At 39.5% G+C, this 144179-nt stretch overlaps 5 protein-coding genes and 2 pseudogenes across 9 annotated transcripts; 5 read left to right on the top strand and 2 right to left on the bottom strand.

Annotated features, from left to right (window-relative positions):
- Positions 1-18956: 18956 nt before the first annotated feature.
- On the bottom strand, positions 18957-37688 carry pdgfaa (platelet-derived growth factor alpha polypeptide a). Its single transcript, XM_084714846.1, has 6 exons — positions 36884-37688; positions 36469-36565; positions 28417-28524; positions 27020-27213; positions 20898-21024; positions 18957-19590 (listed from the first exon to the last, which is right to left on the bottom strand). Exons 1-6 carry the CDS (start codon positions 36944-36946, stop codon positions 19580-19582), a joined length of 600 nt encoding a protein of 199 aa, XP_084570972.1. The 5' UTR covers positions 36947-37688; the 3' UTR covers positions 18957-19579.
- Positions 37689-58811: 21123 nt separating this feature from the next.
- On the top strand, positions 58812-68043 carry LOC146329579 (uncharacterized; annotated as a pseudogene). The gene is made up of 9 exons (XR_014769086.1): positions 58812-58908; positions 59353-59652; positions 61950-62183; positions 62359-62463; positions 62738-62941; positions 64302-64635; positions 65499-65850; positions 65939-65996; positions 67362-68043. The product of XR_014769086.1 is annotated as an uncharacterized LOC146329579 (transcript).
- Positions 68044-71329: 3286 nt separating this feature from the next.
- On the top strand, positions 71330-83820 carry LOC146329578 (uncharacterized). The gene is made up of 8 exons (XM_084712354.1): positions 71330-71529; positions 73263-73496; positions 73655-73759; positions 74000-74203; positions 77775-78116; positions 78836-79193; positions 79282-79339; positions 82310-83820. The coding sequence occupies exons 1-8, from the start codon at positions 71397-71399 to the stop codon at positions 82445-82447; spliced, it is 1572 nt and encodes a 523-aa protein (XP_084568480.1). The 5' UTR covers positions 71330-71396; the 3' UTR covers positions 82448-83820.
- A 450-nt stretch (positions 83821-84270) lies between these two features.
- On the top strand, positions 84271-89438 carry LOC146329577 (uncharacterized; annotated as a pseudogene). The gene is made up of 8 exons (XR_014769821.1): positions 84271-84388; positions 84676-84978; positions 85055-85288; positions 85443-85907; positions 87475-87813; positions 88086-88434; positions 88533-88587; positions 88690-89438. The product of XR_014769821.1 is annotated as an uncharacterized LOC146329577 (transcript).
- A 7251-nt stretch (positions 89439-96689) lies between these two features.
- LOC146329576 (uncharacterized) lies at positions 96690-102251 on the top strand. Its single transcript, XM_084714845.1, has 9 exons — positions 96690-96872; positions 97181-97483; positions 97572-97805; positions 97961-98065; positions 98363-98572; positions 98682-99032; positions 99507-99852; positions 99945-99999; positions 101339-102251. Exons 1-9 carry the CDS (start codon positions 96818-96820, stop codon positions 101474-101476), a joined length of 1797 nt encoding a protein of 598 aa, XP_084570971.1. The 5' UTR covers positions 96690-96817; the 3' UTR covers positions 101477-102251.
- A 1939-nt stretch (positions 102252-104190) lies between these two features.
- LOC146329575 (uncharacterized) lies at positions 104191-110561 on the top strand. Its single transcript, XM_084714844.1, has 10 exons — positions 104191-104320; positions 104628-104930; positions 105019-105252; positions 105409-105513; positions 105818-106024; positions 106129-106479; positions 107014-107359; positions 107471-107528; positions 109524-109714; positions 110213-110561. The coding sequence occupies exons 1-10, from the start codon at positions 104266-104268 to the stop codon at positions 110238-110240; spliced, it is 1878 nt and encodes a 625-aa protein (XP_084570970.1). The 5' UTR covers positions 104191-104265; the 3' UTR covers positions 110241-110561.
- Positions 110562-116990: 6429 nt separating this feature from the next.
- Positions 116991-141617, bottom strand: pla2g6 (phospholipase A2, group VI (cytosolic, calcium-independent)). Of its 3 annotated transcripts, XM_084714841.1 has the most exons (19): positions 141558-141617; positions 138780-139000; positions 137303-137512; positions 135046-135226; positions 134718-134905; positions 132537-132633; positions 131932-132114; positions 130394-130502; positions 128058-128174; positions 126434-126524; positions 126136-126299; positions 125882-126032; positions 124194-124330; positions 123797-123874; positions 121640-121794; positions 121422-121473; positions 120804-120919; positions 120460-120533; positions 116991-118269 (listed from the first exon to the last, which is right to left on the bottom strand). In XM_084714841.1, exons 2-19 carry the CDS (start codon positions 138992-138994, stop codon positions 118125-118127), a joined length of 2463 nt encoding a protein of 820 aa, XP_084570967.1. In that variant the 5' UTR covers positions 138995-139000; positions 141558-141617; the 3' UTR covers positions 116991-118124. The 3 variants fall into 3 exon arrangements, with proteins under 3 accessions (XP_084570967.1, XP_084570968.1, XP_084570969.1); XM_084714842.1 differs by lacking the exon at positions 123797-123874; XM_084714843.1 differs by lacking the exon at positions 128058-128174.
- Positions 141618-144179: the final 2562 nt, after the last annotated feature.

Here is a 144179-nt window from a genome sequence, read left to right as displayed (position 1 = left end):
ACAGTGATTGTGTTTACAGAAGCAAACTAACTAACTTAGGCAACATGTAAAGCTATCTTTCCATCAGGAAACTCAATAAAGACCTCTGTACTGTGTTCCCTGTCATTCTCAGAGTCTGTGTTCACTGACAGGCCGCTGAGCTCGAGTCTGTTGCCTGCTAACGGCAGCTAACAGTTATGGGTAGCTACTTTGTGTAGAGTTGAAGCTGTATAGCTGGAGGACATCAGACGGGAAACCAGAGAATATTTTCTCCATAAAATATGGTCCAGTTTCACGCAAATCAGTGAATTGTTGTAAAGTTGTGCTTTTGTATAGTAAGGTCCAACCCCAAGAAAAACTCCAGTCTGCTCCAGTGAATGAATGTACTCCTCTTCCACTGTGTCAAAAGTGAGAAGGCATTTCATTGCACGCAAATTTAGTATACATCCTCAAGTGCAGGATGAGTCTAAGAGTTTTAAATAATTTTGCAGAAAAAGACAAACTCTGAAATACCATTAAAAATAGACAAGAATATAAAAAAAAAAAAAAAAAAAACTTTTTTGTCACTGTTGGACCAGAAACTGGTGTGTAGGTGATGTATAGTACAATACATAAGTGATGAAAAACATGAATTTTAACTTTAATTTATTAAAAAATTAACTTGAGACTGACAGATTAATCAGATATTTTACTGCATTTCACTGCAACTGGACTTTAGTTGTAAATGCTTTGGTGATATTTAAAAGAGTTTATACAACATTAAACATATGTGGAACCTCTTCCATCATGCAATTACTGACATGTAGGAATGATTCATAAACATAAACCATAAACCGCTGCAAGCTGAGAATCACCGCTGTAGTTTAAGCAGTTGAACTATGGAGCCCCTGGCCTACATCAGCTTACCAGAGGAATGAAGTCGAGATTTTTCTCTAATGTAATGAAAAATAGCCTTAATAAATTCAAATTGTCAAGGCACCCCTAAAATGGCAACAGATGTTTGAAAGAGAGGGGGTTGAGGGGAGATTAGATGAGGAATTATGAGGAAGATAAAAAGTCTAAGAGTCAGTTTTGAAAGAAGTAGAAGATACGAGGATCGTGAGCCAAATGAAATGAACGTCAAGGATGGGAACATCACAGAGAGGCGAGGTTTAAGACTGAACTTATGAATTTAACTAATTTGACAACATTTAAAATCTGATTTTCTGTTTCAATTTCAGTTGAAGGACAGCAAGTTGACTCTGTTTGAGAACAATAAAAAAACAACCAAAATCAAACAGAAAGTGGTAAATTGTGTTGGCCTCTAATTTTAATCCAACAGCGAAACGCTAACTTCAGATAAATGTATGCATTTACCCTCCACATATGCTTCTCGTCACAGAGGTCAGAGCGCATTATTGGCCGTATCACTCCGTCCCTGCAGTTAGTTTCTTCAGCGATCATGATAGATGTGACGGCAGCTGCCCTCCTGCTCACAGCTCGAATAAAATCTCCTTTCCACGACCCGCCGGTTATTGATTTACCCCCGCACCTGCAGGCCAACCTGCCACCTTCATGTGCAGCGGAAGAAGAGGAATGGGGAGTCGAGCTCAAAGAGGAGTCTCCTGTATGGCTCTGATGATCCCTGGATCAGACAGTTAGGTGACGTTATTATAGAGCCACAAAGTCCACAGAGGGAGGAGGAGGTCGGGGTGGACAGATGGGTGAACAAAACATCTGCCTTTGACATGAGAGACTGCTGTTTGCTTCCCAACAGTCGGTGTTGGTTTCTTTTAACCATGACCACAATTCTTTCTAACTCTGACTAACAAATGATGCTGTGCTGACAAGAGAAGCATCAGAAAACTCTTATATGTCATTCCGGAGGGAAATTATGATGTTTATTGTAATTTGTAGATCTTGCTGATGTCATGATGATTGAGGTGCAAAACTGATTCAGGTTCCATCATAAAATATGTCCAGCAAACTGAATATATTTTGGGTCTTGTTTCCATACATGTGTATTTCAAACAAGAATAACTTTCATGTCAAATGCATCTTTAAAACATCTTTAAAATGCACAATATCTGCCAGTATGAAAACTACAGAGAGATCATGTTTGTGGCAATTAAACTGCAATTATGGCATAGTAAAGTTAGGATGTTGCTGCATGTCGTAGACCACACACCAGATTTTTGACGGCTGTTCTTTGACAATTTCAGTGAAATCCATCCATCCATCTATCCTTCATGGTCACGGTGGCAGCAAGGTATTCCAGACGTTCCTCTTCCCCAGCATTGTTTTCTAGCTCCTCCTCAGGAATACCAATGTGGAATATGTAATTGAAGTCCTCAACCATCAGAGCAGACACTTGACTCGTGACGTGGCTGCCTCATGGTGGTCTTGTGGTGGGGAGCCACAGTCATTGCAGTCCACATTTTCAAGAGTCTGTACCTTCCTCTAAATGTAGCTAGTCCCTCCCAGGGAAGTGGGTGCTGTGTCCGACTCATTGGTGACCATTTGCTCCCTTGTTCGGCTTAGTGACTTTCATATTGACCTGAGTGGGTGCTCTGTTCACAGGTTTTGGCCTTTGTATCTTGCAGGGCCTTTGCATCTTGTAGACTGACCTAAACAAGGCCTTTGTGTCTTGTTCTTGACCTGATGTATATTTCAAAATAGTTTGCTTGCTGCATATTGGTGTACTTGGCTTGTGGACTCCGTCATCTCCTCACAGGATGTGTTTAAGAGTAATTTTGTACGTATGAAATCTATGACAGAGTGGAGAGATAGTCTCCGTACCACAGAAAGCGTATGGTTGCATTGTAAAGTTGATTGATTCTTTAGCTTTTAGCCTGCTCAGAGACACATTTCGATCAAATTATCAAGTAAACCACAGTGTAGGTAAACTGTGGGACTTGTCCAGGTGTATCTTCATGAAATGAAATATGAAATCCACGTATCCTGATATGTAGGAGGGTCGTTCCTCCTCAACCTCAATCAGACTTCAGTGCTTTAATTAAGTGTTGTCTGGCTGTTCTGAAGCTACGACACAAATTATCAGTACTTCTCTTCCTTTCTTCTCTCTTGAACTCTTCTCCTCCTTCTCTCTCTTTCTCATTAACTGCTGTCTTCACTGTCCCCCTCTCCTCCAGCTCTCTATCTTTACACCCGGCAGGCATGAACACACTTTATGACCGTTCCTCAGAAGTCTCCTGGCCCTAATCCTCCCTGGGCTTAAGAGACAGAGAGACACTTTGCTCCTCACTTCCCCACTGTTTGATCCCACATATTGAGCTCTTCTGGTTGGCAGGGAAGGAAAGGGCAGGGCCGGGTGAGAGAGCAAGGTGGAGAAAGCAAGAGATGCCGGGCGGAGGGGGCAAAGAACAAAGAAAAAAGGAGAGAGTTCGAGCGTGGACTGTGACATTGCCAATATGAAAACAGGACAAGTTCCCCACTGCCAAGATGGATATCTTTTGTTTTTGAAGTCAGGGATGATTCAAGTCAATCCCCGGATTGAAGTTTTGATGCTGTTATTATGTATCGCGATGAGAGAGGGATGAAGAACAGAAGGAAAGGAGGAGGAGGAGGAGGGATGTATGATATGAATTCCTGTTGGGGAGGATAGCCATATCAAAGCCAGTGGGCAAAATGTGATTCATGGTGGAACCTGTGAAATGTTCATAAAGAATGATATCTCTGCATGAGAGAGGTAGGACTTTGATCTCAGCCAGGAGAGGCTGACAAGATGCCCACAAGATGTTACAAATCAAAGAGGAGGGGAAGAGGAAAGATTTCATATTTTCCTCCAAATGTTTTGATGTCTTTGTCAAAGCATGTTTGAAATTCTCTGGCAATCGTCTCATCGTGCCAGGAGAGAAATGTGAAATGTGACGGGAGAAGAGACGGGACAAAGTCATGATGAAAACCCTGTGCATGCGGTGCTGTTCATAGGGTACGGACTTCTGAAGTGTGATTGGTGATTTTTCTTTCTTTGTCCAGGAAAGACAATACTGAACCCCCTCTGGTGAGAGCATGTTGAAGGAATCTCAGTCCCCGTGGAAGGCAAGCTGGCACCTGACGGCCGGACAAAGCCGAGGTCGAGGGGTTGTGAGTCAAAGGTCGGGAGCGGAGGCCTGATGTGGACGCAGAAGAAAGACCAGAGCATTACCTTAGATCATTTTGTCTCTTTCTTATTAACTGTCTCGCTCCTTGGGAGGCAGGAGAGCAGCTGTTTCTTTCTTTTTAGGGAAAAGGTTTGGCTGATTGATGCAGCCGCTTGTGGATCCAAAGAATTCAGTTGCATGTTTCGTCTCTCTGTCAGTGCCTCTCGTTTTCTGCCTCATCTTCTTTCAATCTGTTTCTCCTTTTTGTTGTCGTTTTAGATCTAGTAATCTGATGGTGAGCAGACGTCTGGGACGGTCCAAGTTTCAAGCTGGGTATCCTGAGTCCTGACAAATATCTGAAAAACACTCAAATGTCTTGGCAAGAAACAGAATAATTCTAATATTTTGCTTGTTTTCAGTTCTTACATGGACATTTATCACGTTCTGCCCTGCTGATTATGACCCATTTCAATAAGAGGATGTAAACAATGCACCACGTCTGACACTAACTTGTCTTTGTATGAAAAGGCAAGCGTCATAGGCTACGACACCTATAGCGCATGCATAAAGCCATAAAGGTTCATGTGCACAGTCGTGCAGTAATCTTAAAGGTCCCGGTGTGAGGTGTTGAAAACACGGTCACCCTAACTCAGGCACAATAGACCTAAATACTAATGTCCGCATGCTAACATGCTCACAATGATGCTGACGTTTAGCAGGTACAACATTTATGAAGTTCATCATCTTAGTTTAGTGCAGTGGTTCCCAAACTTTGTCTATCCCCCCTTTGGACGCCAAAAAAAGTTCAACAATTACAATAAATTAACAATAATTGGGGTAGCAAGTAATTAAAATGGTTGAATTTAAGTGAAATAATACTTAACATAATAGCATCAGCAAACTTGTTTATTTTCCATCATATTCATTTAACTTTGTTTCACTCTATATTTCTCTCCTGATCTTCCACGCCCCCTCAGCAGTGGCTCTGCGACCCCTCAGGGGGGCCTGCCCCCAAGTTTGGGAACCACTAGTTTAGTATGAGAGCATGCTGACATTTGCTGATTAGCAAACACAAAGTCCAGCTGAGGCTGACTGGGATGTTTCTCTTTCTCTACATTTCTCTTAACACACCTAATGTCAACCTGACCAGTTTTAATTTGTCACTGAACAAAACTGCAGCTGTTTCAGGAAATTATTTAACCTTAGCCTTTTTAAAATAACTTCAAGGTTTTTTTTGACTCCTAATCAAAGATTCACATCTTCAGGACAGTGTACTGTATGTAGTGTCCATGTTCATGCTAGTGAGGGTCAGTCCTTGCTGGAAGGAGCTATTTGTTGTTGGTTTTAGACTTTTAATGGGGATAAGAAATAAGAACAAAAAGATGGATTCTGTCTTGTGCTTTAAATACTCAGACCTGGGAGGAAACATAAACAAGCAATGCCTTTGGGGGCCATTTGATCCCCAAATAACCACCACTGTTCTTGTGAATTGCTGAACTTTTTGGCAAGGGTAGAAATCTCATTTGCAGAGGGGAACGTGAACTTGATTAACTCTAAAAAGCCGGGGTAATTTTTTTTCCAAACATCAGCCTTTCCATTCTGAAACAACAGTTTGTCACAAACAAAAATGGACAACAAATGTTATTTACATTTTGTGACAGTGCTGACTAGCAGTGGCAAAAATCCTCTAAACACACAGGCATTGAAAGCAACACATGTTTTTTTTTACTCGTGTAGGAAAAGCCCTTTGCGCTCCACATTCAGAGAGCTGAAAAGGATGGTTTATGGGTAATAAAGAGGGCCGTCATTGTAGTCTTCGATGGGTCCCTGCATGGCTTTCTCTCTGAAGTCAGACCCCCTTTATGCAGCCTTGAATGAAGCACATTTACTGGCTTCGGTCATGTGATGGTTATTCTTTTCTTTCATGTTAGTTTGCATGTCTTCCAGAGTCAATAAACACAAGATGCTGTCGTCTCAGGACATCTCGTCCCTTTCCCCGTACTTAAAAAAAAGATCTATTTGTTTTCTTTAAGCGTGAATTACTCAGAGTTGTTGTCTCGGCCTCCTTTGAAGATCAGTTTCTTGATGTAACAAGGTTAAATAAAGAGGAAAAATGATTAACTTGCCTGTTAGCGGTGTGGCAAATCATCAAACTGTCAGACAGCAGAATGGTTTTAAGCTCTCTCTGCTGTTCATTCACTGAGGCTTCATGTTCATTTAATAATAAAACCAGATTTACAATCGTCCCAGTGCCGCCCCCCCCCCCAAAACCACCCCTGCCTCTATATCCACCTCTCCATGAGCTTTCTTTTTTCTCTCTTTCAGCCCATTGATGTCTTTCTCTCTTTTCTCACCGCTGAGTTTTAGTATCTGCTCTGAGGGCTCCATAATTCAAATGAGCTCGATTCAGGAGTGGAAAATGGAGCCCTCACTGAGGAACATTACCATACTGAGCTACAGCTTCACCTCAAAATCAGACACTTCAACACAACATTGAGAGGACGGTAAAACCTCTGGATTTGGTAAATTAGCATCTTTAGCATGAACTAAAAATTACTGAACTAAATGCAGAACTTGGATACGAAAAGCTGAGGGCACAGATGAACCTGAACGGTGGCAGAACTTAAGGCAACAGTCTGGCCAAGTTGTTCAGTCTGCATCAATTTTTTCTTTGTTTGTTTTAACTTGTGCAGCGTCAAGCTATTGGTGTGCTTATGTAGGAGAACAAGCCTCAACTGTGAATATCGACCGCCTGACCACAAAAACTGTCCTCGCCAAAGTTCAAGTCAGGTCAGAATTTATTTGCGTAGCTCAATATCACTTTTTGCAGGGTTACCACTGCGCTCTGGCCCTCCAGTGCGTTATCCTAGTTGTATATGTCCATGAACTAAGAAAAGAAGGTTGTGCGCAGGTAATATGATTTCATATGGTCATCCAGCCTTCATCACAGTGTGCACAAACAAGTCTTCACTCAGTGCTTAAACCATCAGGTGAGTTGCCAGGTGCAGGACAATTGTTGGTTAATGTGACATCGCCTCTCAACTCGACACAGATGTCCTACTTCCTTTTCCAGACACTGTAAACGTAGGAAAACCAAACAACTACAGTCGTCACTGTTGACATCAGGTTCTTCACTGTTCATGAATCAGATCCGACAAACATCACAGAACCCAGTCATGTGGGTTCAGAACTTCCATATCTCAGGTCACATGTAATAAACAACAGGATGAAATGTTTTGATATAAAATATTTTAGTATTATTTGTTAGCAATATCTGGTCACAATATGGAGGTTATAATGTCAATCAGGATTAGAGAAAAGGGATCAGATTGTCTTCTTCATTCATGCTGGTGGAGTACAGGGTTCTTAAATGTTTTAAATTCTTAAAAGTTCGTTCATGTTTATGTCTTTATTCTTCCAAGACCACCAGCTAATGTTTCTTCAGCGTAACTTGAGCACATCACTATCTTTTTGGACTTCCTGTCAACTTTGTGTCGCCCACTCACAATAATTCCCAAGATTATCATCTCTTGAGCCTGACAGAGTTCATAGACTGACCTCATTCCTGCATGCAAACTCCAGCTAATCCTCTTGTTACGCAGGCAAATGGATTTCATGATTCTGGTAGATTTTTTTCTTTTTTCATTTTATTTCAGAGTCTACAGAAAATTGTAAGGAAGTTTGGTTTGCTCATAATATAATTATCGTTTGTTTCTCTTCTTCAACAGGAATCATAATAGACAAGTAAACATGTAAAGAAGACACAAATTTCCTAATTTTGTCTTTTCTGTCAATTTTCTTTTCTTTCTACTTTTAATTCAAGCGCAGAAATATTAAATTCCCACTGGAAGCTATTTTTATTTAGTTTATTGTATTGATTTAGTCATTTTGGAATGGAGGCAGAAAACTTTTATCCTCATCTATTTCTCGTTTGCCACAAAAAAAAAAAAATCACAAAAAGTACACAAAACCCCCATTAAAATAGTTGCCTAATTATGATTACTACATGGCATGGGATAGACTTTTTTGTTATTCATTCGGCCCTTTTTAATAAAGTACCCAAAGTACGTAACATTTAGAAATATACTCGCATAAACGTAGCATATATGAAGGGGATCAAGAGACCTGCAGGTCTGACATGTTCAGTAATAATCATCCACAAAATATATAAATATTCCAGCAGACATGCATGCAGATGCTCTTGCTCTCCTCTGGTATCACAATGGCTCTTAATGGCTTTGTGGTAAATGAGATGCAGCCGCAGAGGGATTAACGGGAGAGAACATGCAAGACTGACATAAAAATAACTACGATACACAGACCTCGCTTACAGCCGCATGTGACATGGAGCTTAATCTCCACGCACGGCTGCAGCGCTGCTGCTAAATAGGTTAGAGGAAAGTCCCGGCTCCGGATGGCCTGCTGGGTCTGCGGAAGCCAAGATATGTTGCGTTGTGTGACTTAATGTTGTCTAATATGAGTGTGACATTATATCAGCTGGGTGTGACACAGGCGTAGTGAGCGTACACACACACACACACACACAAACACACACACACGTTTTTATCCTTTAACAATCTAACTCCCTCCTCTAGTGAGTCCATCAAAAAGCACTTAACCCCTCCTGAGCTCATTCCCCCCTCTCTGTTTTCACTTCCCTGTTCAGCCACACTGCTGCTTTTCTCTTTGTGTCTCTACAAACACTCAGCGGCAGCAGCAGGCCCTCTGCTCAGCCCCGCTAAAGACAAAGGTGGAGCTGCAGGAGATGGAGACGACGATGAGGAGGAGGAGGAGGAGGAGGAGGTGGAGGAGTGGGGTTTACTTTGTGGAGTGATTTGGAGTGGCTGACAGCAGGATGGCTTTTTTGTTGTGTTTGTGTTTGTGTGTGTGTGTGTGTGTGTGTGTGTGTGTGTGTGTGTGTGTGTGTGTGTGTGTGTGTGTGTGTGTGGAAGAGGCTCATGACTTTAAAGTCAAACAGTGAATAGCAGAGCAGGAGGTGTGTTGTTCAGAGGTGAAGGGTGTTTCAAGGAATATTTGATAGCGATCAAGCAGCTGTTTCCCCTCAGGCTGCGGCGGGACGGAGACCTGCAGCAGCCAGTTAATGCTTCATGTAGGAACAAACACAAAATCATGGAACTCGGCTAACGTGGCTCTGCATATTTCCCAAAAATGTTCACTTAAAGGTCCAGTGTCTAGGATTTAGGGGGATCTATTAGCACAATGCTGACAGGTGAAAATAAGAACTGTTGTGTTTTTTTTCATTAAGGTGCGTTTCTTTCTGATTAGTGGACAACAAAAACCTGTCTGTTGCTGAATGATGAGGACAAAAACATGAACTTATGTCAGAAGATGAGAGAAAAGCCTCTCCAGAGCGACAGAGCAGATCATCGGCAAGTTTAAAAGTTTGAAAACTGTTTGAGCTGCAGTTGATCTTGACCGGTCTCGTTATTGTCAATTTTTATTTGCTTTAACAAGTCTTGCCAAAGTGGATTTACTGCTGTGGCTGTTAAATCTCGCATTTCTCGCTCGGGAACTCATCTTGTTACATAATTGTTCAGCAGCAAACTGACAGCCTCTGTCTGAGTCTGCCCTGCATCAGCTGAATCCACTTTTACTCAACCCATCTGGCTGCACAATATTACATCACATGTGAGTATGAACCTGCTTCAAATACAATTCAAAGTCAAGATTGCAGCATACCTCACGACGACCTGAAAACAGCTTCAGATATTAAGCTGGAAATCCAAACAGTTAATCCAAAGGGCAAATTTGAGTTTGCCAATAAGACCCCAAAACACTGGGAGGATTTCATTACTGTCCTCTCTCTGTTCTCTCACATATTCTTCTGAATTTGAAGGCTTTTCGTCAACTATAGCATCCCAAAATTGATGGTTTCTTCTCTTCATTTTACATGTTTAATAAAAATCTGCTTCTCATTTGTTTAGTACAGTATTTGTCTTGAGAAGGTGTGTGTGCTGATGTGGCATGTCTGACCTTTTGTGTGCACATTCTGAGAAGAGCCTGGCACTGATGGCAGCTGGTTTACCTGAAGGGTCTTGAGGAGGAAAACAGGAAGCGGGATACACAGAGAGAGGAAATGGCTTTGACCAACATGTAGAAATGGATTTGTTATGCTCCATTACAAGAGCGTGCTGTAATACCCCGCTGCATAAAGAGGCAGCAGAGTTTCAACCTGCAGGGTGACAAGACAATATAATAACCCTGTTAACTGAAGTGACTCAGAGAGCTGCTCTTCATTATAAACATGTGGGCACCGGCTGCAGTGCTGGAAAGTAACTGAGTACATTTACTCAAGTACTGTACAAGTTATGATGTCTCCTACTGTGATAAACACATGAATGCATCAATGATTATGATCTAATATATCTGGCACAATGAGTACTTTTACTTTTGCAACTTTAAGAGTATTTTGATGCTAATACTTCTTTACTTTTACCGACATTTCGAATGCAGGATTTGTATTTGTAATTTGTAATGTATTACCTACAGAGGATGGCGATGAGCAGATGCCCAGTTTGAAGAAGCAGAGAGGAGACCTGGCACAGAGGCTCTGCATAGTACTGCTGCAGAAAAAAGTCACATATAAAAGGACAACATAAAAAGTCGATATCCATTCAAGTTTATGTTAAATTTAGAATATTTTCTCTGCATTACCTTACCGTCAGACAGCCCTTTACTTTGCACTGCTTTTCCTCACTTCCTTATTCCTGTGCATAAGCATGCCTGTAAGAGACAAATACAAGAAAATAAAAATTAGTGATTGACAGGGACAACGAACTGCTGTTCGCTGTCAAGACAAGAGGATACCTTTATGAACCAGAGAACAGAGAGGAAGAACTTTTGCAGATGGAGCCTTGGGCTGTTTTTTTAATTATCCTGATCACAGCAAATGCAGAGTTGTGCAATCGTGCATGTGGAGTGTTGATGTCTATATTCAGTGCAACTTGTCTGTTAGAGGATTACAGTGAAATATATATGGTGAGGGTTGGGTCATATGACATAAAAATACTGCTCAATAAACACATTTTCCTAAATAACATACAGTAAATTAGGGCTGGGGGACATGGACAAAATCAAATATCAGAATTTGTTACACCAAATACCTCAATATTGATATTGCAACAGCACTTACACACAGTCACCAGTAATATGGATATAATGGATAAAAGACAAATAATAGCACAGCTATAACTGTCACATCACTTTACTGTCACTACTGTGTGTCAAAATAAAACAAGATAGTAGACCCAAAAATGCAGACAATGAAACAGAAAACACTTCAAATGTATTTAATAAAGAGAGCGAATGATCAAAAGCTTACGTAAATGCAGTCAGGTCACAACCAAAGTCCAAAAAACAAAAAGAACCCACAAATGGCAAAATGCAAAAGCACCGTCCAAGAAAACAAACACTGAATCCAACACATGAAAGGGTGATCAGGAGTATTCAGGATGACAAACGGGAGGACAAGAAACTGACACAGAAACAGAGAAACACAAGGACTGAATAGACAAAGAAGTAATCAGACACAGGTGAAACTAATCAGGAACAGGTGAAACAAATGCTAATCAAAGAGCGGGAAAAGGACAAACACAGGAAGTAAAGACAAAACACACGAGGGAGGACAAGGACAACAAAATAAAACAGGAACTAACAAACAAAAAACCCCAAAAGCATGAAAGCACTTGATGCATATCACATTATAATGCTATGAAAAAGATGATATATTGTCTCTTGTCACAGTATCGATATTATATTGATGTATTGCCCAGTACTTTTGGTAAAAGGACATTTGTTTGTTTAAACAGCACAGAAAAAAAAACATGCACGCCCCACCTTTAAATTGATAGAAAAGTAAAGTTTGATTTCAGCTGATCTGGCAACTTTCTGACTCAAACAGCTGATCTGTAGTGTGTGGCACAGGAATATGCAAGTACAGTAGCGCCGAAGTTAAAGGCAGTGTGACAGTAGTGAAATTAAAGCAGTAAAAATATTGTAAATACACTTAAATGGATGTTAATTGAGGGTTAGGGTCATCAAACAATCTGAATTATCCCTTTAAGATCTGAGTGCTTCTTCCACCACTGGCCAGCTGGAAAAGGATATTTGAAAATTAGCATGATGGCGGTTCAGAAACCTCTGTTTCTAACTTCCCCCGTCTCTTTCTCTCACTATGAATCTAAAGATTTTAATTTGGAGCAGGAATCGTTCGCATTCACTGGAAATAAATGTAACCGCTACACATCTGCCTCAACCACACAGCAGTAAATCTTCATCCAGCGATGCCAAACCTCAGCGTTCTCGGTCCCTGCTGTATCCAGTGATGGGAACAAGCCCGATGGTGGGAGGTGGACACGTTTATCTGGTAAGACGAATGTTCATAAAACAGCTCTGTGCGACACGTGGACAAGAGACGAGGAGACCAGGGAGGAGAAGCCATGAAGACTACTGTCTACTTTTAATCAAGACTGAGTTTGACACCACTGCATTAAAGAAAGACAATAAAGGGACACTGAGTTAATAATAATGTTACAAAGCAACACTGACCTTAAATTCAAATATTGAATGCTGACCACTGACAATATGATGATGAGCCATTTCAGACCACAGTTACAGAAAGACTTTGTCCCAGTTCTGCTCCTAAACGCTTCCCCATGTTAAGGACTCACGCTGAATTTAGAGTGGATTCCCAAAAACAGAGCTATGAGTGGTTTGAATGGGACACCACATGGGGCTCGCACACATCATCGGAAACCAGCAGGAGTGGAAAGAAAACAAACAAAAAAAAAAAGAGTGTGGAGAGCCGTCGTTTTTTTCTCTCTCCTTCTTGTGTTTTTGAATATTAGATGCGACCCACACGTGATGAACATAACATAATGTGTTAGTTCCGAACAGATGCATAACATGATGTTGACTTGGAGCTGTTTTTGGTATTACGTAATGTCCAACAAGGCCAACATGGTGATTCCATTGGGCTGTGTCACGTCCCAGCTGCATTCTAGACAATGCTTATGACAGAGGCGATGCAGCGTGTTTCAGAAGCAGCTCAGCAGCGACCTACTCTGCTTCATATAAGTGCCAAGTCTGATTTTGGAAGATGCGGCGTCAAACTGCACAGAGCAGATCGAGCCAGGGAGGAAGTCAGACGCAAAAACAGCAGAGAGCATCCAGTTCATTTTTAGAATAAAAGACCCCGTGCAAACGCCTGACCACGTAGCCTACTTACCCGTGGTAGAAGCACATAAATCAAGGACCAATTATCAAATCAACAAAATCTGAGCAAGTCAACAGTTCAGTCAAAACTCTCTGCTTCTCCAGTGCTCCTGGCGGGACATGAGGCCATGTTGAGGAGGGAGGAACACCGTCGCAGACACAATGTCATCAAGCCGTGCCTGGTGGAGTCAAGGCTTTATGAGTTGACAGCTCTTTCTAGCAGCTCATTAAGGCTTTTGGCTTTGAGCTATATGCTAATTCAATAACAGGCTCACAATGACAACGCTAACCCGCAGCTTTTAAACAGGTATGTCTACCATGTTCATCATCTTAGTTTTTGTGTGTTAGCATGCTAACATGACTGAATAAGTCTGAGGCATTGCGCTCAGATGGACAGACCTCCTGACCGAACACAAACGAACAGACCTGCAACCAATCAGAGCAGTGAGATGTGTGACGTGTCATTTCAAATCTGGACCAGTGACACTTCATCTGTGGGCAGACGTGTTAATAAGGTATAGACCCTTTTACAGCCGACATCATCGAAAAACTGTGCACGCATTTCGTCAACAGAAGTAGCGGTCTCCCCCGGTCATCCAGATGAGTTGTCAAACTTTTTACCTGCAATCAAAATCACCAAAATGTCTGGTTGTTGTGTGCACAATACGTCACAATCGATATTCCACTGGTCAACTTAAGCTGTTCAGAATTCCGACCGGATCGCGGCCGTTTCAGAGCAATCGGTGGCATATGGCTGCAAGCTATTAAACATGTTGACTGATCTGAGGACACAATCAAAACTGCTCGTGTTTGCAGCAGCTCATTGACACGCTGTTGTGGTATATTTAGAGACGGAAAGACGCCCGCTGTCCCTTCAGGAAAGCAGTCACGTTGCTTTAGCAGTCGAACACGATCTCCAGTTCAGACAAGCTTGCTGTTTTAGATGCTCACATCTCAGTTTATTATGTTTGCATGCAAATACTTTCCAATTAGCAAAAAACACAAAGCACAGCTGAGGAATCAGATATTTGGTCATAGACTACATAGTGAACAGACTGAAATTTGACATGATGATGATACAAGAGGAAGAGTTAATCACTGAAGTTATTACAGTTCATTCTCAGGGGGGCGTGCATGTGTGTAGCTAATTTCATGGCTTTCATCCCAACAGCTGTTGAGACATTTCACTAAACAGAATATAAATATCAACCTAACAGAAGCAAACTGAGAGTCATCTAATATCCAGCAGGAACCGAGAGGTGTTTATCCAGAAAAACTCGCTGACCCACAATCAGATATACTTCCAGTTTCTCAATGAGTGAGTATAGAAATACAGAGGTTTGGTAATCTGATCTGAGATCTGTAGCTGAAGGGAGCGAGTCCAACTTCCATCGGCTTATATCAGGTTGTACTTGACCTGCAGAGCGTTCAGCATTTTAGCTAGCATGTTGTTAATCTGCTTAACTGAGCTTTAGAGAGATGGAGTTTCTCTCTCTCTCTCTGTTTCACACACACAAACCCACTTTCATCCTCTCACACACACACAAAGACGCACTTTCACTGTCACTCACACACATGCACACACACACACAATCTCACTGTGCTCCATCCTGTCTGTTTTCATTTCCTCCCTCTCACCTTTCAGACCCTGTTACACACAGTCTTATCCCCATCTGTCTCCTCTTTCTCTTTGTTCCCTCGAACACAAACAACTGGTTTTCACTGCTTTATATTCACAATATTTTCTCTTTTAAACAAACCTGAATTCCAAAAAAGTTGCAACGCCGTGCAAAACGTAAATATAGACAGAAAGTAATAATCTGCAAAAACTTTTAAGCCTGTGTTCAATTGAATACAGTCCGAGGACAAAATATTTAATGTTCAAATTGTTTAACTTTATTGTTTTTTGTAAATATACACTCAATCTGAATTTAATGCCTGCAACACACAAAAAAGTTATGATCGGGTCACGTTTACTACTGTGTTGTAAGTACGATTATCATGATTTCCTAAAACACTCAGATGAGTCTCAGAGAAGTCTGCAGTGTTTCTGGATGTTGTTGATGAATGTCTTTCTCTCTGCATGGTAGAGTCTTAACTTGCATTTGTAGATGCAGCAACAAACTGTGTTAACTGACAAAAGTTTTCCAAAGTGTTCCTGAGCCCATGTAGTATCCTTTATACAATTATGTGGGTTTTTAATGCAGTGCAATCTGAGGGTTCAAAGGTCATTCAGTGTTGGTTTTGGGCTTTGCCCCTCATGTGCAGAGATTTCTCCAGATTCTCTGAATCTTTAAATGAAATTATGGATTGCAGATGGTGAAATCCCTAAATTCTTTGAAGTTTTGAGCTGAGAAACACTGTTCTTAAAGTACTGGACTATTTGCAGGTGCAGTTTTGACAAACTGGTGAACTTTGCATCTTTGCTTGTAAAGGACTGAACCTTTCGAGGAGCCACTTTAATACCCAACCATGATGCTGATGTCACCTGTTACCAATTAACCTGGAATGTCCCAGACTGGTCTTTTGTCTGAACTTTTTTGAGACTTGTTGCAGGCATCAAATTCAGAATGGGTGTATATTTACAAAAAACAATAAAGATCATAATTTTGAACCTTAAATATCTTGTCTTTGTATTGTATTCAATTAAATACATGATGAAAAAGATTCGCAAATCACTGCATTCTGTTTTTTGGAACCCTTTTTCATGAGATGAAGTAAAAGATCTAAGACTTAGACTTTGTCCTACTCTGCCTCTGACTGACTTACCCCAGTATTCTTACCATAACCCTAACCAATAACCCCTCATGCCTAAACCTAACCAACCCAACCAACAAAGGCAATGATTATCAGGGAGAGAGAGAGAGCAGTGCGGGTCATGACTCTGCCCTCCTGCAAGAAAAAGGTATCTGTAGCCCTGTGCCAAATAGCCACAGGTCTGTGTCCTAATAAATGTCTTTATTCAAGATCAAACTTCACATTTTAGAGTTGCTTTTTATTGTGACCAGTCCAGGACACACCTGTCAGGTGGATGGATTATCCTGGCGAAGGAGAAGTGCACACTGACATGGCTTTTAACAAATTTGAGAACAAATTTGAGAGAAATAAACCGTTTGTGTGAACAGAAGACGTCTTAGATCTGTTATTTCAACTAATGAAAAACGGGAACAAACACAAAAAAGTGCTGGTTTATATTTTTGTTGAGCGTATGCTGGGTATTAAGCTGATGAAACTGCCGCATGTGTCTTTCTGCTGCAGATTTGACAGATTGGAACCAAAAACCACAGCTTTTTTTCATTAGGTCTTCGCGCACAGTGTCGTCTTTGTGCAGCTCAAACAGAACCACTCAATTATGAATTTTATGTATTTACACTAACTACCCACTCTGGTTACAGTGTTGGCCAATGTCTACACATGGTTTACACCAGCTCCTCCAAGAGCAATATGCCAGCAAAGTGAGTTATGCAAAGCGACCTCAAGCTCGCATGAAGTCACCCGACTGTCTGCCTCGTCTGCTCTTCACCACCACAACCAACAAACATTTGTGTTGTCCTCTGTTTGTTATAAACGCAGTCAGCTGTTGAAGCATGTCCCGAGAAGTGTTTCACGTCTGAAACATAAAGAGTTGTTTGAGGGCTGCGTGGAACCACAGCGCACGGGTCCAAGCTGCAGGTCTGCGGGATGCCAGCGGGGGTTGGAACGGCCTCATGGGTAAGGTTCGGCTCCGCGGCCTCAGGTTTGGACGAGGGAAGAAAAAACATCACGTCCTCACCACCGAAAACACAAACCTACAGTCTTCTCTTTATTTTGCAGTTTACTTATTGGCCGCTTTTCCCAAACCAGAGCAGTTGTTACATAAAAATGAGTTTCTTATTGCAGATTGAAACAAAGCAGTAATGTTTCCTGAGTAAACATGTCATAACTGCAGCTGAAGTTTATGTTGGAGTATTTACTTGCGTCTGAGCGGTGATGACATCTGAACGAGTTCCATTTGCTGAAGAAGGCAAAGGGATATGGTTGAAAGCTCTGGAGAAAAGCTGGTAGTGATGTTGAGCTGAGAATATTTGACCACAGATCAAAGTTCCCATTTGATTAAAGGGAAAATTCGCCAGTTTTTATGTGGCTGTCCAAACAGTAAAGGTTAGTGATGGTACATGTAGTCAACTGAAACGATAGATTCCTCAGTGTGTGTTATACTGACCAGTAAGGCTGAGTTCTCCTGCTGCAAAATCTCTTCTTCATGCATCCAGTGAGCAGTTGACGTTAAAGGGATAGTTCACCTAAAAATGAAAAGTGAAGGATCTACAGTGGAGATTTAGGCTAAAAACATGGTGTAAATGACATCATGTTGGGGCTTTAGGAGACCTGATTACACCAGACAAGCAGTATAAAGGCATTTCATATATTTTTCTTTAGTTTGTGTTATTGTGGGACTTGTGTGAAGCAGTGGTCATCCAGCAGCTTCCATGTTCTGCAAGGTAAAATTACTAGTTTCATCAATGGAGTCTTGCTTTGGAGTGAGCGATACCTATCTTAAATAACAGCGGCTTCCCGTCAGAAAGGTCTGACCAATTACCATTCTCCTTTTTTACTCATGCTCACTCACTGTTTCTGTAAACTTCTGCTACGTGTTGTCTAATAACTGCATTAAGTGTAAGCAGTAAACTACCAATAAACCAATAACACTTTTGAAGTGTGCAAAGTAGTTCATCTTGTCCAAAAAGTTGGTTTGTGGTGAAGTGCTGGATTTGGTCTTGCAAGTAAGAGAATCCATCTTTAAGAGAACAGTTCAGATTATGTGAAGCAGGGTTGTATGAGGTCAGATACGGTTGTCAACACGCCTCCAGTTTGGAGAAGCAGACAGGAGTACCAGCACAGATGCTAAGCAAAGTACTGCTGTGGACAGGGTCAGCAGTGAAATGTCTTTGACTTTTTGATTTTGACCATGGTCCCTCGTACAACCCCACTTCAAAAAGTCCGAACTATCCCTTTAAGCCGTACCACTACCAGTCCAATGTGTCTTCTTGCATTTAACTTTCCCACAGTGAACTGACTAAACGGATGTGCATACAAGTGTTTTGTTTTTTGGTGAAAAGTGAGAGAGAGACAGAGAGAGTTCCTCATCACTCACACGAACACTAATGATATCGGACACCGGGTCGAGCAGCTGACGGATGTGCGCTGTTTTTGATATGATGTCACCTTCTCCTCCAAGTCGAGTCATGGCGATGAGGTCACCCCTGAAAACATTTACCTTCCTCTTTACTGGGTTAATTGTCATTTCCTCAGTTTGAGTTTGAAATAACAACAGTCGCTGTGGAACAACAGTGAAAAATCACCTGTTAGCTGTCAGTTATTCCACTGTGTTAACACACACACACACACACACACACACACACACACACTCTGTTTTCTCCATTAGCATGACTTTATGTGTGTGTGTGTGTGTGTGTGTGTGTGTGTGTGTGTGTGTGTGTGTGTGTGTGTGTGTTACTCAGTTACAAATTCACAGGGGTTTTAGCTTCAGTATTATGATCCTTTAGATAATCTCTCTCTCTCTCACACACACAGAAGCCTGATCGGTTCCTCTTTCAAGTTTAGATAAACTCTTAAGTCGCTCTGAGAATCATTCTGTGGAAAAACCTGTTCTTCTACGCTCACTTTGTTTTCATATAAATAGTTTATTAGTATCAGTAACATTTCTTTTTGTGGATAACATACCAGAAGTAGAAACCGACAGCGATAGAAAATGAGAGGTTATAAAAATAAGAGGATATACGTGTGAGTGTTTGGCTGAGGAGGAGTAAATCTTGGAGTACAAAAACCTAATCCCAGTCACTGTTTCTAGAAAGGATTCCACCCAGTTTATAATCCGAGTCGCTGAGCGGTTTATACTCTGGAGAGGGAACAAGACGCACACAATAAGTCCTTCGATAGCCCAGAATCCACCTCACTTCTGCCGGCATTCTGCATTTTCATCAAGTAATCGAGTCTTTTGTCCATCGAGGAAACCGTCAGCCTGTCTCTCGTCTCTGAGTTGAGCAGTTTCTTGCTCTCTGCATTTTTTTTTCTTAAACAAATTTTTCAAAGTACAGTTGAGGTCTATATGAGTCAGCTGTCCTCCATGAAACCTCCCAAAGGTCAAAATACACTCCATCAAACCTTTCACAGTCATTTGATGGCAGGTGCAGGTGGAGACGTTACAGGCTGAAGGCGATCGTCCTTGTTTTCCGGTTCAGGTCGTCGTCCTCTTCCTGTCCTCTCCTCTGTCTGTCCATCTCTCTTCACCTGATGCCTGTTGGAAGAAGAGGTGAGTGAAGATGAGGAAAATCATCGTTTGCAATTCAAGTATTTTGTTCCATTTTCAACTACTGCAACAATTTTACCGAATTTCCACCACAGCAAGACGTACGTATTTTCCAGTTGCTCAGATTCTGTATTTAATGCATTTTTCTGCAGATTCACAGGTTGATGCAGTTGGCATGGATGGAAATCAAAACTATAAGGAGTTAGTACCAGTGTGATTATTATGTGCATTCAGCATTTTGTGGTAAATTTGATTTAGAGTGTGGTGATTTTGTTTTCTTTGTATACACAAGGTAATAAATCAATGTACTGCAGTGCTCTCCAACAGCAGAACAACACTTGTATTTGATCTGTCCTGTATTTAAGCCTGTGCTCCTGTCGTCTTTACATTAATCTGACAGCAGTCAGCCCAGGCTTGTGTTAATAGGTCTGACCCAGTTAGACTGCTGTTGTGACTTTCACGTAAAAGTAATTATTCAGACATGAGATCAACATGTAAAAATAGCTATCACATTTAGGTAACAACACGAACCTTTAAACGGGTATAAAAATACATTTTCACATTCAGCTGACGGCGGTGTGACCAGCAGGAAGTCAGCAGGTGGGTGAGTCAGCAGGAAATCACATGGCTGCTGCAGGGATTGACCCTGTGACCTTTTGATTACAGGATACTCTGACTGCAGCCCCTCCACAGTAACATAAACTGGCCCGCTGACATTCATCAAGTAATTTACTAGAAACTTTCATGGATTTTTTTTTTGCATTTTCTTCAGGATGACTTGTAGTGAGTATGCAAGTTTGTATTTAACGTCACAGAAGCAAAGCTGCAGCTCTGTCTGTCTGGGTGAGCCCAGTGATTTTTCAGTTACTGACCATTACAAACATTTATAAGCCTGTTCCCAAACACACAGACAACATCATGTAGGAGGCCATCTCCCTTCAGCTTGAGTTTAGCCAAATACATGTTGGAACTGGAAAAAATGCATTTTTATCAATTCTGCTGTCTGAAGTTGGCTCTCGCTCAGGAGAGTGCTGGGATAATAGGGTGCTGGTTTGGGCGGTGTGTGTGTGTGTGTGTCTGTGTGTGTGTGGGGGGGGTGTTGCCCTGAGGGAGGACTAATTCAAGCAGAGAGGAAAAACACAGTAAATACCTCAGATCTCTTATCAGCTACTTTTGGTGTCAGTAGACACATTCAGACAGGAGCAGCCTTCACATGACAAATGAGCCAAACACACACACACACACACACACACACACACACACACACACACACACACACACGGCTGTATGCTCACCATTGTCTGTGTCTGAGTTTGGGCTGATGTGGCGTTTGTTGGTGCACATGCACTCCAGGTGATCCTCCAGTCTCACCTGCACCTCCCTCAGCTTGGGACGCCTCCGCACGTATTCCACCTTCGCCACCTGGAGACACAGAGAGACAGACAGAGAGAGAGAGTGAGAGAGAGAGAGAGAGAGAGAGAGAGAGAGAGAGAGAGAGAGAGAGAGAGAGAGAAGGAATCACATGGAGGACACAAAAAAGAAAGCATTTATAAACTACCATACCAAGAAAACACTCAACTTTTGTTTAAATTTAAAATCTTTGAAATGGTCAAAATCGACTGTTTGCAAAATCTTCCCAATTGTCCAATCACAGTTAAGTGACCCTAAATAGCCACAGCAGGTCTGTCAAGCTTAGAGGTTTAGAGGATCTCTTTTTTTCTGGCTTCACTCCCAGTGTTATTTTTCCCCAAAAGGGCAGCTGGTTTTGCAGCAAGACACAGATACAAGATGATAAAAAACATTCAAGTCAGCCACAGACTGTTTTCAAATAACTTACGGAGCAAAGGTTATCTATCAGCAGCTGATGACATCTGGTAGAAACTGTCATTTCAGTCTGTAAAATTGCAGTCACCTGCAAGAAGTGACCTGTCTACTGGAAATGGAAGATCCATTTGCCCCTGTTAAAACTGCATGGGGTCATGGGAGAACAGGCAGCTTGACAGGCAGAGCAACAGTATGTAAGAGGGGCAGGGCTTCGTCAACAGCCAGTCAAAGGTCAGACACTGACAGTAATTCTAAAAAACTGACTGTTGGCATATCAGCACCTTTAGAGATGAACCTCCCCTCTTAAGAACCTGTAAATGTCTTTACAGTTACAGAAGAAAACTTTACCCTCTGTTTTAAATATACTGTACAAACATCCAGCTAAAATAAAAATCACTGTTCAGTCAACAGTCAACAGTTTCACTTATTTCATCCATCAAATCTCTCCCAAATTGACTTTAACTTGAAAACTCACTAGAATGTACACTTCATGTATGTAACTTTAGGATCATCTAATGCAGAGCAAAGTGTCGAGCAGACTGCTACTGTCAGTGCGTAGTACAAGTGCTGCAGACAAAATGCCTTTCTTGAGCCTCTTATTCACAAATGACAGTGATTTCTCTGCTGTAGCTGTGTAAACACACAGGTGTGTCTGCTCTTGTATGGATGAATGAACAGAACATTAACAGTGCCAGGAGAATCAGTTTCACTCACATTAAGTGAAGCATTTTTTTGTTTTCTGTCAACACACATCATACTTGCTGCCAATACTGAAAGTCTGAGCCTCCTTACTGAAACAGTAAAAGGTATTTCTTGTTCTTACACACATACACACAGATATATAAACAGAAGTGCATCAACAGACCCAGCATACCATAAACATACAAAGACAATGACACACACACACACAGACACACACACACCGGACAAAGAGCCAAGTCGTGGAGCTGCAGGTCTGATTGCAAAAGCATCTCTGCTTCAAGTCTGAACAGACTCAGAGACCACTGAGTGTAGAATCAGACTCAGGAGGTTCAGCTGAAGTAAGAGGCTGCTGAAGCATCCATCAGGCCAGGATTTACCTTTCATGACATGATGCTAAAAGATGGTTAGAGATAAGGTTTGTGTCTAAGATCTCCATCTTTATACCTAAAAGTCAACCACATCTCTGACAAAACAAGTTTTATATACTTTTTTGTTCTGCAGTTTTGGAGGAAACAAGTGCACCCTTGCAATATTTGTCCACTCCAATAAGTGTGACATATGATACAGAGAAGTCACAGGGAGGAGGTCAGCGTGGTGTTTATTCATCTGACTGCAGGACGGGGACACTGGAGAATGCTTCCTGTCCTTTGCCCCACGTCTCATTGTGTTTAGGCTAATAAAGTATTTGGTTTAAGTTAGGAGGCAAAGGTGATTTTAGCTAAATACTAAGACAAAGTCAGTGCATCCGATCTCATGCTTCAAGCAAATGTTGACTTTTTTTGAGCAGTTACTTCCTGGAGTCTCTGCTGATCGCCTGGCAACTCCTCAGGGCTAAGAGACAGACTGACACAGAACCCATTTTTGCACTTATTTTCGACAGAGTGGTTCTCAAGCTTTTTTGCGCATGCTGCACAACAGAAGCAAAATAAGAAACGGATATGAGAGCTGCATCCGCCTTCTCATCTAACTCTCTATAAAGTCAATAAGCATATTTACCAAAATGTTGAACTATTGCTTCAATCAAGTGCCTAAAGTTGCCTCAAATTATTATTGCTATCGTCATTATTATTATCATTAAAGATTGGTGATATCAGCCTCACTTGTCTCTGACATGTTCTCCAGCTGGATGTGTGTGACTATGTGGCACAAATTCATGAGTCTGACAGTCCAGGAGCTTAACAGATGCACACAAGCAGATGAGATTCTCCGTCCAGGTTTTTTAAAAATAACAATAATATGGTAGAATTCAATGCTGTAGATAAGCAGATGTACATGTTATGATAATTTTCATATCATGGCAAAACATGGCCTATAAGCCTGACATTGGTTGACTGGTTTCAGTCAGGAACGTGACATCTACGATCTACGTTTTCCAAGTCTCCAGGAAAAAAGGGCCTCTGAGCTGCAACTTTAATGGTACAAAAGTAAACAAGCCAGCAGCTGTTAACTTTGCTTTTGCAAAAGTATAAAGTTGAGTCTGCACACCAGGAGTTACTCCTTATAACGCTAAAAAGAGCAGCTTCTGGTGTGCAGACTCAATTTTATACTTCTGTATTTGCATTTCTGTCCAGTACGTATCGTTTTTGGATGTGCATGCTGGTTTTTGAATTTCTTTGCATGACCTTTGCTTTTGCAGTAATGTAGTCATTTTAATGCCACAGCTCCTCATCCTTATGTGCAAATGTTACACCAAAATAAGTTCCCCCTCGACACTGTTTTGCACAAACTTCATCACTGCATCCTGGACTTAGCTCTGTGCAAGATGTTTGTGATTTGTTTCAAGAAATGACAGGGCGTTTTTCCCCCTTATAGCAGAATGTGGATGTGTGGAGCCGGATCTTTCTCCAGCACTGAGAGCTGTGGAAAGACATCTGGCTATGCAAAAATATGAATATGAATATGAAACTCTTGCTGCAACCCTAAGATTCAGCAGGTGATGGTTGGAACAAAGATCATCTTGTCAATCTAGAGGTTTCCCTTCAGGCCCAGCTCACACATCACCATAACAATCTAGTAAACACCCACATCACTGCGAACACTCACTCCACTTCACCCTCATTCTTGAACAAGACCAAGAGATACTTGAACTCCTTCACTGGAGCCAGCAACCTGCCACAAAACTGACGGGTCAATCCATTATATTCCAGCAGAGAACAGCAGCCTCAGACTAAAATGTGCTGACCGTCATCCTGACTGATTCACTCTCTCACTGGAAATGACAGCCTGATATGACAGCAGAGAGGTTAAGATGCTAATGTCACTGTTATCTTTGTTTCTGTCTTTCTTCGTCTCACACATGGACGCACCACCTAAACCTCAGCCCTGCCATTTCCCCTCCGGCTGCGTGCGAGTGCATCTTGCACTCGTGACCGTTCACCCTCTGAACGCTGGAGCTCAGCACATGTGAGTGACTTTATTTTTGATTTCCTCTGTGAGCAGACAAAGGACGAGTCCTTTCATCTCAGATTGGGTATCAGCAGGCCAAAGCACAGAGAATCAAACTCGCCCTCTCTTTTTCTTCCTCGACTTTTTTCCCTCTCGACCTCTGGCAACACACACAAATACCTTTTCTTATTTCTCCATCTTTCATCTGACTGGCTCACTCTCAGAGCATTTAATCTTTTTTTTACATAGCTATCTCAGCATGTATGGTTTTTTGTCTAATTTAACATACACCTGGTTGCACTCTTAAAACTCCCTTTAAATAGCAGAAAGTGATGACAATCATGAATCCATTTATGAATCGGTGCAATTAAAGTTGTGATTAGTTCTGATTATTTGATGTAGGGCTGTATGAGGTAGTTCTTGATAATCAGTGTGGTAACTACAGTAAATGGCAGTTGGCATGCCCCCACAGTTTGGAGAAGGAGTAGTACCAGCATGGAAGCCACTGCAAGTCTGAAAAAAACAAAAATCAATATCATTTTAAAAGTATACTTTATTTAGAATATTTCCACAGATTTACTTTGCCATCAGATATCCTTTGCAGGAGAGAAACCACCATTATATAAGCCAAATATTGCTTTCTCCATATCAACCAAACTCCATAGGGGAAATCAGTAATTTTACCTCACAGAGCACAGGAGTTACTGATCTACCACTGCCTCAGTCTGTTAGTTTGTTCGTGTTATTGTGTGACTTCAGTGAATCTAAACTGCCATTTTAAACCAGCAAACTCACACAGTAACAGAAACAAACCAAAAAAAAACAGGCAGTGGTAGACCGGCAACTCCCATGTTCTGAGCAGTAAAATTTCTAATTTCACCCATGGAGTTTGGTTGATTCGAAGAGAGCGATATTTAACTCAATGATTTTCCATAGGAAGAGGCTGTATGATGAAAAAGTAAAACAGTGAAAATATTGTAAATATAGTGTACACTTAAACTGATATTAATCTTTTAGGTGGACCATTTTTTAAATGGCTAGAACACCTTTTGTTGCTGACCCTGTCCACAAACATACTCTGCTAGCTTCCATGCTCTTTATCCTCTCTGCTCCTTCAAACCGGGGTCGTGTGGACCGCCATCTCCTGTAGGTAACACACCGACTATCAGCACGTACATCAAACAACCCCATTTCAAATGATCCGAGAAATTACTTTAATATGCAACATACTTTTCACACATATACTCCAATGAACACCATGAATATTAACATTAAGCTAATAATGGTCTCATGATTTAAAAAAGATTCTTTCCTGTGCGCAGAACACACACACACACATACACACACACACACACAGACGCACACACCTTGGGCCAGCTCCCAGTTGGCAGGTGGTGTAAACCAATCGGACTTTACTGAGTCTTATTTCCAGCTCTGGCACAGATCAAAAGGAAGCTATTAAGTTCTTGAACTAACTCACTGCCAGACTCTCAATCACACACTCTCACACACACAATGGCGGAGCTGCAGAGAGTAATTGTTTTTGGCAGGTGTAGAGTGTATACCTCCAGTAAATGGTTAAGTGGCTGTGTGTTTACACGCTCTGTGCCATCATTAGTTTTGTGTGTGTGTGTGTGTGTGTGTGTGTGTGTCGGTGCCACTCAAAGACCAAAAAAAAGCCGATGACAAACTGTTTGTAGAGGGATTACCGGTGTTTACGATGGTTGTGCCAACGTGTTGGAATGGTGAGAGTAAAAGTTTAGAAAATAATATTTTGTTCATCACTTTCATATTAGAAGTCGGCAGGGCTTTTACTTTAAAGGCTCTGTTTGGTTGTATGAGGTACATATCCATAGTGACTGTACTAAGTACAGTACATGATTTTGCCATAGGAGTCTGGTGTCTTTGCCCTGTCTTCTGTCAAGTCTTCGAGGTGTCAGTCTACAGTAAGAGATCGTGAGGTAAAAAGCAACACCTGTGTTGGCCTTTAACCTGAACTGCACAACAAAATTAATAAGAGCTGATGAGAAGTAATGGAGGATGATTCTGAGTATTTGACTGTCAAACGTTTTCTTCTCTCGTCTAGTTGTTTACATTTCATAAAATCTGACAAAAGACAACAATCGTCTGGATTACCTTTGATACTGAAGAAAAATGTTGAATCTGACAATCCTTTTTGTTCATTTCTAAACAGATTTGTGGACATTTATTATTGACAGACATCAGAGAGCCTGACATCACTGCAAAAAGTGAGATGACAGTTTGTATGAAGCCTGTGTGTGTACATTTAACTAAGTTATGGTTCTAAAAAACTGCAAAAAGTGTTGTATATGATCTCAGTCTAAACACTCAACAAAAACTCTGATTATTACAGGATATGTGCATAGATGTTTCAGTATTTGGTGTTGTGCAAGAATTAGTCTTAAAAGATTCTTTAGACTAATGTCCACGTCCAAAGATTGACTTTCAGAAGACAATATACAGCAGATATGTTTTTGTGTTGTACCTTAACCATGCGATGATGCTTGCGAGCTGCCTGGCATCTCATGTTGCTGGTGTTGCAGCAGCCGGTGCAGCGTTTCACCTCGACGCAGGGTGGCCAGATGATGAAGTTGGCGGAGGTGGGATCCACCTGGCTCCTGGGGATCTCATAGATCACCGTCCGCACCTTACACACCGCCGGCAGGGCCTCCTCCACCACTGCAGGGGAGCAGACAGGTCAGAGGTTACAGAAGCTTCGAACTTGATGCGCTATGATACGTTACATGAATATCGACATGTGGCGTATGTGCTGACAGACGAGACTCTCAACTTTTTGGTTACTGTGGTCACTTTGAAATATCTGTTGCAGTGGTGGAAAGTAAATAAGTACATTTACTCCAATATTGTACTTAAGTACAATTTTGTGGCACTTGTACTTTTTATTTAATGCCGTTTCTACTTCTATCTTACTTTTTGCTCCACAACAACCAAATGACAGCTTTAGTCTCTAGTTACTTTACAAATTAAGATTTTACATATAAAAACATACAGTATGTTAAGCTTAAAATATGATCATGGAATTATATACATTATGCATATTATTGCATCATCTGATACTTAAATATACAATAGAATATCACTGATAGGGGTAAATTTTCTACATAACAAATACCGCAGCATGGCGTGGCACAAGCCATTGAAGATAATGAGTGTCAGAGTGCAGCCGTGCTTCTGTTGTGTTGTGTCTGAAAGCCCCTTTAGAATGAGCCATTCATATCTATAGAGAGTCCGCCATGTTTCTACAACAGCAGCTCTGGATACGGCCTTTAGCATTTTAAGCAGGTTTTGCTGCCCCTGTAGGTTTTCCTACACGTTTGGAAGGGGAGAGTAACACGAGACGCAAGCTAGATGCCACTAAATCCTTCACACTGGTCCTTCAAGTACACTTACCTATCAATACTTTTCTACTTTTTTACTTTTTAGGGGTGTTTCTGGAGGTTTTTATATCTTTCTGTAGCTTCCCTGTAATGTTTCTTATGGACTCATGGCCAAACATTCAAATTTTGCTCCATCTAAAAACGTTTTCCCACGTGACCTTGCTTCTGCATGATGATGTTGCTGCACAGTTTCCATTTGAAAAAGTTGGAAAGTAAGTAGAATTTTGAATACAGGACTACTTATAATGGACAATTTTGGTCTTTTTACTTGTAGTGAAGGATCTGAATACTTCCACCATTAAAAGTCTTCATGGGGTTGGGTGTTAAAGAGTTAATTAACATTTTAGTACACAGGGTAATATGCAGGAGTAATTTCAATGCAAAATAAATCAACTTTTATTCCATATATCCAGAACATATTTGTAAATTTAGCCAGTTTGTTTCAGTTTGAGACCTTGATGATGTGTTTATGTATGTTTCTCACCGGTGCTCCTCCTGTATCTGGTGTGTGTGTGTGCTCTCTTCAGGTCGGGAAAGCTGTGAGAGAAATCCTTGTGGTAGCCGTGTTTGGTCTCCTCGATCACCTCGTTCTCTGGATGAAGACAAAACAACACACGCGCATTCAGACGTCGCACACCCTCACCGTCACCATTCTGAAATATTCCCACATCCCTGTCAAACACACACTAAGACACTTCTTTTAAGGATAAAACAAATGTAAGAGGGACATTTTCTGGGAAGCGTGAATGTTCTTTTGGGAATGTTTTGGCTAGTTTCTCATTAGACTGTGAAAATGTTGTTCTATAAGAGGTCAAAACATTAGAACTCACCCTCTGGGTACCATGTATATCCAGGTAAAATGTCTTGGTGACTGACCGACTGACCGATAAGGAGTAAGATGTTTACATGCTGCAGCAAGTTGTTTATTACTGATGTCTTTATCAAGTCTCTCCTGATCAGAGCACAAGTTTAACCAGGTTATTCTAACTGAGTTATGATGTTTATATCTGTCAACGGGTTACTGAGTTCTCTGCATGTAAATGTGGCCAGAGAGAAGTGAAGCCTGTCAGCGCGTGTATCAGATACATTTCAAATCTAATTCATCAGGAGTTCACTCACAGGTCGTCAGAACTCTACAGTTGAGAAAATACTGGATCTTGAGCCAGAAATTAAAACATTTTATAAAAGCAAGCATGAACGCACGAACCAAACGGACTGTATTTCTGACTGCTGGTGCGGAGGATCAGACTTGATGCATTTTTGTTTAGCCACATGGTTGGGTGTTGTCTTTTACCAGGGCCAGGACACATTTGACAAGAACATTCGTCCGTCGTTTTGTCCAACCACATCATAAGTCAAAAATGTTTACTGCTTTTCCCAATGATTCAGTGTGGCCTTCAAGTGTGAAGATGGAGTAAAAAGCGAGCCATCTTAAAGAGAGGCAAGATGCTACAATTATTTAAAAATGGGGACAGTAGGGTAGGGTAGGGTAGAGAAGAGAAGGGGGGAGGGGAAATTTGTCTTGGGCGCAGTGCGACAGTCTGTTGCCTAACAGAAAAAAAAACATTGCAAGGAAATGAGAAGCGTTTAACAGAGTAACATCCCATGAAAACGTCTTAAAACATAAAGACATTTGACACTTAAGAAGCAAACTGTAAGAATTGAAATGCAAGAAGTACTCAAGTGCTTTTGAATTTATTGCATATCGTTCTATTGCACTAAAATTTTGTAGCAAAGTTGAACAGCTTGATGGAGGTTGGAACGAACAATAGCTTCAAGCAGTTTGATTAGCATTTTGGCATAAAGGTGCATACTTTCAAACAGACTCGCCTGGAAGGCTTTCATAGAGAGAGAGAGCTCAGACCCTCTGCATGGCTTCAACTTTGGAAAAGGAAGGGGAAAGGAAGGGGAAGAAGCTATCAGATGAGCTGATGAAGTGCATCCTGGGAACCAGACGAATCTGCGAGCCCAAGTTTCATTTGCTCTGGCAGATACATCTGGCCTCTCTCCTGTTCAGTCAGATTTCCACCAGCCCCGGCTCTCATCAGGCCAATCACAACCGTTTATTTCACAAGGGGCCAGTTTGAAACGATATCCGACAAAGGAGCGTCACACCTCAGATTTGAAAACTTGCACGTTTTGATCGCAGTGCAGAAGACTCATGAAACTCAGATCGAACTGGCAGTGCCGATATGAAATATGAATCAAGGTTTTGTTACTGCATTGCCTGTTTCTGACTTCATGAACACATTTTAGTGTGCAGTTTAGCTGTAATTCAAGAAAGCTTTCAACCAGACCGCCATTTTTCTCTTCTTCACACTACACACACTTCCCCAACTTGCATGTGTCTGACTGGTTGTTTGTTTACCCAACTGCATGCAGAGACATTCTGGTCTGCACCCCTTGGAAATCACGAATGAACTGAGAGATCCCAGACTAATTTGTGAATTAGTCTGGTGATGCCAGGCTAGATAAAGGATAAAGGACACAGATATCTGCTCTATTATGAAATGTTGATCTGATCTGGCTCATTCACAGTGTTACGTTACCCAGCCGTTTAATCGAGATCAGTGCTCAAAATATTATTTGAATTAGTCAAGGGCTGTGAGGCTGCCAAAGTGAGACTCGATGAGAGAACAACTGTTGTAGCTGTTATGTTAACACATTTTTCATTCTGAATAAAATGGCACGTTCAATCTAAACAAAACAGGCTTGTGGTAGCAGTGTCAATTTCAACATTATTGTCAACAAAGAGATGTTTGTCTTTCAGCCAAGTGAAGCACAAAACACACAAAGACAAAATAAAATACATAAAACATATCGTGAAAATATATAGTGGTCGACTAATATGGGTTTCTCAATGACCGATGTCAATATTTAGAAAGCAGATATATTATGCTGATTTCAATCTTGACTGGAAATTTAGGGAGAGAGTCGTACATTATGTCAGAAGTGACATCGTTCAACTGCATTATTCTATAAATGACAACATCATATACATGTAAAGCTGCCGGTAACAGTTTAAGGGTAGATTCAGGTTAAACATGTTAACATTTAGAAAAGAGAATGGTAACTGAGGAAATTTTGTAACGCTGACAGGAGGATGCAAGAGAGTCATAATACAGGGCTTCAAACTAACTTTTTAACACGGGGGAGCGCTAACACACAGCAGCCACACTGACAGAGTTGCCTGCCTCTCTCACAATGCCAGAAAATTGGCCCAATTTATCAGCTGACCGCTTCATCATTCTGTCTCTAAAAATATATAAATATTATGTTAAAAGCCACCAAACAAGCTCATATAAAGCTATGTAAGACTGATAATAAGCTGATTTATTTAGAGCATTTAACAGTTTGATCGCAGCCTTCAAGTCGTAGCCAAACCAGAAATTTTATCTGTAAAACCTAAAACTCACGTGCTACACAAACACAACCTGAATGGGTGGATAAATGCTGTTTTCACACAACCAGTTATGTGGTTCCATCACTTTCTTTGCATCATGCTGCATGCTGGGGACCAAAAACAGCCATTTATTTCAAGATCTGAACTTGACCATGGATGTACTATAGAGAACTGGATACAGTGTCTGACGCAGGCCTCCATTCATTCCTATCAGAGCTGCTCAGTGGAGCATGAAGCCAACTTCAGTGCTGGAGCTTCTGCATTATGAAGCCCAGAGAACAAAAGACACGTCCTTCGACTGAACTAACTTCTGATTTAGCCTTCGCTAACTCGAATGAGATAAAATGATTTAATCGTGTGGCTCGACTAGACTTTCTAAATATTACAGGACGGGACGGATCGGAGTCTGATAGTGAAATGAGTCATTTTATGGGAGTTGTGACACCCAAAAAATGTATACAGCGTTTTACAGCTGTTTTTTTCACAATGTAAGCCTATGGGGAAGTCTTTTAGGGTTGCAGATCATCACGTGACATTGTCATTACAAGGTTTGGCCATTATATCAAACTGGCTTCCTGGGAGATTCGATTTGATTATAATAGAGTGAAAGAAAGAAGTGAATGCATTTATTTCATGGCATCATAAAAAAACAATTTATACAATAAGTCTTACCAGCTGCAGAGCAGAGCTGCAAGTTTCTGGTGATGCTTCCAGCCTGTTTTATGACTAATGGCTTTGATTTAGCTGAGCAGAAACAAACAAATAAATCTTAGAACATGACAGGCGGATAAAACCAAGCTGCTGTTTGTGTTTTAGTTTAGTGATGATTTAAAATCTTAACAAGGGAGGGGTGGCTGCTTTTTACACTGAGCTCTACCTTTACGAGCGTGCGTGTGTGTGTGTGGGTCTTTGTACGCGTGTGTGTTTATCGTGAGATGCTGTGAAAGTTAATCAAATGATTCCAAAATGTTCACAGATCCACTTTCAGATTTCAGCACTCAGAACTGCCAAACCACACGATATCCACAGACACGTTCATGGCCAATGAATTAGGAGTTTGTGTGTGTCATTTGAACTGCCGTGTGTGTGTGTGTGTGTGTGTGTGTGTGTGTGTGTGTGTGTGTGTGTGTGTGTGTGTGTGTGTGTGTGTGTGTAAAAGAAGAAAAAAAAAGAGAAAGATTCCTGTAAATCAGCATAAATGATGTTTGGGCAGGACTGTTTTAATTTGATTCTGAATACCAAACTTCATACTTTTTGTGTGTGTGTGAAAGCAGTCACGCACACACGCCTGCCTATACACAATGTGCTTCTAAAACACAACAAAGTCCACCTTCAGCATTTCTGTGTGTGTGTCTGTGTCTCTCGCCCTGACACGCAGGAATTTGAGCATGAATTATACATAGCAACACAGCAGCCTTCCAGCGGGCCCTGCTCTCAGACCAATAATGGGCAGCATGACAACAGCATAATGAAGTGAGCCACTTGACCCCCACCGAGCCGGGGAGCCGTCACACTCGACATTTGCATCTCAATGATGCCAGGATTAATGGTGGCACCGCTCCAAGCGGCAGACATTAAAAAATGAATCAACTATTTTTTTTCACAGGCGACCAGAAGTTCAGAGCAGGAGAGAGTTTGTGTGGCAGGAACTTCGAGACTGACTCGGGGCGTAAATGCAATAAAGCCTGTTTTATGCCACAGCTATTTCCTCCTGTCTCACCTCACTGATTCAGGCAGCTCTGATTTATTACCTGGATAATGAGAACTGGCGTCGACTGTGTTTACCGAAGGTGAATATTGGTGCATGGGTTGAAGCAAATTTGCTTGACTTGCACAATATTTACTTTTTGGTGTTTTTAAAGCATATAAAAAAAAACATTTTTTAACAAATTTCAGTTGCAGATTGAATTTAATGCTCTTCCAGCTCAATAAGTTGTCATAAAAATTAAGACAGAGAGGCGACTTTTAAGTTTTGAAGGGGTTTTAAAGGGAGGAGACACCAATTTTCTCTTCTGAACATGTGACAAGAAAGCAGAGGAAAAATGGAACAATGATGCTGAAATTTTTACCAAATGAAGTGGAAGTTGTTTCTTAAACTCTAAGGGAATTAATGGGAGGTTTTAGTTTATCTAAATATTTTGACTCTTTGGAGACACCAGCAGGAGGTTTGGTAACAGGACGACAACCTCATCAGCACAAACTAAAAGGTGAAGACTGATTTTTCTATTTTTGTTCTACCACATAAAATACACCTGTAAATATTTGAGCCATGAATTCTGAAACTTTTATGTGTCTTTAAAAAGGTGGTTGCTAACGAGTGGCTAAATGAGACTACAGAGGTTCACAGGTTGACATTAAATGTCATTATGCTGAACACTAGTCACTTTGTGGCAGTGCTGGGCACGTTGCACAAATGTGGTATTTAGTTACAGTTACTAGTTATTCTCAAAGGTAACTGACTTAGTTAGCTACAAGGGAAAGTAACTTCCCTTTAACTAACTAGTAACTTTTAAATGTTTGTTTCAATTCTTTTATTAATGTACACAGAGCTATATTATTTTAGTGACAACTGTTACATTTTTATCTAGCATTATCACTCTTATCAACTATAGACATTTTTTTATATACCTCCAACCACCAGAGGGCAGCAACGGTTAGCTGTCCTACCCTTTTATTACCTTGGGTTAGACAGAAAGAAAGCCAGCTTATACCTTGAACATTACAAAGATGAAAAGCAAGCTGCCTAAACTGTCTTACACCTCCATTAGGTTGGGTAACTCCGGATCATACAGCAGAAAATCCAGGTAATATGCTGCGTTTGTCTGCTATCCTCTGCACTTGTCCACCATTTTCAGGTGAGACAAAAGTAACGAGTAATAAGCCCGTTTGAATCTTAATAAGTGTAATCGCATAATTTAATTTGAAAAAGTAATCAGTGAGTAGCAACATGTTTAGTTGCCGCCAAAAGCAGCACTGTACTTGGAGACTCACAAGAAACTGTTTTAAAAATAACAGTCAAAATTGTGCTGCAGAAGTTGAGATATTCAGACTTTTATTATGGTGCTCCAAAAAAATACTACAGTTCCCATAATTCAACTGCCTCTTCATTAGACTCTCCATGCTCACATCTTTTAAAACTCCACGTCCCCTGCAGTTTGTAATGCATTAAAAACATTTAGTCTCCGAGCCCAACACAGGATAATCATGCTGACATCACTGTGACATCATAATAGTTTCATACCTGACAAAGTTCCTCAGAGCCACAGCAAACCAGGTTGAGTTGTGCTTAACATAACCGGTAAACTGATTTTGATGTGCAAAATTAGTGGAATGCTCCTTTAAAACAAACATTTTTTTTCTTCACAAATCCACACCTCATTCCCAGTTGACCACTGGCGGTGGCTGATAAGCGCAAAGTGAGCGCTGCCTCTGAGTTCACGGAGGGTGTAAAGAACAAGACGGGCCGCTGGTCTCCTAGCAACATCCAGCGAGGTATTCCAGTAATGAGACGAGGGGACAGCATCCTCTTACTGTGCACTGAACCAGATGCAACTAATACCTCAATTCAGAGGCTTTCAAGGCACAGACAGGGAGGGAAGCCTCTGCGGTGGACTGATGTTTGTCAGTAACGCAGAATGTTCCCATAACATTAGCAGGACGTTCCTTACGTTCCTCTTTGCAGCTTTTTTTTTTTTTCAATCCTAAAACTTTCTAACCACATGGAGTGATGTGTTCTGGGGGTAATTCTTGCAACGTTCCACTGAAGTTCCCTGCTAATAGCCTTTTAGATAACCCTCCCACAAAGTTCTTCGAATGCTGTGCAAATGTTTTTTAACATAACATTCCCTAAACATTCTAATAACCACATGAAGTATTTTTCCATTTTCTGGGGGGAATGTTGATAACGTTCCCCTGAAGTTTGCTGCTGGTTCTAGGTAACCATCCCATGGTGCTCTAAGAACGTCGTGCAAATGTTTTTGTTCAACATTCCCACAACATTACAATAACTACATGAAGTAACATATTTGGGAGTAATTTTTTTAACGTTCCGCCGAGGTTTCCTGATGGTAACTGTTTAGGTAACTCAAAACATTCTTCTTCCCCTGAAGAACGTTACTCTTGCATCGGAAACACTTTTAACATCCAGGGAAATTTAAGGGGAAACGCTCAAATAACTTTCCTGAATATAACTAACCTCTCAGGAACACTCTGGAAACATAACCATAATGTTAGTTTTATGTAAAGCAAAATTATGAATATAACTTTAAGGTAACACTGAGGGAAAACATTCAAATAACCTTTCTGGAACGTTCAGCTATCCTTTGAAGAACGTAAAACACGTAAAACATAAATTTTGGTTTTACGTAAGGCAAAATTACAATTTTTACTCCCATGGAATTATTCAACCTTTCTGGTGCATTTAGCTAACCTTACAAGAACGTTGCAATAACATAACGATAACATTGGCAGAAAAACTTGCCTTTTTCACATCTATGGGGCGTTAAAGGGAAACATTCAAGGAACATTCAACTGACTTTCCCAGACCATTCTGGAAACTTAATAATAAACCTTTAGAGAACATTAGGGAGAAATATTTAAGTAACCTTTCTGGAACAATCAATCAACCTTCCCACAATGTTCTGCAAACATGAAAATATTGTTTTGAGGTAGGAAAAACTTGGCATTTTAACATCTCGGGAACCTTAATGGTAAACGTTCATGTAACCTTGACGTTGGTTTTACACCAGAAAGAAACATTTTAATATCCAGGGAACGTTGTGCAGGAATGTTCAATCAGTGCTCTCAGAATAAAAATAAAATTTTCCCACAACATTTTGGGAAACAGATTTTGCTCTGTGACCTTTACTAAGTTAGGACTCACTAAGGCTCTTTCAAGGCTGCAGGGACATCATTCTTTGCTGTTTTAGGTTTCTGTCAATAATAATAATTATTCTTATAATAATCCTTTACCATGAAAAACAGCTGATCAGGTTATTTGTGCATTATGGTGCTCATATCCCAAAAGTCACATGGACCGAATATTTTGTTGAATAACCTCGTTTTGTTGTAAGGTTCTCTAATCCAGCCTGCTGGAGTGACAGAGTTGTATTACAGTATAATGAAGCGCTTTACCTACGGAGTCTATCTCTAGCAGCCGCTGGAGGTCGCTGATGCTGCGGATCTCGCTGCGGGAGAGTCGCTCCAGCAGCTCCCGGGGGAGAGGAGACTCCTGTGGGAAGAAAGTCAGTGCATGAGCGGCTTTATTTGGGATGGAGATAGAAAGCTGCGCCTGTTGGTGCGTGAAGGGCGCAGAGGCATGCAAGCATCACTAATCTGCAGACTCAGTGACTCAGCGGCAGCCAACTTGTTGCTTTTATTAAAAAAAAAAAGTACCATAGTCAGTCTGCGTCAAAAGAGAGTAATCATCTGCGCGTAATTACGCAGAGTGAGCTAGATGTGTTGCATGTGCATGTTGCAACAAACATGCAACAAATCTGGCTGCAAGCATCAGCAAATGTAAACCACAATAAACAGCCACGCGGTTTACCTCAGCAGCGGTGCGTAACAGGCAGAGGCAGCCGGCGAGGAGGTGGTACACCGCAGCTCTCATCTCCTCTCAGATCCGCTGCAGAGGCACCAGGACGAGGCGGAGGTCCACTGCAGGAGCCGGGCTGTCGCTCCCTGGTCTCGGGAGCCCACAAACATCCCTCGGGAGAACTGGCCGCCACCACCACCTCAATGAAAGAGCGAGCCGGGAGCGTCTAAAACTTGAGCTGATGATTAAACTCCTGAATGAAACGCGGTCAGAGTTTTGAGCCAAGCTTGTTCTGCTCCTGCGTTCAGTGCAAGTCAGGTGAGAGAAGGGCTGGTTTCCAAAATAATATAAAAGAGAGCGCAAAGCATGTTGAAGTCCGAGATGGAGGGGAAAAAACTCACAAGTTGCACAACTGTTTGTCCAAAAGTTTGAAGCATCAAACAGTCAAACCTAACTGAGGTCAAGTTGATGTTCAGCAGCTCTTCGTTTTGGCATCAAAACCACAGGTGTCCAGTGGAAACACACATCCAACAATATCCTTCATTTTGTCCTCAGTGTAATCCGTTCAAAACCACACGTCTGCATCCTGCAGCGGTTGGGCATCTTGGTACTTTGCATGCACAAATCATCAATTTGGTAAAATCTTGTGAATTGAGGCTTCTTGAAATAACCAGTTCTGTCCCGGACTAAGGGAGGAAAAGGCGAATGGCATCGACCAAAAGAAGGAAAAAGGACCGTCTCCACTCTGCAGCCCGGAGGAGTTTGATGCCAGGTCCCTGCGGTCCTGTGATCTCCGGGGTGAATGAAGTCGGGATGCTTTCAGTCACAGGATATAGCCGTGCGCGCCCACGTGGCACTGAGCCGGGAGCGCGCTTTGAATAAAACAGACTAAAGAACATCGTCAGGCAGTGAACTACAGCAAATAATCGTTTATTTATGAGTTTCACAGCTGCTCAGATTGATCACGTCTGTATCACAACTTCACACAATTTATTTTGAGTAATTTACTGGGAGGAATTTTTTAGCAAAACAGTCTAATTTGGGGGGTTTTGTTGTTTGTTAAACTGACAGATTGGTGATGATGATAAAGTCTAACCTTGAACACACTGGTGTCATTTACACTGGGACCACTGGAGACATGTCTCAGCCGCTTTTTGAAATCCCCAGTTTCATCCTAACATGCATCATTCACAATATAAATCTTATCATTTAACTACACAGCTCACCCCAAAATCAAAAATACGTATTTTTCCAACTAGATTGTTTAGTGTGAGTTGCCAAGTTTTGGAGATATTGGCCGTAGAGATGCCTGCCTTCTCTCAAATATTATGGAACTAGATGGCACTCATCACAAAACAAAACAAAAACAAACAAACCAAAAAAATTTGGAAAGAATTGGAAAAACTCTACAGCAACGTCTTCTTCCAGAAATCATGACTCAGTTACTCAAGATAATCTCCACACCTTGTTGTGGGCAGTAGGAACTATTTTCTTTTTATGGTCTTTTTAGAATTTACCAGAACTACTTTTCTTTTTACTAGAAAGAAAGTAGTTCCTCTATATAACTACTGAAAGTCTGTGGATTACCTTGAGCAACTGGGTCATGATTTCCATAAAGAGACACTGATGTTAAATGTTTCAAGTGTATTTTTTGGCAGACATCTCTACAGCCACTGTCCCCAAAACTGTAACTCACAAACAGTCTAGAGGGATAAATAACTCTATAGGTAGGAGGAAATATATGTATTTTTGATATTAGGGTAACCTGTCCTTTTAAGGAGAAAAACCTCATGAGTGGGAGTAATAAAAAATAATGATGATGATGAATATACTTACAAATTAATAATGGAAGTCATGAAAATGTATGTGATGTGTTGTCAACGCTGTAGTAATCTAGATTATGCTCTTTTCATGTGCAGTTATGTATTTTTCTCTGAATCAAAAAAAAAATATATTACACTGTCTAAAATCAATATATTGACAACCATTTAAAGCTACAACGAGGCCCCTGTGGACAAAAGCGGTAGTGTTTACACTGTAAAAAAAAAACACAAAATATAGTATAAAATACTTTAATTATCTAATTAAGAATTCCCTCCTGCTTGTTTTTAACTGGCTAATGTATGACTCACTGTAATTTTGCCAAGGAAAATGTAAACATAGGGGAATTTGATCTGATTTCAAGGAGTATCTGACCCAGTGACAGACATTAAGAATATAGCCAATCTTCTCGCTGATGGTTTTGTTTGCTTATGTAGATCATTTAGATGCATCAGTATTAAATTGAGAAAGTTTTATAACCTGTTAAAATTTCTTGTGGTAGCTTTAAAATGTTTTTTTTTTTCATCTGAGCCCTTCTGTCCTCACCACTTTTCAACACTAAGTGATGCCCTTGATTGATCATCACTCAGGACTGAGCCGCTCTGTGATAATTAACTGTCTTTATGGAGGCTAATTTATAACCGGCCCAAAAGCATTTGTGAATCAGTTGCTGTGAAAGTCAGTGGTCCTGTTCCTCCCTTAAATTATCCTCCTCACCTAACTCTGTGTATGTACGTGTGTGTGTGCGTGAGAGTGAAGGAGTGAGACAGATCAGTGACTGTGTCAGTGTTTAATTGCTGTGTAATAAAGCTCATTAATGAGTGTCCAGACCAGAGACTGAGACAGGACCAATTCCAACCCTTTGTTTGCGCACTAGAGACAATTTTGGCCTGATGGTGGAGCTGTGTGAGGTCAAGGGGTCAACTGAATGCTATTCAATACTGCAACTGGATGTCTGGAAGAGCTTCCCATGGGGTTTGGAGAGGGGAATCTCTGGGATATAGAAAAAGAAAGAATGGATTTAAAACCGTGTACTAGGGATGAAACTGTGTGAAATTTTGATATCACGATTGAAAGTGGAAAACCTGTTTCTTCTCCACTGTGAGCCTGATATTGGTGAGTCTCAGGTGGATCGATCTTGATGCTGACGCTGTTGTACACACCCAACTTGTCAAATATGGCAGCCTGGTCAGTGGACCTCTGCTTGAAACTACACTCTGCACAGCCCTCTTTGCACATGCAGGGCTCCGCAGTCAAGTTAGAAATAATAAATATGCAACTTCCAGTTAGACTTTCAAAATAATGGCACAAAACCTACTTGGGTGGTTTCACACTGGACACCCACTGCACATTAAAACATAACACAAGAGGGGCGCCTTCAGACATGAAGCTCAAGGTGCAGTATTTTACACGATGGGAGAGAGAACAGGCTCAAACGTAAACTGCAAATCTTTTTTTAACCAAGAATAAGACTATTCTCAGGAAATTAAATAAATTGGTAACTTTAGGAAGGCTTCAGGAAAACTACAAGTTTACTTTAAAGCATCCATCCATCCATTACCTATACCACACCTGCTAAGGGTTACATGGGGCTGGAGCTCAGCACACAGTGGATGAGAGGCAGGTCACACACTGGATAGATCACCAGACTGCTACTGGGAGTTAATCTGAAGGATCAGTCTAAAAGAGCTGTGGTATTCTTTGGATCATTATAGTTGGCAATAGTGTTAAAGATGTGATTTGTAATTAATGAGTGAAAACAGGCAAAACCAGTAACCAGGTCCTTTGATATGCATCTAACTGAGAGTCTGTGACATGGAGAGCAGTTTGCATTTATCCATGTCTTTGGGTTAGTGAGGGAAATTGTTGAGGGAATGTGAAAGACTTTTCCAGAGCTAAAGCTTCATAAAGCAGCGCTGGAATCTGGAAATCCAGCCTGAAGCATTCAAACATGCACGTACACATTTACTCTCCCTTTGTGTCTGTCTCACTTTCCCATTCACATACACATACATGCACAGTTATTAACAAAAAAAACTTTTAATCTCACTCAAAATTACAGGTTTCAGTGAGGACAAAGAAAAGAAAGGAAGAAAGGAGAAAAACAGGGAGAGAAAGAGAAAAAAACTAAAAGAATGACAGAGATAAGAAGCTTGTTTATACCAAGATGAAGCCTGAATGAAAGAAAACGACAGCGGGGTGACTGTGCATGTCTGTGTGTGTGTGTGTGTGTGTGTGTGTGTGTGTGTGTGTAGAAAATCCAGGCTGTGTTGGACCAAACACTCCACCAATTAAAGCCCATTTAGCCTGACAGAGGCTAATACCATCACAACAGAAATCCACCTCTGTCTTTCTCCCTCCATCTCCCCTTGAAAGGCTTCAGTGCACCCAACACACACACACACACACACACACACACACACACCGGCAGACGGACAAAGAACCGGAATGATAGAGGAGAAATGGGTCAGAACCGATTCGGACCCTGAATGGCGACACACTCGTGCCGTGACGCTGTCACTTCCTCCTGGCAGCAGCTCTGATGCGTCTCACTTGTTCTGTTCTGTCTTCCTCCTCTGTTGTCTGTCTCTGGGCCGGTCAAGCTCCCTGCTGTCAAAAGCTGAAGTGTGACTGTTACAGACAGAGAGGAGGAGAAACTTCAAGTTTAAAGTTGAAAATGTACGAGTAACATTTTCTTAGAAAACTTTGCTTTAACAGACCTGGTCCCTCCAGAAAGTGGCGCAGTGTGATAATCCCTATATCTGAAATGTGGTTCGAGAAGCTTGATGACGACGCTAAAAGCACCAAAGCTGTGGAGTCAATAAAGAGTTATTAAAGAGGTGCAAAAAATCTCCAGTGTAGGGACAATAAGTTTACAGAGTTTACTCAAAAGACATATTTGCACCATTGATAACTGTCTGCAAACCATTTAGCAGTTTGTTCCTCAACAGAGGAAGTTCAACCACAGTAGCTTTCAGACTCTCTGATGTCTGAAAGGTCAGCAGTCACGAGATGGCTTGTCATTGGTCAACAGTGATGAGTAACAGCATTACAAAACAACATGATTACTTTTTGTTGTAATGAGCATTGTAATGCTTTGTTTTGCAATTGAAGCAATCAGTTATTTTAGCTGCCTGTTCGTGTTACAGGTTTACTGTGGTTCCACCGCAGCCTTCACCTGTCACCTGCGGAGACTTGGAGAGCGACTTTTTTTGCATTTGAGACAGACGGACAGACAGCCTATGGTCTTGGCAGACACTGAAATCGTGGAGTCGAGTCTCGATGTATTGAATAAATTCTTTATGATAAAAAGTCTTTTTGAGTCAATACTCCCAACACCATCCAGTGCACCTGTGGAGAGGCTTTTTAGTTTAGTTAGGATCTGACTTAAAAAAACTACAGAGAAAACTGACTGGGTGAGTCTATGTGATTTGAAAAGCCAGTGAAAGTTTACAGCTCATCTGTAGGCGTGTGTTTTGAGAAGCTAATTGAGTCATTAGTTGCATGTTGAAACACGATGCACTGCGGGCTGCACGAGCCTGTGTTTTACTGTTTTCATAGTGGCAGCTGCGTAACACGCCTCTGCCCAGGTTGCTGTTACATCATCTAGACAATATAACTAACATGCACAAGGAATCGCAAAATGGTTTTGAGTTTTGGTAAATCCAAAGTATTCTAACGAGTTACTTTTCTCAGTAGGAAATGCTGTAAGTTACTTTTCAATGGCAGTAATCTTGTGAAGTTACTTTTAAAAGTAACCCTACCTAACACTGTTGGTCAACAACACAAACTGAATAAGTTTAATATGAAAAATTAGTGCAGATTTACTTTTCTCTTGTATGAAAATCCTCTGATAGCAGTAATGTCCATTAAATTATTCTGAGTTTATGGTTAAATCATTAGGTGCTTCCTATATAATAAACATATAGATTACTTACTAAACTGAGTGGTGAATTTAGATTTTAGATTAATCCTCATCATTTTGTGTAATTCTTGCATCTATTAAAAGCAACATGTTGCTTTTGGAAATGTCAACCATGCACATTAACTTTTGTGCCGTTGTGGGAATTTTTGAGGCATTATGTAGCGAATAAATTTGGAGGATGATAAATACGGTGCACTATAAAAGTGTTCAATGCCGTTTGAGAGCAGCACAGGGTGGTGTCAAAGTCAGAAATTCTACACAAAGAGATTTTAAAAGTTTTGTTTGTGTTGACTTTGTGTATAATTTATTTTCTTATATCAGATATTTTTTGTGAGTCTATGTATATAAAATGTGTATTTTATTGTGTTTACTTATGTGAAATTAAAACCTATTTAAACTTTCTGCAAAGAAACATCTTTAAAATGCCTCTAAAAACACCCTTTAAGGACATCAAGCTAGACACTGTATAGCGCTGTCCTTTAGTTCCTCGTGTTAAAAAGTTTTCCTACAAAAAGGGCAGAGCATTGAATTAGCTCTTGTAATACAATCTCCTCCTTTGATTTATTCATCATATCAAATAATAATACAGCTTAACAAGTTATATACTGCACCAAATAGATATTCACTGAAACATGCTGAGAATAACACAATAAAGTTAAAGGATAACTTATTTCCATTGTGGTCTTTCTCCTCCTCCTTTTTTCCCACATAACTTTCCAAGTGAAGATATTTTATAGAGTTTATTTATAACAAACCAAGGAAAACTTTATTTCTTGTACAACTTTTCCAGTTCTTTTCCTAGAAGCAGACTGACGTAAATACAGTGCACACATATTGGGGTTTGGTGACCTTGCTCAGGAGCACTTCAGCCACTCAAGCTGCCGTCCTGTGGGAAAAAAGGAACGCCACCAACGGGAGCAGACTAAGATGAAAATATAAGAGTCGGATTTGGGGAGGAGGGTGTTGGAGATATGAGCAGCAACAAAAAAAAAAATTAAGTGTTTAAGAGACGGAGTGGCAGTAAAAGTTAATCCAGCAGGGGATAAAAACTTTTATGAGCAGGGTGGGGGTTAAGGGCTATCCCCGAATTTATTCACAAAACCAAGCACATGGTGGAAAAAAAAAAAAAACCCTTTATACACATTTTTCCTCCCCTCTCTTCAATCCAATCCGACATTAATTATTAAAGCCCTTTCCAAAAAAAGTCAGAATGGATTTCACCGTTAAACCCAGAGTAAGTCCACCATTGGACACCTGCCAAAACCTATTGTGCGACGCATGAATGTTTGGTCATCGGCCAACTGGAGACTTATCCTGGATTACCATCTCAAATATGCCGGCATTTACCTACATGTAATGCTACCCCCTCCCACCCCCCCACCCCCACAAACCACCCCGCCCGTCTGTTCATCGCAGCCCACAAGGCTCTGAGAGAATGCTTTATTTAGGTCTGTTTGGGAAAAGTGAAAACACAGGGCCCTTGTACTGCGTGAACTCGTACTCATGAAGACAGAGAGCCAGCTTAACTGGAAGGGGCATACAGTAAGTGCTGGACCTCCCACCAATCTGAATCAGATTTACTCTACATTAAAGACCGAACTGGAGAGCGCATACCTCCACAAAACACTGCAGAAATTTCTTCATAGACCTAAACCTGTATGTTCAGGTTCTGTTCTGCTCCTACAAAAAATGTGCCCCTTGCTAGAGTATTTCTCTCTCTGGCTCTCATTCACTGAGGAGGACGAGGTGCGAGCGTGGATGTATTATGGAGAACTGGCGTTAGCAGTCAGGAAGCAACATTTGGTGTATCGTTGTCAGGGTGGAAACAGGAGACTTTTAGATTTGTAGGGCTTGTACACACTGCACAGTGCCAGACAAGGGGAAAAAAAAGGTGTGAATTTTTGTAATAAATGAGGAGAAATATGGGAGAATTGTAACCCAAGGAGAAAACTGGGAGATGGCAATGAAAAACCAGAGTCGCCTGGGGAAAACTGGGAGGGTTGGCAAGTGTGGCTGCACCCTCTCGTCCAAATATGGTCACATCTGGCTCCAAAAATAAACGCTGCACCTTCTCAAGTCCAAGCAAAGTCTCGTCTGTTATTTCCCAAGTGCAGGAAAAGTGAAGGTGTTAGCTCTGAAGTATGCTGGCCAGGAGAGGCTAACAGTAGTTAACGCTAACGCGAGCGTTGTACCTTTACAAAGTCACCTCTGGTCTGACTGTATCCTTCCAGAAGCTTCGTAATCCGGCCTTGAACTGCGGCGTCCTTTTTCGAGATGTGGTAAAAAAAACACTGAATATTATCTGTAGTTATTCATCCATTTTTCCCATCTTATTGCGTTAGCTGCTCACTGGCAATCCCAAGATGCTTTGGGTTGAGTCTGTCAACCAATCTGAGGCTGTTCCTTAGATGTACTAATAGATCAGAGTGCCGATATAAACATGAGACTGACCCTTCAAAATAAAATTTGCGGTGATGACTGCAATGAGCTCAATCCCGCGGCAGGCATCACATGACTGTGGTATTGTGGTAAAGCGGTTACCGTCACAGCCCTACATAACCTACACTAATTAGTGACCACATGCACACTCGTTCTCTCCTGAACCAGCAGTCCGACATAATGCCGCTCCTCCAGGGTTGTCATCCCTCTCCTCAGGCTTCATGCTGACATCTTGTTCTTTCTCCTTCTCCCCTGGACCTCTGCTCTCTTTACGTCTTTCACCTGCGACTCCACCCCCGTTAACCGCCGCCACACAGGTGTGTTGCATCTCGCTGACGGCTGTGGGCAAACCAAAACAACAGAAACCTTGTACACATGAAGAGATCAGAATCCTACCCCCCCAAAAAAAAGACTTGTTCTGTGGACAGTGAGGGTTACATTTTACAGAAGAGATTCACAGTCACACAGGGCAAAGAACTGCCGCTTTCATACACATTTTCATGCATGTTCGACGTCTAATATCCACATGCCAAAATGTGATATCAAAGTAGGTGTTCTGAAAGGCAAAATAGTTTCTGCAGCACAGCATCCTAGACAGGTGCACTGAGCTCAGATAGAAGAGCAACAGGCCACAGTGTCTCTGAGTAAAACAGAATTTGTGAGCTGTGTTGCAGTGCATAACTCTCGCCGATGTATACCTTAACCACCCTGTATCTGTGAACACTTTGGTGGAAACGGTATCCCGTCCTTGAGGACAGAGAACAAGGCCTGTGACAATAAGTTGAGTCTCTCAGCCAGCTGGGAAAAGTAACTCAGTGACACTCTGTCCTTCAACAACAAACACGTGTTTCTGGTTTTACAGGGCTGATCTCAGGCGTGGATGTGTGTGTAAATGTGAAGCAAGGCCGTATAAAAAAAAATAAATGCTAAGAAATAATAGTAAAATACAAATATCATAATGTTGCCATATCACATAATAGGAATTCAAATAAACCCTCAATATGTGAACTAAACAAAGGAATGTTTGGAGCGGACATGTCTGTGCCTTCTTATCTGAGCCTTGAGACAAAACATCACAGCACAGATCCTGCCTGAGTACTTCCTGTACTGTTGTTAACATCTGTAATGTAGTCTCTCTGTGTTCAGATGGTACAGACAAAGAGCTGCTTCCACATGTCCGATTCAGCAGACAAGGAGGTTAAAAGGAAGGAACAAGGCGACAAGGCACACTCCAGACTCTCATGCAAAGCCGTCCCAACGAGCAGCAGTTGTTATAACTACAAAGGGAGTCCAGCTCAATATTAATGCCCATGATTTTAGGATGGGATGTCCAACAAAATCATACACGTGACAGCCAGGTGTCCACTGACTTTTGGCCATACAGTGTATTTTGTTGTTTAATTCTCAGGCTTTAATGTTAAAGTAATAATTTAAGTTAGGGCTGATTTTTGTTCAATTTGCAGCACATTAATTTTCTGTATCAGCCTCCATGAGAATGCTTTACCAGTAAGACTCACTCTTTGCTCTTTTTCTTCGTTATCTGTGATGTAAAAACATCAGACTTTCATACAGTCAGCGAAAGTAAAAGTGTGCGTCTTCCTACTGTTTAGTTAGGCGATAAAATCCACAGCTTCTCTCTCATGCAGTCCAGTGTCAACTACCCAGCACACTGCATGTTCCTGCCGTGGTGAATTCATGTTTTATTTTGACCATGCCAGAGATGATAACTAACAGTGGAAAGACAAACCAAGAGGCTTTTGGCGAGTTTTATTTTGTCTGTTGAGTGAGAATGAAGCTCACAGTGTTGAAGTTGAAATTGCAGTTCTGCAAAGGGAGTCTGGTTAGTTTGGGGTGAGCAACGTAGCGTCCTGTTTTCAATCTTACTCTTTAAAAAAGGTCTCTCACTGTAGTGATTCTTTCCATAATGTCAGACACTTATAATAACAATCTGAGCCTGTCAGTGGCAAAAACAAGCACAACAAGCAAACTTTCACGTGTCACCTGCTTTGCATACTCTGTTGGTGCGCTCTGGTGAACACCTGTACTCCATTTCTATCACTCTTTGCTGCTTCCATCGCGGTTAGTTTTGTGGTTTGTGGTGATTTAAGTCTCGGTTTGTAAACTTTACAGCCTGCCATGCTGCTGAATTATGTGCAATGATGCAGCTTAAAAATAAGAGCTGAAACACACCAACCATGCGTTTTCATGTTATCACCATTTTTTTTTTAGTAAGTGCACCATCTATTATAAAAATATGTTACTGATTCCCCTTATTTAAAATTCCTCTGTGATTCATTCACTCATTTAATTTTCGGAAGCTTCCATCTGTTTTATCCTGTTATTGTAAGGCACACTGACTGACAAAGAAATAAAAAGCGACTGCTTGACTAGAAGAATCTCAGTCGACTGAGGTGTCTCCGACAGATGATTCAAATCAGTCCAACATAAGTGTTTTATTAGTGTTCTACTGTTTTAACTTTGATTCATCTTCAAATCAGCACAACAGAAAGCTGCCAGACTCAAACCGAGATGAAGAAAAGGAACAAAACCGTCTGGTACCAATGGTGAAGGTGAGGCTCATCTTGAGGTTGGGAGCTTAATTAGCGTAATTGCACTTGGTAACGTTGCCAGATGGTGATTCACTCTATAACCACCTCACAGAAGCTTGAACTGTTGTTGATCTAAACACAGCTGAGCAGGATCTCGCTGGGAAATGATGCATTTAATGCAGCAGTGACACTGATTTGTTTGGAATAAACAAAAGAAAAAGTGGTTAGTTAGCAAGGACAGCAACCTCTATTAACAACAGAAACTTAAACACTGCTTAAACAAAACTGCCACTTGCGTTTTTTAGATTTGGTTCTCTGGTTTCCTGCCTGGTACCAACAACCTGTCTGACATCCAAGTCCTGTCCACACCTACAAAAAGCAGTGACAATTAGGCATATTTTAAGAGCTCTACAGGTATTATGCCGTAATCTTTTCCGTTTTGCTTTAAGAAAGCTAGCTGAATAAATCCCAAAATTACCACTGGTTTAGTGTTTCAGTCCAAATCATCCAAATTCATGCTATAATCCCCGTTTACCAGACAGACCTTCTGTGAAGAGCAGAAGATGACAGCAGATATCACGGTGCTCACGTCTGTAATCCCTCATGATGCCAAGATTAGACACAGGAAAAGGTTTGTTTGGCGAAGACTCCTCAAGATCTTTGTCTTTGTGTCACCATATCTCTCCCCACGCAACAATAACAGATAACATATCAAAACGCAGTAAAGATATGAAACCTTGTTACAAACAGTGAAATGTGGTCACAGAGCCACTTAAAGTGGCTGCTTGTGTTATAGATATTATAGATATTTATAGATATTTCAGCTCTTACACAAAAGACTTGTCATTTTCAGTCCGGGTCATTCGCACCATGATGTTACATGAAAGACAGAGAAAGATGATGTTGTTTTACACACATTCTTTGTGGTTATTAACACAAACAAATCAAAAGGAAAAAGGAAGTTCGCGGTTTTGTTCCGAGACTGATCAAATTTGGATGAAGTAAAAAAGCATACATTACACCCCCCCCCTTTTGTTACCAATCCTGAGGTTTCCTCTGAACACACACACACACACACACACACACACACACACACACACACACACACACAGACTTTGTACTGAGTAGTTTGTGTGCGTATGTCAAAAAACACAGTGATTTATACAGGATCACTCCACACCTGGTAATAACACAACTGTTCATCCTGCTGACTCACAGATGTCAGTTAGCAAAAAACACAACTTCATTACTTGAGTCTAAGGAATATAAAGTATACTCTGGGTTAATTATTACTTGATTACAATAAAAAGGAAGTTAAAGTACTAGAATATTTGCTTTTAAAACTATTTATGTTATTATTATTATTTTTTTTTTGTCAGATAAAAAGTACTATTTAGTGATGGGTACTGAATTATACAGGCCCTGGGAGTCGATAAAAAGAAAAAAGTACCTTTGAAAACTTATTTCTGAGATGTCAGTTACTTTTGTCAGTAACATTAACTCAACATTTCCACTAGCTAATTATTAGTGATGTTATAAGTCAACACAAAACCAGGTTGCCAAAGATTTCCATCTGGAATTAACCTACCTTGACAGATTTCTCAGAGTGAAGTGCTGTAGGTAGTTTGTGCAAACATAAAACGATGACAAGCACAGCCAAGTTGAAATTAAACTGCTCACAAAATGCAGCATTTTAGAAAAGAAAATTAATTCACTACCTTTCAAAGCTTTGCTTAAAACTATCAAGTGACAGGAAACTTCATAGCAATGCAGTTGAGTCAGAAGTCCAATATTTGTCTTTCAAATGTAGTTTATCTTAAGTTTCCAAACAAAATTAATACTCAAATAAAATACAAATGCATACTTTGTTACTGTCCACCCCTGGTTATTACAAGTGAGGCAGCATCTTTACCTCATTTTCGAATGAGGGACAAAAGAAATCTGTATGTAATAATCCAAAATATTTATAAGATTTGTTTGGATTTGAATTGTCTTCTTGTGTGTCCCGAGCCTGACTGTCTCCCGCTTCCAGCCAGCTGCAGCAGAAGGTTAACACCTCTTCCCTTTTCCTCTTCCTCCAATTCTATCACCTCTCCCTCCCATGTCTGCCAATTGATTTTGGTGATAAGGTGATGATCGGCGTAACTGTGATCGACACAGCTGCAAGTGAGTGACAAAAAAACAAACAAAAAAAAAAACCAAGAAAACAAAAACCACTCTTGTTTGGATTGACAGGGCCTGCCCAGCTGACAGCTGTTAGGGAACTATGAGTACAGAGTGTGAAAACAGGCCCCGCTGGATCATTTGACAAGTGGAACATTTGATTCAAACGTTCGTCCGTCCCCAATTGTTCATCGTTTCAGTTGGGAGACTTTAATCTCCTCTGCGGAAATAATTGGGAGGCAGTGAGGGAGTTAATTGTGTTTTCCATTGATGAATCATCAGGAAGTGTTGGTGAACCCCGCTGACCACACACACACACACGAATGAGTACACACAGACTAACTGTAAGCACATGCAAAGCCTACATACACTGTAAAAAAAAAAAAGTTTCGAGGCCACTGCCTTCACTAGATGTTTTTTAGTTTAAATCAATCTCCAACTCCTAAATTTGGAAATAAACTAAACTAAGTTTGGTGACTTACATTTTTAGTTGAGATAATTTACTTTTCTTCTTTACATAAATTTGAATCTTTGAGTTTAAAAAAAACCCCAAATGATGTGTGTTTCAGAAATTGTTCAGAGTGAGCTGAAGATAAGATAAGATCAGATAAGATCAGATAATATTGATCCCAAAATGGGGAAATTCACGTTACAGCAGCTCAACAAGAACAGGCAGAAAAAAAAGTGAGCAGTAAAATTAACATCCTTCAAATCTGAAATTGAATATATACTTTTTTGAAGTAAAATGTTATCATCTATCTATCACTGTATTAATAAATTAATATTGACTAAATAAAATAGAAAATACAAATATAGGTGCTGCCCTATAGAGTTTTGACCCTTTCAGGTTGCTGTAGCTGGTCAGTGTGGCGTGTTAAAGCCAGAGTAAAAGACTGAGCTAACAATGTGAGGTCAGCTGCCACCAGTTTGTTTCCAAAGATCAGAAAGTATGCCTCAAAGTCTGAGTATATGTCATTTTATGTTAAGCAAGTTAAGTGAAATGGATCCGGTTGTGATGCTAATTTCCCTTAGCGCATCAGTTGGAATTCCCATTATGTGTTAGCAATGAGCTAACTGACTAAATGCTAGTTATTTATATATAAATAAATGATTCAATGATCAAAAAAATCCATTCAGAAATCGCATCATAGTGGCGGCTGTTTAGCTCAGTTAGTAGAACATCCGCTCCATGTAAGGAGGCTGTCAGTCCTCTGCAGCGGCCGCTGGTTTGACTCGTGTCATCCTCCCTCTCTTCACCCCCATTTCCTGTCTACTCTTCAGCTGTCCTGTCAATAAAGGAAAGAAAGGCCCAAAAATATAACTTTAAAAAAGAAGAAAGAAATCGTATCACAAAGAATCACAATATGTAAGAGAATTGATTTTTTCCTTCCACTCCTAGTAATACTTGTTCAAAACTAAAAAATCTAATCAAGTAAGTTGCCTTGAAATTGTGAGTTTTTACAGTGTATTAACAGACACACATGCAAGTGTGTTAACATGCACACTTGTATGTGCACACTCTTTCACACTCTTACCACACAGATGAATATATGTGCACACACACATTCACTTACGCAGACCACACACATACACACTCGCAGAAACCACGTATGCACGTCTGCATGCTTACACACACACTCTAACGTAGGCCTACAGTGACACACACACAGATAAGCACACTTAACCACTGTGGGTAAACTTCTCTCTCTCTCTCTCTTCCTATCGTTCTCATTTTCAACCTCTCTCACCCTCTCTGCTGCTCTGTTTCGGTGCCGTTTCAAAAGATTAAGAGGCCAATTAGTAAAGCTCTCACGGCAGTTATTACCACGCTGGGAACTGGAGAGGGAAGAAATCCCCCTCTCTCCGCTTCCAAAAGAAGGATTTCTCCCTCATTGTCGCCGGGTTGAGAGCGAAGGATGTGGGGTGTATTTGGAGGGCTGCTGATGTGGTAATTTTGGCTCAGAAACAATGCTACGCTGTCTAAAGAAGGGTAATGGAGGGAAGTAGCTGAGGTAGTGTTTGCCCTGTGTGTGTGTGTGTGTGCTCACAAGTGATACACACACACATACACACAGTGAGGTGACATCATGGCATCACTCTGAGGGCCACGCTGGATGAAGGCGGAAGCATCGTATTAACTCCAAATCAGGACGATGACACAGACGCTTTGTGTGATTGTAATGAGCACCAGGAAAGACAGAGTGGAACAGAGAGTGAGGCTGTTCCTGTCTGAGTGGGTTTAAAGTGACAGTTTGGATTTTTTTTTAAGTGGGGTCGTATGAGGTACTTATCCATAGTCAGTAAATTACCTACAGGAGAAGGCAGTCGACACACTCACAGTTTGCAGAAGCAGCAGGAGCGCCGGTGTAACCGTGTGGAGGGTCAGCAGCAAAATGTATTTGTGCGATGCTCCATTATTTTCAAATCTTGTGCGCAGGGAACGAACAAAGGGAGAAATAGAGGAGAGGCCATGATTAGAAGGGGAGAGAAAATGTTTTTTTAGGTGTCTAAAATACGTTTTGCTGCAGACCCTGTCCACAGCAGTAATTTGCTTTGCTTCACACACCGGTACTCCAAACTGAGGGTGATCGCCATCTGTTGTTGGTAAGACGCTGACTATTGATAAGTACCTCATAGAACCCCACCTGAAAAAATCAGAACTATCCCTTTATGTTACTATGAATGTGAAATCCATCACAAACACTGATTTTTTAGATATTCTGTCTGTGATATCTATTTTGTGAAGATTAATTGTTTTGTGTTCTCAAACTGAGTTTCTGGTTTTTGAAGTAAACTTCACATACAATGTGAAACTTGTTCTGTGGCTGCAGTGCATTCTGGGGCATCTGTCGGCCACAGCGGCCCCAAAAGCTCAGTGCCCTGCAAATAGATGAAACACAAGAAAGTTAAGGAAAAGTCTTCACTTATTTGATAACAAAGCTGCAAATAGAGAAAACACAACCATCTGCATATACCACAGATGACAATGGAAACTGTTTCCAGGAGATGATAACTTCAATTTCAAGTAACTTCGATGTAAACCCATCGGTGTCAAGTGCTATAGTGTAAAGATTAAGAAAGTTTGCCTACGGAGCAGTTGGGGTGGGTGGATGGATGGCTCAAACAAACAGGACTTTCACCGAGGAGGTCGGGTTTTGTGTCCCATGAGGAACAAAACGTTTTTAGTTAAATAATGCGGCTTGTATCACTTGACTTCCACAACATGACGCACTAATTTTAATCCAAACCATGATCTTTTCCTTAACCCAACCGAACCAAGTATTTTTGGTGCCTAAACTTAACCAAACTGTGACCATCCACAGCATATTAAAAAGGCTTTTGGACAGAAACGTCTCATAAGCATGCTATTTTCTGAAATATATAGAATTTTTGAGGCATCCTGCAAACAATTGGAAAAACAGACAAAAATATAACTTCCTCGATGACGGTAATTGCATGCTGTGTAACTGGACTCCAACACTGAGAGACAGAGACATTGTCTCATTTACTTCAGTAAGCAGGAAACAGACAAAAAGCAAGATAAAAACAGCCTGTCAGCAATGAGAGGCTGCTTGTTACACAGGTATGTGTATACACAGTAAAACAACACGTCTTTGATCCGCAGCTGCCACTAATAGCTTTTAATCAAGTAATAAAGCTCACAAGTATTTCAAAACTACAGTGGAATGCGATGCCTGAGACAGTTTTATTTTGACTGCATTTTTTGGCAAAGCGAACAAAACTGAAACATACTTTTTTATGTGTTAATTACACAGTGTTGTTATTACCTGCTTTCCAACTCGCCAGCAGGTGATGGCAGCAAGACAAGGGAATCTCACTTGTGTTGAGACATGAAGCGTCCTGGCTCCGTTCTCCTTTTCATCAGCCCTCATTATTATCCTCCATATCTCAGCAGAGAAGTCATTAAAAGTCCTGGATAAGACAGAGACAAGTGCTTAACAAGCCTGAGCTGGAGCGGCAGAACATGAGTGGGTGGAGGCTGAACCGCAGAGGGAAAAGTTACAAAAGCTTATAAGGCTTGGTATTAAGAAGCACTACACACTGGTTTGTCTTATTAATCTGTCTGGCAGCGTTTGGCATTGAGAGCTGCTTGGAAAGCTGCCTTTATTAAACACCTGATGATAGGCTTGAAAGACTTGAAAGACACTTTAGAAATACCTAGTAGTATTGAAAGAAAACAGATTAATAAGCAATAAAAGCTGAACGTGTCATGCGAAAGAGGTTGTTTGTAGAGATGAACCCACAGTGAATTATCACCAGACTTTTTTAACCAGTCAATTCCTGCCAAAAACACGGCCAGATGGATTGTTAGTGCAAGCAGGTTATTACAACCTGTACAATAATACATCAAGTGAGAAGTAGGGTAATTTTTGTACTACACTTAATACAACTGGACTTCCTGTTGCAGCTAGAGGAGTCGCCACCTGCTGTTCATTAGAAAGAATACAGGTTTTGAGGCGCTTCAGCATTGACTTCTCAGACCTTGAAGTTCGATCCACTTCTTCTTCTACCGTCTCTGATTACAACCCATATTCAGGTTTGTTGTCATGTCAGGTGATGTAGAACAAAGAGCGACGGGGTGAGAAGGTGGGGGTGGATGGATGAGTCTAAGGAAGTCAGGAGAACCAGTAGTTTGGTACCAAGTTGATATCAAAAATTCTGAAAATGTGATGGTACTTTGTTTCCCCTGCACTTACCTGGGATGCACTTCAAAACTTTTTGTTGAAGAGCTGAGTAGGTTTAGGGACAGAAAAACCCTTGGTTAGAGATAGGGAAGATCATGATTTAGGTTAAAATGATTACTCGTGATCTTTCAAAGGGGCCCGGGTTCCCTCGTAGACATGAGAGCCAACAGAGTAGCTGCTGGCTACAATCTCTTGTTTTACAACAAAACAGTCACTAAAAATGATTCTGACAACATTTTAAGTGAGAAATAGGCAATGTAGTAACAGCATTTTGATCCGTGTTTGATTAGCACTGCCTAGTTTGACAATTTGCAAAAAATGAAGCATGCATCTGTTTTGGTCTGCGATGCTGGTGCTCTTCAGCAACTTCTAGGGTAAATGTTGTATTGAACTTGATTTGCAACCATTTCACAACATTACAAAGCTCTGGTACACCTGTCAATGATACTCTGTCATGGTCATATACAGTATGACATTTTGGGAGTCATTGGCAAATGACCTATTCTGTCATTTAATTATGAGGATGTGTTGGTTTTAGCATCTGTCAGCTAATGGTTTCACTTCACTGTTTTGATTCACTCTTAGTGCTCTCATCAGCGTCATTTTCAACCACAGCAGACAGCTGTTTTTCATCAGTACTACCAACTGTACCCGGCACCAAATGGCAGACGGACAAAGTTAGCAAATAGCTGGTGAACATATTGGAGCATTTAGCAGCAAAAAGAGCCAGCTATTTCCCTCAAGAGTTGTTGGAAAGCAAAAACAAAGCTAAAAGAAGAGTGAATATTGACTCCCTGTGAATGTTAATTTTGTTCTGCGTCTCACTGTGTAAATAAACCACTGTTTGCTAACAAGGGCGTCATATCAACTTTATAATGTGATAAGGTGATAATAGACTGTTTATACAGCTTGTTCTGCTTCTCCTGAGTCTGCGAAACCCATTTAAGGTTTAACAAATCACAATCTCCTATCTATGTTGTTATAAGTGTGTGTACATAAAGATGAAAAGGCCTCTGAGAAATTATTATGAAACAAAGAAGTTATTATTTGGCCTCTTGATTATAAAAGTTCACCTTGACATACTGATAAGTCGGGGTGCTGATAAACTGTATAAACAGACGCAGGTGTGCAATTTGATTTTCATGTTCTTTTTCAATGTGCTCACCTGCTGGTAGCCGAGGTCGTCATTGCCAGCAAAGACGCACTTCAATGGAAAGCAGCCGTATCAAATGCTGCTGTAATGAAGTTTAGTTTTTATGTAGAACGATTAAGAAATATATGTGACATTGGTTACCTACATCAAAGTTTTCATGATTAAAGAATTTTGTCTTGATAATTGGTTTTCATTATGCTAACACAGGTATCACACCTGGCTGAGAAAGCATTTTTTTTTTTTCTTCTATGAAAATCTGATTAAATGGATGAGTGTGTAGATTTTTTCTAGCAGTGATCTTACAGATTGCAAACATGTTGTCTCAGTCTCTCCTTCAAAATGTAGAGGAGAACCGACGGGGGCCACAAAACTCACACAAATGTGTAAGTCTGTGTCTAGAGCCAGTGTTTCGTTTGTTTGTTCCAGCCTACTGTAGAAACATGGCAGTCCAACATTGCAGCCTCTGTGGAAGGCGGCCTGCACCTTCTATAGACATTAATGATAAAGGTTATGAAAACACAACAATTCTTATTTTCAGGTGATTAAACATATATTCCATTTCCATCATATTCTGCTCATAAACCCCCTAAATCATACCTTTAAACACCAACAACATGAAGTGCCATGAAGTGCTCACAAGAAAACTTTTATATTTAACAATAATTTTAGGAATTAGTTTTGAAACACTGTCTTGTCTTTTCACACAGAGCAGCATGAGAACAATCTCCTTGCCGCCACTTGCAATTTGTTAGAGGTGGTCAAGCGTGCTAATGGGTTTTACTGGAGCTAAGATACTTGAGTCATGTCAAAACAGTAGCAGGCTTATAGTGGCTGGCTGGTCATACATGATGGTTCAGCGTTTCAGCTGCTACGCTGCATTAAGGGCTTTGATCCACTTTCCTTGACATCGTTTTACTTTTGTCATTCTCAGACAGTTTGTATATTCTGTTTTCTACACTTAAATGTAAATGTGATGAGGACATGAAAGATTCTGAATCGATTCATAAATGTCAGTCGATTCAATTTTCGAAATGCCAATTAACATGAAGTTGACAGAGCAAAAAAGGTGCAACAGTCTACAGCACACACGCTGGAATTCTCAACAGTTAAAAAGGAGAGATGTATCTTCTCGAAAGGCGGTGATTGCAATCATGTTTTTATTTAGTGTCTTAATTGTTCTTGCACAGCTAATGTGAAGTGCAGTGTGAATACTTTTTATGGCATCAAACGAGACTAACATTAAGACGTTAACGGAGTGGAGCAGTGATCCGCTCATACAAGAGCGGCAGAGCGACACACACTGCAGCATTAAACAACATCAACCAACTCTGTGGTGAAGAAAATCACCCTCTGCTCAGTTCACCTCTAAAACTCTGCACCAGCTCTGCATGTTGGACAGCGATGACTTTCCCTGGAGCTGATGGTGCAGCAGAGAGGCTGCTCTCCACTGCTGGAGACACAGCATTCATAACAACACACACAGCAGAGCACATCCTGAATCAAATCACACACAAAAAAATCCTCACCCCTACATCTAATGTGCATCACGTTAACTTCTAAACTAGTCTACTTGTTGAGTTTTGGTGAGGATGGTTGAATGTGAGCAGCTGCAGATAAGTGCAATCCAAACAGACACCTCCTGGCTTAAAACCTTAAAATTTTGATGCATTGAGAATCATTTTATCATTAATTGAAGCCCTCTGAAGTGGAATTGAATCGTAAATGACGCAGATTCCCAAAAAGAAGGTAATTAATATGTTTGTCTTTGATACGCGCATTATGATGAACCCGACCATTAAAATTTGTTCTGAAGGGTTCCATACAAAGTTCTTGTGATAATTATGGTCTTTTAATAAAAATGTGTCACAGGCATTTAACAAAACACTTAAACTACTTTTCCTTTTACTGCAGACACACACACACACACACACATACACACACACACGGCCTTGTCTCACCAGGAGAAACTTCCTGCTTCTTCCCTATGTTTTGGCTGGGAACTGTTCAGGTCTCAGCAGTAACCAAAGTCAGCTGTTAACTATTAACCAACTCATGAACGCATATTCTCTCTCTCGCACACACAAACACACACACAGCACTTGTTATAGGCAGCAAGAATTCTCTAGCTATCTGTTGAATTTTCTCTATTGGATAAACTGAGAGCAGGAGGATCAACTGGACATCAGACGAGGATCTGCAGTCACGTTTCTCATGAGCAGCATCACATCACCTGACCAGCAAACAGTGGGAAAAAAACAACTGAATACAAACAACATACGAGGGTGCTGATAGGTGATCAAATGCCTCAGCAGCATAGTACTCTGAATTTGTCTGATTTACTGCACAATCCCCTCCTTATATCATGTGCTGTGATGATGGCGCCATCTAGAGGACAGACTCCGAACTGCTACAGAGCAGAGTGAAGAGTCAGGTGCTCCTACTACATGACTTACATGAGCTGCACACAATTTCTTCTGTACATGTCAATTTAAGCTCTGAATGTACTGCAAAGCTGATGAAGACATGATGAAGGACAACAAATTTGTCTGGCTTAAATTTTGGGTTTAGAGGTCAGAAAGTGTTGATGCAGTTCAACATAATAAGAGGAAGGAAGTCTAATTTTAGTGTCAGAGACTTGTGTAAACCACTCAAATATTAACCAACAGTCTAGTGAGTAACAATCATTGATATCTTTCTTCATTATTTTTTTTGGATGAGCTTACAAATTCAACTGGACCTCAAAGGCCATGTAGGCTGTAGCTGGTTCTGTGTTTGTGAGTTTTATGCTGTACATCTCAGGTATGAATGACTGTTTATGCTTTGTTATATAAAGAAAAATAACTTCACATAAACAATTAGAACTTTGAGAAAAGACAGTACAGAGATGATGACATGGAAAAAAAGATTTTCCTGAAAAAAACTATGGCAACGTATGACGATGATGAAGTCTTCACTTGTGGTTCCTTTTTACAAAAAAATTTGTCAGTAGCAGGAAGTGACAGTTTGACATCAGAGCTGACTGCAGTCTGCTAATCATCCTCACATTGACCAACAGTCTTCTTTAGCCATCTGGCTGTAAGCAAGCTGCTGCTGATTTTAAGACTGGGTTACACTTCTGATTTCTTTTTGGAAACATTTTCATGAATGCAGCATTTTGATGAGGTGAATACAAAAACTGTTATACAATCAACTTTCTGATTAGAAGCTAAAAAAAACAACAACAGCCATGTTGTTGGCAGAAGCTGGATGTGTGTTTATGGCTTTCATCTCGCTCATCTCAGGTATGAAAGATTATTTATGCTCTCTTGTATGATGACATTAAAACTACTATAAGGAATTGTCATATTGTGTTGATTTTGGAAGCCCCTGTGGACAAAGGCAGGGAGTGTTTCCACCGTAATAACCACAAAATATAACATCAAAAATAAAAATATCTAAGATGGTCTTGTTTGCTGATAGAGCTCATCATCAGTATTAAACTGAGACAATTTAATAATCACTTAAAAATGTCTTGTAGTAACTAACTAAATGATAACTTAAGTCTGTACACAAAACATAAAATATCACAGCTTTACTGAGTATAAGAGTGACATATCAACTGTCAAGATTGATTATTTCATCTGATGGAATGTAATTTATAATAAACCATCATTATTTAATGCTTTGTATAGAAAAGCATGGTTTATAATGTTATAAATCTGTCTTGATGTCTGCTTCTGTTAAAGGGATTCAGGGACAAAAAAAAAGCTTCTGTGCCTTCAAAGGTTCATCAGTGGATCTGCCCTGCTCGGCTGAACAAACCACTTCAAACAACAAATGGTACATTGCACACAGGGATGGACGTTATATTCAGACTGAAGTCTCTGCAGAGGAAAATCGTGTAACGTTCAACATGTCAGAAGAGAATCACCCAACTCTAACAATCAAGGATCTGAGGGAGACTGATGCAAAGTTTTACTGCTGCAGAGAGAATGCAGACTACCCTGGATCCTGCTGGGGCACCAGTATTCAGCTACATGTTGCAGGTACTGTGGCTGTCAGTAATTACTACAATCACATCAGTATATTAACTTTTTTTGGTGAAAGTTTTACTACTTCATGTTGACAAAAAAGAATGTGTATACATAGAGATATAGTTTTAGAATAATTATACTTAAACTGATTTACAGTATATTGTCCATGAACATCAGAGTGGCTGGTGTGCAAGTCATATACAGACAGACATGTTGCATATGCATCAAAGGGAATCTCTGCCACTGTTAGACTATCAAGTCTTGATTTGTTAAGATCAACAGATCAATGGTTTTATGCCCTGACAACTTTCACTTACATTTCACTCAAAAATATGAAAAAAAGATCTCTGCAGACCTGAATGCATGACAGGTGCGTCAGAGGCAGATTCAACTTGAAGAAAACCAGAAAGACTCCCGCACACTGTCTCGCTTTCTGGTGATTTATTAATTATCCGACGTTGCGGTCTGGACGACCTTCATCAGGTATATTCACAGTATGAATTTACAGACCTGAGACTGTCTGGTTTTCTTCAACTTACATTTCACTGACACTGTCAGTAGGTAGGGTTGGAAAAAAAAAATACCAAGAGAAGTGTCAATTCTGCCTTTGATTTCAATTACTTAAAATATAGAGCTGATTTCACACAAGTTTCAATTTAGTATTGAAATTGTGACACCCCTAATATCCATGTATAGCTAAGGTTGTAACTGCTGATTATTTTCATTGTTGATTACTTCATTATTTTCTTGATTAATAAATTAGTTGTTTTGTCTATAAAATTCCAGAAAATGAAGAATACCAGCCAGCGTTTCCTAGAGCTCAAGATGATGTCCTCAAATGTGTTTTGCCCACAAACCTGATATTCAGTTTACTGTCATAAAAGAAATAAAGAAACTAGTAAATATTCACATTTGAAGGGTTAATTCACCCAAAAATAAAAATTCAGTCATTATCTACTCACCTTCATGCCGACTGAAGGTCGGGTGAATTTGGTTAGTTTCACAGTATGGAGGTATTTTATCTTTTTATTCTGTTGTTTTTTTACATTTGCAAACTGGTCACCATTCACTTACATTGTTTGGGAGATTCTGCAACATGGTTTCCAGCAGCTCATTATGTATCACTTTAAGAAGCTAGAATCAAAGATTTTATTTTCTCTTTTTTTAAGTTATTAATTAATCCATTACAAAAGCAGCTGGCAATTAATACTTGCTTAATTATTGCAGCCATATACACATAGTACAAACAAATCTAAATTGGAATGGTGCACAGATACAGGTGCACAATTTACACACAAGACTTAAATGCATATACTTATATACATTGCGGGTACACATAGATATAGGTTATTAGGACATTTGCAATAGTAGGATTAAAATGTATTTTAGCTTGTTTAAGGGGGACTCGTTTCATAAATCATAAATCATTTCATCTATGTGGGTAAAAAAAAAATCTTCCAGAAAACATCAGGATGTGGAATTTGTCCAACTAATATTTTATAGAGTGCAGTACAAAAGACCAGTATTAAACTTAAAAATTAAAACATCCTCCAGCTGATTTCTCCCCCTGGAGGGTTGTAAATTTAATCCTTGGTCTTCTGTTGTTTGAGATGAAACTAGTGACTTAGTGATGTAAGTATAAATGTTGTTTCTAGCAGAGATGCACGATATTGGATTTTTATTGGATTTTATTTTGAATTGCAGATTGAATTTAATACTGAAATATGCACATATTTTTTCCACCTAACTGCAGAGAATATCAAGTCCTTCCTGTCGTGGCCTACTGGAAAATGCAGACAAAATCTGCTCATTCACATAAGAAAGCTATAGCTGACAGTTTTTTTTCCCCCTCTTTGTTCTTTGTCATAAGGATCAGGATGACAGCTCTTAAGATGGGCAATTAAACTTGTTGTGTTGAAGGAATGTGATTTGGCTCCTCCTCACATGACTGACACTGAGCACTCATTGCAAAGACCAACTTTGCTATGTTTCAGACAGTTCTAAAAAAAACTCGACAACACAGACACACATCATCATATTGGTAAAAATACTGTAATGATGAGGTGTGGATAACATTGTGCATCTCTATTTTCTAGAGTTGGGAAAATGTCAATTCATAGTTATTTAAATTGTTTTACAATTGGGATATTAAACTGGATCAAATCATCAATAGAACTTCTTGGACGTTTGAGAGCAGATTTTTGCCAGTTTATTTTCTATCCTGAGTTACTACTGAAATCTGAAAATAGGATTTGAGAAACTGACTGACATCACTGTATAAAATCTTATTATATTCACCATCATCTCAGACGTGCAGGTGAAGGTGATTCCCACCACAGAGGGACAGACAGTAACACTCATGTGTAACACCAGCTGTCCTCTGACTGAAAAGCCTGCAGCCTACATCTGGTACAAGAACAGAGAGTTTGTCTATCAGGACTGGTCTCCCTGGTACCAACAGCTGGTCAGCAGTGATGAAGCAGTCACATACTCCTGTGCTGTCAAAGGCTACGAGCATCTCAGAGCCCCTGAAGTCTCAGTGGGTGAGTGACAACGCTTAGCTTATTTTACAAAACCTCTTTCTACTTTCAAGAGGAAATTTATTAATCAGGCACTAGAAACTTAAATTATAATAATATATAAATAACTTAAATTATTATAAAATACTGTTACTGTTCACAGCAGTCAAAATAATTTCTCTCATTTCTTTTTGTCCAGATTCTGTCACATCAACCTGCTTCAATGTGACCTACGCTAAAGGGAGAATGTGTTCTTATAAGCAGACATCAGTGGATGAGCCCTGCTCCATCACATATCCAACAGGTTAAGTTTCCTCAAAATTCCACAGACAAACCAACAGACAAACACTCTTCTCACCATCACACCTCTAATGTATTTAAAGTCAATTTTTCACAGAAGAGATGAGGAGGTCTGATAAATTATTGTAACCATTCACAGAGTCATATTTTTCTTTTCTTGTACTATGTGCTAACCAGAGTTTGAGAGATTATGTTCAACAATTCATGCAATTCATTCATCAAATTATAAACTTTAATGTGTGTTAACTGATAAAAATATATTAATTATCTCCAAACAGAAATACGTGTTGAAAAGACTTCAGTGAAACGTGTCATCTGCCGCACCAGCTGTCCTCTGGCTGACCCCCAAACTGCTTATAGTTGGTACACAGATGGAAAGTTCGACAAATTCAGTGCGAGTCAAAAGTTTTACGGTTCCATTTCTACTGAAGGCTACTCCTGTGCTGTAAAAGGCCACGAGGATCTGCTCTCTGCTGAAGTCTGTGAGTATAAACTTATTAACGTACTGCCTGGACTGTTTTAAGTTACGGGACATTGGTGTGATAAATCTAAATACATGAAATGCAACAGAAATATGATGATCTGAATAATGATGCAGCATCACAAGTGTGGATAAATAACATAAACAATGTAGAGTTTAATGCAGGAACCCTGAAGTAAGTTCTGTGTGTCATCAATTCCTGAAATTATTTGATTCAATCTTTTCTAGAGAACAGAAAAAGAAAAAAGTTAAGTCCCTGTAATAAATATAACTTAAAGAATCGGTGTATAGGAGTTGGTGGCATCTAGATTTGAGGCTGTAAACTTCAGCAAACTAATTAGAACTCGCCAAGCGTGTAGGACAAGTGTCTCCAACCTTTTTTGCCCCTCTCCAGTGGCTCCCTGTGGCTTTGATAAACATTTAACGGAAATTAATGTTTGATTTTTTTAACGTTTTAATTTTCATTTATCATTGCTCTAAGCCTAAAGTGATTTTCTATTCTCCCATTTAAAAATGTATAGCCTATAAAGTGAAAGAAAGAAATGTTGTCATATCCTGTGTCTAAGGTTCAGTGCCTTTTTGGGCCCTCAGCTACATATGATTGCCAAATTAAAAAGAAAAAAACAGTCTCAGAAGAAAATAGTTGCAGCTCCAGGAAGATTTCTCTTTTTTTTGGTTTTTTTTTTGCTAAAAATGGCTCCCGTGGAGGTAAAGGTTGCAGACCCCTAATGAGTAGACCATGAAAAATGCTGTAGACTGTATCTAGAGTCGGTGTTTGGTTTGTCTGCTCCTTACAGCTGTGGAAACATGGCAGTTGAACATAGTGGCCTCTGTGGAAGATGACCCACGTCCTCTGCAAAAATACAATGATTATTTTTTTCAGGTCATTATATGCTAATGAAAACACACACACACACACACACACACACACACACACACACACACACACACACACACACACACACACACACACACACACACACAGTTTACAAACTGGACCTTTAATATATTTAATATTAACAACTATTTATATAGCCTAGCACTGTGTATAACAAAGGCACAAAGTGCTGTAAATTCATAAACTACAGCAAAGCAATGTAAGAGAAAAAAAAAGAAAAGAAAAAAGAAAAGAGACAAAGTGTCAGTTAACAAAGCAAGTAATTACAATTACAAGTTTGAATACAGAAACATTCAAATGAAAGAAAACAGGCAAATATTGAATAAATAAAATAGAAACAAAATAAAACAAAGATAAAAGCACCCGAATCAATAATTAAAATGAATTTTATGCAAATGTGTTTTGAGAAGTGGTTTAAAATTCCCCAAAAATCACTGCTGTTGGTCTTTTACGTATATTTCAGGTAATAAGGATGAAAACTGCTGGAGTGTGAATTATATCAGCAGGAGGATCTGTGCTCTGCTTGGTTCTTCAGTGAACATTTCAAGTCAATATTCTCATCCCACCAACCAGCAGCCAAACTCTAAATTATGGTATAAAATGAAGAGAAGTGGTGAGGAAGAAGCTGAAGAGCTGATTGAAGCTGCAGGTCGACTGGAGTATCATGACAACATGAATGGCCACCACATCCTGGGAATAAAAAACCTACAAAGGACTGACTCAGCAGAATATATATTTAGACTTCAACGACAACATGGAACAGTCTGACCTTCCTGGAGTGACTTTGATTGTCACAGGTAATTTTGTAGAATAAATACAACACAGATAGTACCTGTGTCACTGCAGTGATTTGGCTACTGTCAGCTATTTAACTAGTGATATATTACGTCCCACCTCTCCTGAGTGTCAGCTGGGAGATGTGTGTGAGAGGCAGGTTCACAATGTCCAAAACCCCCCCCCCAAAAAACCCAAACAAAGGCAACAAATAGCCGCAAATAAACAATCAGGCAAGCAACAGATAGCAAGACAGACTGTCAGAGCAATAACAAGAGCAACAAAAAGAACAAGGAGTAGCTGACAGATAGAAATTTTAAAATTGTTGTTGGGTTAAGAAACAGTTGCATGCACCAGTTTTGGTGTTTTTGCAGGTTGTTCCAGTCCTTGGCTGTAGCAGCCTGGAATGACGACTGTCCAAGTACAGTCTATGTTTTGGGGACTTTGGACAGAATACCAATGGCAGAACAAGCGTTATAGGCAGCAGATGTGGTTTGCAGCAAGCAACACAAGTAAAGAGGAGACAGACTAAGTGCAGGAAGCCCAGAGCTGTTCTTTTAAGTAAAACATACTCTCACTGTAGCAAAGGTGGAACAAAAGTAGCAAGACACTGTTCAGTCACTTCAAAAAGTCTTATTCTGTCAATCACTGGACGTACAAAACTGTGACTTAAGCACCGGGATCAGGATCTGCAACCCACCTCCCACCAACAGTCAGCATTAGATTTGTTTAACCTCATCTTGGTCTGAGTAATGTAGCTATAGCTGCCTCAATTTGAGGCAATGTGGTAGAATAGAAATCATTCATTATGTGTCAGTTTAAAGTGAATTTGTTTTTTTTTATGTTTGTTTATGTACATTTACCAACATACTAAATCATCTTTCAGGTCTGACAGTGAAGTTTACTCCTGCAGAGGTGACAGAGGGTCAGAGAGTCACACTGATCTGCAGCACCAGCTGTCCTCTGCCTGACAACACAACCTACATCTGGTCCTTGAACAGTCGAACTCTGACCCTGCCAGTGAAGCAACACAAACACCTGGTTCTAGACCCAGTCAGCAGTCAGCATGCAGGAAGGTACTCCTGTGCTGTCAGAACCGGCAAGAAAGACATTATCTCTAGTGAAAAAACTCTGACTGTCCAAAATATTGAAGGGAAAAACGCAGCAGCAGCAGCAGCAGCAGGAGTCATAGCTGTCCTCCTGGTTACCATAGCTCTTGTTGTCTTCTTATGGATCAGGTAAGAAACACTGTAATATGTTGCGGATCAGTGACATTCAATTTTTAAAACTGCTTGTTCATGTGTATTCATTCATTTCACTAACTAGAAGAAAGAGGACATCAGGTCAATCTCCTCAACCTGAAGCAACGGACAATCCAGAACAGGTAAGGATCAGACATTTCAGCAAAGTTCCTGCACAACATGTTGAACTAAGTCTTAATAACCAGCCTGTAGTGTTTAAAATTCTTGATTGCAAAAGAGCACAAAAGCCCAGTGTGAGCACAGCACACTAAGTACAATTGCTTCCTCTCACAGAACAGATATTTCGAAATTCTGCCGCATTAGAAAACATCACCCTTATCTATACCGCTTCCTCTTCAGGGCTGGGGTGATGTGTCGACATGTTCAACCTAACCGATTATGAAGTTATGTGAATTTGCATATGCGTTGTCGCCTCACAATGAACTTCTGCGCCTGGTCAGTCAGCATGGATTCACCCAGAGAGCAAACCTCACCCGCTGGGACCCAGTATTTCAAAATCTTTAAACTGGACCAGAATTATCCAGATTTTACAGTCCCTTTGTTTGCAATTTTTTCAAACAGTATCATTCTGATTCAGATACCATGACATCAGAATTACAGAATCTGGATTTTTGGTCTTTTACTAGGCCTCCATCAGTTGATCAAAGTAACATTTAATTAACAAAAACATGTCAGACATCTTGGAAATTAAGTGCAAATCAGTCAGCACGACATCCATATTCAGTTATTTGCATTAGTGCACAACACCTAGGCCAGAATTACAGAAGTTTCTGGAGCTGGTTATAACCATCACTGTATTTAGTATGAGCACCTTGGGTTTATGAAAAGTGTTATATAAATATATTATTATTATCTGAGGAAGAAATGTGAAATTCAGTTTGAAGGGTTTTTTTTTTTTTTTTTTTTTTTTTTTGGTGTTTTAATAACTAGTTCTAATTGGTTCACTGATTAAATGTTAAATTTAGAATGGATGTTGTTTCATCCAGTCTATGAATAACAGAATAATTAAATGTTTAACATCTGTTACACTATTTGTCCCTACAGTCACTTTAATCCATATTGAATCCACCTTTCCAGAGGGATCAGGATTATTATGATTTCTTTTTAGCATTAAAACTAACCTAATTTGCAGCTACCAAAAAATAACATTTGATCTGGATTATGGGTAGTATTATATTAACAAATCCATATCCCATGTTTGTAAGATCATAATCACATATCCTGGTTAAAAAAAAAAACAGAGTTTTGAGATTTAATCCTATCCTGATGATTCTGATCTAGATTAAAAGTTTTGAAATACTGGCACCTGGCACAGCTTGCCTCTCTATAAACTCTGCATATTGGCTCATCAAAGCCAACAAATAGAAAAAAAGTTAGATAGTTTAAAAAGTAAACGTTAGGTGAAGCTTCAATCAGTCCAGTTTTTAGTATAGACCTTTAGTGTCCCACAATGTAAACTAATGTTATTTGTCTTGTCTCCTCATCAGCTCAACCCTGGTCCTTTGTATGAAACCATCTCAGCTCAACCAGCAGAGCAGGATGATATTCATTATAGCAGAGTTCACTTCTCTAAGACCCAGACGGATCCTCTTTACTCCACCGTCCAGCCTCCTCAGCCTAAAGAACAGGAGCAGGTTGCTTATGCTGTTGTCAACTTTAGATCCAACACGACCCCTGAGTGAACGTCTCTACCATCATAACTGAATCAGGATCTACTTCGAGCTCGTACTCATTTAATCAACTCCATCAACATGCAGTGGTGCATGGCCAATGCTTCTGCCCGATAAGACTTTTCACGTTTCAAGGCGTCTCCGCCACCATGTCACTTCACTTCTTTCTAATTTTAACATTGACTGACCCAAAACCACTGAGCCTCACAAGCAAATGTTGACACTTCTGTCAGAAGAGCAGAGGAAGTGTTTATAAAGAAGCAGTAATGACTCATATCAGCTTTGTGTTAATAAGCCGTACAACTGTGACAAATGCATAAAGTGTTGCATCAATGATACTATTATTGTCTTTCCTACGAAATGATGCACTGAAGAGGTCACAACACCAGCAACACTTGAATTGAGAACAACTTTATTTTGAGTGTTTCAGTTTGTGGCCTTCATCAGGGTCATCATACATTACAAAGAACAGTTAAATGAGAAAGTATGAAAAAAAAAAACTGTATAAAAACAGTGAGCTAATCATAAAAACACGTATCAGCCAGTGGTTTCATGCCGATCAAAGTACTGAACTGGAATATTTGAGATGTTTCTTATATAAGTGATATCAGGTGATATAAGCTGGTCTAACGATAAAGTTGATCTTTGTACTACAAAAATTACTTGAGTTTTGACCTCTTCAGACTTTGTTTTCCTCTCTATACACCATGGAAGTAGATCAATTTGTGCGTTTCAGAGTTTTACGCTTTGCACTGCATCATCCATGGAGAGCACCTGCTGTCTATAAAGCTGTACTCGGATCACGTTACAGTTTGGCCGGGCAATATATTGAAATTATAATGATATCATGATACAAGAGTATACATGATTAATTATTTATTTATGAAAAATCACACTGTGTTAATATTTTGTGTAAGCACCAATAGTCATCCTGACAATATTGTCACAATATTTATATCGAGGTATTTAGTCACAAATATTGTGATATTAGTTTTTTCCATATCTCCTAGCTCTATTCTAAACTGTACTAAGGTAAAAGTATGTAAGTATAACAGAAAAAAAAACCTTAAAAGTACTCATTCTGCAGTAAAATGGTCCCTGTCAATGTCCTACTATTATATATGTAGTTTTGGATGAATATCACTGCTGTATTAATGTTTATGTTGCATTTTACTGCTGTACATTTTTAAGGTTGAACTCATTTTAACTACTTGACTTACTGTTAGTTGAATCTATATAATCTACATTACGGTATGATATTTAAAAGAAATATGTATATCATGATATATATTATACATCATGGTATAGCCAAAAAAACTGAGGTATTGTTTATAAGCCATATCGCTCGACCCTATGTTACAGAATGACACGATTTCTCATTTTTTATGAACTTTTAAATACAGTGTTCTTGGAAGAGAGGCACAAGGAAAGTGAAAAGGCAGCAGATTATAATTATGCACAGTATCAATGATGTGTAGCACCAGCTGACCTCTGACTGAAAAGTCTGCTGCCTACATGGCAGAAGGTGAAAAGGCAGCAGATGATAATCCTGCCACTGCTGAATTAGACTGTTTTAAAGCTACACTAGTACAGTGGTGGACAAAGTACTCAACCCCAGTACTTGAGTCAAAGTATAGATACTCCTGGTCAAATATTACTCAACTACAAGTGAAAGTTGCTCAGTCAAAATTTTACTTGAGTTAAAGTACTAGAGTACTTGGTTTTAAAAATACTTAAGTATACTTAAGTATTCAAAAGTACAAATTACAAAGTACATTTTCTAATGTCAATACATGCTGTATTGTTTTCATGATGCATTTACAGAAGCTTGTTACTCTCTGAAACCATCTAATGATGCACTGACCTGCTTGTAGAACCACTTTGCTACACAAAGTCTATAGAAACACCTATAAAAACTTCAGCATAGAAATACAATCAAAACCAAAAAGGACAGCTGTTGTCATTTTCTGATGTAACTGTATTAAAATCACCACATAAAATTAGATTGAAGATAACTGTAAGGAGTTCTCCAAGTCTGTTAAATAACTGAGATTTCTTTCTGTCTTCAGAGGCAGTATGTACATGAATTATGTGGTATTTTTCACCCCAATAAAAACAATCCAACTTTAAAAGCTACCTGGAATAATGAATAATTATAATATCATCTTGAGATTTCATTTTGTCTTTCTCCTGCTGTCACCATTACTGCTTTTTGTTTGAATGAAAGAGGGAGAGCTTGCTTGTTGTTCTTGTTACAGAGAGCGCCTGGACGTATTTCTGCTTTTACATCAATCCCATTTGAGAGGAGCTACTGTGATTGTTTTCTTGTGTTTTGTGAGAAACACAGCATGTGACCAATTGCATTTTAGAAAAGAAAAAACAGCAACAGCTGACTTCAACGATGCGCTCAGTCAAAAAGTAACAACAACCTTCCTAGAAATGTAGTGGAGTCAAAGGTACAATATTTGTTTTTGAAATGTAGTGGAGTGAAAGTACTTAGTTTCCACAAAAACAAATACTCAAGTAAAGTACAGATACTCAAAAAATGTACTTAAGTACAGTACTCAAGTAAACGTACTTCGTTACTGTCCACCACTGCACTAGTAGCAGGTTAAGTAGCTTCTCAAGGGATGACCAAAGAGACTGACCACATCTGATCAACTGCATAATTTATTACTTACATATACTTTACATTACATATTTTTATTTAATTGAAATTAGAAATCTCTTTTCACTTTGACATTCAAGAGTTTTTTGTTTTTTTGTGTGTTTGTTTGTTTGTTTTTTGTCAAAAAAGCCAACTTTTATTGACCATGATTCCATTTATAAAAGCAGTGAAGGAGAAAACATCCAAGGGGGTGAAGACTTTTTACAGTCACTATATATAAAGAAAAATAACTTCACATAAACAGTAACCGTAGGAAAAGATAGTACAGAGATATCAGTAAAACTTGTGGTTCCTTTTTACTAAGAAAAATCGTCAGTCGAAGGAAGTTTGATATCAGAGCTGATTGCAGTCTGCAAATCATCCTCACATTGACCAACAGTCTTCTTTAGCGGTTTGGCTGTAAGCAAGCTGCTGTTAATTGAGACTGTGTTACATTTCTGATGGACAGATTTTCATGAATGCAGCATTTTGATGAGGCGAATACAAAAGCTGTTATACAATCAACTTTCTGATTAGAAGTTAAAAAACAACAACAGCCATGTTGTTGGCAGAAGCTGGATGTGTGTTAATGGCTTTCATCTCGCTCATCTCAGGTATGAAAGATTATTTATGCTCTCTTGTATGATGACATTAAAACTACTATAAGGAATTGTCATATTGTGTTGATTTTGGAAGCCCCTGTGGACAAAGGCAGGGAGTGTTTCCACCATAATAACCACAAAATATAACATCAAAAATAAAAATATCTAAGATGGTCTTGTTTGCTGATAGAGCTCATCATCAGTACTAAACTGAGACCGTTTAATAACCACTTAAAAATGTCTTGTAGTATCTTTAACTGATAACTTTAGTCTGTACAAAAAACATAAAATATCACAGCTTTACTGAGTATAAGAGTGACATGTCAACTGATTATTTCATCTGATGGAATGTAATTTATAATAAACCATCATTATTTAATGCTTTGTATAGAAAAGCATAATTTATAATGTTATAAATCTGTCTTGACATCTGCTTCTGTTAAAGGGATTCAGGGACTAGAAAAGAGGATCTGTGCCTTCAAAGGTTCATCAGTGGATCTGCCCTGCTCGGCTCAACATAACACTTCAAACAAATGGTACACTGTGAATGTATCTTTGATTCAGACTGAAGTCTCTGCAGAGGAAAATCGTGTAACGTTCAACATGTCAGAAGAGAATCACCCAACTCTAACAATCAAGGATCTGAGGGAGACTGATGCAAAGTTTTACTGCTGCAGAGAGAATGCAAAATACCCTGGAATCTGCTTTATCAATAGTATTCAGCTCCGTGTTGCAGGTACTGTGGCTGTCAATAATTACTACAATCACATCAGTTCATTAACTTTTTTTGTGAATGTTTTATTAGTTTATTTTGACAAAAAAGAATGTGTATACATGGAGATATCGTTTTAGAATAATTAAACTTAAATTGATTCATAGTATAATGTGCATATACATAAGAGTGGCTGGTGTGCAAGTCATATACAAACATACATGTTGCATATGCATCACAGGGACTCTCGATTAAGAATGTTTTTTTTCTTTTGGCGCACAGACGGTTCTGCCATTGTTAGACTATCAAGTCTTGATTTGTAAAGATCAAAAGTTCAATGGTTTTATTCTCTGTCATTTACATTTCACTGACACTGTCAGTAGGTAGGGTTAGAAAGAAAATAAATACAAAGAGAAGTGTCAATTCTGCCTTCGATTTCAATTACTCAGAATATAGAGGTGATTTCACACTATTTTCAATTTAATATTGAAATTGTGACACCCCTCATATCCACGTATACCTAACTAAGGCTGCAACTGCTGATTATTTTCATTGTTGATTACTTTATTGATCATTTCTTGATTAATAAATTAGTTGTTTTGTCTATAAAATGCCAGAAAATCATGACAAATGTTGTGTTTTGTCCACAAACCCAAAATATTCAGTTTACTGTCATAAAAAGAGTAGAGAAACTAGAAAATATTCACATTTAAAGAGAGAGTTCACCCAAAAATGAAAATTCAGTCATTATCTACTTACCCTCATGCTGATTGAGGGTGTGGTTTATTTTGTTAGTCCACAAAACACTGCTGGAGTTTCACAGGTAAACAGTGTTGCAGCACAATTTAAATGAATGTTGACCAGTTTTCAAAAGTAAAACACAACGGGGGGAAAAAAAGGAAAAGGAGAAAACCCATAAAATGCCTCCATACTACCTGTCTGGCATAATCCAAAGTCCTGACATGCCATTTGCACACAGTCACAACACACACACCCAGATCAGACAGTGTGCATGTGCACATGGATTTACAGTGAAGATTCAGGATAAAAAGATGGTGTAAATAATATTTTTTGGTGAACTTGGTATGTCGGGGCTTTAGGAGACTTGAATTACACCAGTTGAGCAGTATGGGGACATTTTATGTTTTAATTCTGTTGCTTTTTTACATTTAAAAACTGGTCACCTTTCACTTACATTGTTTGGGAGATTCTGCAACACTGTTTCCAAAAGCCCATTATGTATCACTTTTTATATTTTTCTTTTTATTTAGTTATTCAAACTGATTAATCCATTATAGAAGCAGCTGGCAATTAATACTTGCTTAATCACTGCAGCCATATACACACAGCACATACAAACATAAATTGGAATGTGTGCACAAATACAGCTGCACATTTTATACACAAGACTTAAATCCATATACTTATACACATTGCAGGTACACATACATATAGGTTATTAGGACATTTGGAATAATGGAATTAAAATGTATTTTAGCTTGTTTGAGGTTGGCTCCTGCATAAATTGATGCAGCTCTATTTTTTAGAGTTAGGAAAATGTCAATTTATAGTTATTTAAATTGCTTTACAACAGGGATATTAACCTGGATCAAATCATCAATAGAACTTCTTGGACGTTTGAGAGCAGATTTTTGCCAGTTTATTTTCTATCCTGAGTTACTACTGAAATCTGAAAATAGGATTTGAGAAACTGACTGACATCACTGTATAAAATCTTATATTCACCATCATCTCAGATGTGCAGGTGAAGGTGATTCCCACCACAGAGGGACAGACAGTAACACTCATGTGTAGCACCAGCTGTCCTCTGCCTGAAAAGCCTGCAGCCTACATCTGGTACAAGAACGGAGAGTTTGTCTATCAGGACCGGTCTCCCTGGTACCAACAGCTGGTCAGCAGTGATGAAGCAGTCACATACTCCTGTGCTGTCAAAGGCTACGAGGATCTAAGAGCCCCTGAAGTCTCAGTGGGTGAGTGACAACGCTTAGCTTATTTTACAAAACCTCTTTCTACTTTCAAGAAGAAATTTATTAATCAGGCACTAGAAACTTAAATGATAACAATTATTATAAAATACTGTTACTGTTCACAGCAGTCAAAATAATTTCTCTCATTTCTTTTTGTCCAGATTCTGTCACATCAACCTGCTTTACCGTGACCTATGCTAAAGGGAGAATGTGTTCTTATAAGCAGACATCAGTGGATGAGCCCTGCTCCATCACATATCCAACAGGTTAAGTTTCCTCAAAACTCCACAGACAAACCAACAGACAAACACTCTTCTCACCATCACACCTCTAATGTATTTAAAGTCAATTTTTCACAGAAGAGATGAGTCATATTTTTCTTTTCTTGTACTATGTGCTAACCAGAGTTTGAGAGATTATGTTCAACAATTCATGCAATTCATTCATCAAATTATAAACTTTAATATGTGTTAACTGATAAAAATATATTAATTATCTCCGAACAGAAATACGTGTTGAAAAGACTTCAGTGAAACGTGTCATCTGCCGCACCAGCTGTCCTCTGGCTGACCCCCAAACTGCTTATAGTTGGTACGCAGATGGAACCTTTAACGAATTCGCTCAGAGTCAAATGCTTTTCGTGCCCATTTCTACTGAAGGCTACTCCTGTGCTGTAAAAGGCCACGAGGATCTGCTCTCTGCTGAAGTCTGTGAGTATAAATCTATTAATGTACTGCCTGGACTGTTTTAAGTTATGGAACATTGGTGTGATAAATCTAAATACATAAAATGTAACAGAAATATGATGATCTGAATAATGATGCAGCATCACAAGTGTGGACAAAATAACACAAACAATAAGGAGTTTAATGCAGTAAACCTGAAGTAAGTTCTGTGTGTCATCAATTCCTGAAATTATTTGATTCAATCTTGAAAACAAGTGAATTCATTTTTTAACATTTAAATTTTTATTTATCATTGTTGTAGGCTTAAAGTGATTGTCTATTCTCCAATTGTGAAAATGTGTAGCTTATACAGTGAATGACAGAAATGTTTTAATTAGATATGCACTGATTTCAATTTTCTTGGCCGATTCAGATTTTGGCCGATTCTGATTTTCAGTCTTAGAACTGTACTTGACAGCATTCACAAACATTTTTGCAACTTTTCTTGTAAAAATTAAATTGGATGTTCATAATAAGACACTGACTATTAAATATTCATTAAATACTATTTAAATTTTCTCCAAAGTCCTCCAGGTTACAGCCAGGCCTCATTATAGTTTTATATTAAGATTATGAATTGGGTGAACGTGATCTCGCAAGATCATGGAATCTCACGAGGTTTTGCGGGACACGATTTCATGTGACCTCCTGTGGAAGCAGATCTAAACAAACCGGAGACAGACGCGGTGCAACAGTTTGCTGCAGTAAAATTTTGCCATGAGACAAACAGGGGCAGAAGCTAAACAAGTCTGGATGAGAAAATGTTTGAGGAGACACATCAACATAGGTTGTTTATTCTTCAGCCAGAACAGGAGGTGAGATTTTAACTGTCCCTCTGTGAACAGCAGTCTGCTGCTGGCTAACATTAGCCTGAAGAGCTAGAGAGTTTACGGCTGTTCTGAGAAATTTGTCAGCTGCTCTGTCTCGTTGTGGAATGTCTGCCCTCTCTTTATTATTTGTTCTTGGAATCTATCGCTGACACCAGCTTCAATCAAGCATGGGTCTGACCATGGTATCACCACAGCACTGATAACAGCTACACACTCAGTTTGTCTGCTGCGTGCATGACGTGACCATCGTGCAGAACTCGTGTGTGACAATGACGGGCACAGAATTGGATATGTGACGCTGACCGGCCGGTCACTGGTCAGGGCCGGTCATGCTGAAAACCGGCCAGTTCCGGTCTCTGGCCAGTCGATCATTGCATCCCTAGTTTTAATATTTCGCAAACTAAAATGTGTGTCATAGCCTATGTCTACAGTTCAGCGCCTTTTTGGGTTCTATATATGTTTGCCAAATGTTAAAAAAAAAAATTGTCTCAGGAGAAAATAGTTACAGCTCCAGGAGGATTTCTTATTTATTATTTTTTTTATACTTTGACAGTAAGGGTTGCAGATCCCTAATGAATAGGAGAAACTATGGTGGCTGTGAAAAACGCAAAAGACTGTATCTAGAGCCGGTGTTTGGTTTGTCTGCTCCTTACAACTGTGGAAACATGGCAGTCAGTTGAACATAGTGGCCCCTGTGGAAGATGACCCATGTCCTTATAGTTTATTTGGCAGGGCGCCCCGCCCCCCCAACAGATGCCCCCACCCCGCCAACAGGACCCCCACCCAGAATTCAAGTTGTATATTTTTTTTTAATTCCATTATTTAATTTTTATTTTAATTAAAAGGGCCTATAACATGTGTTCTTTTTATCAAATAAAAAAGCTATCTCTAATTTGTGCAATTTCAGAGTCTAATGCTATCGTTTCATTACATTCATTACAATGCATTTCTCCTCTCCTCTGTGACGGGCGGGTCTCCCCCCTCGCTCTCCCCTCGAGAGTTTCAGACCGTTACAATGAAAAACAACAACAAACAAAAATTGTAAATGGAAGTTCCCCAACCGTTCGCACAGGTAGCTCTGCGGCCAGTGTTAGCCAAAATGAGAGCATCTCTCACAGTCCGGACCACAGCGCTTGCCGACCTCCTGCCCCTGTCAACGTCGCCACGACTAGACCCAAACACACCTGTTCCAGCCCTCCCACCGAAGTACGCAGTAAAAAGCTGCAGACGGGTCACCACCGTCAGTCTGGCTTTGATCCAGCATAGCTGTCAGACTGTAGATACTCCACATGGCTGTACAAGAGCGAACTTGGTGAGTGAATTGATTAATGAAGATGGATGGATGGATGGACGGCAGGCACGGCGCCAGGATTTTAATTTTGGGTGGGCCACGGTAACTTCAGTTGGGCCTTTTAATTACAAAAGTTAACACTGGTAATCTCACTTTAACAAAAATCACTGGTATCATACTGGGGAAGACTTCCAGTTGATTATGACACTTTTAAAATCTTTTGAACAGTTTCAATCTGCAGTTTATATTTATTTCAAATGGCACAGGATATCTCCTTATCTATGTTTTCACTATGGATCAAGTAGATCAGTATATCAATTCATTAAGAATTCATCATCAGTCAATTTATTCCGTTTAATGCATTTTAATTTGATCTGGCTGGATTACTCTTTAAATTGATTGTAAGGAGAGAGAGAGAAACGAAGTGATCAGAATAATGGGTGAGCTACAATGACTTTTAACAGGAGAGAGAGTGCGCCGCGATGCTGAAAAATGCATTTGCAGGTATAAAATAAGACAGTGATAAGCTTTCCTCACTACACCGGTCATCACTTCTGCTGAACAACCGCCATAGTGTGACATGCATGCGTAAGCGTAACATATCTGGTGCGACGAATTATGGCCCATTGTGACTGGTCCAGACCTCACATGTGATAATAGCCGAATAAATGTGGTCTTTTTGTCAAATTGAAACTTTTTTTGTCTTAAGGGTGTATTAAAATGCTGATTTTAATAATTAAAAATAAAAGTTACGAAAATATATGTTCTCCCAGTCATTTAAGGTGGGCCAGTTGTATAAGTGGGTGGGCCCAGGCCCGTTAGGCCCATCCATAATGCCGCACCTGATGGATAGATGCATAAATAAATAAATGAATAAAGACAGTGTTCCATTGCTAAAATAAAAAATGTGAACACAAATCAGTGTTAACTGTTTATTCAGGTCCAAATGCTCTGTAATCATGGTAATGGAGGGTCGATGACCACGATCATTCCAGCCCAGGCACCGCCCCCAAAGCAAAAAGCTAGGGGAAACACTGATATATTTTATATTACATATTATATTTGTATGTTATATTTTATATTATTTTATATTATCTATATAATGTAATTTTATATATAATGTTCCATTTCAGTCATATTCTGCCAATAAACCAATGGAAATTTTACACACTGGACCGTTAATATATTTAATAATAATAACTTTATTCATATAGCCTAGCCCTTTTTATAACAAAAGAACAAAGTGCTGTAAATACATAAAAAAGACAAATATTGAATAAATAATATAGAAACAAAAAACAAAGATAAAAACATCTGAATTAATAATTTTAATTGAGCAAATTTTATACAAATGTGTTTTGAGAAGTGGTTTAAAATGGGGCACCAATTCAGCTATCCTATAAAAACTGCTGTTGGTCTTTTATCTATATTTCAGGTAATGAGGATGAAAACTGCTGGAGTGTGAATTATATCAGCAGGAGGATCTGTGCTCTGCTTGGCTCTTCAGTGAACATTTTAAGTCGATATTCTCATCCCACCTACCAGCAGCCAGAGTCTAAATTATGGTATAAAATGAAGAGAAGTGGTGAGGAAGAAGCTGAAGAGCTGATTGAAGCTGCAGGTCGACTGGAGTATCGTGACTACATGAATGGCCACCACATCCTGGGAATAAAAAACCTACAAAGGACTGACTCAGCAGAATATATATTTAGACTCCAACGACAACATGGAACATGGAAACAGCCTGACCTTCCTGGAGTGACTTTGGTTGTCACAGGTAATAAATACAATGCAGGTATCTGTGTCATTGCAATGGTTTATCTAAAAAAGAAACACAAAATGATGGAATGTGCACTGGAGTTGGGCAATATGTTAAAATTTTCCTACCAGCCACCGTCAACCAATCAACTTGGGTTGACAGTGGCTCGATTGGCGATGTATTCCCTCCCACCTTTTCCAGTCTTCCCAAGTCTCTTGCAGATGTGTTTGAGCAGCGGGTTCACTACTTTACATCTGCTATATGTTCACTACATCAAGGCAAAAAGCTTCTCCCATTTACCGAACTAAGACAAGCTTAATTGGTTCATTAACTCCTGGTAAAATCCACTTCATTCAAATTTCAAAGAAAAACATCAACAATCACCACCTCTGGTTTGGTTCAAATAAATCCTTAATTCACAGCGTTAGATGTTTATAGATTCTGATTATACAGGTTGTTTCACTCTCAATCCTCTGGGTGTACAGTGCCAGTAGGTGAGGCTGAGCCTTTGCACATTAATAGCAGAGTTTTGGTGCGTCCCAACAGTCAGCATTAGATTCTTTTAACCTTAAAGGTCATCTTGGTCTGAGTAATGTAGCTATAACTGCCTCAATTTGATTGACTCAAATTTGCATTTATTTACCCGTCAATGTGAAATCGTTCATAGGAGTCCGTTTACAGGCTTGTTTTTTATGTTTGTTCATGTACATTTACCAACATACTAAATCGTCTTTCAGGTCTGACAGTGACGTTCACTCCTTCTGCAGAGGTGACACAGGGCCAGAGAGTCACACTGACCTGCAGCACCAGCTGTCCTCTGCCTGACAACACAAACTACATCTGGTACTTGAACAGTCGACCTCTGACCCTGCAAGAGAACCAACACAAACACCTAGTTCTAGATCCAGTCAGCAGTCAGCATGCAGGAAGGTACTCCTGTGCTGTCAAAACCGGCACGAAAGAAATTATCTCTGCTGAAAAAACTCTGAAACTGACTGTCCAGAGTACAACAGGAACGTGGACACCAGCAGTAGCTGCAGGAGTTGTAACTGTCCTCCTGGTTATACTTCTTCTCACTGTCTTCTGGTGGATTAGGTGAGTAACACTGTGCTATCATTAAAAAAATGATATTCAAATTCTGATTCACTTATTAATGCACATATTCATTCATTTTATAACACAGACAAAAAAGGGCTTCAAGTCAATCGACAAGAGCTGAAACATCAGACAACACGGAGCAGGTAAAAACACTCTTTACAGAAATTCTGCTACATTAAGAAAACATCACCATCTTCTTTTCTGCTTCTCTTCAAAATTAATGATAATTAATCAGGACAGTCAGGACAACAGCTGAACTTTACCTGTCAGCTTTGTTTTTCTGTGTCCTAAATCATAATCTTCCTATCCTGTAGCCTTTCTCATCAGTTTTGCTCACTTCCTGTTCATCTAGACTGTTCCACGCTTTCTCTCAGGTTTTAATTTGTTTAATAAATACAATTTTAATGTAAAAAATTTTGACAGTTTGGGGGTCACAGAACGTACTGAGGATGATGTGTAGTGACCTGGATGTCCTGTACATACATGTATCATTACACCCTAAATATCAATGTAAAGCAGATTTGAGCAATAAAACTATAGCAACATGCATCAGCAATAGACACTTTATCAATAACAATATCAATATCTCTTGATTATAGAGTGTGCTGCGAGTAACACACAAACAGCCAATCATTTAACAGGTGTGTTGTTCAGTTGCACCACTGGCATGCAACACAATCAAATAAACAGCATGGAGTGTGAACATCAGTGTAGACAGTTGTTGTTTTTTTCCCCCCAAGTCTATCAAGTCTATTACGTTTGTGCCTTGATATAAAGTAATACATTCAAAGTAAGGTGGTGAAATTCAAATTAAAGAAAATTATTTATAAATTTAGTTAAATTAACCTATTTCCCCCTGGTCTTTATTAAAAATAGGTCATTCATTTTTTTAAAATAATTATCCTGAAACTGAAATGAGCTGAAAAGAAAAAAATTGTGATACATTTTTTTCAACCACATCGCCAAGCCCTTCTTTAAAAGCCACATAAAGACACTGCATATTTTGACATCTGCTTGTTGTGTGAGCAATCTTGAACTTAAATTGTCTTTTACTGCAGTCCAGATTCAATAGCTACCATTCATAAACATTTTTAATATATTTATATTTAAATATGTGCTTTTTGTTAATCATTGACCAGTTATACCACAATATCAGATCACTCAGTTTTTCATGCTGCTAGAAAAATGGTCAACCCTGAGAAGCCATACTCACACAAATACCAAATTTAAAACTACCTCAGTTTAATGCTGTGATTAGTAATATTGACTGAAGCAATGAGCTGTCATTAAAAAACCCAGAACAAATTCTAGCTCAGTTCTATGACAGAGTGGAATCAACACATAAAAAATTTCCTACTGCCGACAAGGTACAATCTCAGCGGAGTAAATTACCATGGAATAAATTTAGAAATTTTGCAATTACTAAAACAGAAGACTTTCTCTTAAAATGTATAGATCATCAAAAACACTGAAAAATGAAACATTTCATAGAGACCAGAAATAAATATGCTGTTGAACTACATAAGGCTGATGCTGATAGCTTCATACCTTTTCTCCAACATCTGATGAATTTCTGCATGAGGCTTTTTATTTTTCCTTCTGGCTGGAAAACTATTCAAGTCACCCTCATTTTTAAATCTGAGGACCCAAATCTAGCTTCCAACTACAGGCCAATATCAATTATTTCGGTATTATCAGAATTATTGGAAAAAAAATCTTTATAATCAATTAAGCAACTATCAATAGCAATAACCTGATCAGTGACTTCCAACATGGTTTCTTCTCTACCTGATCAACTATGAACTAAGTATTTGTTCAGTTAGTTATAGTAATAATGCAGACACTCAACTCATGTCACTAGAGCCTTTTTTTTTTTTTTTTCACAAAGCCTTTGGTACTGTGAATCATCACTCACAATTTCTTCTTCTGTGGTAGGTCATGTAACAAACCCTTACTCTTTCTTCTGTAAATCAATGATCTTATTGACAGGTGTAAATGCTCTTACTTACTACATGCCAACAACAATGTAATTTTTCTTTCTGATTTGTATGTATGTAATGTAATTTTTCTTTCTGATTTAAATCCTGATGTCATAAACTCAGACCTCTGATCTTCCTAATCTACATGACTGGCTGAAAACTAATCATTCAACTATCAATGTAAAAATATTAATCTCAGATCCTATTAAATTTTGCAGCATTTACAATCACAGAAACCCACAAATGTCTTGATGTTTAATGAAGAAGTTCAGCCAGAAACCGTATAACAGGATTAGACCATATCATACACATACCGACAGATATCTACATGCAATAATTCTTTCAACAAGATCCTACTGTCTCCAGATTTGGTCCCTGACTATAAAGGAAATTACCAAACCAATAGCGAGACTTCAATAAAGTTTATAAGATCCACAGCCATTTTCTCTCTTGGACTCACTGATTCACTGCACTTTGTCATTCTAATGCCGTGAGTTTTCAGAACGACTCAAATGATCAAGCTCTTAAATTTATCATCAGATCCAAAACAATGACATGTCTCCAACTCGCAGTGCTCTAGTTCAAAGAGACAACACAAGACAGGCCTGCTTCAACAAATCAATCTCCCATGCACTTGTCCTTGTACCAGCTTATAAAGATAGCTATGGTAATTTTTTCACACGTGACTTTCACACAAACTGCAGAATGAGACCCCATGTTATATTAGAACAATAACCTCTGTTACACCATTCAAAAATGCATTTGAACACTGATGAAAGGACACACTTGCAACCACAGATTTAACCCACAATATCCACCCACTTCATTTAAGTCCGCTCTGAGTTGCCGTTTGTCTTTCTTTTGTTTCCTGTTGACTGTCTGTTTCATGACGTGATTTTGTCATTTATGTGCTGCAGAACAGCAATCTGCTGTAAACCAGCTTTAACTGAGTCAGACCTCTTTAATTGTAACTGATTTTATCATTCATAATGTTACTTTTAATCTTTTCCTGTATCATAATAGATGAAAAATTAAAAAATGTGATTTCAGTGCACAGTTTTGATGAGTCCAATAAATGACTTTCAGCTAAACCTTTTAATGCAATAAAATATGTTACTTGTCTCATCTCCTCAGGTAAACCCTGTTTCCGTGTATGAACACGTCTCAGGTCAATCAACAGAGCAGGATGACCATCAGTACTGCAGACTCCACTTCACCACACAGAACCACACAGATCTCTACTCAACCATCCAGACAGTGCCTTCTACCTGAACTAATGTTTGTTATCATGGTGTTTTGCAAGTGATCCTCCCATCTTAGTTTTAATGACTAAACTAAGTGTGTTCAATAGAGTGCACATCCCTGCCCAGTAATAAATGGTGAAACACCAACTGCAATGCCACCACATCTGCCAGAAACAACCAGCAGAGATTTGTAAAGTTCTGCCAACATTAACAAAACCCCCACAAACGGTGTCCCAAATTGAAATTGAGGACTTTTCGCAGTTGTTGAGTACTTGCAGGTCAGTTAAGAAGTTAGGGTTAGTGAGAAGTCGTATAAAACAGAACAGATTAAAAATAGATGACTGCCTCACAGTTGTATGGATCTGCTTACCAGTCAAGTTGCAGATTACATCTATGTCTGTCCAGACTCATACATGTAGTGAAAATTGGAAGGAATTTAATGTGGAATTTACCACAACATTAACCTGTAAGTTTGAAGGGATTTAATAAAAGGTACTAAGTGTGTTTTGGGGCAAAATGGAAGTTCTCACTACACGTGTGATTCTAGTGAATAATTTCCAGTGAGAAACATGCTGGCTTCATTTAGAGTCTATTTTTACAGAGGAGCGGAGAGAACTGAGAGAGAGAGCTGAACATTATGATGTCACAATGAAGCTGGCCTTTGACCTTTGCAATGTAAAATGCCACCTCCTTGTCATTGTATGCTTTTAAATGTTTGTGCAGAATGAGGCACTTTGTTGTTGTACAAAAAGGACTGGGCCAGGCATTAGGTCTAAAAACTGATGCAACTGTCACACACGTAGATCTGACGACTGTTTAGATACATCAGGTATTAGGTGTGCTGTCTCTTTTGTATTTCTGTTTTTACCAAGGTAAATTAGTTAGACAGGGTTTTTGTTTTACAGTTATTTTTATGTGTTATTACCTTCTAGCCAGTAGTTAGCTCCTCTTTTGTGAGTCCTGCTTTTGTTTTGTTTCTTTCGTTAAGTTGAGCAGCACCCATCAGCCCTTTCCCCTTTGCAGTTTTGCCTCCCTTTTTTTTTATCGTTTGTCAATTTTCCAAGATTGTGCTAAATAAATAACCTTATTTTACCATTTACAACTGGTTTATGTTGTGTTAACTTTTCCACCATGAGCTAGGGGTCGTAACACAGAGCTTCTTTAGCATACAGGCATGAATATGCACAAAAAATACACTAGGCTGACTGGTCCAGTAATACTGTAGTATAACTTAAGTATCATAAGTGGCATTTGAATTGTTTTTTCTACCTTGAAGGTTCCTTGTCAATCTGCCACCTAAGCCCACCAGAGAGCTCAGGACCTTGGCTTCCAGTTCCCACACCAACTCTTGCCAACTCTACTTGTCAGTTCACAATAAAGTACTTTTGTTTTAAACCCTCACTGCTTGTCAGAGTCTGCATTGGGTTCAACCTAAATCTGTGCACATCTGTTTGCAGCTTCTTCCTCAACCATTTTTTTTTAAACCACAAAACGAGCAGATGGCTTCACACTTCTCAGCTCTCCATCTGGCAACAATACTACAACTAAATTTTTGGTGAAAATATGATGCAGTTTAGTCCTGCTGCACGTAAAAACTGTGAAATAATATGTGTGATAAAATACAGGGCGAGAGACAAAATGCCCTTAAGTTAAATTCAAAATGATACCATGTAACTACTGCACGACATATATACTCACTAAAGTCCCTTTTCGTCAGGAAGGAAGTGATTTTTTTAAGCCAGAGCTTCATGCACACTGTCAAACTTACAAAGAGTTGACTGTGTCTCTGTAAGAAGACTGCTGTTGATTTTGATCATTAGCTTATATTCTCTTTTTTTTAAACCCAGCAGGTCTAATAAGGTCATTAAATTATAAAACCAACTTCCTGATCAGAAGCTGAAGACTACAACAGCCATGTTGCTGGCAGAAGCTGTTTGTGTGTTTATGGGTTTTATCCTGTTCATCTCAGGTATGAATGACTGTTTCATTCTTTCTTCTATATAAATTAATGAACTGTCATCTATAGGACTGTACAGTAATGTAAAGTATATTTAGGCAAATTGATTTAAATTTTTAAAAAACAACAGTTGATTGAATATTAGCTAAAATGTTCACATATTCTGCTGTTAGGAGCTCTTCAAATGCATTCGTTTGAGACAGCATTAGCATTCAGTGATTAGTATAGAGAAGAATGTTATAATAACAAGTACAGCCTAAATCTCTTCAGATGACTGCTGATAAAATCTTCTGTTAAAGGGGTTCAGGGACGAGCAAACAGCATCTGTGCCTTAAAAGGTTCATCACTGGAGCTGCCCTGCTCAGCTAAACGTCCCACTTCAACCATGAAATGGTACAATGTACACAAGAATGGATCTACATTTGTTTGGAAGGAGCTGTCTGCAGATGAGAATAACGTAACATACCACATGCGAAAAGAGAGGAACTTAACTCTAATAATCAAAGATCTAAAGGAGAGTGATGAACACAACTACTGCTGCACAGAGGAAACTGACTATCGAGTACTTTGTCTTATAAGAACAATTCAGCTCCATGTTGCAGGTACAGTGGTTACCATTAGTTAATTACAAGAATGACATCAGAATATGAGTTCTTATGTTATTCACCATCTTCTCAGACCTGCAGGTGAAGGTGATTCCCACCACAGAGGGACAGACAGTAACACTCATGTGTAGCACCAGCTGTCCTCTGACTGAAAAGCCTGCAGCCTACATCTGGTACAAGAACAGAGAGTTTCTCTATCAGGACTGGTCTCCCTGGTACCAACAGCTGGTCAGCAGTGATGAAGCAGTCACATACTCCTGTGCTGTCAAAGGCTACGAGGATCTCAGAGCCCCTGAAGTCTCAGTGGGTGAGTGACGACATTTAGCTTCTTATCATCATCACAAAACCTCTTAATACTTCATTAATCAGGATCTGGAACCTTAAATTATGAAACTTTTGAGGTAGCTACTGTGGCTGTGTACACCAGTCAAATAAATGTGTCATATTGTTTTTTTGTCCAGATTCTGTCACATCAACCTGCTTCAATGTGACCTATGCTAAAGGGAAAATGTGTTCTTACTATCAGAAGTCAGTGGATGAGCCGTGCTCCATCACATATCCCAGAGGTTAGGTTTCCACAAACTCTACTCTCATCCTCAGCCCATAATGCCTTTAAAGTCAATTTATTTTCAGACTTTTTTAAATGACTCATTAAGTCATATACCTTAACATGCTACAGTAACTGATACATTATCTCCTAACAGAAGTACATGTTCAAAAGACTCCTGTAGAGAAACTGACCTGCCGCACCAGCTGTCCTCTCACTGACTCCCAAACTACCTTTAGGTGGTACAAAGGTGGATACAACAAATATATTGAAAATCAAGAGCTTTCTGTTTCTAGCTCTTCTAAGAGCTGGAAAATGAAACCTGACAGAGTCTCCTGTGCTGTAAAAGACAACAAGGATCTGCTCTCTGCTGAAGTCTGTGAGTATGAACCAGCTTAAGGTATGTTATAGTTAGGGCTGGGTATCACAAAACAGATTTAACAGTTTCAAAAATTGATGTTTGATTTCTAATCAGACTGTCAGAGGTGACTTAATATGATTTTCATTTTTAGACTGCAATTTAATTAAACAGAAAGTGTAAAATATCCAAATATAGAGTTGACGCATGGTGTAAAATAGTAAGCAGTGTAGACATCACTTTCAACATTGGGGGGGGATGAAGAAATATCTAGAAAACGTATCGTAAGTGATTTCTACTAACAGAAGCTACATGTTGATTATCTTATGGTATCCTGCTTGGGTGCTGACAGAAAGCAAACAGGATGTTGCTGTCTCGTTGCTGCTGTTGCAGAGCACTCGCTGCTTCACTTCCAGTGCTCAGGCAGAGCAGGAGCTTATAGAGAAGCACACTGTTGTGTCTGTCTAAAATACTCCCACACTTTAGATAATCGCAGCGAGATTTGCTGTCTGCAGCTTGATCTCCGGATGTCTCCACGCTTTAAGCTGCAGCAGTTCACAGCGACGCATCAACATGAATTATACAAATCAGCATATTGCTGTAATCAATGACGATGATTACCATCGACAAATTTCACTAATCCTACTTAACATTTCATTTTGCAATCTGTCCAACATTTTGATCAACCAATATTGGCCTATCACAGCTACACTGGTCTATGTCAGTATTGGCATGTATCCTGTCTGATATGTGCCTTGTAAAAACAGACTATAATGCAGTTTGTTTTTATGTGTTAGCTTTTCATTTTTTCATTATTCAGAATTATAAAAATACTGGTAAAAGTTTATCCTGCCATTTTTGAAAATAATGTATGATCAAACTATAAAACATCCTGCCTTCATTTATATTGTTAAAAAAGTGTGTTTCTCTATATTCTATATTCTGTATACTATATTCTGTACAAAGAATTTCAGCTAATATATTTATATCAGATTTTTTTTTTACTTGGTATAGGTCTTGGAAGCAATAATCTGGTATTGGTCAGGTCCTATTTTATTTCTCTAAGTGAATAGTCATCTGTTAACTCATATCTGACGAAATTCTAATTGGTGGGACAGTCACTGGTGTTACTTGTATAAGGAGATAAGTGTGGATGGGTAATGTGTATGTGTATGTGTTGCTGCTGTATGTAAATTAACTTGATAGACATGTCCTGAAGGTAACATATAAAAACATGAATAAAATAAATATAAATATAATGAATAAAAAGAAATGGTCACACTGCAAGAATTCGTGTGATTGGCGACACTGTGTGACTTTAATTACCACCATTAAGATTACCAGGTAGAGTGTGCTCACTGCAGTCTGGCTGATTTAGTGTTATTTACAAAAATGCAGGGGTTTTTTTTCCAATCAACCAATCAGTTGGTTGAACAGTAGGTAGAATTTCAGTTGACCAAGCCTTTCTACTACTTTCCCAACTGTTAACTTAAAACAATTTTGTCAAGAGGAAAAGTTCATCCAGTGTTTTATCATTATTTACCTTTTCCTATTAATCATGACATGTCCTGGCTCATCTGTATTTCAGGTCGTGATGATAAGAACTGCTGGGGTGTGAATTATGTCAGCAGGAGAATCTGTGCACTTCAAGGCTCTTCAGTGAACATTTCAAGCGAATATCTGCATCCTGAAAACGTGCAGCCAAAGTTTAAATTTTGGTATAAAATAAAGAGAAATAGTGAAGAGGAAGCTGAAGAGCTGATTGAGGCTGCGGGACGAGTGGAGTATCATGACAACATGAAGGACCTCCACATCCTGAGAATTAAAAACCTGAAGAGGAACGACTCAGCAGAATACAGATTCAGTCTCCAGAAAGATAAAAGACAGAAAAAGCCATACTTTCCTGGAGTAACTGTGTTTGTCACGGGTAAGTCTTTAACATATATTTTTAAACAAAAGCCTGTTGCTCCCTCACAGCTTCTCATTAGCATCACTCAGCATTCACTCAGTGTCTGACAACTACTGCTTATAGTCTGTAATGAAGCCACTTTTCCTAAAACGGTCCTAAAGTGCTTCATCCATGAATTTCAGGACTGATACTGATGCCACATCCTACAGTGTTTCATCATTTAAGTACGAGGATTTGTTATGAGATAGATGTCTGTTATACAATTACTGACCAATCTAATCATGTTTCAGGTCTGACAGTGAAGTTCACTCCGTCTGCAGAGCTGACAGAGGGTCAGAGAGTCACACTGACCTGCAGCACCAGCTGTCCTCTGCCTGACAACACAACCTACATCTGGTACTTGAACAGTCGATCTCTGACCCTGCCAGAGAACCAACACAAACACCTGGTTCTAGACCCAGTCAGCACTCAGCATGCAGGAAACTACTTCTGTGCTGTAAGAACCCACAACAACATCAGCTCACGTGAAAAGACTCTCACTGTCCACAGTGAAAAGAGAAACTGGACACCAACAGCAGCTGCAGGAGTCGGTGCTGCTCTCCTGGTTATAATATCTCTCACTATCTTCTTGTGCATTAGGTGAGAAACACTGTGCTCTAATTATGAGTAATGACATTCAACTTCTGATCTGAAATCACTTATTCGTTTATATATTCATTCTTTTCACTGACCTGAAGAAACAAGACTTCCAGTCAGTCCCCCACGACAGAAACATCAGACAACTTGGAGGAGGTAAAAAAAAAAAAAACTCTACTGCATTCAAGAACCACAAACAAATAACGTTTCAGTGCAGTATAATGTAATGTAATGTTGTCCGTCTTGTCTCCTCCCCAGTTTCAGTGTGGTCCAGTGTATGACACAATCTCAGCTCCGCCAACAGATCAGGATTTCCACCGTAGCAGAGGTTACTTCTCAAAGAACCAGACAAATCCTCTCTCCTCTACCGTCCAGACACCTCAGCCTGCAGAACAGGAACATGTGCACTACGCTGTTGTGAACTTCAGGCAAAACAGGAAACCTGAGTGAAAATCTATTGTCATCACAAATGATTCAGAGTATTTTTTCACCTTCCTCATACATGGGTAGTACAAGACTTTAACACACTTTCTCTCACTCACAAAAAAATATTACTGAGTGCACACAACCCACAGAGGCGTTGAGAAAAGCTGAACAAATGACTCAGCAACATAGTACTCTGAATTTGACACAGTGACTGTACAGTCTCCTGTCAGGATCATGTGCTGTGATGATGACGCCCTCTAGAGGACCAACTCCAAACTGCTACAGAGCAGGTCAGGCGCTCCTACTGCATGTTTTATATGAGGCTTACTGATATTTCCATGTGTTGTCATACTAATGTTGTAAATGGGTTGTAGTTATATTTTCAGTAATGCTATATGGCAAAGATGTTTATGTACTATTATGTAATGTACTGCGGCCAGCTTTCTCAACTAGCCAAGGAGCTTATTTCACAATTCATAGTTAAGGATGGCTGTGTTAAGTTGAGTTAAATTGCCTTTTCTGTATTGTTTTATACACAGATTTACATTTGGGCCAGCAAAAATGTACTCTGGCCTTCAACTTTAGGGGCTGTGTGCTGATTTCACAAAGTCACAATTAAAGATGAAACAATCAATTGTTTTTTGTTTTTTTTAAATCTCAATGGACCAATATTATTATTATTAACTGTTGCTAACTTTGGGTGATGCTGGACAGTATTGTGAGACTGTGAGTTTTTCAAAGCCTGGAAATCAAACACAGTTATCACAGTAACTAACTACTTAAATGGTCATACTACTCATGGATTTTACTGTGATTTATTGTGAAACTGATTATCATTTCATCCCTCGCCACAATATGATTTTGACTCCATTCAGGGGCCTGACGTCAATATGTCTCCTTTAACTTTGCCCATTTAATTTTTTTAATAAGTTGTATAATAGCTGTACATGAATGTCTGCTTGCCATTATCTTTCCAGGACTTCTGCTTTCAGAGGTAGTTCATAATTACTTAATTCTAAATTTATTACTAAAGCCAATATAATCAAATGCAGAGGCAACTGTGGAACATGGTAACATGCAGATACATTTAGTTTTACATTCTCAACCAGTTTCTTGAGGGCAACCATAATGCTGATGAGGCCCGACTATATACCAGCAGCATTATACCTTTCACTGATGTCAATATCTGCAGAATATATCACATGCAATCTCTCTCTCTCTCTCTCCCCCTCTCTTCATCTAACATCCTCAGTCTGCAGATGCAGTCATATTTAATTTAGTTTCCACAACTGCTTGCCCTGTCCCCTCCTACTCTCACTTTTTCAGCATTCTTCCACATACCACTGGAGGGAGCCTGTGTACCACCAGTGGTACACGCACCACAGTTAGAGAATCTAGGGCAGGGGTGTCAAACTTATGGCCCACGGGCCAAAACCGGCCCGCCACAGGGTCCAATCCAGCCCGCGGGATGACTTTGCAAAGTGTGAAAATTACAGAGAAGACATTAATTTAGGGTTGAAACAATTCCTTGAGTAATTTGAGTAATTCGATTACTGAAACCCGTACAACTGTACAGCACACTGTGTTTTGCATGTGGGGGTTATTAAAGACCAGAGTAGTGCTGACGACAGAGGTCGTCAGTGTGATTCTCTTACTCTGTCTGTATCTGATCTGTTGACTTTCTTCATCAGCAGGATGTTTTATAAAGCCAAAAAGACAAAACCTAACTCGCATTCTGGGTTTTTCCCTACATATTAATCCACCCATGATTCAGTTTTCACAGCAGCAGAAGCTGTGTGTGGCGGAGACTTGTAATAAACTCCATCATTAACAACAGTCGAAACTAACGTAATGGGTAATGACAATGAAACCAACCAGATGCACTTATAAAATTAAACAACTGTATAAGGAGGCCTACACGTAAAACAGGAGAGTCTGTGTTTCTCTGTGAGAAACTTTCAGACTTTCTCATAGCAGAGTGAACAGGTGAGGGAGGGGAGGCACAGGACAAGTCTAAAGCCAGGAGCAAACATAAAGATGAGCACATTATTCTGTTGCTTTGCGAAAAATTTGCAGCTGTGACTTCAAAAAACCTTTTGTACATACATTTTGCCTCTGTCAAAATCTATGTTGCTCTGACTGTGATGAGGTCAACTAAAAGAACACATACAATTACATTTGTCTGCAACTCCGCAACAAATTGAGCATTTTAGATTTAGAGAAGGCCACGTAAACATCCTCTACACCTTCACTCTGAAGACACTCACACCTAGAGGCCTGAATTAAGAATAAGAGTTAGGCCTAAAACATTTGCTCAAAAATAACAATGGTGGTAGTATTATGACAAATATATAAATGTGTTCTAGACCCGAACACACACGTCGGTTCAGTTTTAGTAATACAACAGTTTCTCTACAGGAACTGAAGATTTTTTTTTGCTAATTTTCCTCCTGAATTTTATGGTATGACAAATTTGATATATTTTTAATATATGTTGGATATAATAAAAAAAAATTAAGTATAGCTTCTCCATTACTGTTTTTCTCTGTGTATCTTTCTTCTGTGTATTAATAGTATTTGAATGTTTATTACCCGGTTAGTTTGTGTGGTTAATCACACCTGCCATCACAGAGCTCATCAGCCTTCTGAATCACATGATGTATGATATGGGCGCTGTTTCCATTTTTCAAACATTTTGACTTGACAAAGATCCAAATGGAATTGAAATGCTGTCATTATTAAATGTTTGTGAGTGTGCAGGCACAATCTTTTTTTGTTGATTTTATTTCTGATAGTCTTACACCTACGTGATTTGCATATAATGACCTTATCTCTACTTCCACCACAAAACAACCACAAACAGTTTCACATGTCTCTGCTCTCACAGTGGCAACTTGAAAAACGTTTTGGTGAAAATTTAATGCAATTTATCCTGCATGTTGCAAGAAAACACTACATCACAATTTTAAAAATTAAAGCAAAAACCCAATAATAAATTGTGATAAAAAAATAGAGAAAAGAGAAACAACATCTTTCAGAGTTTTTAATCACAAAATAGAACATCAGAAAAAACGACTTACATAGATTCTTCTTCCACTAGAGGGCTCATTTTGCTGAAAATACTATTGAGGAAGGAGGTGAAACTGCATGCTGTTTGTCTGTCAGCCACCCTCACAATGATTAACAGTCTATTCTGTCTGTGTGAGAAGACTGTTCATTCATTTATATTCATTACAAGTTTTCATAAAGACAACAGATGTATTAAAGCCATTAAATTACACAATGAACTTTGCGAATAACCAGGGTATGAACTCCTATCTCACACATCATCCCCTCATACCTGCACATGAAGAGGATTCCCACCACAGAGGGACAGACAGTAACACTGATGTTTAGCACCAGCTGTCCTCTGATTCTGATTTAAAGCTTTTGTTGCACTGGAAACCTGTAAGGCATGTAACAATCTGTTTTGTTGTGTGTACATATATATATATATATATATATATATATATATATATATATATATATATATATATACACTCAATTATATCTGTTAGAGAACCACACACATCCCATATTTGTTTCAATAAGTAACCAAACAGGAACATTTTCTCTGGAAAACATTCTAACTGATCCCCCCTGGTGGCCACAACTTCTAGAACCCAGTCAAATTATACAGTCCAGTGAATTCGCAGATTACAAATCAAAAAGCAAAAAGGAAACAAATCAGAGCTTGCTGAATTGGACAGTTTTAAAAATGGTACAACCAATACTGGATTTTGGGGGTCAACACCAATATTAGGGAATAAAAAGATTCTGATGTCAATGTACTGGCCAACATCTTGTATATAGAACATAACATTTAGAATAGAGTTGGGCGTTATGTTAAAATTTTTTCCAACGATCATCGTCAGCGATTGGCAATATCTTCGTCCCCACTCCCACCTCCTCCCATCCTCTCCAGTCTCAGCTGGAAGATGTGCGCAAGTGGTGAATTCAGTATGTTGCACATGCTGCATATGATACTACGTTCAATAGACAAAATAAACTCACAAAGTGTCTAGAAATGACATGTCCTTCACACTTTTTTAAAACTTTCCATTTTAAACCAAGAAATACAACCGTACACCTTCTGAATTCAAATTTCTCTCTTTTACCGAACTAAGACGACCTTAACTGGCTTGTTAACTCTTTGGAAAACACACTTAATTCAAACTCGAAAGAAAAATATGTAAAACTCTCCAGAACTGTCTTTGTTGGTCTGTCCAGTCTTCCAACAATCACCAACTCTGGTTTGGTCAAAATAAATCCTCAATTCACTGCATGAAAAGAGTGCACAGAGTCTGACTGCAGGCTGTTGTCCTCTCACTCGTCACCCAGCTGAGCTCACTCATGATCAGCTGAGTGGGTGTGAAATTTACCAGTGGATGAGAGCGCGGTGCAGAGCAGAGGCTGTCATTCTGCAGACTATTACATTAGCAAAATAAAATGACAAATATCGCCCTAAAAATCGGCCAAAAAAAGCAATCGCTGATGGATTCAGCTGATCGTTGATATACGATATATTTATCCAATCTAATACAGAATATAGAATATATACATGAAAACATATTTTGCAATGATCCCTCAAAAGTGGTTGAGAAGTGTTATTAACCCAATTTATTTCTACTTGTTTCAATTCAGCTAAGTGTTAGAACCTTCACTGTTAAGATTTTAATCCAAATTAACTATGTTACAGCCCCTTGTGTGAGTCGGTGTGTGGGTTAACAGAGACATGAAAAGATCATAGACATTAGTCTGCAGCTGCTTCCTCCTCACTGATGAGTTGTTTTTGTTTTTATTCCACCACAAAACAACCACAGACAGCTTCACATTTCTCTGCTGTCACTCCAACAACTTTTACAACTTTTTGATAATAATGCAGTGTTTCCCACACACAGACTTTACTTGGACTTAACTTATTTCAAATTTCATTTAGCAGCTTTATTTTTTTTTATACATAGACAGAATGACGCCAACAGTCGAGTAACTTGGTCTAATAGATTATCTCCACACTCTCTCTTAGATTCATTTATATTTGTTGCAGAACCACACACATCCCCTTTTTATTTCAATAAACAAACAAAAAGGAACACTTTGTCTGGACTGCATTCTATCCGATGCCCCCTGGTGGCCACAACTTCTGGAACTAGTCAAATTATGCAGTCCTTGCCATTCAGATTTCAAATCAGAAGTAAAAAGGCAAAAGATCAGATTCTTGGATCACTTTCCACTGTTGGACATTTTTAAAGATGGCTTGACCAATACTAGATTTCTGGGGTCAATACTGATATTGTGGGGTAAAAAAAAGTCTGATGTCAATATATCAGCGGATATCTTAAGAGAGTATTAGATTATACTGTATTGCCCCATAAGGAGATTTGTTTTCTCAGCCTGTTCAACACAGAAACACAGAAATAACATACTGAACACAACAACATGCAGGTTAAGTCAATACTATAAATACATCCATACATCCTAACACAGTAGTGGGGCAGCTTGTTTAGTGCTGCAATGGCAGAGTGGACAAAACTTTCACTACAGTAAGCTCTTTTCCATCTTAAGTCTTATATCACTGTCAAGATGGTATTATGATGAAATGATGATTGAGAGGGTGATCAGTGTCATTTGCTGGAGTGCTAAGCATGTGATGGCTCTGTCATTCATTTCTGAGAGTTTGGGTGTGGGAATGATGATGATGATACACAGAATATAGAATATACACATGACCACATTTTTGTAATGATCCCTCAAAAGTGGTTAACAATTGTTATTAATATAATTTATGTCTAAAAGTTTAATTTCAGCTCAGTGTCAGAGCCTCTCTGTGATTTTCCTGTCATGTTTCTTTCACTCCACCTCTCTCTCCTCCTCTCTAATGTGTGCTTCATCGATGCACTATCAAACCCTAAGACAGACATTTGTTGACCCCAAACCAGCTGAACCAAAGCTCACACCTTCTCCCCCTCAAACAAGCGTGTGTTGTGACACTTGACTCGTCTGTGCAGCTGACCAGAGACAAAGGTGATTTGTGTCCTCAGCTTTCAGTACGTTTGTAGCTTCTAATTGAAATCTGCGATTTAAGTGTAGTTTCTCTCCTGTTTATACTTGCAGTTATCTGCTTTATTTCAGTCTTACATTCACTTAAAGCTGTATAAGAGCCATATTAAGTTACTTTTGCTGCTTCATAATGAAAGCTTTCAAATAACAAAACAACAGGGCCTTTATTGTGAAGAGTTTAAGGAAAATGACATGTCCACCATTTTACAACTGCTTGACTAAAGACAAGTGCATCATGAGTGGATCAGTGTATGGGTTAGCAGAGAAATGAAAAGATCTTAGACATTAGTCTGCAACTTCCTCTTCAGTGATGAGGTTTTTTTTTTTTTATTCCACCACAAAATGACGACAGACAGCTTCACATTTCTCTGCTCGCACCCTGACAACTTTAACAGCTTTATTGATAATAATGCAGTGTTTCCCACACAAACTTTACTTGGCTGGGCCAACTAGAGAAAATAACAGCCACCCAAGTAAATCTGGCAACCCATTTATTTCAGTTTTATTTTTTTATCCATCAAGAGAATGACGCCATCTGTGATTGAGTAACTTGGTCTAATAGATGATCTCCACACGTTCTGCTGTGCTCTCCCCCTCCCTCACCAGTTCGCTCTGCTGCTGTGGTCTGTGTGACAGTCACACCTTGCTCTGCACAGTAACACACACACACAGAGTCTCCTGTTTAATGTATGGTCATGGGTATCATTAGGATTTTATCAATACTACTGCTCTTATCAATACTGCTTATCAATTCAATACTTTAACAGTACTCTTATCAGTACTTTTCTAAAAACTTGCACTTTTAAAAATCTATTATTAAAGAAGTTTTAATACATATTTGTAATTTCTAATAACATGTTTTATGTTTCTAGAACAGCAACATTAATGATCAGAACAGCAATGCCATTATATAAATCCAATAATATCTCACTGCAAACAAATCTAAATGTGTTTGTGACAAATACAATAAACCATATTAAGAAAATGAGTTAGTTGTTCTGTGCACTCAGAAAGAATAAATCATATTGCTGACATCACAATACTGAGTAAAGTTTATGAAGCATGAAGAACACAAACAGTCTCAGTCATCCTGTCCCCTGTCCTCCTCTCTCACTGCCTGCTGCTGCTGAAAGATGGAGGAGGGGCTTTTTTGTTTGACCCTGCAGTAAATTTGTTTGACTTCTGACTTTTTGGGTTTTAAGCAGGAGGTGTCAGAAAAGTTACCACAGGGAAAACTTGCTTGTGGCGGCCAAGCGTTCATAGGTCAGTAAATTTACAGCAATCTGGCAAATTTTACGATACGTGGAAAACTAGACAACAAACAGTTTATTCTAGCTTGTTTGTATTCACTATAAGAGCTAGCAGACTGTGACTTTGTAAAACACAAGTGTATGTGCTGTGAGAGTAACCAGGGGTGTGGATAACCTACTAGAAATAGGGTAATTCTAAAAGTAATATATAGAAATTATTTTTATAATAGTAATTATAAAATTCTAACACACCATAGAGAAAAAAAGACAATAATAGTGATTGTGATAAATACACAAAACACACTCAGGTTTTCAATGATATAATATGACGTTAATCACTACAGTACTAAATAGATTCTTCACTAGAGGTCTCATTCTACTAAGAATACTCATGAAGAAGGAAGTGAATTTTTTGTGTCAGTGTTGCATGCAGTTTATCTGTCAGACACCTTCACACTGAGCGACAGTCCATTCTGAGATGACTGCTGTTGATTCTGAGTCCTTATTTACTTTCTTTAAGTTTTATAAGTTTACCTAAACCCAGCAGGTCTAATAAGGTCATTAAAGTATAAAAGCAACTTGTTGATTTGAAGCTGAAGACTACAACAGCCATGTTGCTGACAGAAGCTGGATGTGTGTTTATGGTTCTTATTCTGTACATCTCAGGTATGATGTTTATCTTTTCTTATATAATAATAAATAACTGTGAAGGGCAAAAAATATTAAATGTTTGTCAGGAGTACACATTACTGTAGACACATGGAAGGAAATTGCAGATTGATTTTTTTTAAGATGACAGAAAAGATGATTGAATGAGAGCTATAAAGATTTTTACATATTCTGCTGTTAGCAGCTTTTTAGATGCATAAGAAGAGAAAATATCAGTAAAATCATACTATTATCATTGACTGATTAGTACAGAAAGAATGTTACAAAAGGATCTGTCAAGATGTTTTTTAAATCTTCTGTTAAAGGGGTTCAGGGAAAAGAACACAGCATCTGTGCCTTGAAAGGTTCATCAGTGCAGCTGTCCTGCTCAGCTGAACATCCCACGTCGAGCATGAAATGGTACAATGTATACCAGAATGGACCTAACATTGTTCTGGAGGAGCTCTCTGTAGATGAAAACCGTGTTACATACAACATGTCTGCACAGAGTGACTTCACTCTAACAATCAAAGATCTGAGAGAGAATGATGCAAAAAGTTACTGCTGCAGCGAGAATACTGACAGAACAGAAAACTGCAAGCAAAGTACAATTCAGCTCCGTGTTGCAGGTAAAGTGTTTGTCACTAATTTATTACTAATTTGTTACTTTGAGAATAATCAGAGCATTAATTCATATTTAACACATCATCACCTCAGACCTGCAGGTGAAGGTGATTCCCACCACAGAGGGACAGACAGTAACACTCATGTGTAGCACCAGCTGTCCTCTCACTGAAAAGCCTGCAGCCTACATCTGGTACAAGAACAGAGAGTTTGTCTATCAGGACTGGTCTCCCTGGTACCAACAGCTGGTCAGCAGTGATGAAGCAGTCACATACTCCTGTGCTGTCAAAGGCTACGAGGATCTCAGAGCCCCTGAAGTCTCAGTGGGTGAGTGACAATGCTAACATCTCATCATGGTACAAAACCTCAGGCGAAATATGTTATACTATTTTATTGTCCATGCACTGGGGCATAAATTCTAAAGCTTATGAATTACAATGAATAACATTTACCAAAAACTGACACCATTTCTTTTTGTCCAGATTCTGTCACATCAGCCTGTTTTAGTGTGACCTTTGCTAAAGGAACAATGTGTTCTTATAAGCAGACATCAGTGGATGAGTCCTGCTCCATCACATATCCAACAGGTTTGATTCTCAAACATCCACAACACACAAACACACACCTGACCACCACACCTCTAATCACTTAAAAGTCATATAAAAATGGAGATCGACTGTATTACAATTTATTTTGTGTTCACACTTTCATATCTTTGCTTTCTCCTTTTCCAATTTCTAGTTTGTTATAGGCTCAATAACAACAGTTTTATGCATCTACTGTTGTCTTGATTAATCCTGCTTTAGGGTTAATATTTAATAACTTATGTGATGTTTTTTTAATTTATTCATCAAGTGATGAAAAATGTATTTATCTCACAACAGAAATACATGTTCAAAGGACTCCTGAAGACACAGTGGACACTGTCAGACTGAGCTGTAACACCAGCTGTCCTGTGACAGCCTTTACATGGTATAAGAACAAACACATGGATAGAAAGTATCAGAAATCACATTTTCTAGTTCCCATCAACACTGCTGACAGTTTCTTCTGTGCTGTAAAAGATCACAAGGATCTGTACTCTGCTGAAGTCTGTGAGTATGAACCGACTTATCGTCTTTATTATAAAATACAACACTTGTAACATTTCTTAAACTACTTAACTAAAAAGAAACTGTCTCTTGACTTACATTTATATTTCAGGTGCTGATGATAGCAACTGCTGGAGTGTGAATTATGTCAGCAGGAGAATCTGTGCTCTTCGAGGCTCGTCAGTGAACATTTCAAGTGAATATTCTCATCCCCAAAACCAGCAGCCAAAGTCAAAATCATGGTATAAAATTGCCAGAGAAGATAATAACAGTGGTAAAGAAGATGCTGAAAAACTTGAGGATGCAGGACGAGTGGAGTATCATGACAACATGAAGAACCTCCACATCCTAAGAATTAAAAACCTGAAGAAGAATGACTCAGCAGAATACAGATTCAGCCTCCAGAAAGATGATGAAGGATGGAAACAGTCTGATTTACCTGGAGTGACTCTGGTTGTCACAGGTAGTTCTTTAAATTAAATACTGCTATCATTATTATTATTACTATAAATATTACTATCTTTTATTGTGATTTTTTGACTTCCGTACCTGCAGTCAGGATACTGAAAGGCAGCCTTTCTATCAATTCCATAAATTCAATAAACAAATTAAATTTACCAACTTTGTCAAAATTATAAAAGCTTCAGTCAGTCTACTGCTTTTTCTAGTATGTTCTTCACTTTGGGAGAGGTGATTGGTTGTACAAAACGTGTGACTGATAATACAGTTTACTGTTCCTGCCCAATCTTCTCCAAACAGACAGTATTGGTATTTTTTTAACATGAATGTGATATTTCTCTAACTTTAATTAAGTACCACAATTTTATACTTTAACATAGGGATGACAAGTCAGAAAAGGACTTATGTGAAAAAATCTAATCTAAATCATCTAAAATCATCTAATCTACATTTACTGACCAATCTAAATATCTTTCAGGTCTGACAGTGAAGTTTACTCCTTCTGCAGAAGTGACAGAGGGTCAAAGAGTCACACTGACCTGCAGCACCAGCTGTCCTCTGACTGACAACACAAACTACATCTGGTACTTGAACAGTCAACCTCTGACCCTGCCAGAGAACCAACACAAACACCTGGTTCTAGATCCAGTCAGCAGTCACCATGCAGGAAGCTACTCCTGTGCTGTCAAAACCCACATCTTCACCTCCAGTGAAAAAACTCTCACAGTCCAAAATAAAGAGACAAACTGGACACCAGCAGCAGCTGCAGGAGTCGGTGCTGCTCTCCTGATTATAATACTTCTCACTGTGTTCTGGTGGATCAGGTGAGCAACACTGTCCTCTGTTTCAGAGCAACATTCATACACTAACCTTGAATTGCCTATTAATTTTAATATCCACTGATGTAACTAAGCAGAAGAAAGAGGACATCCAGCCAATCTACAACTGAAACTTCAGACAACTTGGAGCAGGTAAAGAAATGTCTTTACCAAATTCTGCAACATTAGACAAACCTCTTCTATCCTGCTTCTCTTCAAAAGGAATTATCATTTCTTCTCAGGCAGGACAGCAGTTTATCGCTCTATCTGTCAGCTTTTTTCCTGTCTCACCCAAATCTCTTAAATGAACAACTATAAATTGACCCTTCGCTTAGCACCACCCTCCTTAGTTACTGTTGCTATGCCTGCCAAACTTTCCAGTCTTGCATTTCATTTATGGCAGATTTAACATTGAAATTGGGAGCAACTGTTGAAACACAAAGTCCTTAGAGGTGTAAACAAAAGCAGATTCTCATTTCTGGCTGACAATGGTGGATTTTGTTGGCTTGAATAATGATTCACAAGCAAATTTCATTAGTGTAGCTGATTGATTTAAGGCAATGCTAACCTGACTTGAATCAGCTGAGAAGTCTCCAGCTGATGTTTTACTGTTTCCATCTGAAACATTTTAAAACAAGAACCCTGTTAAAGTGTTCATGTAAAGTTGCCAAATAGCTGTGTGCATGATACAACATTAATGCTAAAAGAGGCTTAAGCTAGCTTACATCTCGGATGGTGAAATGCAGCAGGTGTGTCTACATGACAGATGAGAGAAATACATTCATTAACTTGGGAAAAGGAAGCACAGGGATTCGATTAGTGCAGCAAACCATGAGACAGGTCACCCAGCCAGAGCAGCCATTAATGTATAGGCCTCCTTATACAGTTGTCTAATCTTAAAAGTGCATCTCGTTGGTCAGATGAGCTGCATAGACACAAAGAGGAGAGAAGCTGCAACCCTGTGATAATAAATTACATCAAACATTCAAAGCTGGAGCTTATCAATACTCTGATGTTTAATAAATCCAGCTCCAGGCCATTTAAAACCATGTTTCAGTACCAGAGTGTGCTGTATAGTTGTCTGCATTTAAACAAAGCCTCAATGCAATACAAAAAAAAACTGACTCGAGGCATTTTAGTGATCAAATTACTCAAGTTACTTGAGGAGTCGTTCAAGCTCTATTTCACACCTTTTTGTTGCGCAAACATCTTGGGTGCAAATCTTTTTACACTGTAGTCCAGATTCAACAGCTGCTAGGGCTGGGCGATAAATTGATTATATTTATTTAAATATTTAAGTATTTATCTAAGTATTTAAGTATTTCTTGTCCAATAACTAGATTAATTGATGGATTAATCAGTAGAATACTGGGGCACACTACCTCATATACAGAGGGCTTTTAGATCACAATGTTGTGATGTTAAAAGGGTCAGTAGTCAGTGAGCGTCAGTCATCAATGATAATGTCATTTTATTTGTCTTGTCTCCTCAGGTAAACCAGGATCCCATGTATGAAAACATCTCAGCTGAATCAAGAGAACAGGATGACCAACACTACTGCAAACTCCACTTCTCTGAGAACCATACAGATGCACTCTACTCCACCATCCAGCCAGAGCCTTCGAACTAAACTGAAGTTTGTTGCCATGGTATTTTGCAAGGGACCTGTCACAAAGGAGAAACTCTGCGGGCAGATTAACAACTGTCCCAGTAGCAGCCAATCAGGAATCACCTTACACTCCATGTTTGACAGCAGACAACAGATTGTTTACACACACACACACACACACACACACACATTGTTCAGGGAGTGTACTGGTCTCCAAAAACCTTGTTTCCTGTGTATTTGTGCTTGTAACTGTGCAACCATTGAACAATGTCATAGTTTGACGGAAGAGTTACCTTATCAGCTTCAAGTTCCTTAATTTGGAAGTCACTGGTTTACTGTTCTCTGCACAATGTAGGCAACATTTTTCCTGAGCTATGTTTGTTTGCTAACATTTGTATGGACACGGATGATGTACTTGGTGTTTGAAGATAAGGGTGATTCTGTTCTGTTTAGAAATACTGTAAAACATGTTCAGCCAATTTACAGTGACGTCTTATTGTGCATTTCAGTTATTTGCAACCTGGTGTTTGAATAGAGTTCACATATTATGATCTTGGTTATTATTTTATTTCTGATTTGTATTTGCTTGTGTTAGTATAAGCATCCATTGTAAGATTATGTGCATAACAGGAATGTTATTCCTATTTAAAATGTATAATTGTTACACTGTAAATCTGGAAGGCATGCAACAATCTGTTACCTTGGGTCATCTGCACTGCATTATACATAGACTGTACAAACAACATTCATTTTTATCTGTTGCAGATCCTCACACATCCCCTTTTTATTTCAATAAACAACCAAATAGGAACATTTTGTCTGGACTGCATTCTGTCTGATGCCCCCTAGTGGCCACAACTTCTGGAAACTATTCAAATTATACAGTTCTTGCCATTCACAGATTTAAGAATCAGAAGCAAAAAGGCAACAGATCAGAATCTTTGAGAACTTTTCAATATTGTATTGGATAGTTTTAAAGATGGTGTGACCAGTACTGGATTTCTGGGGTCAACACCAACATTAGGGAATAAAAAATGATTATGTCAATATATTTGCTGATATCCTTTATGCAAAATATACAACATATAGAATATATACATGAACACACATTTTCTGCAATGATTCATCTAAAGTGCTTTACAGTTGTTAATAATCTAATTTAAGTGCACTTGTTTCATTTCAGTTCAGTGTCAGGACTTCAGTGTGATTCGCTGTCAGTCAGTCATGTTTCTTTCTTCCTGTCTCTCTCTCCTCTTCTCTACTGTGCGCTTCATCAATGTGCTAACACACAGAGCAGAGCAGAACAGATGTTGTGGCAACAACATGTTACATTACTGTAAGTGAAATAACAGCCTCCCAACAAAAGTAATTTGTTAATGTAATCCATCTACACATGTCGATAAGTATATGTCGACCCCAAACCAGTGGAACCAAAGATCACACCTTCTCCCCCTAAAACAAGCGTGTGTTGCTAGACTCAACTCATGTCTGTGTCTTCAGCTCTCAGTACTTTTGCAGCTGCGATCTCTGTGTTTTAAGTGTAGTTTCTCTCCTGTCACTGTTTATATTTTTGGGTATCTGCTTTATTTTCATGTTCACCTTAAGCTGTATAAGACTCATATTAAGCTACTTTTGCTGCTTCATAATAAAAGCTTTTAAATAACTAAACTTATTGTGAAGATTTTAAGGAAAATTAAACGTCCACCATTTTACAGCCACTTGACTTGAGACAAGTGCATCATGAATGGGTTAGTGTACGTGTTAGCAGAGAAACGAAAGATCAAAGACAGTCTGCTGCCTCTACCACAAAGTTGTCAGAGTGAGAGCAGACAAATGTGAAGCTGTCTGTGGTTGTTTTAACGCCTTTTTTGATAACAATGCAGTTTCCCACACATAAACTTTACTTGGAAATCCAATAATATCTCACTGCAAACAAATCTAAATGTGTTTGTTTGTTTCTGACATATACATTAAACCATAAGAAAATGAGTTGGTTGTTCTGTGCACTCAAAATAAATCATATTGCTGATATCACAATACTGAGTGAAGTTTGAAGAAGACAGACATCAGTCAGTCTCAGTCATCCTGTCCTCTGTCCTCCTCTCTCACTGCCTGCTGCTGCTGGAAGAGGGAGGGGCTTTTTTGTTTGAGCCTGCAGTAAATTTACAGCAATCCAGCTAATTTTAAGAAATGTGGAAAACTAGACAACAAACAGTTTGTTCTAGCTTGTTTATATTTGCTATTAGAGCTAGCAGACTGTGACTTTGTGCATGTGCAGTAAGTAAGATGGGGATGTGAGTAAGGAAAAGAGAAGGAGAGAAGCAAGGTGAGCAGATTCAAGCAGTTTGTGACTAAACACAAAGTAAAATGAAAATGGTGAAATAAGTAATAACCTACTACAATTAGGGCAATTATGAAATTAATATATTAAAATTATTTTATAATATTATTTATGAAATCATAATGGTGATAAAATACACACAATACACAATGAAGTTAAATTCTAAGTTCTCAATGACATAATGTGACGTCAACCACTACAGTACTAAAGAGATTCTTCACTAGAGGTCTCATTCTACTAAGAATACTCATGAAGAAGGAAGTGAATTTTTTGTGTCAGTGTTGCATGCAGTTTATCTGTCAGACGCCTTCACACTGACCGACAGTCCATTCTGAGACGACTGCTGTTGATTCTGAGCCCTTATTTACTTTCTTTAAGTTTTATAAGTTAACCTAAACCCAGCAGGTCTAATAAGGTCATTAAATTATAAAAGTAACTTTCTGACTTGAAGCTGAAGACTACAATAATCATGTTGCTGGCAGAAGCTGGATGTGTGTTTATGGTTCTTATTCTGTACATCTCAGGTACGATCTTTATCTTTTCTTATATAATAATAATTAACTGTGAAGTGCAAAAAATATAAAATGTTTGTCAGGAGTACACATTACTGTAGACAAATGGAAAGAAATTGCAGATTGATTTTTTTAAGATGACAGAAAGGATGATTGAATGTGAGCCACAAAGATTTTCACATATTCTGCTGTTAGCAGCTTTTAAGATGCATTACAGTAGACTATATCAGTAAAATCGTACTATTATCATTGACTGATTAGTACAGAAAGAATGTTACAAAAGGATCTGTCAAGATATTTTTTAAATCTTCTGTTAAAGGGGTTCAGGGAAAAGAACACAGCATCTGTGCCTTGAAAGGTTCATCAGTGCAGCTGTCCTGCTCAGCTAAACATCCCACATCGAGCATGAAATGGTACAATGTATACCAGAATGGACCTAACATTGTTCTGGAGGAGCTCTCTGTAGATGAAAACCGTGTCACATACAGCATGTCTGCACAGAGTGACTTCACTCTAACAATCAAAGATCTGAGAGAGAACGATGCAAGAAGTTACTGCTGCAGCGAAAATACTGACAGAACAGAAAACTGCAAGCAAAGTACAATTCAGCTCCGTGTTGCAGGTACAGTGTTTGTCACTAATTTATTACTAATTTGTTACTTTGAGAATAATCAGAGCATTATTTCATATTTCACACATCATCACCTCAGACCTGCAGGTGAAGGTGATTCCCACCACAGAGGGACAGACAGTAACACTCATGTGTAGCACCAGCTGTCCTCTGACTGAAAAGCCTGCAGCCTACATCTGGTACAAGAACAGAGAGTTTGTCTATCAGGACTGGTCTCCCTGGTACCAACAGCTGGTCAGCAGTGATGAAGCAGTCACATACTCCTGTGCTGTCAAAGGCTACGAGGATCTCAGAGCCCCTGAAGTCTCAGTGGGTGAGTGACAATGTTAACTTCTCATCATGGTACAAAACCTCAGGCGAAATATGTTATATTATTTTATTTTTCATGCACTGGAACATTAAATTCTAAAGCTTATGAATTACAATGAATAACATTTACCAAAAACTGACACCATTTCTTTTTGTCCAGATTCTGTCACATCAGCCTGTTTTAGTGTGACCTTTGCTAAAGGAACAATGTGTTCTTATAAGCAGACATCAGTGGATGAGTCCTGCTCCATCACATATCCAACAGGTTTGATTCTCAAACATCCACAACACACAAACACACACCTGGCCACCCCACCTCTAATCTCTTTAAAGTCATATAATAATTGGAGATCGACTGTATCACAGATTATTTATTTTGTGTTCACATGTTCATATCTTTGTTTTCTCCTTTTCTAATTTCTAGTTTGTTACAAGCTCAATAACAGTTTTAGTGGATCTACTGTTGTCTGGATTCATTCTGCTTTGAGTTTATATTTAATACTTCATGTAATGATTTCCTAAATTTTATTTAATAAGGGATGAAAAATTTATTTGTCACCTCACAACAGAAATACATGTTCAAAGGACTCCTGGCGACAAAGACCATGTCAGACTGACCTGTAACACCAGCTGTCCTGTGACTGCCTTTACATGGTATAAGAACAAACACGTGGATAGAAAGTATCAGAAATCACATTTTGTAGATCCCATCAGCACTGCTGACAGTTTCTTCTGTGCTGTAAAAGACCACAAGGATCTGTACTCTGCTGAAGTCTGTGAGTATGAACCAAATTATCGTCTTTATAATAAAATATGACACTTCTAAGTTTACTTAAACTTATTAACTAAAAGGAAACTGCTCTTGACTTACATATTCCAGGTACTGATGATAGCAACTGCTGGAGTGTGAATTATGTCAGCAGGAGAATCTGTGCTCTTCAAGGCTCGTCAGTGAACATTTCAAGTGAATATTCTCATCCCCAAAACCAGCAGCCAAAGTCAAAATCATGGTATAAAATTGTCAAAGACGATAATAACAGTGGTAAAGAAGATGCTGAAAAGCTTGAGGATGCAGGACGAGTGGAGTATCATGACAACATGAAGAACTTCCACATCCTGAGAATGAAAAACATGAAGAAGAATGACTCAGCAGAATACAGATTCAGCCTCCAGAAAGATGATGAAGGATGGAAACAGTCTGATTTACCTGGAGTGACTTTGGTTGTCACAGGTAGTTCTTTAAATTAAATACTGCTATTATTACTATTAGAAATACTACTGTTTTCATATTGTGAGTTTTTGACTTACCACGTGCAACCAACAGTCAGGACACTGAAAGGGAAGTTTAATTGACTTTGAGTCAATTCAATAAATTCAATAATCAAATTAAATTTAACAACTTTGTTTAAATTATAAAAGCTGGATTCAGTCTACTGCTTTTATTAAATGTCTTTTCAAGGTAGGATGAACAAAACATGCAACACTGACACTAGAATTTATTGTTCCCATCCCATCTTCTACAAACAGACAAAACTAATTTCTTGTCAGCATGAACGTGATCTGTCTCTAACCTTAACAAAGTACCACAGTTTTATACCTTAACATAGGAGTGACAAATCAGAAAACACTTTGGCTATACAAGTCATTTTGGCTGTATGAGTTGTTTTAGAAGACACTGACTGTAACAAACTTGTTGTTTAGGTATGAAGACTTGTGTGAGACAATTCAGCACATCTACATACTGACCAATCTAACTATCTTTCAGGTCTGACAGTGAAGTTTACTCCTTCTGCAGAGGTGACAGAGGGTCAGAGAGTCACACTGACCTGCAGCACCAGCTGTCCTCTTCCTGACAACATAAACTACATCTGGTACCTGGACAGTCACCCTCTGACCCTGCCAGAGAACCAACACAAACACCTGGTTCTAAACCCAGTCAGCAGTCAGCATGCAGGAAACTACTCCTGTGCTGTCAAAACCCACATATTCACCTCCAGTGAAAAAATTCTCACAGTCCAAAGTAAAAAGACAAACTGGAGTCCAGCAGTAGCTGCAGGGATCGGCGCTGCTCTCCTGATTTTAACATCCGTCACTGTCTTTTTGTGGATGAGGTGAGCAACTCTGTTCTCTTTTAAGAGCAATGACGTTCACACACCAATTTACACATTAACCTGGAATCACCTTTTCATTTTTACATTCACCCATTTCATTCATTGAATCAGGAGAAAGAAGACCTCCAGCCAATCTCAAAGCACTGAAATCTCAAACAACATGGAGCAGGTAAGGACAGAATTCTTCATCTTCTATCCTGTTTGTGAGAGCACTGAAAATCTGTTACATTACTGAGATATAACTGAACTACAAGTAAAACTACTGTTGTTAAAGAATACTTAAGTCATAGCACAACATACTTTCCCAAAAAAACTACTCAAAGTATTACAGTAGTTACTGTTAACTGTTCCTCCAAATCTTCACTCTAAATTATTTCAACCCTTGTACTGTTCTGCTACATAGTGTAATGCATACTAAAGAACAAGGCTTGAAAAAAAATACTAAAAGTACAAATGCCCAAAAAACTTAATTGGAGTAATTTGAGTAGTTGTAATTCATTATTTGCACACCTGCTTCAATGGAAACCCAGAGCTACTCCAACCACTGAGTAGGGCTGAACGATTTATCGTTTTCTGATCGAAATTGCAATTTCAGACATCGCGATCACGTGATTGCCAAAGCTGCGGTTTTTTGCAGTGCTCCTGAGGGCTGTACTACGAAGCAAGCTCAACACAGCCAGGCTTTCTTTGTATGCTCTGGATCGACAAAGCCTAAAACCACAATCAGAGATAACGGGTATCACGACGGTGGTTATCAACTCACTTTGTTAATCCAGGCTTTCGTCTTCAGACTCTGTGCGCGCTCACAAAAAAGGGGCGTTTGTTGCGTCATTTCACTCTTCTTCCGCATGAAGTGAAGCGATCGCGAGCCATTTACTTAAGTCAAAATGATCAAGTTGTTATAATTATGAGCTGTGGAAAGTATACTAAATACATTACGGCAAAAAACAACATTGTTTCTGCAAATAAAGCAGGAGAAGAAGAATGATGTCAGAAAATGACTGATGGACTAAATGTGGTCTTAATGCTGCCGTTTATTCTAACATGAAAACTGCACATTAAACAATAAAACTCCATACAGCAGATTTAAACATGATAAAGTCTGTCTGACACTGTCCTATGATGACAGAGATGTGGAGATCACAGAAGTTTTTGGCTAAACGAACGTAAAATGTGTAACTGATGTAAGACTGTCTGTGATAAATGATGATGAATTTTCTAATCAGTGATCTGAGCTGCAATATCACCAAAACAAAACAGATAACAGTAAAAAGTATTCAAAGTGTCTGTAGTTGCTTCATCATTATTTTACTGTGTGGATTATATACGATGTAAATTTAAAGTGTTAATATGATCTGGAGCAAATGGGGAAAATGACTCTGCATCACCAAACGGAGGTTACCATCATGACAGCGCGATGCAGACAGTTTGTACCGCTGTTTCATTTTTACATTATATGGATTCGTTCGGTGATATTACGAACATACAGCTCAGCAACTTTTCATTTTTAATGTCTTCCCTCAGTTTAAAAGCTATATCACTCATAAACAACCTTGTTAGGACAATTATAAGTTAAAGAACGGCGCGTTTTACAGACGATTTAATCATAAACTCTTAACATAACCTGCTGCCGACCAGGTTATGAGTTTAGCATAAGTTACCATGGTGATCTAGCAGGTTAAAAGAGAGCCACTTTCGTGACACTGAAAACCCTGAATTTAGACTCAACATAGCTCGCTAACTCATTAATCTCGCTTCGTAGTTACACTCCTCTGACGTGCATCACAACCGACAATGCAGCGAACGTCATATGGAACTTAATGAATGGACCAGACCTGTGTGTGTGTTTTTGTTTATTAATTTATTTATTTATACGGATTTAATGTGATGATGTGTGCAAATTGTCTTCAGTATAGTCAGTAGTTTTTCCCTTAATGTTATTTTTCTTTGAAGCCCTCACAAATACCTAGTTTGAATAATTAATAATGATTGTAAATGTGACTTTACATTGTGAATATTGCACTGAAGCTTGATTTGAAGAAAAAATCGTGAATCGAATTGAAATCACAATATCTGCCAGAAAAATCGCAATTAGATCTTTTCCTAAAATCGTTCAGCCCTACCACTGAGTACCAGCTATGTTCTGCTCTTGTCTCTTCATCAGCTAAACCCTGGTCCAATGTATGATGAGATTTCATATCTACCAGCAAAGCACGATGATCTTCACTATAGCGAAGTAAACTTCCCACAGGAGCACGCAGCTCCTCTCTACAGCACTGTCCAGTCACATCAGCCCCAAGAACAAGATCCCTCCCACTATGCTGTTGTCAACTTTAACCCCAACACAACCTTTGGGTAAGCATCTCTTGACTATTACATCTGAATTAGTCTCTATTTGAGGGATAAACTATAAGAATTGTGTATCTTACTACGGGTTGGGCTACATGATATTTTGGAAACCCACTGGTACTATTGTGTTAAAACCTTTGGGAAATTTTGCTTTTTTTATAAATATGAAGGATTGTTACACCCGTTTCATCGAACACACTACTGACCTAATTCAAATTAAACCTGAAGGAATGACAAATAATGTGAGTTTTTAAATTTTTTTCCCCAATATGTTTGAGAGAAGGCAGATATCTCCAAAACTAGGCAGTACATGCCAAAGCCATCTAGATGGATAAATAGCACTATGAGTGGCAGGTAAAAAATTTTGATTTTGGGTTGAACGGTCCCTTCAATGATTGGGAAGCTTACGAACTGCTTTAATTGACAACTTTGCTTTTCTTATATTGTCTTTAAATACTCTGACACATTTACCCTACAGTATTCTATTCTCCTCTTTACTTCCAGGAACAATGGCCAGGCAGTAGATCCCTAACATCAAACGAAACCTTAAAAAGACTGAATATAACAACACACCTGCCTCTATGATGTACAGGACTCTGATAGTGTTCTGTTTATTACCTCTGCATTGGGACTTCACTTGATGAGCATATCTACAGTACGGTGTCTTGCTGTGAATGAGCAGGCCGACATCCAGCATCTTATGGACACCTCAGGAGCACACTTGAGAGCGCTGATGGACACCCAGTGCCTGTTTTAGGTAGTGAAACCAGGACATTAGTGGTGCAGTCTGTTAAACCACATAGCTATGATTTGTTGACTTGAACAGGCTGTAACTGTGCCTAAGAGCAGACATGACATGAAAAAAAGGTTTGTTCTGATACCAATACAGTATCAAACAACATCGCAGGTACTACCTAAAACGTGGGACCTGATATTTTGTTATTTATTAACTCAAAAACAGGATCCTGCTTTTTCACAGCATTGTCCTGTCAAGCTAATTTTTTTCCAGGATGGGAAGGTCATGTTCTATTGCACTGATTTGCTATTTGTTCTTGTTCATGTTTTCAAACATTCATACAGGATTGGTAGTATACAGCTATTAAAATATATATAGGTATATGTATGCACATATGTATATGGTTAACACATTGACATATCAAAGGACTTGATGTCATTTCAGTGCCACTGCTTTTTATATTTCTGAGGGACCATTTGTGAAGTCCCTCGTCCAGTGTAGATTTACTAGCTATAGTGACAGTTATTACAAGTGGTGGGATGTTCAAGTAATTGTGTTAAACATCTGTATTTTCTTATAAATTTGCTGGCAGGAAGTAGGTGCTAGACCTCTAACTAAGTGAACCAACGGCTTTAACGAAGCTAACTTCCTCTTTGTTGCAAAGCAGTCAAAGCAGCTGACGGTTGGTATTATGATGTGTCATGCTAGCAGCTAACGCTACGTCAAACAGCGCTAACTCTAGCTAACAACTGCTTCAGTTAGCTACTTGTTTCTGTGTCTTAAAACTACATAGAAGCAATAAATAACTCGTGTTAATATCTTAATACTTAGCTACGTCAGTTACAGGCATTACATTTTAGAAAGTTAAGCTAGTTATGAAATACTCACCCATAAAATTATGTCGGCCATGACTGTGGCGTCGATTACTCTGATGCCACTGATGCCGGCAATTTTACCTCCATTAACTTTTCTCCTGTTTGTTTTGTTTTTAAGAGTGTAGAATGTTTTACATTCTGAATTAAACACTCAGGAGACACCGAGTAAGTTCCTTCATGGATGCTTTACTTCCGATTCCCCAGTGAACCCCCAAAACAGACTTCTTCTTCTTTTCTTCACCTTCTCAAGCCCCCTCTAACAGCGCCGCCTAACGGGCACACATACCATTACACTGAACATCAGTACATCCCCCTCTTTTAGCTGACAAACCATCTTTCTCTACTTTTAAGGTTGAACTGTGCTGAACTAAAATAACTTCAAAACAATAATCGCTCCCATCTTAATCAGATATTCATGCCTGAACATTTTCAACTCAGACTGAGTAACTTTAGAACACAATGTATCACATCCTGTTTTAGGAAGAACAAACTGTTAGGCACATACATTTTTTTTTTTTTTTTAAGGCCAGGGAAAACTCCCTGGACAACTAGAATGTTTATTCACAAGTCCAGTCTATCTGGAGGACGGGAAACCCTTCCCAACCTGGTCACTGTTTCACCTGAGTCTCCCTGTCTTGGATCAGTCTCTGTCTCATCAGAGCAGGACAGACCTCTCTCGGGGAGCACCGTCAGGTGAGCCCTGTTTCTCCTTAAGCTCCCTTGGTCTGTGTCCACATTGTAAGACCTTGGTGTTGAAGCCGGTCCCTGGACAGTAGCTGTGGTCTGCGCTGTTCTAATCCACACTCTCTGTCCTGGAACCAGAACTGGTAAGGCCTTTGTTTTATGTCTCAAGTTGAAAGACTGTCTCTGTTTCTCTTTTATTTCCCTGTCTTTTTCCCTGAAAGCTCTGAGGTTTGGCCAGACTGGTTTCAGCGTTTGTGGAGCAGTTGGAACTGTTGATCTTATCCTCCTACCCATTAGCAGTTGCGCCGGACTCAGCCCGTGAGCCAGTGGCGTAGCTCTGTAAGCTAAGAGAGCTTTTTGAGGGTCTGGGTTTTTGCTGAGCAGCTGTTTAACTGTGCGGACAGCTCTCTCTGCTTCCCCGTTGCTCTGGGGGTAGCGAGGGCTGCTGGTCTTGTGACTGAAACCATAATCCTCAGCAAACCTGGCAAAGTCTGTCGACGCAAACTGCGGGCCGTTGTCAGTTATCAGGATTTCTGGTACTCCAAATCTTGCAAAAATTACCTTCAGTCTCTCCACAGTTGTAGATGTTGTCAGGGTTGGGAGGTTTGCTATCTCAATATATCGGGAATAGTAGTCTACCACCACGATGTAATGGCCATTCTTCCACTGAAAGATATCAGCTGCCACTTTTTGCCATGGCCGTGCAGGTAGGGGCGTGGTCATTAAAGGCTCTGTCTTTGACTGTGAATACTGGCAGCAGATTTCACATCTTTCTACCATTACTTTAATCTGTCTTGTCATCCCTGGCCACCACAGGGACTCTTGTGCTCTTGCTACACACTTGGTCACTCCCTGGTGTCCTTCATGTAGCCTGTCCAGCATTTCCCCCTGCATGCATCCAGGGATGAGAATCCTCACCCCTTTGAGAAGGAGGCCCTCTGCCATGTGGATGTCATTCCTCTCTGGCCAAAATGGCAGAAGGTGCTCAGGGACACTTCTCCTGTGAGGGGGCCAGCCTTTTTCTGTTAACGTTTTCAGCTGCCTACAAATGCTGTCTGTGTTCTGAGCTTCCCTGATGCAAGCTAGCTTACATTCAGTGGCAGGCAAATGTTGCAGAATATGGTTAATATAGGCACAGCATTCGTTCTGCAAGCTACTGTTGGCCTCTCTGTTCTCAAGTCCTTGGGGTGCTCTCGAGAGAGCGTCAGCAGTGACAAGTTGTTTGCCTGGGACATGTATGATCTTGTAGTTGAACCTCAGCAGTCTTAGCCTAAACCTGAGAATTCTTGGGGGTAGATCATCTAGAGACCGAGAGCCTAGCAGTGAGATTAATGGTTTGTGATCAGTTCTCACTGTGAATTCCAAGCCTAGCAGATATGAGCTGAGTCGCTCACAGGCCCATGTTACTGCTAAAGCCTCTTTTTCTATCTGTGCATACTGGACCTCTGTAGGTGTTAGGCTCCGTGAAATGTACACAACTGGTCTCCAACTACCATCTGCTTGTTGTTGCATGAGGACTGCCCCAAGTCCATATGAAGATGCATCTGCGGATACCATTGTCTCTTTCTTAGGGCTGTATTGTGCTAGGACTGGGGGTGAACTTAGCTCTTTTTTGACATTTTCAAAGGCTGTTTTCTGTTGTGCGTCCCATGTCCATGTACTGTCACTTTTTAGCAGATCACGCAGGGGTTTTGTGAGGGCTGGTAGGCTGGGTGAAAACTTGCCGACATAATTTACCATTCCCATGAAACGGCGGACTTCTTCCACGTTGCGAGGTTCTTGCATTTTCTCAATGGCGCTGATTTTGTCTGGATCAGCCTCAATGCCTGCTGCACTTATGTTATGTCCTAGGAATTTCACCTTCCCAACTGCAAACTCACATTTTTCATTGAGAGTGAGGCCAGCTTTTTCACACTTTTTAAGTACTTCCTGCAGCCTTTCGTCATGCTCTGCCTCGTCTTTTCCATAGACTAGGATATCATCTGCATGGCACAGGGCACCCTCTGCCCCAGCGATGATTTGGGAGATTCTCAACTGAAAATGTTCAGGTGCGGAAGAGATACCAAAAGGGAGTCTCTGAAAGCAGTATCTTCCGAAAGGGGTGATAAAAGTCGTTAGAGGCTGTGATTCTTCATGCAAAGGTACCTGCCAAAACCCAGACGTTGCATCTAACTTCGAGAAGACTTTTGCTCCCTCAAGCTGTGCCAGCGTCTCATCGACTGCTGGCAGTATGTGTCTTTCCCTGCAGACACTGTCATTAAGTCGGGTGAGGTCCACACATATACGGGGTTTTCTGTTCGGTTTGGGGACCACCACCATACCCGCACACCATTCAGTCGGCTCCTCGATTTTTCTTATGACCCCCAGTGCTTCCATCCTGTCTAACTCCTCTTTAACCTGGTCTTTCATGGGCAATGGGACTCTGCGTGGAGCTGAGAGTGCATACGGAACTGCTCCATCTTTCAATTTTATCTTGTAGTTTCCCTGTAGCTTTCCTAGCCCTGAAAACACTTTTGGGAACATAGCTCTGTACTGGTGGCTCTTCTCTGATTTCTCCCCTTGGACTGAAGCTACCTGTTGAATCAGGTTCAGCTTTATTAGAGCAGGGAGTCCCATTAGAGGCATCACTAGGTTTGCCACCACATACACGTCCTGCCTTGTTGTCTTCCTTTCAGTTTTGATGCGTGCTCTCATGGTGCCCAAAACCTGTAATGGGCAGTTATCCGGACCTTTAATCCTTTTAGGTGGTTTCCTCAACCTACCATCACGTACTCTTGAGTACATGGAAGCTGGAATGGCTGTAACTGAGGCTCCTGAGTCCAGTTTAAATGTTATCTTCTCTCCATTCAGGCTGATTTCTTTTAACCATACGTCCTCTGTTCCTTCTGTGTTAAGTGTCCCCATGAAGGCTATATCGACTGTGTCACAGTCCACAATAGCTTCCACTCTTGTAGATGATCTGCAGACTGCAGCAAAATGTCCCTTTTTTCTGCATTTTCGACACTCGGCCTCTTTGGCTGGGCACTGTTTCCATGGGTGTTGTGGTGTTTTACCACACCTCTTACATTTCTCGGCATAGTATGTCTTATTTACTGTGTTTGGCTTGGACGTTGACTGCTCTGGCCTGCGTGGGGGAGCTTGTCTATATTGTGTTCGTCCTCTACCTGTGTTTATGGCGTCCACATTAGCACCTTTACTGTCTGCGTGTGTCCCTCGTAGCATTTGCTGTTGTTTTCTAACTTCTTCATGCTGCCTGACCTGCGTTATTGTTTTTGCCAGTGTCAAGTCGGGGTCTAGCTGAAGCCTCTCTGACAGTTTAGAATCTCTTATCCCGACCACTATGCGGTCTCTTATCATTTCCTCCTTTAATGCACCAAATTTGCAGTGTTCTGCCAGTTTATGCACATCCGTGATAAAGTTCTCTGCTGACTCTCCCTGTTGTTGCTGTCTGCTATTAAACTTGGCGCGCTCGTATATGACATTGTGTTTACCCACAAAATGTTCATCAAAAGCTTTTGTCACCTCTGCATAGGCAGCCTTCTGTTGGTCCGTCAGTGGCAGTGTACTGAGAATATCGTCGCTCTTTTCGCCCATTACATACAGGAGCGAGTTGACTTGGTAATCTTCGGCTTTTCCATTTAGCCCTGATGCCAATCTGAACCTCTCGAACCGTCTTATCCATTGCGGCCACGAGCTGGGCTCCTCAAAATTGAAGTTAGCGGGAGGTGCGATGGAGAATATTTGATCCGTCATTTCCCCGTCCCTCTCTCTCTCTGGGCTCCGGTGCGGGTCTGCTGCTCACCGTTCGCTATGTAGCTTAAGCCTAGCCTCCGCGCCAGCCAGGTAGCCGATGCTTGTTACTATCGGGCTATCTCGGGCTCACTGCACTCAACGAACACTGCCGAACGCCTACTTTATACTCACAGTAGGTTCACCGCTTTCTGACACCATGTAGAATGTTTTACATTCTGAATTAAACACTCAGGAGACACCGAGTAAGTTCCTTCATGGATGCTTTACTTCCGATTCCCCAGTGAACCCCCAAAACAGACTTCTTCTTCTTTTCTTCACCTTCTCAAGCCCCCTCTAACAGCGCCGCCTAACGGGCACACATACCATTACACTGAACATCAGTACAAAGAGCAGGTAGCTAGCCTTATTTTTTGTAACTAATTAATTTGTTTTTAGACAGGTAGAGCAATGATTTTCGAAACAAGCTCAGCCCTACATCACGTCTGAACCATACTGGTGCCGATTTCCTTTCCCAGCAGCCAGGTAACCAATGAAACGAATTTGGGTCCCGTTCCATTTAGTGTAGTAGAGCCTTCCCAAAGAGGCAATATACATTATAGTACTCTGACCTGGACATAATGGAATCTTAATTAGTATACTTGGTAACACCTGTATTTACTCTATTACTTCATGTCATCATGGCCGCCATTGTACTCATTTTATTCTTCAAATACCTGGTGGGGAGAACTTTTTACTGCTGAATTATAGTTGTATTATTATGTACATTTAAATAAAGACAGTTCTCTAATGCATGCACTGTGTGCTCTAATTTATTTAACACAGTAACTAATTAATAAAATATGTAAGTGATAATGTACACTAGGCAGGTTGTTAGTGTAAAATAAATACTGACAGGATGATGCAGGATCCTGATGCAAAGCAGGAGCATGGTTACTAGAAAAAATATTTGACACATGTATGTGACAAAAAACAGCTATTTTAAAATGATTTTATGTCTTTCTTTACATTGTACATTATACTCCAGAGTCCATGACCAGAACTGTGTCCATAGCAACGGTCTCTTCTTCATATACAGAAATAACAGAGCTTTGAATGCTGTTATTGACCAATCAGAATCAAGTATTTAACAAAGCCATGTAATAAAGTGAAGCACTCAGTCGCTGCTTGACTTAAATCACAAACCACAGATCAAGAGTGTGATTGCAAATGACAAAGAAACAAAAAAAGTCATGGATGCGAGTTTAATCCATATTAATATATTTTATTACCACATCAGTATACACTTCAGTAATTATTCCAAATACAAAAAAACATAAGAAATAAACTTGGAACTTCTAGTTTATGTTGTGCAAGTCGCAGTGAGTGAGTCAGTTTCTTTGTCCTTCAAGTAAGTTGAAAATTCAAGTCTAGTTTCACGTCCAGTTAAAACAGTACAATAAATATGTGGTCAAGACACTTTTAGAGTAGACTGAGAGGTGATAACTGTGTACAGAGTGCATGAGGGTTATCAGTGTGTGTGAATTTAAATATTGTGTTTAATTACAAGTCAGTATAAATAACTTACACAGTAAAGGCATGAAAATGAGTAGCGGGGCAAAAGTTAAAGGTACAAATTTGGGTCCCAGACACATAAGGCAGAACTGGTTCATCATCACCATCATCCAAGGTGCAGGGTTTATTGATCAAATGGCCCTAAGGAAAATGTCAGTACATTAAATGTCTCTGTATCTTCGTAAAAAAAAAAAAAAAGAGGAACAAGAGAATGAGACATGAGGAGGAGTGTTTTACAGCCGTTTCACCACAGCCAATAAACACCGGATTCAAACATACTGTGACTGCTTTTTTTGTTTCCCAACACAATGGAGAGGGGGGTGGGGACAGTTAGCTGACAGCATCACCGTCAGTCTGTGCTACTTCTAGTTGAACTTGGTTGATACCACTTCCTCTTACATTTCCCTTATATTCACACACCAAAGAAGGGAAAACTATACATTCCCCTTCATTGCTTTCTACACAAACAGTAAAATGAATGAACCATAATAGGGATAAGGTCACATGATGCTACATTACTTGCCTTTCAGCAGGCTACCTTAAGTCAGTTGTTCTTCTGTCTTGTCTTGTTTCACACATTTACTTCTGCTTTCTGACTGCTCAGCTTGGAATATGGAAGTCATTGTGTTTACGTCATCTCAAGGATGTTTGTCTTAAAGAAAGAGCACACCAACACAGACGTTACAGTCTTGAATCAGACACATGGGTCACTAATCTTTGTGCCTCGTCCCGCCGCTCTCGTCTTGTCTTGCTCTCATATTCTTCATCTCTTCTGCTCTCGCGGTCCCATCTTAGCAGCCTTGATGTTCTTGTGCCTTCAGTTGTCTAGCAGCAGCTTCGCCAGAGACTGGAGGGTGTCCCTCTTCTCGTACAGGTACATCTGAGTTTCCCACAGCATGTCCACCAGGACAGCGTCGCTCACCTCATCCAGCATCACCTCCTGAGACAACTGGGGACTCAATCTGCACAAAAGACAATTAACACACACACACCATTTAGACCTGGACACCTTATCTAGACAAGGAAAGACTCATGTTAATATAATATGTACAGCACCAGTCAGGTCTGAACACATCTTCTAATTCAATGTTTTTTCTTTAGTGTTATTATTTTTCCATATTGTAGATTACTACAATACTGGAGACATCAAAAGTATGAAATATGTAATTAGATGGAATTATGTGGTAAGTAAAAATGTAAAAATAACAAGGCAAAATATGTTTTTGCTTTAAAATATATAAAAAAAAAATCTTCTGCACTTGCAATCAAAGATTTATTAATGTTGTTATTATTTAAACTCTGATTCCCAGAGCAGAAGACAGTGTGCAAGAGTCATTTCTGCTTTTTATTGTCGAGCCACAGTCTTCTCCTACACTCCTTTTGACCTACAAGTGTGCAAAAGTTCTTTGCTCTTTGATATTTTCAATTCCTTATTATAGCCACCGTTTGCTTTTTTGACAGCTTTGCAAAGTGTTGATATAATCTGAACAATTTCTTATGAAAAATAAAGAAAAACATTGAATGAGAAGTGTGATCGGAAAGTGATCGGATCTGCCTGGACACTCGTGCAGCTCTAGTGTAAATACAATCAATGTGACACACTGGAATCTGTACACAACAAAACACTGATACAGAATTTTGGTTTTAGCTAGCATAAAATATAAGTTGTTCAAATTTAGAGACAGCTGACGGAGACTCTAATTACTGAATATATGTCTATTATGTGCCATGAAAAGATTGACTGTGACTGTGTGACAAATGAAAGCACTACGGAGGGGAAATGAATGATACACAGTAAAAAATAACTGTGTGTCAGTGTGCGTTCCATTCATCTGTATAGCTGATCTGCTGTTAAAAAGTTATATAATTCATGTAGTCACAGAGTAACGCACATGCTGGAACTGACACACCAACACAAACTGACAGAATATTTTTTAGACAAAGAAAATAACTTCATGTATTACATCTGCCAAATTTACAAGAGTAGACACATAATCAAGAATGTGTTGCAGACAGCGCTGAACAGCGTTTATAAAGAATTCACACACTAGATAATGTTCCTACAGTATGAACATTTAATAATATACATGTGTGTTTCGAGTGCAAGCCCTTCTTCAGCGCCTATGTCACATGGTGGTCTATTAATAAATGTTCATGAGAGCATCATCCGGTGTGCAGAGACTATTTTTCCTGTTGTGACATGTACTTCTGTTCAATACTTACTATTTAATCATGTTGGGTTGTGTGTGCTTTTGTAAACCTTCTGCCACCTCAAAATACTCAAGAGATACAATCTCAGTGAGGATAACAAGAAACAAGAATACATTTAAAATAAAGGTGGGAACACAAAGGCAAGATCAGATCATTTATTATCTACCATCTATCATTTATCTGTCATCATTTATCATTTAATAACTGGTGTAAATGGGGTGACAGTGATTTGTACGGAACTTTAAAAATACTTTAGAAATAATAAAGTAATAAAAATAATAATAATAATAATAATAACAATAATAATAATAATGAGAAGAAGAGGAAGAAGATATGAACAAATGTTATTACCTGCGGAACTGTGTTTGAATAAAGAGTGTTATAGTTATAGGTTTTCTTTTTCCAAACTCAATATAAGCAGTCAACTCAACTTAACTGGACTTGATATAACTGATAAGAATCATCAGGTGATTAAGGGTTAAAAACACGTTTGATGACACATGTTTTCTTCCTGTTGAATCTATAACTGTCAAATGGTGAAGCCATATCTCCAGATCTACACAATTAAGCCTGACAGTGAGCTACTGTTGTACAGACTAACAGAAATAATGGCTTAATAATGGTCTCACCAGCTAACTCTGTTGTTTATATGCATGTCATTGAGGTGTATTTGCTTGCCAGTTGCCTCAGTCATATCTGTCCGGTTTGCATCATTAAACACTGCACAATGCAGAACTTGCCTCATTAAAGATTAACAAACAATTTAAAACACAGAAAAGGAAGTGCGTGAGAACATGACAGACAAAGAGAAGTGGGCCAGATGGAGTGATAGAAATGGTCATCGGAAAAACGTACGAGGGCAGATTGAATCAGAGTCGAGACAGAAAACACGAGCAGCAGTAGATGAGAACCAAAGGGGAGCAGATTCAAAGTTAGCTGACCTGTGATAGATGGTGTCGATCATTTCACACCAGGCTCTGGCTCTGTCCACTGCACAGCCATCAGAGTCTGTACACTGTCGAGTCAGAAAGAGAGAAGTTCTGAGTATTAAAAACACAAGGACAGTTTCTGAAATATCAGCTGTTATCATGTCCAAAATATCAGGAGTATTAAAAGCCTCCACAAAAAGTGGACAACACAACTAAGAGTGGATGAATAAATATGAAAACATGCATAGTTTCAGCTGCAGAATTGGATCATGACCATCTAGCAGTCGTTGATTTAACCAAAGAACAAAGTGCGGTGATCACAAACAGACTGGAGCAGGTGCTGCAGGTGTACTCACACAGTCCACCAGCATCTTGCCCAGCTCCTTGGCTCCGACGAAGCTCTTAGCCAGCTCCAGAGGGTTGGAGGGTCGGAAAACATCCACAGAGCTCACCACCACCTGAGGAGGTTTACCTGCAGAGAGACAGTGTGGGAATTCAGCATGGTCATAAGGCACCTTGGATAAACAGTAAGGCTGCAACTAATGACTGATGAATCATTGATGAATGATTTTCATAGCCAATTAATGTCGGAAAAAGGTGAAAAATGTGGATCAGTGTTTTCCAAAAACCTAAGATGACGTCCTCAAATGTCTTGTTTTACTCACAAGTCAAAATAATCAGTTTCCTCTCATAGAAGAGTAAAGAAACCAGAAAATATTCACATTTAAGAGGCTGAAATCTGAGGATTTTTACTTTTTTTTCTTTAAAAATTTAAACGGATTAAGCGATCAAAATAGTTGGTAATTACTTTAATAATCGATTAATCATTGCAGCTTAGAATGTTGTTTTAGAGAAAATATATAATGTATAGTATTATACAAATTCAGTCAAAGTTAGCTGGGGCCCAGTTAAGTGTAAGTTTATCTCAATGTGCTAATGTAACTGTATTTGTTTGGAAAACTGAAGTGACTTACCTGTTCCAAGGGACACCACTATACCCATCTTCTTGATTTCATTCCCATTGCCCTGAGAAGGAGGAGGGTTCAGAGAGGTTAACAAACAGGAGACAGATAAATGAATGATCTAATGAAACATAAATGCTTTAAAATCCAAATGGGTTAGTGATTGAAAGTGAAGTTAATGGAAGATCAAGAGAGAACTAAGAATAGAACGCAACTGTCAGTTTGTCTACCTCTGCTTTTAATGCTTTATTGTACTGATGGATTTCCGACATGGCGTCTAGCGTCGGGTTATTGGCCAGCAGCCCTCCATCCAGAAATCGTCCCATTGGTCGGAAGTAGGTGGGGGCAGCACCGCTGGAGCGGGCAGCTCGCCACACAAGTTGTTCTGGTGTGAAGACAGGGATGTAAAGATTTTTTAAGGGCATGTACTTGATTATAGGTGCACAGCTTGCAAGGCTTGTTAGCGCTCACAAAACATTCACATTCATCCATGATGAAAAGGCTCAAGGACTGAAACATGTTATTTGGTGCTGTAAGTAAAAGTAAGCATGCATTTTGTATGGAATCATATTCACAGGAACAGTTTGACATTTTGGGAAATAGTTAGATTGGACGATTAATGCCACTGTCATGTCAGTACAGAAAGTATGAAACTAGCAGCAGCATTGAGAAGTTAGCAGCAGGCTAACTTAGCTTATAATTAAGACTGGAAACGGGGGAAAGCAACTAGTCTGGCTCTGTCCAAAGGTGATAAAATCCTCCTACCAGAACCTTGAAAACTTACTAACAAGTTATATATCAATATCTTGTTACAGACATGAGTTGTGTCAACCTGCTCATCAAACTTGGCAAGAGAGGAAATAAGTTTATTTCTCTAAATGTCAAACTATTCCTTCAAATGTGGAAAATGGGAATTTATGGCGTGTTTCCAAAAATGTCTTGACAAAATGAAATTCTTGGTGAACCTCTTCCTTTCAAATACTTCAAGGACCAGTGCGTAGGATTTAGTGGAATGTGCGTGATTAGTTGATTAAATGTCGCTACTCTCGTTATTCTGCAACAGAAATACTACATGATTAAACCATTTATTAATATATGTATTAATACTGTATTTTATTAATGTACAATGACAACTAACTGTTGCCTGTAAGATGTTATGCAGCCTTATACAGCCACCCACCACTATTCAGACCTGCAGCCCCTCTCTCCCTGCGCTCATGTCTGGATGTTGTCATCCAGCAAGATAGTTTGTCAGTATTTTGATCTAGGAAATGAAAGTAAGGTTGTATGTTGGCAGTGACAGAAGGAACTTGCATATAAGCCCTTGACTGGAGCTGTGTGTAACCACATTCAGCACAGACACCTGGATGTTTACCTGCAAGGAGAGCAGGCCACACTAAGGTTAGCTGCTCTGTGTGGCAGAAAACATTAGCCATATGTTTGCCTGCACACAATATTTTTTGGCATCTTATAAATTAATAAACTGCACCCAATTTGACTGATTTCTTAGAGTTTTCTTACTTTCATACCAGTCAACTAGTCAAAATCAAAATTTCCGTTTAGTCGATGGGGAAATTATTTGACATGAACCTCCCTTTCTAGCATTAAGGTTGCCAGTTGCAACGTCTCGCCCCACCCTCCCCTTTAAAGTGTGTAGGAGAACGTATGGCAGCCATGAAATTCACGAAAAATGTGAAAGGCCATCTCTAGAGTCAGTGTGGGGTTCGTCCATTCTGGCCTACTGGAGAAACATGGCGTTTCAACATGGCAGACTCCATAGAAGAAGACCTACTACATGCCTCCCTTAAAACTTGGCATGTCAGCTGGATGGATGCGGTTTTGCAGAATATAGCAGCGCAGGCTTTGAGCAACATGACCGTCTCAGGCCAGGCTCTGGGTAAACACATACAATATGAGCTCAGTTAATTTAATGCATATCAAGTATGACAGCAGACAGAATACATTATTCATGTTTTCCTACAGTTTGTGTTTTTGGTCTCACATTGTGAATGGGCACTGAAAGTGTAAGTCAGTGTTAGATGTAGAATCAGTAAATGGGCTTTACAAATTAGTTGTATGTATTTCCAGTATAACAATACAATGGTCAGTTTCAGAATTCATCAACAGTCAAGTCATTTAGTTACTTACAAAATCTGCAGGGAAGTCTATTCGCAGTTTCAGCCGTGTATACACAAAACGCCGATTATCATCTTATCCACAAAGTGATGAGACAACCAACGACTGGTCTAAGATAATGAGATTCTTATTTTTAGGTCATTATACACTAATGCAAACATACTCATGAATATTCTGCTAAATTCTGCCGATAATTTCCCTAAATATTACACACTGGTCCTTTAAAGTGTCTCACTCACACAGACACACACCTTCATCTGTCACCCTCCTACGCTTTCTGGCTGGCTCCTCTGTGTATCCTACAATCAACACATCCTCATCCTCCCATCCTGGAACAACAACACGACTGGCACTCAGACACACAGCTCTTGTTCAGGAATACGATGACACACAAACTCAGATGGACGTTTTGATGATGTTTAACTTTTCAGGTTTCGTTTCCTGGGTGAAGTGAGAATTTGGTAATCTTATACCACTGAGATTACCCAATCCCAGGATGTATAGCCACCAAGTGTAGGGGGTTGAGAACTGCTTACTTTGACACCATCCAGTGGTAGAATGAACACACTGCACCACCTCTCTAATATAACACTATCAGCACAAGTGCAGCAGCCCAACAAACACAACTGGTTCAGTTTGTTGAAGTACCTTGCGGGGTGGTGAGGGGCTTGAACGTGGCAGTGGTGGCATACGGGGATTCTCTGTGGACGGAGGGAGGGTCGTAGTTCCTGAAGATGTGCAGCTCGCCTGGATGTCTGTCTGCTAGAACACTGGTCACCATCACCCTGTGCAAGAAACAAATAAACGAGAGGGAAGAGAAAATAGTGGAGAGGTGAAATGAAGTTTGAAGCATTTGGTGCTCATAAAAAAGGGAGAGAGAGAAGAGAATTCCCCACATGACAGAAATATAAGTTCATTTTCAGAATCTAGTGACTTCTGAGTGATGTTTTCTGTGGCCTCAGAGCTCTTGCACACATTTCTAAGCAGCTGAGTCATTTCTTCCAGAGCATTTGGGCTTTTTGTAGCACCCCAATCCAGTACTCCAGGGTACAATCTGCCTCAGTTATCAAAGGCATTATACTTGACAAAGTTATTTTTCTCAAACTGACCAATCCCAGCAAAGGAGAACAATATTAAAAGCTACTTGATGTCATTTTTAACAACAGCAGAAACATTAGCACAAGAAAGAAATTAAGTCTACTTTATGAGAACTCACTGGCTGAACACTGAATCTTTTTTACGAGTGCAGGTTTTATATTTGCATATTTTCTTATGGTACCCTAGTGCTGGCTTACACAATCAGCATTACATTAGAGCCTTTTAGCATATGCTGCTGAGTGTGTTTGAGGAGAACAAGATGCAAAGTTTGTGCTACACTTTGTGAACAAGGGATTAAATGTGCCAGAGTCAGAATCTCCCAGGAAGCAAAACTTTCCAAGTGAAAGCCCACAAAAGCGTGCAATAACACTGGATTCATACTTTATCCATAACAGTTCTAGACGAAATAGCCTGTGATGGATTTACATTCAGCAGTATGGAGAAATGTGCCAGAGCAGCACTGAAGAAAGACAGCCAGAATCTCCAGAAGAATCCACCTAAAACCTCACACAAAGTGAGTGACAGCTTTGCTTTTTAACTTTGAGCGATCGCTGACTTTATTAGGTCGACTATATCTGGCATTTTGCTGCAGCACACAGAATATGGAATCTGCTTGGCTTGATAGAATGACTTTAAAAACACAAAATGCCTTGATATAATGAATTCTGTTTGTTTATTCGGTGAAGAATTGAGTTTATTTAAATTAGATTTTTCTATCGTAATAATTGTTAATACCACTAAATAATACACTAATGGCTTGATTCCTCCGGGCTGCGCTGTGTCCACCAGAGCTGATCACAGCTATTCTACTCAGTGCTCGTGATTCCACAAGAAAAGCTGCAGCATGTCGCAGAAGCGGCTGTCTGCTCTGCTCCTCGGAGAATACAAGCCGCTCTATTTTTGATGGACGCTGCATCAAGCTGCACAGGGCAGACCGAACAGGCTGGAAGTCAGACACAGAGAGCATAGAGAATCAATTTTCAAAAAACAGACCTAATTTATTCTCACAATCATAAAAAAAGACAACAAAAAAGAAACTATTTAACACAAAAAGCAAGGAAAAATTATCAAATAAACAAAATCCGAGCAAGTCGACTTCAAAATTTGAACCAAGGCGTTTTGACTGTAGCTGAAATTATACCTTAAAAACAAGTGCAGTTCCCAGGATAGCGTGCTTCTGGTCTCATTTGCAGGAAAAATATCAGTCCCCAGTGGACACATTCAAGGTGAATAGTTACCTGGGGTATCGAACATCTGTCATCTTGGTGTTCTCTCCAAACTCTTTCTTCAGGAAGTCCTCCAGCGGTGCTGATTCATAAGGTCGAGACCCCTTGAACACCTGCTCCTTCATCCTGAAGTACAGGCAGCGCAGGTACTCCATGGATTTACCTACAAATAGAAGTAACACTGTTGTTTTACTGCTGCATTAAAAAAAACAATAAATAAAGCATGAGAATAGATGGGAAGCACACACACACACACACACACACACCATGGATGATTGCGAGGGCCAGGATGCCCCCAGTGCTGGTGCCAGCCACCCAGTCGAAGAGCTCTCTGGTGGGCCGACCTGCTTCTCTCTCCAGAGCGATCAACATCTGGATCAACACCAGGCCTTTTATACCTCCACCATCCAGACACAGAAGACGGTCCATCCTGCAGAGGAGAGGAGAGGGTTGAAATAACATGCAAACCACATGACGACATCTCCAGATCAGCAGCTATCACAAACAAAAATTGTGAAAATAACACTAAATAAAAATACAAAAGAGTTGAAGTTTATTACTCACTTCTTTTTGTCCATTTTGGGGCCGTCCACTTCGGACTTGCCTCTGCTCATCGCACTGACTGCAGCCCCCATATACATGATGTCCTCAAACCCTGTCAGCCAATCACAACAGCTATTGGTACGGGAGCAATTCGTGGAATCAAATTCATGCATAAAGGATGAAAAAGTAGAGGTGCCACTGGGTTTTCTACAAGCCACTAAACTTCTACTGTGATAGCATTACATCATTAGCACAGCTACTGTCTGCCACAGTATGTTGGTTCTGAAACGTGTTTAACCTTCTGCTTTACCGTGCCGTCAGACAGCCCTTTCCAATGGGAAAATGTATAACCAAAATATCACTCGCTCCAAAGCCACCACACTCCACAGTCATTTTATTTGGCAGAACCTGGGAGCTGCTGATCTACCGCTGCCTCAATCAGTTAGTATGTTTGTGTTATTGGATGTTTTAAAAGGTTGGTTTGGATTTGGGCCGCCCCCTAAAAGTCAACTCAACCATTAGTCGATGTCAAAAGAAAAACACCTCAAACTTCTTTCATCAGCTGCGTCTTGACATCAGGCCTGGGGGGGGGGACTGTTTCAACACAGGCCTCTGAGATTAATGGAGGCCGGTTTAACTGGGAATACAGCACCTGAGGAGATTTAATGTTACAGCTGCTCTGAACAGACACGGCAGGTTCTGACAGTGACAGGATAAGGAGCGAGTTTGTAATTTAGTGAGATAATTTGTAAGTATCCACCATCTGTTATCTTTATAAGTCCGCAGGTGTTAGTTTTCGTGAAGTTATTTATTCCCATGTTTTAAATAATGTCAGCTGTGTGAGGTTGTACTGTGTTGAATTCAATCATGAAAATGTTCAGTCTCCTTTTTTGCCATTAACATTTAACAAGCAGCTTGTTTCATGCCCCAAAAATATGAATTTAGATAATCAAATCAATATCAGAAATGACACGATGACCAGTCAGCTAATGGCTTGAACTGATGACTAGTGGTCGACTAGGAAAATCTGCTAGTTGGGATTCACATTAAAGGCTGTCTGACAGTCAAGTGAAGCAGTAAAAATAGTCTAAATATAATGTATAGTGAAAGTGATATTGATTTTCTGAAGTAGGCATTTTTTTAAGCAGCTAAAATAAGCTTTACTGTTGACCCTGTCCACAGCAGCACATTGCTTAGCTCCCTGCTACCTGCTCGTCCAAACTGGAGCCGTGCAAAATAAGACTCTTCAAAAAATACAAACTATCCCTTTTACATATCTCAAGTCATAAATTAAAGATTTCCCAGAGCACTTAAAAATGTTAAAATGTTTAATAAACTGTTAAACTTTTTTGATAGATTATGATATAATACTAAAATAATGATAATATGATAAAATAAAAAAAAGCCATCATTTATAGTCAGTCTGGTGTTTTTTAAGGATTGCTGAATATTCTTAATTAGTTGAAAATACAAGCTGCTTTAAATGACAGCATCAGCTGTCCAACTGTAAAATGTTCAGCAAACGTAAAAAAGGATTAATAATGTAGAGTTGCAAAATGAGTAACAAACACTCCCTGGTGTACAGACAGAGTTCACAGTGAACGGAGGGCACAGGGAGGGAGGGAGGGAGGGAGGGTGGTGTTACCTATGCCTGCAGGCTTGGCGTTGTTGGAGATGGGGGGAGGACTGCCGGGGGAGGGTGGGAGGCACCGCTGGACCCCTACACTACACAGCATGTCCAGCAGTATCTTTCTATTAGGACCTTTCATGTTAACACAAACACACACACGAGCAAGCCAACATGTTAAACATGCGCGCGCACACACACACACACACACACACACACACAGCAGAAGAGAGAGATAAAGATAGAGGGATAGATATGAGACAGACAGAGAGAGAGAGAGGAAGAGAGAGGAAGCAAGAACACGAGCGAGCTGTTAGCAATTATCATGCATTTTTAAAATCATTAAATAACAGCAAACTCCTATTATCACCACTTCTGCTTCAGAGCATTAAGTGAGTGGTTTCATACACAATCATCTCCATGTGCAAACAACAAATATGACTATGCAATAAGCTGGTTTTTGAATAGAAACAGGAGTAACAATGTTCTGATCTTTTATAAGAAACTGAACTGAATTTTCTAAATATTTTTGCCAAATATCAAAGACATTATTTAGTCATTAGGGATGTCATTTCATATAAACTTTAAAAACTGTCTCAATGCTGTACCGGACTGTGATGATGATCTACTGTGATATTACATAGTTAGTGATTATTTCTATTCTATTTTATAAAAAGACTCCTACTTGTGTGGTAACTGTGTATAGATACATAATTCATGCATTCATTGCCAAAGACAATTCATGCTATTTTATTTTACCGAAGAAATGAAGCAGAGGGAAAGACAACTTTAATCGCAATAAATATCAGTATCATAGACTTTTTTTCCCTGGTATTACTTTATCTTTAATTTTTGCTACTGCTTCTGAATATATCTACTACAATGGACTGGTTAATATTATAAATTTCTTTATGCATAATGTCTGACTGTCCAGAAAAATAGAAACAGCTTAATTAAATCATACATTCTACATTTGTGATGTGATTAAATTAATCTTTTTTAATCATGGACACTGTGTAAGAGAGGTTCTCATTCAGCTGCTTGTTTAGGAAATGAAGGGGCAACGCACATTAGAGGTCTTCATGGGTCCACCCAAACTATAAGACCTGAGACCCAATGAGGGGCCTGTGTGGATTCACATCCGTGTTTTATACGTTCAATCAGATCTGGGATGTCCGTGTGTATTCGAACTTGTAACATTCAGTAAAGTGCACCTTTGGCCACAAGGTGGTGCCAAATGACCTGAGCGAGCGCATGCCCCTGCAGGAGGTGCAGGTCAGAGGGCAGACTCATCCTGGAGACCACGAATTAGCAATGCTAACATTAGCAGCTGACAACAAACGAGCAATCGTTAATATAGTTCAATACAGTCAAAGTTATCCTTAGTAGACTCTGTGCAACAAAACTGCACAGCTGATTGTAAATGAGTCACGTTTGTCATCCGTCACCGTGACAGCAAGTGGATTTTGAAGCTAAAATAACAGGTGGATTGGCCGCTATTTCAATCAGCTGAAGAGGAAGAGGACACGGGAGAGGGCTACTACTGTTATAGTCGGTAAGACGCAAAGTTTTGTTTTGACAACTTGTAAATTTAAATTAACTTGTTAAAAGCAGTCAGCTGTGACGTTGCTGCTGACTGAGTCTCCCAGCAGGGTCAGGTTTGACATTTCCCAGTTCTGCCTGGGTTCACGTCCCAGCTTTCAACTAACAGACGGGTCCAGTTCAGTTCTGGGTAGAACATTTCTGGGTCTCTTTGGGTTCGGACTTCAGGCATAAATTTTTGGACCTATGAAGACCTCAAATACTGACAAAGATGTGAGAACCAAGATTTTTAGCTTTGGCCACTGAAATGTTTTCAAATGCCCCTCACTGCCCTCTGCTGTTGAGAATGTGAATATAGGAGTAGAGGGTATAAGAGATGACAACAGTATATATCACAGTAAAATATTCACTATTGCACCTTTAAAAACATGCTAAAAGGTGTCCAACCATGTTTCTTTTAATGTCACAAAACAGTGTATTAGTTACAGGAGCTGTAAACAGGATTTAATGAACTGACACAAGGCATTATGAAGGCTCCATAAAGTTTGTTATTTTGTAAATAGTTCATTATATACCCAACCATTTTCATGCAGAAGCTTTACCATCTACAGTAGAACACACGCACTTAAAGAAGACTACATGTTAACATGCTATAATAAGTTCAAACTGGCCTGTTAGGTCAAACATTTTAAGTTCTGTAACCCCGTCCCTGTTCCTTTTTTGCCTCCTCTGTCTCTTCTTTAAACTCCTCCACCTCCTTGCCCTCCCTCATCTCTCATCTCTCCTTCTCTCTCTCTCTCTCTGTCTCTTACCTTTGCTGGTGCGAGCAGCGATCAGTCCAGGTGTTTCTCCCAGGTCGTTGTGGATCTCCACATCAGCTCCAAACACAATCAGAGCTTTGATCAGCTCCATGTGGTCCATCTGAAGAACAGAGGGTTACATGAATGATGCAGTAAGTTTTTTTTAATGTACATATTTCTACTGCAAAATGACAATGCAGGAAAAAATACAACTCTGGAAACTCTTCAACATGTCATCAGTCCGTGACATTTAATATAAATAATGATAGTGATCACATCTGTCCATGTCAAGTTGATCATGATAAGCGGATGATTATTCAAAACAAATTTCTTTCTCTCTTTTTTCTTGTGCAGATTACATCTAACTGACATTTGTGTATTTATTACATGAATATAAAGTAAAGAAAGGGGAATTTTTTGTATTATTATCAGTGCACAGATTCAACCACAGGTGCTTCCCCTGCACACATCTATTATCTGTCTCCATCACTGGCAGACTGCTTCTTGCACAAGGCAGCCTGAGGAACCACTGTCATTGCTCCATCTCGTTACCTCGTTTTTGGCGGTTTGTCAGAAGCATCGAGGAGAATAAATTATTCATTAAGAGAAAATTTCTTTTTCCCTTTTCCTGTTATGATTTCAATGTGCATGCAGCGCCGGCCTCAAGTAGCCAACCAGACACAGATGGGTTACTGCGAGGCAAAGTATCATGGGAGCAAAGTAGCCCTGTACAATTCATCGAAACTGCAATATGGCCAGGTGCAATTTTATCAAAACAGCATCATAATGAAGTACTGTAGTGCTGCAGAGATGTCCTGACCTACAGATCTTGTTCTCCAGATGTAAGAATGTGCGTGTTTGGTACAGACACAAACAAATACCAGACAATCATGATTTTAAGTTTTTCCAGAGACAATGAAAATTGTAATGCAATGATAATCATTCCCACCAATTGTGAAACAGAAATATCTGTCAAAATAATCACAATATGATTTTATACAATATCATGCAGCCCTAGAGGAAAGCAGAAAAAACAGAATTACTGTTTTTTACATTTTTTACCCTTATATTGCCATGTATGAAAAGAGTGAAAATAAACGCACATTATTTAAACAGAATTTGTAAAGGAGTAATTCTGTTCCAATTTAGCTTTATGGTGCATATGTTTAAGTTTTGATGTAGTTACACGACTAGCATAGTCACAACAGGAGAGCATTTGCTATTCAAGAAATGTCAGCCAGAACTCGTACCAAGTGAGAAAGACAGATGAGATCTTGTAGTGTGAGCAATCTTGCAGGCAGATCTGTGAAGTTAATCCTTAAAGTGTATTTGTTACAAAAACCTGATTTCCAAATTGGCTGGGATTTTAAAACCACTGTAATTTTTTAGTGTTTTTTTCCCCTTCTTGCTAAGACTATGTCGCAACCACTTTGTAAATTAATTCCTTGACATTTCACTTCCTTTTTGTGGATATTCTGATTATCAGTAACAGATTATTGCTTTCATCAGGAAAACAGGAGCAAGGCAGTGATGATATTTTGTGCACACACCTTCATAGCGAGATGGAGGGCTGTGTTTCCATCCTGGCCCTTCAGGTTGGCATTCGCCCCGTGGGTGAGCAGCACCATGGCCGCCTCAAAGCGACCCTTCTTGGTCAGAATATGGAGGGGGCTCTCCCCGGTCTTACTGAGGTAGTTGACTGCGCAGCCATGTTCCAACAGCAAACGGCACATCTGGCAAAGAGACGGGAAGATTTATTTCAACATCTGCTCGGTATTTCCCCTCAAACGTTAAGCTAGTCTTTATAAAATCCTCTTGACACATTTCTAATTCCTGACATGAGTGTCTTGGTTTGGTAGCCCAGAGCATCTACAGCAACCCAATCACAGTCCACTTTCACTGACTGGGAGCTGTGCCATACATTTGTGATGGATGGGTGATGTGATGAAGTTTCGTAATAGCTGCTCAAGTTCCAGCTGGCTGACTCAGAGGTCATAAATTCACTGTTGTAACATCAAAGTTTTCACACATTCATTTCTCTGGATGTAAACTGCGCAGATGTGATGAAATGTACTGTAATTCAAACGGCTCATTATGATTTGTAACCACAAAAAAAAAAAAGAAAAAAGAAAAAAACAGATGTAACATTTTTCACCTCAGCAGTTTTGGCCCAGTGCAGAGGCGTTCCTCCATACAAAGAGTCCTCAGCCTGGAGCTGGCCTGGGTCTGCTTTTAGGACCTCCTCCACACAGCTGACAGTCGGACACAAAATAAAAAAGATCTAGTTACTATTAACTATGTAATATTAACTTCAATATCTCTTAAACCTTGAAAAATTGATCAGGCAGCTGCAGCTGATTCAGAACGCTGCTCATTGTGTCCTCACTAAGACCAAAAAAAATTCAGTTCTGAGGTCTTAATACTGGCTCCCTGTCTGCCAAAGAATTGATGTTAAAATACTGTAGGTTTACAAAGCACTCAATGGTTTAGGGACGTTATGAACCATCCAGACCTCTCAGGTCATCTGGGACAGATCTACTTTCTATCCCCAAAGTCAAAACTAAACCTGGAGAGGCGGCATTCAGTTTTTACGCACCACATGTCTGGAACAAACTCCCTGAACACTGTGTGTCTGATGCAACTCTCAGTTCCTTTAATTCAATGCTACTTTTCAGTTTGCTTCTGCCTTTCCTTAAACAACATCCGAGGCTATAGATTAATATTTTAAACTGCACTGTATGTTTTACCTTCTTGTTTCTTGTGTCTACAGTTAGTCTGTTTTGCAATTTTTGTGCCTTCGGTGCAAAACCTTTTCACTTCCTAAACACAGTGTCCTCAACTCTGCTCTTCCCTAATTTATTTTGCACTTTTTACGGAACAGCTAACTATAAGACAAAGAAACACGCCTGTGTCATATGAGCAGAATGCATCTTATACCCATGTCAGATTCCCAAAATCATGTTATAAAGATAAAATATGATGTAATGGAACATCCTGCAGTAATATATATGATATAGTAATGATGTTTAACCTGTCATTGACTATTTTTCTCCTGTTTTGTGAAAGTGAAACAAAGTTGATTCTTAATTCATACTACAAATGCTTACTGCCCATAGGCACACTCTTTGAAGACACAAAATGTAATTCGTTTGTGTTAAAAAATGAGTACTGCAGTCTGGTCTAGCAGCAAGTCATAGATATTAAATTGGTTGAAGCTCTATTTAATATATTATCTGTGGTTTAAGGCGGTTGTCTTCTCCTGCCCCTTCCTCCAGACTCTGTTAAGAGACTGCTCAATTTAACTGTTACAAGCATCTGCTCCTCCTAAAAGATTATTAATGATTGCTTACGACTCATAGGCAGACGCTTAATCATTCGGCGCACATTAGCTAAAAGAACAGTGACATTAGAATATGCCGGAGGCACCGAATTTGTTTTTTATTGGCTAAAATTTGCCTGGCTGGTCCATATCCTTACTCTGTGGTAAAATAATTTCACAAGCTCAACAGTTCCCCAAGCAAAACAGCTGATGACAATTCAGAGACACAATATTACTTGTATGAGTTATATGAGTTTTCTGAGAGGTGCTCTCCAGAATTATCAATCATTTTTATTTTTATGTACCGTCTTATCCCGAGTCAATAAACCCGGGTCCTGGAGGTGTAATGCAAAGCCTCATTAGTATCTATAGCTGGAGGTCTATTTAAAACGAAGGCAGGGCAGCAAGGTAACCAGGGAAACGCTTACTTCAAAGCCAGATGCTCTTTAGTGTCATTGAGGAAAATACAGACACCCTTCAAGGTCCAAGGATGCTGTTCTGTAACACTAACCTTAGACACTGCGTAAGGGTGGAGAAACATTCATTTAAACCAAGCCTTGGCTATAAAATAATACTGATATGTCTCTGTACACTTCAGCAATAGCAACTAGAAGATTGCTCTATAAATTCGCTTAAACCACAGTGAAAGCACATAAACAAATACACCCTGGCTCTTGATAATGGAGCATGCAAAACATGCAAAACATGCAAAACATGCAAAACGGCAATCATTCAACAGCTGTGTTCAGTTGTTCAGTTCAACAACAGCACTGAGTGAGAAAATGAGTGCAATAATTAATATTATTGAGTGAAACATTTTATCATGATATATTTTTCAGCTCTATCGTCCAGCCCTAGTTTGAACTCCCTTTACAATAAGACTGTCCTGGACTGGTTTCGATCTACAGAAACCGTTTAAAAATGTACCAGCAGTTAGAATCACACACAGCAGGAAAAAGAGATGAACTGAACTGTTCAATGATGCAAATCATCATCCTGATCTTCACTGCCACTCACCCCTTCTCGCTGTACTTCATAGCACTGTGGATGGGGTAGCCAGCGCTACCAATGACATCACACTTTGCCCCACCCTCCAACAGAGCTTTGACCGACTCCACGCGTCCCAGGCGGCAGGCCACGTGGAGCGGCGTCTCCCCGCTGTTGTTCAGCTCATTCACCCCTGAACACAACCGCGAGCACAGGGCCTGAATGAAGACAAGATAAAGAGTCAGCCAGTTGAATTTTAAGAGCACTAAAACATGATGATAAGACCGTTCCACGAGTGATGGTCAAAATTCAGCCAGATGGAAATAGTAACGTGGCTTTAACTCCCGCTGAGTCTGACCTGGATGACAGCGGGAGAATCCTGCTTGGCGGCAGAGTGCATCGGCGTCTCTCCGTTGCGGTCTTTGATGTCGGTGCGAGCCTGGCTTTCCTCCAACAGCTCCTTCACACACGCCGAGTCGCCACGCTCACAAGCCAGGTGCAACGGCGTCTGACCTGATGCATCCCGAGCATTGATCTGACTGGAGACAGAAAGATGACATGACCGCACTAAATCAGTATTTTGTACAAAAGCTGGTTTTGATTGAATTTCCTCCTTACAGGCAGCCATTGTTTTCCTTTTATATCATTACCCTGTGGAAGTGAGCTTGCAGAGACTTCAGAGTTGCTTCAGATACATAGATAAATCACTACAGTAAATATTTAATTATGGGGTTCCTAAACTTTTCAATGCCAAGACCCCCAAATAACAAAAGTTTATAGCTGGACCCCCTTTTGCAAGATTTAAAAACCCAAAGGACTGTTTTTCCAGCCTCTGATAGATGCTTTTCTTTAAGTGATACTTATTTGAGAGGGTCTCAGGGCAGAGAACGCGTCTGGGGTGTGCAACAGTAAATCCATTGCAAGGTTTATAACAAAACTTATTTCTATGGATTTTTTGCAGATGAGCTGTTGGTCTGCTCATCGGGTATTTTCCTTTTCAAAAACATGCCCATTTTGGCAAGTTAGCACTAGCTAGATAGCTGCAAGCATCCAATTCAGTTTCAGGACCTTGTCTAGAAAAGAATCCTAGATTTGTGAAACTCTTGCAGTATTTTTGATTTAGTCCATTTCAGTTCCAAAGTTATGTTGTCACGGTGTGGTAATACAGTTCAAGCAGGGACAGTGTTGATTTTTTTCTTCTTGTTTATGCATTAAAGTAACTCCCACATCCCAGACCTGAGACTTAGCTGCAACACACAACCTTTCAATGCAAGATAAGATCAACTTTCACTTCAAATGTCTTTTTCATCATGTTCACCTTTCCTAGTTGTGTCTGCGAGATGACACTTTCTGACATCAATGTTTGTGAATGTTTTTTGGAAGACTCCCACATCTTGGATCTCCTGTCCACCAGAGACTTTTGGTGAAACTTATGTTCCCAGTGTCAAATACTGACTATCTCAAGAAACTTTCAAGTAAATGTGAGTTGATTATCACACTGCATTGAAATAAAAGAAAACAGCAGCACAATGGTGCACTGTCTTTACGTGTCAGCCATATGATGAACTGGTGAAATGTCCAGGGTGCACCCCACTTCTCGCCCCCATGTCAGCTGGGATACACTGCAATCCCCTGCAGCCCTTGTGGTTATGGATAACGAATCAATGAAATGCTGCGTGGCCAGTGGTAAGAGTAATGTTAAGCGATTTAGAGTTAACAGGTCAAAACCTGTAAAACCTGGAAGGGTTTTAAAGCCTTGTTGTTATGAACTACTTATAAATATTTAATAGTATTTGTTGCATTGTATGCATTTAGCCAACAGTCTCACACTGACTGCCCAACAGTTAATGCCTTCATAATATGATCTTACATAAAATAATCCTCTCTTCATTCATCTTTATCCTGAAGTCTCGAGGCAAACTGCCCGAACCTAGTGATGAAATGATCAGTCACTTCATCCTTCAGCCAATCAGCAGAAGTTCTGATGACCATTTAAAACAGGGTTCGTACAGCTTTTTAACAGTAAAATAAAAACACTTTCAAGTTACCTAAACCAAATATTTCCAGGCTCTCAAAGTCTGTAACATCACAACTATATCATTACTATAAATGCAATAGCAAAAAATAAACTTCACAGAATCATTTTTATTGTCAGTTTGTTTATTTTACCAGCTGTTTATACTGTTATGTTTTTATCATGATTATTTAAAGCTTGCTACTTTTGATGCCAGGAGACAAATGACGATAGGATCATTTTACTTCAAATATTAAAAGATTTTTGGTTTACAAGTGGGATTTTGTAGATGAAATACCAGATTATGTTGAAAAATCAAGTATTTTTCAAGGAGTACGTTCAAATTAAAGCCTATTCCTAACCTTGAAAACCTAAACAATGCAACAATTTAAGTGATTCATCAAGCAAAAATAACAAACTTTTGCTGATCACAGCAAAGGATAAGACTTGATGCTTGTTTGTTCTTGCTAAATGAATATCCGCTGGCTCAGCTGGCACGTTGTCAAACTTAATTTTGAACTGCAGGAAATTGTCACAAGCATTAGCAATCTCCTCGAGCAGCAACAGCTGACCAAATCAAAATCAGCACTTCCAGTCTTACCTCTGGACATAGTTATGTTTGAGACACTCTCTCAGGCCTGTCTCCACGGCAATATGGGCGGAGCTCCAGTCCGGGTGGCTGCGGATGCAGTCCACAATTGGCTGGGTGGTCTCGGCCTTCAGAGGAAGGGTCTCGTAGAAGGGGCGAAGCTTGAGGGCGTACTGGGGGAACCAGTTCATGGCATCCTCCTCCGACGCCACCTGAAACAGCCTGGATCACACGGTAAAATGATTACAAGGGCCCAAAACTCTGCGACTGTTGTAACACTGATAAATAGTGATAAATAAACAAAATTAAAACATCACTGAAGATGCACTCCAGTCTCTTTTCTTCCCTGCTATCTCCAGCAAATTTCCCTATAATACTGACTGTAACTCACTTAACTCTGAACCGATTTTCATGAAATTGTTATAAACCTGAAAAGTAAAACATGATAGTGCTTACTTAAATTGAATTCAGTTACTTGATTGGTTGATCAATGCCAAATTCCAGCTTTTGTGAGTTTCTCCATAAATATAGATTTCCATATGTATTATACAGTATTATTGTAAAACCACCTGGTTGAACCTAAGACGCTTGGTTATAAATAACATTACACCATTCTGTGCATCTCAAAGAAAATGAGACTGTACAAAACCACTTTATTCAAGAATGTGCATACATCTAGATAAGATAATTTACTATACACTACACTATATATAAAACTTCATAAAACTTAATTCTAGTTCATTTTGGCAACCTTTATATTGACAATACAAATGTTTGTAGATTCTGTGATATTGAGGCACTCATAAGAGCTTTCAAATTTGAAAACTATCTTTGAGAACTCTCTGAACACAAGAAAAGCAGCGGTAAAAGTAAAAATCATGTCATCATGTTTGCATTTGAGGCAAACTCCGAACTTACATCAAACACAGAAGCCTATAGCATATTAAGCATTTGGTTTCAATTCTGACAAACTGTAAAACTTGTTTTCATTGCTTAACTCTGCTTTTCTTTTAGTTTCTTACAGCTGAATGACCGAGCACTGATTCATTCAAGATAAAGGGCTTGATTTAGTTAAGCTGCTTTGTTGGGTGGGTCAATAGTTATCTAACCTAAATCAATAAGATGTTTTTGATTGATTCATTCATTCAGCCTTTATTCATATTAATTTATACTCGTGACCTCGAGTTAATTACAGAAACAAAGAAAAGGAAGAAATAACAAAGTGATATGCAAACAGAGAAAACACAATGTCACAATTAACTAATAAAAAGCAATTAAAACTTCCTGCTACAGGCTGAAAATAGTAACCAACTCTGCAGGAGCTCACAGAATCACAAACTACTCAAAACCTGCATCTTATAAATGTACTTGCAGTTATTTCAGCTGACATCTGCACATTTAAATCTATTTCGGTGCCTGAACTACATTACAAATGGCACCTATTATGTATCACACCACTCTCCCTGTCTGATATGTGATGAATACTGACCTCAGAGTCGTAGTAGGCGTCTCAGGGCACATAAGCAAACAGTCCCATGACTGATACTGGTTGTTTCTGTACAGGACCATGCGTCCCTCCTCTTTAAGCATGACTTTGCCTCCTCCACCGTAGTCGGACAGCTGCACATCCCTGACCCTGTAGGGGTTGGTGAAGAGGGTTGACACAGAGGACACTGTGTCCAACAGCCGACCCAGGAACTGCATTGTTACCTGAGACAAAGAACATAGAGAGCATAGGGAGGACTCAGACAATCTGCAGCACAGTCTCTATGCAGGGGGGTTGCCTACCATTAGGCAAAGGTTGGCAGTTGCCTTAGGCCCCAAACTACCAAGGGCCCCATAAAACGCCTCATATACTTATGCTTAAGAAAGCTTTTGTTACTTTTCATTCATTAATTATGTCATTCTAAAAATCAATCAATTAAAATGGCAGAATGCTTAACTCATGATTGTCTCAGGGCCTCCGCACTAACTTGGACCATTCAGTAACCTTACTGTGCATCTGCGGAAATGATTCAGGAAGACTGTAGCCAACTTGTGTAAACAAACAACTCAGCGTGGTGTACTGTCTGCAAAAAGAAGGAAGCTGGAGGATACGAAAACGATAACACCCACCCCAGCCACAGTCTCTTCAGCCTGCTGCAGTCTGCCAAGAGATACAGAAGTATCAGCAGCAATACTACCAGATTTCAAAACAGCTTCTTTCTGCACTCCACCATAACTTTTTTTTTATAACTTATTATTTATTCAAGGATAAGGAGCTTAATGATTCAGAAAAAATCTTGACTGATATTGCAATTGTGATATGATTTGCGATATCAAATGGAATGCTCATTTTTACTTAAAGCTCCAGTAGGAAATATTGTTTTGGTAAAACTGAGAAATAATTTCATGAAAACCTTTCAGTATAGTGTGTCAGGTGTTCTGAGAGAGAACTAAACATCTGCACCTCCCCTATGGCTCTGTTTAGAGAATCTGCCTCGTGACGGTAGACTTAAACTAATAACGGATCTTTTAGGACCGGGGGGACTCTTCCTACAAGTGCACCTGCGTGTGCACGTTCCTTCTGTGAGACCCTGAATCAATGACGGACACTACTGCAGGAAAAGTTGCTATAAAACCCAGGAGTTTGTCAGCTCACTTGGTTACTTTTGACTTCTCCTTCAGTTGTGTTCATTCACGTGTATCGCGGAGCTTTGCTGAGTGCCAAGAGGACCGGGCGGAGCTGAGGCACAGAGCTGACAGACAGCTGCTCAGAGCCGGGAAGCTCTGCCGGGAAGGGTCGGCAGCAGGCTGGTGCTTCTGGATCTTCACACTGAACCTTTATGTTTTTAAATGTAGTTTCTCTCCTCTGTCAACGTTTTTTACTGTGAGGTGTCTGTTTTATTACACACAGTTGATGTCTGTCTGTGCTCATTCACAAATGCCTCCATGAACTGTTGCTTCTCATCTGCTCGTCTCGTGGGAGGGGCTCAGGACACAGAAAATGAAACCTAACTCAGATGAGACTCAAAAATCAACCTTCTTCAGGCTTTTTACTTCCTGTAGCTTTAATTCTTCTTATTATTATCTTATTATCTTATTCTTATTCTTATATATCAAAATGATAATGTTGAGAATGATTTCTGTGGAAATCTGCACTAGGAGTGCTAACATTTAATTGATGATCCATTAATCGGTCATTGACAATTTAGTCAATCGAATAATATTTAATCAATGTATCAAAAAGATTATTTTTATGTGTGTAATGCTGTCAGAATAAGCAAAATAGAGGTAAAGCTTTGACTGATGATAGAAAAAAACATTTTGATAATGATTAATTGATTAATAGATTGTCAAAGCTTCCAATAATTGATGAAAAAAGTGCTCACAATTTGCAACCCTAATCTGTACCGAACAAACATGTTTTTTTAAAGTCTGTAAAATATGCCGTGTAGGCCAGAAAACCTCTGCTGCACCACAATATTCAATTTAAAATGAAAATTTTTATACACATTTTTGCACCTCATGCACTTTAAAAATGGCAGTAGAATATACAGTATTACAGTAATTGTTCAGCAGTATGTGGAGGGTCCCATGCCTGTGTTCGCCCTAGGCCCCAAAATGACCAAATTCGCCCCTGTATCTTTGTTTTCTAAGACATAATCCAAGAGATTTTAGCAGCACATGCAGAGATGTTTAGCTCTGCCCTCTTTGGCAGCTCTGTTTGGCAGCCTGCAGGATTGTTTTCAACATTGATGAATGATTTATTTTACCCCCAGGACAGGACTCAAGGCTGGCAACAGGTATAATATCTCCAATATTACATATTTTGGCTGTTGACAGTCTGTAATCTGAGGTTAGATCAGTTGACAAACGAACCACACTGTCAAATATAACTTCATGTGAGGTATAGCTGTTTATACAGACATTGTTACCAGCTGAGCTGCCTACCACATGACATCAAATGACAACACGAGTTTGCGGTCACTTCTCACACTTCCTATTAGTCTCTAACACTTAAAAGTGAGGCTGTTCCTCAGTTAAATGATGGACAAGTGGCTCCATTCATGCTGCTCACGAGTTCCTACTCAGACTGAATCAATTTGACATGATATCGCCGCTAAAAGCCGGAGGCAGCGCACACTGTCAACGAAAACCCCTTTCATTCATTTTTTAAATGTAAAGATATATAAATATTCTCTGCTACGGTTAGCTACCTGTCAAGTGTAAGATAATCGCATTAACTCGTATAAAAGCAGCCTGGCCGCTGTGTGTTCATGCTTACCTGCTAGCTCTCTCCTCTGTGTCGGCTGACTTCTGACAGCGACGTCAACAACCGCCACGCTGCAACCAAACTTGCTGTAAATCTTGACTGACGTGAGCTGCTCCAATCAGAGCCCAGGACTTCCGTAACTGCTAGGTAAAAGGGGTGGGACATGACATAGAAAAGATGCTCGGGTTATTTTCACACTGGAAAGTCCCCCATAAAATGAAAGAGAAAACTTTTGATAGTTTAGTGACCAGTCACCCTGAAAGTAATAATGTGCAGTGTGAGCAGCTCATTACTGCATGATGTTGAACCGCTCTGCATTATAAGTTTAAAACAAAATATTAATTTTATAATTATTTTGTGGATTTAAAAATTATTTTATTGCTCCTCCAGAGTCTATGATCAGAACTGCGTTCATAGAAACCTCCTGTTCTTCATAGCAATGATAGCAACGGTCTTCTGTACGGAAATAACAGTCCTTAGAATGTTGTAATGGACCAATCAGAATCGAGTATTTAAAAAAGCCATTTAATAAATAAACTTAATCTACAATGGTGCGTCTAAATACTATATAACAGTAAATAAAGCTTCGAATATCAGTCAATTGAGCAATCAAAGAGATTACTATATTTAATTTTTTTAAAAATGAATATAAAGAAATGCAAACTAAAAATAAATATATTTTTCAATTATTTTACTTCATGAGAGTCACATAGAAATGGAGACCCCTACCTATTAGCTGGGGTAGTTGATAATAAATTGACTTTTAATGCCTTTAAAACTGTAAAAAGCTTTACTACATTAATTAAAGTTCATTAAAGGTAAACTTTAACATCTGATATGCAACCACAGTACACAGTATAACATACATTAAGACTGCATTTCAGCCACATAATGCATGATTCAGACCCAGGACCTTCTTGCTGTGAGGCTCCAGTACTACCACAGAGCCACCATGTTACCCAACACATAAATATGGTCTTAAATCAAGTGAAAAATGCTCTTGTAACATTTGAAAGAATTTGTACAACATGACACAGAGCTGGAACCTCTTCCATCATGCAATTACTGGAATGCTGGAATGATTCATGAACATAGACCACAAACATAAACTGCATGCCTACCACAGACAGACTGAATAGCATATTTAAGTTTTTAGCATGAAATATGCATTTATGGTATTTGGGGGGAGCGCACCAGAGAAAGGGTACCACTGTGATAAGGTATATATATGTTTATTAGAACATGCATCATTTATGTACACCCATAAGCTTAAGCCCCCAGTACTGTCCTTACAACAAAAAGGCCAGGCGCCGTACTTCCTTTTCCCATAATTTTCAGGAAATAGTAAATCAGGAAGATTTGGAAACTGTCAAACACAGATTTATATATAGTAATATTTTCATGGGAACAGGACGGGAGTGGGAAGCTGCCCACTATTGCTATTTTAAGAATGTAGAGAGCTGAAATTATGTTTACCTTTTTTTTTTTAGTGTTTTTCATTTATCTAACTAGGTAATGTATTATATAGATGTTAAAAGTCTATAAAGTCACAAAGACCAAAGTTCATGACAAAGGGAGTCACTCAGCTCTAAAATACTGCTCCTGATCTACCTGAAATGCCTCATTTGTAATCCAGGCTTTTGTAATCCAAATTTGGGTTGTGTCTCGAAAGGATCTTAGAACAAATAAAGGAAAAAGAAAGAAGGGACATTCTCAATAGCGACTGGGCAAGCAACAACTCTGGAAACTTTAATTGCTTAAGAACAGCTTCCTCATTCATGTAATCACAGAAAGCTTTGGCAGATGCTTGGGAAGAAACAAATCAAGTGCCTCTGTAGCTGTACAGAGAGACTTCTGTTTTCCTCAGGAGGTTAACTGCAACATCCAACTGCACTGACACTGATTGCAGTACTTTGCTGACATGCTGGATTTTGGTCGGGATGTCATGTCATACCACAGTACAGACTGAAAAGTGGTATAAGCCAACCTCTTCAGATTGTGCCTCAGTTTTTTTAACTGGAACTGCGGCTTTGGCCCTCACCCCTAGAAGTGCATCTCTGACCTCTGCAGCCTGGTACCTTACAGCCTCTGGTGATCAGACTCTCCCATCTCGTATTTGACCAGGATTTCAGTGTTGTGTTGACATGGCTTTTTAAGTGAGTGGAGGTGGAGAACAGTTTCTTCAGGTAACCAGTAGTAGCCAGTAGCATCTGCAGACCTTTTTGCAGCATCAGCTACCAGCAGATTCGGTGTAATGTGCTCCACGTGGCACAAATACAACTGTTGGATTTACTTGCAGAAGTCTGGCTTCGACTCCCCTCCTCTTTCCTTTCATGTTAGCACCATCGTCATAAGTCTTCAAATGCGATGTTGCTCCTTTAGTCTCTTCAAAATGAGGGTTGAGAGGCTTTCTCCAGTGGACTCTTTCAACTCAAGGAACCCCTTAAAATGTTGTTTTATTTTGGGTGTGTTCTCCATTGCAACATGGTGAATTATGACTGATAGTTGCTCTTTATGGCTCAAGTCAGGGGTGCAATCCAAAATAACTGAAAAGTATTTGGATTGTTTTATTTCGCTGGCCATATACTCCACAATCGTTCCACTGGTGCAATTTATTAGCTCGTTTTGAATTAT

Source organism: Lutjanus erythropterus, chromosome 3 (assembly GCF_056507025.1).
Source record: "Lutjanus erythropterus isolate fLutEry1 chromosome 3, fLutEry1.hap2, whole genome shotgun sequence".
In the NCBI taxonomy this organism is placed as follows: Eukaryota; Metazoa; Chordata; class Actinopteri; order Lutjaniformes; family Lutjanidae; genus Lutjanus; species Lutjanus erythropterus.
This window is presented reverse-complemented; position numbering and strand designations above follow the sequence as displayed.

Bases quoted from the DNA above. Each gene is read 5' to 3' on its own strand.
- LOC146329576 (XM_084714845.1), top strand. From the start codon at position 96,818: ATGTTGCTGACAGAAGCTGGATGTGTGTTTATGGTTCTTATTCTGTAC. The intron at 97,806-97,960 runs GTGAGTGACAAT...CTTTTTGTCCAG, and splicing joins AGCCCCTGAAGTCTCAGTGG to ATTCTGTCACATCAGCCTGT. The intron at 99,853-99,944 runs GTGAGCAACACT...GTAACTAAGCAG, and splicing joins ACTGTGTTCTGGTGGATCAG to AAGAAAGAGGACATCCAGCC.
- LOC146329575 (XM_084714844.1), top strand. From the start codon at position 104,266: ATGTTGCTGGCAGAAGCTGGATGTGTGTTTATGGTTCTTATTCTGTAC. The intron at 104,931-105,018 runs GTACAGTGTTTG...TCATCACCTCAG, and splicing joins AATTCAGCTCCGTGTTGCAG to ACCTGCAGGTGAAGGTGATT. The intron at 106,025-106,128 runs GTGAGTATGAAC...TACATATTCCAG, and splicing joins TCTGTACTCTGCTGAAGTCT to GTACTGATGATAGCAACTGC.
- LOC146329578 (XM_084712354.1), top strand. From the start codon at position 71,397: ATGTCAGAAGAGAATCACCCAACTCTAACAATCAAGGATCTGAGGGAG. The intron at 73,760-73,999 runs GTTAAGTTTCCT...ATCTCCGAACAG, and splicing joins CTCCATCACATATCCAACAG to AAATACGTGTTGAAAAGACT. The intron at 79,340-82,309 runs GTAAAAACACTC...TCATCTCCTCAG, and splicing joins CATCAGACAACACGGAGCAG to GTAAACCCTGTTTCCGTGTA.
- pla2g6 (XM_084714841.1), bottom strand. From the start codon at position 138,994: ATGCAGTTCCTGGGTCGGCTGTTGGACACAGTGTCCTCTGTGTCAACC. The intron at 137,513-138,779 runs GTCAGTATTCAT...CGTGTGATCCAG, and splicing joins ACGCCTACTACGACTCTGAG to GCTGTTTCAGGTGGCGTCGG. The intron at 121,795-123,796 runs GTGTGTGTCTGT...TCTTCACACCAG, and splicing joins TAGGAGGGTGACAGATGAAG to AACAACTTGTGTGGCGAGCT.
- pdgfaa (XM_084714846.1), bottom strand. From the start codon at position 36,946: ATGAGAGCTGCGGTGTACCACCTCCTCGCCGGCTGCCTCTGCCTGTTA. The intron at 36,566-36,883 runs GTAAACCGCGTG...TTCTTCCCACAG, and splicing joins TGTTACGCACCGCTGCTGAG to GAGTCTCCTCTCCCCCGGGA. The intron at 21,025-27,019 runs GTACAACACAAA...CTGTGTCTCCAG, and splicing joins AGCATCATCGCATGGTTAAG to GTGGCGAAGGTGGAATACGT.